Source organism: Exophiala aquamarina, assembly GCF_000709125.1.
Source record: "Exophiala aquamarina CBS 119918 chromosome Unknown aczIA-supercont1.1, whole genome shotgun sequence".
Taxonomy (NCBI): Eukaryota; Fungi; Ascomycota; class Eurotiomycetes; order Chaetothyriales; family Herpotrichiellaceae; genus Exophiala; species Exophiala aquamarina.
In genome coordinates, this window is record NW_013550587.1 from 475,833 (window position 1) to 592,337 (window position 116,505).

General features: G+C 51.0%; 40 protein-coding genes across 40 annotated transcripts; 20 read left to right on the forward strand and 20 right to left on the reverse strand.

The window, feature by feature from the left end:
* Positions 1-5,767: 5,767 nt before the first annotated feature.
* On the forward strand, positions 5,768-6,505 carry A1O9_00177 (uncharacterized protein; the record flags this gene model as incomplete). The annotated part of the gene is made up of 1 exon (XM_013409341.1): positions 5,768-6,505. One exon carries the CDS (start codon positions 5,768-5,770, stop codon positions 6,503-6,505), a length of 738 nt encoding a protein of 245 aa, XP_013264795.1.
* Positions 6,506-7,555: 1,050 nt separating this feature from the next.
* A1O9_00178 (uncharacterized protein) lies at positions 7,556-9,776 on the forward strand (the record flags this gene model as incomplete). The annotated part of the gene is made up of 2 exons (XM_013409342.1): positions 7,556-8,047; positions 8,121-9,776. 2 exons carry the CDS (start codon positions 7,556-7,558, stop codon positions 9,774-9,776), a joined length of 2,148 nt encoding a protein of 715 aa, XP_013264796.1.
* A 1,366-nt stretch (positions 9,777-11,142) lies between these two features.
* Positions 11,143-12,525, reverse strand: A1O9_00179 (actin-like protein 2; the record flags this gene model as incomplete). Its single annotated transcript, XM_013409343.1, has 4 exons — positions 11,143-12,102; positions 12,186-12,329; positions 12,396-12,442; positions 12,507-12,525. The coding sequence occupies 4 exons, from the start codon at positions 12,523-12,525 to the stop codon at positions 11,143-11,145; spliced, it is 1,170 nt and encodes a 389-aa protein (XP_013264797.1).
* Positions 12,526-13,371: 846 nt separating this feature from the next.
* Positions 13,372-14,445, reverse strand: A1O9_00180 (uncharacterized protein; the record flags this gene model as incomplete). Its single annotated transcript, XM_013409344.1, has 1 exon — positions 13,372-14,445. One exon carries the CDS (start codon positions 14,443-14,445, stop codon positions 13,372-13,374), a length of 1,074 nt encoding a protein of 357 aa, XP_013264798.1.
* A 2,491-nt stretch (positions 14,446-16,936) lies between these two features.
* Positions 16,937-18,509, reverse strand: A1O9_00181 (farnesyl-diphosphate farnesyltransferase; the record flags this gene model as incomplete). Its single annotated transcript, XM_013409345.1, has 3 exons — positions 16,937-17,086; positions 17,135-18,386; positions 18,442-18,509. The coding sequence occupies 3 exons, from the start codon at positions 18,507-18,509 to the stop codon at positions 16,937-16,939; spliced, it is 1,470 nt and encodes a 489-aa protein (XP_013264799.1).
* A 752-nt stretch (positions 18,510-19,261) lies between these two features.
* On the forward strand, positions 19,262-20,861 carry A1O9_00182 (uncharacterized protein; the record flags this gene model as incomplete). Its single annotated transcript, XM_013409346.1, has 3 exons — positions 19,262-19,712; positions 19,773-20,602; positions 20,673-20,861. 3 exons carry the CDS (start codon positions 19,262-19,264, stop codon positions 20,859-20,861), a joined length of 1,470 nt encoding a protein of 489 aa, XP_013264800.1.
* Positions 20,862-22,124: 1,263 nt separating this feature from the next.
* On the reverse strand, positions 22,125-24,284 carry A1O9_00183 (uncharacterized protein; the record flags this gene model as incomplete). The annotated part of the gene is made up of 1 exon (XM_013409347.1): positions 22,125-24,284. The coding sequence occupies one exon, from the start codon at positions 24,282-24,284 to the stop codon at positions 22,125-22,127; it is 2,160 nt and encodes a 719-aa protein (XP_013264801.1).
* Positions 24,285-24,797: 513 nt separating this feature from the next.
* On the forward strand, positions 24,798-26,804 carry A1O9_00184 (DNA polymerase kappa subunit; the record flags this gene model as incomplete). The annotated part of the gene is made up of 1 exon (XM_013409348.1): positions 24,798-26,804. The coding sequence occupies one exon, from the start codon at positions 24,798-24,800 to the stop codon at positions 26,802-26,804; it is 2,007 nt and encodes a 668-aa protein (XP_013264802.1).
* Positions 26,805-27,456: 652 nt separating this feature from the next.
* Positions 27,457-29,220, reverse strand: A1O9_00185 (uncharacterized protein; the record flags this gene model as incomplete). Its single annotated transcript, XM_013409349.1, has 1 exon — positions 27,457-29,220. One exon carries the CDS (start codon positions 29,218-29,220, stop codon positions 27,457-27,459), a length of 1,764 nt encoding a protein of 587 aa, XP_013264803.1.
* A 1,328-nt stretch (positions 29,221-30,548) lies between these two features.
* Positions 30,549-32,747, reverse strand: A1O9_00186 (uncharacterized protein; the record flags this gene model as incomplete). The annotated part of the gene is made up of 7 exons (XM_013409350.1): positions 30,549-31,079; positions 31,131-31,478; positions 31,533-31,635; positions 31,687-31,948; positions 32,002-32,074; positions 32,125-32,169; positions 32,220-32,747. 7 exons carry the CDS (start codon positions 32,745-32,747, stop codon positions 30,549-30,551), a joined length of 1,890 nt encoding a protein of 629 aa, XP_013264804.1.
* An 8,472-nt stretch (positions 32,748-41,219) lies between these two features.
* On the forward strand, positions 41,220-42,454 carry A1O9_00187 (oxidoreductase; the record flags this gene model as incomplete). Its single annotated transcript, XM_013409351.1, has 4 exons — positions 41,220-41,812; positions 41,864-41,894; positions 41,952-42,044; positions 42,152-42,454. The coding sequence occupies 4 exons, from the start codon at positions 41,220-41,222 to the stop codon at positions 42,452-42,454; spliced, it is 1,020 nt and encodes a 339-aa protein (XP_013264805.1).
* A 207-nt stretch (positions 42,455-42,661) lies between these two features.
* On the reverse strand, positions 42,662-45,358 carry A1O9_00188 (uncharacterized protein; the record flags this gene model as incomplete). Its single annotated transcript, XM_013409352.1, has 2 exons — positions 42,662-42,916; positions 42,992-45,358. 2 exons carry the CDS (start codon positions 45,356-45,358, stop codon positions 42,662-42,664), a joined length of 2,622 nt encoding a protein of 873 aa, XP_013264806.1.
* An 847-nt stretch (positions 45,359-46,205) lies between these two features.
* Positions 46,206-46,747, forward strand: A1O9_00189 (uncharacterized protein; the record flags this gene model as incomplete). The annotated part of the gene is made up of 3 exons (XM_013409353.1): positions 46,206-46,369; positions 46,423-46,523; positions 46,575-46,747. The coding sequence occupies 3 exons, from the start codon at positions 46,206-46,208 to the stop codon at positions 46,745-46,747; spliced, it is 438 nt and encodes a 145-aa protein (XP_013264807.1).
* Positions 46,748-46,829: 82 nt separating this feature from the next.
* On the reverse strand, positions 46,830-47,736 carry A1O9_00190 (uncharacterized protein; the record flags this gene model as incomplete). Its single annotated transcript, XM_013409354.1, has 3 exons — positions 46,830-47,436; positions 47,494-47,511; positions 47,564-47,736. The coding sequence occupies 3 exons, from the start codon at positions 47,734-47,736 to the stop codon at positions 46,830-46,832; spliced, it is 798 nt and encodes a 265-aa protein (XP_013264808.1).
* Positions 47,737-48,179: 443 nt separating this feature from the next.
* On the forward strand, positions 48,180-49,589 carry A1O9_00191 (phosphatidylinositol glycan, class M; the record flags this gene model as incomplete). The annotated part of the gene is made up of 1 exon (XM_013409355.1): positions 48,180-49,589. The coding sequence occupies one exon, from the start codon at positions 48,180-48,182 to the stop codon at positions 49,587-49,589; it is 1,410 nt and encodes a 469-aa protein (XP_013264809.1).
* Positions 49,590-50,053: 464 nt separating this feature from the next.
* Positions 50,054-52,024, reverse strand: A1O9_00192 (uncharacterized protein; the record flags this gene model as incomplete). Its single annotated transcript, XM_013409356.1, has 1 exon — positions 50,054-52,024. The coding sequence occupies one exon, from the start codon at positions 52,022-52,024 to the stop codon at positions 50,054-50,056; it is 1,971 nt and encodes a 656-aa protein (XP_013264810.1).
* Positions 52,025-52,789: 765 nt separating this feature from the next.
* A1O9_00193 (MFS transporter, FHS family, L-fucose permease) lies at positions 52,790-53,955 on the reverse strand (the record flags this gene model as incomplete). The annotated part of the gene is made up of 2 exons (XM_013409357.1): positions 52,790-53,640; positions 53,694-53,955. 2 exons carry the CDS (start codon positions 53,953-53,955, stop codon positions 52,790-52,792), a joined length of 1,113 nt encoding a protein of 370 aa, XP_013264811.1.
* A 1,840-nt stretch (positions 53,956-55,795) lies between these two features.
* A1O9_00194 (uncharacterized protein) lies at positions 55,796-56,933 on the reverse strand (the record flags this gene model as incomplete). The annotated part of the gene is made up of 6 exons (XM_013409358.1): positions 55,796-55,877; positions 55,929-55,975; positions 56,022-56,109; positions 56,160-56,647; positions 56,705-56,771; positions 56,827-56,933. 6 exons carry the CDS (start codon positions 56,931-56,933, stop codon positions 55,796-55,798), a joined length of 879 nt encoding a protein of 292 aa, XP_013264812.1.
* A 1,557-nt stretch (positions 56,934-58,490) lies between these two features.
* A1O9_00195 (isoleucyl-tRNA synthetase) lies at positions 58,491-61,499 on the reverse strand (the record flags this gene model as incomplete). The annotated part of the gene is made up of 1 exon (XM_013409359.1): positions 58,491-61,499. The coding sequence occupies one exon, from the start codon at positions 61,497-61,499 to the stop codon at positions 58,491-58,493; it is 3,009 nt and encodes a 1,002-aa protein (XP_013264813.1).
* Positions 61,500-62,037: 538 nt separating this feature from the next.
* A1O9_00196 (uncharacterized protein) lies at positions 62,038-62,997 on the reverse strand (the record flags this gene model as incomplete). The annotated part of the gene is made up of 1 exon (XM_013409360.1): positions 62,038-62,997. The coding sequence occupies one exon, from the start codon at positions 62,995-62,997 to the stop codon at positions 62,038-62,040; it is 960 nt and encodes a 319-aa protein (XP_013264814.1).
* Positions 62,998-63,466: 469 nt separating this feature from the next.
* Positions 63,467-63,752, forward strand: A1O9_00197 (anaphase-promoting complex subunit 11; the record flags this gene model as incomplete). Its single annotated transcript, XM_013409361.1, has 2 exons — positions 63,467-63,640; positions 63,690-63,752. Coding segments are annotated over 2 exons (237 nt in total), but the record flags the coding sequence as incomplete, so codon positions are not given.
* A 981-nt stretch (positions 63,753-64,733) lies between these two features.
* On the forward strand, positions 64,734-66,082 carry A1O9_00198 (methionyl aminopeptidase; the record flags this gene model as incomplete). The annotated part of the gene is made up of 3 exons (XM_013409362.1): positions 64,734-64,874; positions 64,945-65,337; positions 65,390-66,082. The coding sequence occupies 3 exons, from the start codon at positions 64,734-64,736 to the stop codon at positions 66,080-66,082; spliced, it is 1,227 nt and encodes a 408-aa protein (XP_013264816.1).
* A 582-nt stretch (positions 66,083-66,664) lies between these two features.
* A1O9_00199 (uncharacterized protein) lies at positions 66,665-68,410 on the reverse strand (the record flags this gene model as incomplete). The annotated part of the gene is made up of 1 exon (XM_013409363.1): positions 66,665-68,410. The coding sequence occupies one exon, from the start codon at positions 68,408-68,410 to the stop codon at positions 66,665-66,667; it is 1,746 nt and encodes a 581-aa protein (XP_013264817.1).
* A 1,241-nt stretch (positions 68,411-69,651) lies between these two features.
* On the reverse strand, positions 69,652-70,589 carry A1O9_00200 (uncharacterized protein; the record flags this gene model as incomplete). Its single annotated transcript, XM_013409364.1, has 2 exons — positions 69,652-70,210; positions 70,420-70,589. 2 exons carry the CDS (start codon positions 70,587-70,589, stop codon positions 69,652-69,654), a joined length of 729 nt encoding a protein of 242 aa, XP_013264818.1.
* A 799-nt stretch (positions 70,590-71,388) lies between these two features.
* A1O9_00201 (uncharacterized protein) lies at positions 71,389-72,754 on the reverse strand (the record flags this gene model as incomplete). Its single annotated transcript, XM_013409365.1, has 2 exons — positions 71,389-72,530; positions 72,586-72,754. The coding sequence occupies 2 exons, from the start codon at positions 72,752-72,754 to the stop codon at positions 71,389-71,391; spliced, it is 1,311 nt and encodes a 436-aa protein (XP_013264819.1).
* An 854-nt stretch (positions 72,755-73,608) lies between these two features.
* A1O9_00202 (DNA mismatch repair protein msh-2) lies at positions 73,609-76,464 on the forward strand (the record flags this gene model as incomplete). Its single annotated transcript, XM_013409366.1, has 2 exons — positions 73,609-73,632; positions 73,684-76,464. The coding sequence occupies 2 exons, from the start codon at positions 73,609-73,611 to the stop codon at positions 76,462-76,464; spliced, it is 2,805 nt and encodes a 934-aa protein (XP_013264820.1).
* Positions 76,465-77,702: 1,238 nt separating this feature from the next.
* On the forward strand, positions 77,703-79,126 carry A1O9_00203 (uncharacterized protein; the record flags this gene model as incomplete). Its single annotated transcript, XM_013409367.1, has 2 exons — positions 77,703-78,344; positions 78,401-79,126. Coding segments are annotated over 2 exons (1,368 nt in total), but the record flags the coding sequence as incomplete, so codon positions are not given.
* A 2,475-nt stretch (positions 79,127-81,601) lies between these two features.
* On the forward strand, positions 81,602-82,594 carry A1O9_00204 (uncharacterized protein; the record flags this gene model as incomplete). Its single annotated transcript, XM_013409368.1, has 2 exons — positions 81,602-81,895; positions 81,989-82,594. The coding sequence occupies 2 exons, from the start codon at positions 81,602-81,604 to the stop codon at positions 82,592-82,594; spliced, it is 900 nt and encodes a 299-aa protein (XP_013264822.1).
* A 100-nt stretch (positions 82,595-82,694) lies between these two features.
* A1O9_00205 (uncharacterized protein) lies at positions 82,695-83,687 on the reverse strand (the record flags this gene model as incomplete). The annotated part of the gene is made up of 1 exon (XM_013409369.1): positions 82,695-83,687. The coding sequence occupies one exon, from the start codon at positions 83,685-83,687 to the stop codon at positions 82,695-82,697; it is 993 nt and encodes a 330-aa protein (XP_013264823.1).
* A 547-nt stretch (positions 83,688-84,234) lies between these two features.
* On the reverse strand, positions 84,235-85,524 carry A1O9_00206 (uncharacterized protein; the record flags this gene model as incomplete). Its single annotated transcript, XM_013409370.1, has 1 exon — positions 84,235-85,524. The coding sequence occupies exon 1, from the start codon at positions 85,453-85,455 to the stop codon at positions 84,235-84,237; it is 1,221 nt and encodes a 406-aa protein (XP_013264824.1). The 5' UTR covers positions 85,456-85,524.
* Positions 85,525-86,174: 650 nt separating this feature from the next.
* A1O9_00207 (uncharacterized protein) lies at positions 86,175-87,290 on the forward strand (the record flags this gene model as incomplete). The annotated part of the gene is made up of 1 exon (XM_013409371.1): positions 86,175-87,290. One exon carries the CDS (start codon positions 86,175-86,177, stop codon positions 87,288-87,290), a length of 1,116 nt encoding a protein of 371 aa, XP_013264825.1.
* Positions 87,291-87,437: 147 nt separating this feature from the next.
* Positions 87,438-88,465, reverse strand: A1O9_00208 (uncharacterized protein; the record flags this gene model as incomplete). The annotated part of the gene is made up of 2 exons (XM_013409372.1): positions 87,438-88,272; positions 88,323-88,465. 2 exons carry the CDS (start codon positions 88,463-88,465, stop codon positions 87,438-87,440), a joined length of 978 nt encoding a protein of 325 aa, XP_013264826.1.
* A 1,690-nt stretch (positions 88,466-90,155) lies between these two features.
* On the forward strand, positions 90,156-92,189 carry A1O9_00209 (uncharacterized protein; the record flags this gene model as incomplete). The annotated part of the gene is made up of 7 exons (XM_013409373.1): positions 90,156-90,324; positions 90,357-90,620; positions 90,713-90,741; positions 90,791-90,825; positions 90,923-91,010; positions 91,063-91,604; positions 91,670-92,189. The coding sequence occupies 7 exons, from the start codon at positions 90,156-90,158 to the stop codon at positions 92,187-92,189; spliced, it is 1,647 nt and encodes a 548-aa protein (XP_013264827.1).
* Positions 92,190-95,253: 3,064 nt separating this feature from the next.
* A1O9_00210 (uncharacterized protein) lies at positions 95,254-97,256 on the forward strand (the record flags this gene model as incomplete). Its single annotated transcript, XM_013409374.1, has 3 exons — positions 95,254-95,491; positions 95,548-96,837; positions 96,916-97,256. 3 exons carry the CDS (start codon positions 95,254-95,256, stop codon positions 97,254-97,256), a joined length of 1,869 nt encoding a protein of 622 aa, XP_013264828.1.
* Positions 97,257-98,157: 901 nt separating this feature from the next.
* A1O9_00211 (uncharacterized protein) lies at positions 98,158-99,288 on the forward strand (the record flags this gene model as incomplete). The annotated part of the gene is made up of 1 exon (XM_013409375.1): positions 98,158-99,288. The coding sequence occupies one exon, from the start codon at positions 98,158-98,160 to the stop codon at positions 99,286-99,288; it is 1,131 nt and encodes a 376-aa protein (XP_013264829.1).
* A 585-nt stretch (positions 99,289-99,873) lies between these two features.
* A1O9_00212 (uncharacterized protein) lies at positions 99,874-100,821 on the reverse strand (the record flags this gene model as incomplete). Its single annotated transcript, XM_013409376.1, has 1 exon — positions 99,874-100,821. The coding sequence occupies one exon, from the start codon at positions 100,819-100,821 to the stop codon at positions 99,874-99,876; it is 948 nt and encodes a 315-aa protein (XP_013264830.1).
* Positions 100,822-102,372: 1,551 nt separating this feature from the next.
* A1O9_00213 (uncharacterized protein) lies at positions 102,373-104,421 on the forward strand (the record flags this gene model as incomplete). The annotated part of the gene is made up of 1 exon (XM_013409377.1): positions 102,373-104,421. One exon carries the CDS (start codon positions 102,373-102,375, stop codon positions 104,419-104,421), a length of 2,049 nt encoding a protein of 682 aa, XP_013264831.1.
* A 489-nt stretch (positions 104,422-104,910) lies between these two features.
* Positions 104,911-106,220, forward strand: A1O9_00214 (uncharacterized protein; the record flags this gene model as incomplete). The annotated part of the gene is made up of 3 exons (XM_013409378.1): positions 104,911-104,955; positions 105,096-105,561; positions 105,652-106,220. The coding sequence occupies 3 exons, from the start codon at positions 104,911-104,913 to the stop codon at positions 106,218-106,220; spliced, it is 1,080 nt and encodes a 359-aa protein (XP_013264832.1).
* Positions 106,221-109,577: 3,357 nt separating this feature from the next.
* A1O9_00215 (uncharacterized protein) lies at positions 109,578-110,863 on the forward strand (the record flags this gene model as incomplete). Its single annotated transcript, XM_013409379.1, has 3 exons — positions 109,578-109,661; positions 110,019-110,408; positions 110,462-110,863. The coding sequence occupies 3 exons, from the start codon at positions 109,578-109,580 to the stop codon at positions 110,861-110,863; spliced, it is 876 nt and encodes a 291-aa protein (XP_013264833.1).
* Positions 110,864-112,051: 1,188 nt separating this feature from the next.
* A1O9_00216 (urease) lies at positions 112,052-114,649 on the forward strand (the record flags this gene model as incomplete). The annotated part of the gene is made up of 3 exons (XM_013409380.1): positions 112,052-112,393; positions 112,458-114,134; positions 114,329-114,649. The coding sequence occupies 3 exons, from the start codon at positions 112,052-112,054 to the stop codon at positions 114,647-114,649; spliced, it is 2,340 nt and encodes a 779-aa protein (XP_013264834.1).
* Positions 114,650-116,505: the final 1,856 nt, after the last annotated feature.

Sequence of the window (116,505 nt, forward strand, 5' to 3'; positions counted from 1 at the left end):
AGTGCTCTGTACGTACGCAGAACACCCCTCGGCACAGAAAACACAATGCTTGGGCCCAAGCTCATGATCCGGATTGCCTTGCCTATTGCGCCGTCTTAGCTCATTGACGTGAGACACGCAGTCGTCTGGCCTCAACCACGAACAGTCAACACCCACGAGGCCTTGGGATGCTAACAAACAAACCATCATCTGCCATTTGCATGCTTGCCTCCTGTCCAAAGGCTCCGTAGGCTGACCAAACCCCCCTCTCGCTTCTCCACTCACAGACATCGGGCAAATCCTGCCAGCTTGTCTGACCCCATGTACAGGATGGAGGACGAGGAATCCATCGGAAAGCGTCTGGCAAGACGATGACCGTGAGATCCTCTCTGATAGCTCACTATCCCTGCGCACTAGAGACCGTGTCATGAACGATTGGGGACAAGCGTGATCGAGGATCGCCCTCTTCGACTTGCCTCTGTCGCGTCCAACTGTCCAAACTCTACTCCGTACTGTACATCTGGCCTTGTAACCGAGATGAAGCGCGTCCGAGGCGAGACATCGCTCAAATACCAAGAGTGAAAAAGCTTTTCTCACTACGGGCTTGCGATGTACAGTACTCCGTACAGTCGAGATTTTTAGTTTAGCTCGGGTCCTTTTTCTCGCACAAACCAAACCAAACCGCGCTCGAACCACTTCCTTGCGGAGCGAAGGGCGCTCTTCCATTCCTACAGCGCACCCCTGTCTCCTTTTCTCTCCAGACATGTCGATTGCTATTCCATATCAGGGTGAGGTTGGCATCGATCGGGACTATCACGCAAAGGGTTTGCACATTTGGTACAAACAAGGCCGGATTCCGCAGGCACCCTAGCCCTGTTTCAAGGCCCCCTCTTATCAAATGTGGCGGAGGTGTCTCATCTGCTCGCTATCTTCATGGACCTTTTGCTTTCGCTTAGGACAGGCGAGCACTTTTGCAAAGCACACCAGAAGTCAAAGGAGAAACGCGCGGCTTTCGCAAACATCTCGGCCTTGAAGGTGCTCTAGTTTCTAGGCTTCGGTGTAGAGCCTGTCTGCCTGTCTCTGTGTATCGTTTGACCATGGCGAGTACGGAGCATTCGTCGTTGGCTCAACATGGTGGACTACTGGATGAGGTGGATTCCTCATTGGTTCAGTCATTGGGTACCCAAACTTTCACGGACAGCTAGTGTTTCTCTTGTTCCTGTCTCATGCGATGAAAAGGTCCCTAGTTGCACAACTGGTCTTGAGAACTTTCCCTCTCTCTCCTTGACTGAGTCTCAAACTCTCTAGGTCGAGGAGAGAGGGGTTCGCCTTGCTATGGGGGTATCTATTCGTACCTCTTGCGAAGGGGTTTTCACGACTGTTCTGTTCTTCGTGCAAGGTACCTTCGAGATGGCCGCGAAATCTTTCTACTCAGAATTTGATGCTTGTGACAGACAGGGGGTGGCTATGAATACCCTGCATATGTCCTGGGTCTGACTTAACACCTTCCTGCAAAGCCGGCAGATCAATATCACGCACGGAACCAATGTGTCCATCAAGGATTCTTCTTGCTCCTCCCATGCTGCACTATTGCACTATTGCACTATTGCACTATCGCACTATCGCACTATCGCACGACTAGTGGTTGAATAATCAATCCACTTCCAGCGCTATCCTTGTTGGAGGTCGGCCGATGGCCAAGCATTCCAGATACGAGGCGGTTGAATCGGGAGGTCTCCAAAGTACTAGTACGACACTTCCATCCAGTGCCCTTCCATAATGATACAAAGATCCGACATGTATCGAATAGGCACGTGGACGGAATGCCCGCTTTTTCGTATAGGAATACCTTGCTTCTCCAGCCGTTGCTTCACTTTGGTTGGTCTGAGAAAGGAGATTCCTGGTGATGCAGATGTTGTGGGGGGTTTTCGAGGTGGTGAGTCTGATCAAGTGTTTCAGAATTTGTCTCCTTGGAATCCGCTGGGTCCATCTGGTCATGGGCTTTGCTTCCAAGTTGCAGTAGTGCCCAAACAGGATCTGACATGTCGAAACCGGTATCGATCGAGCGTCTGCCCCGTCCCCATCCCATCTCAACGGGCGGGGAGCTAGCCAACAACAGCTATCGTGATGCAGAGTCGTTAGGCGTTAGGCCTTCCTTCACAGCCAGCCGATGCGATGCGTTGCCCCTGTCCTTGTCGAGGTCAGCCCACGCCTACCATAAGCAGCAAGATGCAAACGGCCAATGGAAGAATCGCATCGATGGGGTCGTTTGCTACCCCTGGGACCCCATCAAGATGCCTTGGCTGGCCCCATCTGTACGAGTACAGGCTCCGCGTGGTGTTTCCACTTGGTCCTTCACTACGAGGCGCTCAAGTGCTGGCTAGGCCGCATTGCTGCATGATACTCATGTTGTCCATCTTGATCGGAGCATCGCAGCCGTCCATCCTGCGATTAATGTCTAGCAGGCCGCCGCTTTGCAAGGTAGACTAGTCCGAGAGAATCTTTCTACATACACACTAACGGGATCCTTTCCGGCAACAAGGTATGCTGATGCGGAGTCTTTTTTCCGCGGGCTTTTCAATCAAGACCGCTAGCTGGAACCGATTGTTCTCATGACTCCAAGCAACGGAGAGCTTGTATCCTCACATTGATCCACTCACACACACATGATAGCCGATGGCCGCTTGTCCTATTCCAAATAGATACTAAGGTGTAATTACACGATTTTCTTGGACCTCGATACGGTGATCGGCACATTTTGCACCACGTCCAAACGTGCTCTCTACGCTACGAGCAGGCTTCGGCTTCCTGTCGTGGGGTACTTTCGATGCGTCTATCTCCCTCGAGAAGCAGCACGATCTCTATCATAGCGCAGGCACGAAACGAAGCCCTGACCGCTAGAAAGCGCTGTCGAAATTGCGAGTATCTGCTTCCAAATTTCATAGCGTCCGCAGAGTCTATCTACTTCTTCCTGATACCCATCGTACGGGACTTTGTCGCAGCGAGCGTGTCAGAAAAGGAGACGTCACCTACTCGTTTGAGAAGCTTTGACTTTTATGCAATCCATCGAAGCCTTACATGATCATTCTAGAGATCATCAGATTGTGTTTGAGCTGAGATTGCCGAGGATGGCACTCTGAATCTCTCCGAGATACTCTCGCTACACTCAAGGTTCCAGGTGAGATTGGTAGGGGTTTTCCTTTGACTGCCGCTAGCAGATGCATCTTCCTTGCTGTCAAGAACGTGACAAATGCAACTGCTCTTGTCTCGACGATTTCTTGTTCTTTCTCGTAGCAAGCTCTGCCAATATGGTTTGAGAAATTGGACAACAGCCCGACGGAGATGACAGGCTCCATCGACTCACTATGCTCAGCGGGCGCTGGAGAGGATCCTGAAGAAAGTGCATGATAGCACTTGGCTGGACATGTTGGAGATACACTGGCGTCACATTTTTGCGACAGGTCGCACGTCGACTCCATGTGCTGTGATTCTCTTCACTGCTGGCAGCCGTCACACTGGACTAGGGTATGAAGGATTTCATTCTACACATCAACCTTGCCTGTCCGATGAAGCAAAATTGTAGTCAGGGAAGCTCATTCTTGATGGTCCAATTGCCTTGAGATTTCTATACAGGCGATCCATTCTCCTCTCTCTTTCTAATAAGGCTCTGAGGTAAGGCCAATGAGTGGCAGTCTTTTCCACTGTGAAACATACTATGATTGCCTCTGTCTCTGTCGTGAGTCACGGCGACAAAAATTCATCTTCTGGCATATTGAGAAGTAGCAGGAACAAGCCAGGACTAAACCTCTCTGTTTCTTTGTGTAGGTACCAGCATTTGATTGCAACCAGACCCGACCCGCGACAACCCTGCAGTCTTTGTTTTCTCCGGAAACGCGCAGACGCAGACGTGGTAGGTGATGTTTAAAGCAGACACCCCTTTTCCTCGCCACGCATGGTTTGAAGGGGAGTCCTACTCGATGGTCATAAGTCTTTCAAGAGTCAGGGGTGATTGGTAGATGCAGATTTCCTCAAAAGTTCTCGGTACAGACAAATCTTGCTATTTGATTTTCGTTGAATAACTTCATTCGGCCTTGCGACTTTTGAGCCTTGAGCGCCACGTTCTGTCAATCATCCTCCTCACTATTTTCCTCCTTGTGGACCTGCTGCATTCATCGACGGCGACGCAGGAACTATGCCACTGGGGTGACTCAAGAGTCATACAACCTATCATGACGATGTTTGCGCCCCTAGGAAGAAGCTACAGGCGGACGTAAGTGGTGAGTTGTCGTATATACGTGCAACAAGGAACAAAGTCTGTGACAGCTTCTGTCAAGTTCGAACACGCTTCTTCTATGGTGACGAACAGTCACATTTATCTCAAGGCTATTACTCTGGCGTTGGGGACTCTAACTTCGTCCCTGAGAACCTCCAGGTGTACTTGGAGAACAGAGACCTCACCTTGGACTGGAATTTGGGAGGCACACTCAACGCAGGGCTAAGTCTTGATCCTGATCTAGCGGGCTCCAGCAAGTGCAATAGTGAATGACTGTGCTCCTAGGCTACGGGCGGATTCGACTACTGGAGTCCACTCGTCGCTTCGTGCCAGTCTACTCCTACCATTCCTACCATTGCCAGTACTTCCTTTTGTAGTTATTGGACCTTTGTTCCCATTCTCCGAGAAGTGTGTGGAACGAGGACTTTTGGCGACGACTGTACAGGTACCACAGAGACCAAAACCAATACGAATATCTGCGGCCTTGGGAGGGGTGGCCTTGGTATCAACATAAATCTCCGTGGTTCGTTAATCCGGACAGCCTGGCTGTCAATTCGAAGACATCTTCAGTGTCCACTGTCCACTGTGAGCAATCTTGTCATCGGTCATGGTTATCGTCCATGCTTGGCTGACATATTCTTGCAGACTTCTTTTACGTTTCAGATCAACGTAGTCCTGGATGAGGATTGCTCTAAGAGTAACATGCCATGCAAAGACAATGTCTCGTATCTTGAAGTAATCGCGGCTGCGCACACTGTTCTGAGAGGCTGTGATGATCATGGAGTCATTGGTGGAACGCAGAAGATCCGAGGGGTCGGGGATTGCGGCTGCCATGTTGAATGCGCAGGCCCCCCATCAAGTGAAACGACAGGATCTGATTGAATTGGATGCAATTTTGGTTGCTATTCCATCCAGAATAGCCAAAATACTGATAGTTTCCGGGTCGTAGGAGTAAACAAGGTCAAGTGGATGCGTGGACTGCCTCGAACTCGTTGCCTCATGCGAGCTGTCTCCTTTACTGCACCACCATCTCCCTGAATATTTACCTAGACTTTCTGCGACATAGGGATGCCTAAAACCATGCTTAGAGGAGGTCATCGTTCACGAGGAAAAGAAAATCCAATGAATTTTATAAGATGCTACAGCGACGAGGCTGACCAATGCAGGGCCATATCAAGTCAACCAGGGCCGTGGTCGCCGGGATCCGATCTGCACACTGACCAAACTAGTTAACCATGCATCAGGGTCGCGTTGAGTCATAAATCGCTCGACACTTCCAACCCCGAATTGTGTGGGCGAATTCAGTCGCTTTGAAATTAAATCACTACCTTGATTTCCAGCACAGTCAACCCGCCCCAAAGCTACATTGGGCTCACGTTGTATCGCAACAACGAGTTTGTCGTCCTGCCATTCCTGAGAGCGACGCGTTCCCGCCAAATGTTAGCATCTTGATCCCATTCACTACAGCTACAAATGCGAATAGAAAAAGTGTGTACAGGAGCAAGGACACATCACATGGAGGGGCCCGCGTTCACCAGCGAGAACATCTCGGTCCCGTCGTTGGCGAAGAATAGAAACGGCCCGGCCGGTAGCCAGGCTTCGTTACCACCAACCACGATCTCGACAACAGAGGAATACCGGTATCGACTCGCAGACATCTACTCCCGGGCATCGGTATCAGACGCCTTAATCGCGCTGTTCGAGCACGACAAAGACCCGACTCTCACATGCGTGACAACAGGACTCGTGCACAAGGCCTGCGAGAAACGGATCGAGAGGAAAGTCGCGCTTGGGTCGCTGATCGTAGAAGCTGCGAATTTCGCTGCCGTCGCGTGCTGGGAACCCCCTGCCGCGACGCCCCCGATGCTCAGCGAGGGCGAACTCCTCGAGATCGAGAAAGAGCGCCCGGCTTTCGCGCAGTTCACGCGCGAGATCCAGGGCGCGAGGTCGGAGGTCCTCGGGCCCGAGCAGAAGTATTGGTGCCTGTCGCTCATGGCGCGGGACCCCGACAGGAAGGACAAAGGCGCGGTCAGGGCGGTCATCGAGCCGTTTGTGGCGAGGGCGAGGAGTGAAGGTGTTCCGCTGTGGCTCATTGCTGGCAACCTACGGGCGAGGGATGTCTATGCGTATTTTGGCTTCCGTGTCGTCAGATATCTGGAGTCGTTTCCTAAGGAGAGGACACCGGCTGTCCAAGGCGTCCCTTCTTGGGTCATGGTCTGCAATTGGCCTGCTGAGGGAGAGGGCGGAAGCTGATGTTTGGATGTCTTGTACATAACATACCCGCTTGAGGATTCGGAAAGGATATTCGGTCGTCTAAACTCGATGCATCAATCAATTGAGCCATTCCTCGCCATTGTCGGTGTGGGTACGGATGGTACTCTTCGAACGCACAAACAAGCAAACCACTGGGCAAACCAAGTAGCAAAGGCCAGGCCGGGCCCATGATCGGCCGCGATGGCCTTGTCAGAAACTAGCGGCTGTGCTAATCTTCTGACGGGTTATGAGTGTTACCAACCAGCCTCTCGGTACGCAGATCCCTCACTTCTCCGCCCTATGCTTTCGTAACCGCTGCTCGGAAAAAGATGGCGATGGGCGAGAACCACATCAAATCCATGTCAGCTCCAAGGCCCTTGGTTAGCATCGTCTCTCCAAATGCGCATTGATGCTTGGTGATATCTGTTGATGGTTTGATGTCGACCTCAAGATCAACATCTCAATTCGGCCAAGGCTTTTTCCGAATACGGAGTTGAACCTCGGCCCATGGTTCAGCTTCACTTTCGGCCACATCGACGACGTCGTTGAAGCAGAGTCGTTGATCCCCGGACATCCACGGTTCACGACCCAACTGTAAATTGCCATAAGGTATTTGCCAGACTATTCCCGATGGGATTGGACGAGCCCTCTTCAATCGCAGGCTCCAAGCCTGAAAAGCCTGTAAAGAAGCGAGCATCACAGGCCTGCCACCACTGTCGAACACGCAAAGTGAAATGCGACCTGGTCAAATCAGGCGCTCCGTGCCACAATTGCAGTATCGATGGGATTGAGTGTGTCATCACCGAGTCGCGGAGGAGCAGGAAGTATCGCCTTCAGAAACGACAACTCAATCGAACGACTTCGGTGCCGCTGCTTCCTCAGACTCAGCCAGGCCGTACCGCTCCAACTCCCCAGTCCAGTTCTCACGCCTTTTCACCACCTGCGACACTCCCTGCCGCGATCTCAGCTCCTCGCAGCCAGTCCAGCCATGGTAAGGTCCATTCGAAGTGCCCCTTCTCTCAAGGGACAAACTAGCTAACACATTCCGACATGGAAGACCACGGCTCTCCCGTCGTGCATTTAAATCTCAACAATCAATTCCAATCTCCGCCTGCTTTTACGCCAGTTCTGAATCTGGCCGGTCCACCATCAAGTCGCCGTGGTACCACGGGGACGCCGGCATCAACTCAGGGACCGTTCTCGTTCGCTCATCTTCCCCCCTACATTCGACCACCATCGCGAGAATTCAGTGCCGATGACCTTGAATTTCTACATCGACGTGGAGCATTCTCCATACCGGACGACGAGCTGCGTGATCAGCTACTCCGATCTTGCATTTTATACGTTTATCCCTATCTTCCTATCATCGACTTGCAGGACTTCCTCAGTGCTCTGGATGGCACGGGGGGCTCACCGATCAGCCTCCTCCTGTTTCAAGCCGTCATGTTCGCAGGCACAGCGTTTGTTGACCAGCAGTACCTGAACCAAGCTGGCTTCGCTGACCGTCGTACCGCCCGCGTATATTTCTATAACAAGATTAAGGTAAACGAACGACGACCTCCCTTTTCATGCCAAAAGGCTGGGCTGATAAGTAACTAACCTTTTTTTTTTCCAGCTCCTATACGACTTTGACTGGGAAGCCGACCGGCCCACTGCAATCCAAACGATCTTACTGCTCGCGTACTGGTACGTCGCAGAGAACGATCTAAAAGACCCATGGTACTGGTTGGGTGTGTGCATTTCGCTGGCCACGAGCTGCGGCTTGAATCAAAGGTCCACACTCGCGAAAAAGGATGCTAAGACGGCCAAACTTTGGAGGAGGATCTTCTGGGCATGCTATATCCGAGATCGAGTCATGGCGATTTCGATGCGGAAGCCAATGCGTCTCAAGGACGAGAGTTCCGCACTGCCGATGCTCACGGTGGAAGATTTTGACATCGAGCCAATCGAGACTTCTGTCCGAGCGGTTCGCGAATGTGCTTTTTTCACGAGTAGGTCAATAAGGGTGGCGCTCGCCGAAATGTGTGTTTCCAAAATCAAGATTTTAACCACCATCGGCCGTATCATCAGAAAGTTGTATGTGCTTCAAGGATTCTCCGGCACAACTGCGGACTCCATCATGCTGTATTCACCCAAGAAATCACATTTCGAGGCCAAGGAAGTCTTCGAGTTACAAGACGAGCTTGACCGATGGCAACGAATGCTCCCTGTAAGCTGCCAAATCAGGACGTATGATCTGGACCCAGACCCGCACGAATCATTTCTTCATCTTCATAGATCGGTCCTTAACATGATGTTTTGGATGGCCTTGGAGGCTCTCCATCGACCGACCACACTGGCCAAGGAGCCATCGACATCTCTGACCAACTTCCTCCAACAGAAATCACGGCCCCGTGTCAAAGAAGCGGCGGAGCGAATGTCGGAGATGGTCCAATCTCTGCGTGAACAGGATTTGGTCCGCTTCCTCCCGCCCATATCGGTCGCATTCATGCTACCGGCCATTGCCTCCTTTCTCGTAGAAATCAAATCGACGGGAAAGTCCTTGGGAGATCTTCCAGGTCACCAGTTCCACCAATGTGTGCGAGCACTGTTGAGCCTGCGGGACATCTGGCCCATTGCTGACTCCGCCTGCTTCTTGGTCGGGCTCATGATCACCAACAGCCAGATCGGCACGGAGAGAACACTGGGAATGCAAGCTGCACCCCTGGCGACCGCGAATGAGAGTTCGCAAAGCTCCCGAGAAAGCTCGGCTCTTGAACAGCAGCTTGCTGAGAGTGGAGAAAGCATCCCACCCTTCAGACCGCGAGTCGTGGTTGGAGAACAAGACGAAGGGAATGACGAGGAAGAAGAGAATGACATCGCCAGCCAGCCCGAAATCGCCGGCGTGGTGATGCCCGCCTCTACAGATTTGGGATACTCACCAGGCGCAATGGGCAATATCCCGGGCGAGTGGGGCGAGCAGTTCCAATTTCCATGGACGATGGCTGAATTCGGCTTCGGAAATGGGAGTTCATTCCTCGATGAGAATGACATGTATATTGACCCGACCATGGGCGACTACAGTGTCGACACCGCGTTTAACCACGGGTTGATGGATTTCAACACCGCAGGTATGTCGTCGTCGGGCGTTGATCTTGGTGTTGGCGGCGCCGAACACCACAATGATTCTTCCTCCTATCCTGATCCTGCTGCGACCGGTGCTTCTAGGAATTGGATGGCAGAGGCGTCGCAGGAGTATTCACAGCATCTTCGCTCGGGCCTTCCTACGTGAGAATCCCGTAGGAGGGTGTTCTTCCATGGCTGTTTCTTCTCTTCTGGCCGCGAGTCTCGGCTGGTGGTCGACTGTGTCAAGGCTTCTACCCCCCCCCCCCCCCCGGCATTTGTCGGAATGGGTGCATGCACGCATGGCTCTCTTGCCCTGGAAACGACGGCGCAATGGTGCATCATGGATTTTGTATCCATTCGAAGATCACCAAATCAAAGCAGACGAAGCAAGCCGTAGGTGATTCGATCTTTAAGCCCTCTTGTCAGCGAGTGGCTTAATCACGAGAATCAGCGCATTTTCTCCCAATCATCACTCGGTAGCACGGACGAATGCGTGAGAGACAGAGACACACAAAGAGATGCTTCGTCTCCATCTCAATACCTAACAGTAACCTATTCCGGCGCTGTATGTCGTCAGAAGCTGGGACCGGAATAGATTAGCAATCGACGGTAGCGTGATGCAAGACATCAGGTATGGTTGAATGCCAAATGACTTGGGTGTATGGAGATAGATCGAACAAGCTACATGTAAACATATTGCAGATCGAACAAGCTATATATATATATACATACATTAGGTAGATGTATATAACCTTGTACATAACCATCCATGCACGGATTTGTCACTTGTGCTATGCCTACTCCCGGCACCTAGACCTGTGACCGACGACTGCCCATTTACACAGTTAAGATTAACGAGTCGAGTCGCTCGAACCATGTCGGCTGAGAGGCCATGACTGGGTGGTCCTGCTGCTCGAGAAAGCACCGCGCGGGGGAGGCAGTCTGCAGTCTGCAGTCTGCAGTTGGCTTTATGAGTTGAACTACGATTACACGACCACGTACGGCCTAGGTATGCATAGTAGTAGGTATGCATGCGCCACACTATGGTCACCAGGGAGTTAGTGTAAGATAGCATTGTTTGTTCGGAGGGGATTCTGAGGTTGCTAGAAGCAAGTTTCTGGTCAAACGTGGATTAAGGGGGCTTTGTTGTAATATTGAGTTTTATAAATCTTTCATCTTCTTCGTTCGTCGTTCTTAATTCTTCTGTTGAGGGAGTCTTGATATTTTCGTCATTCGAGGTTCAATCATTCAACCACACCGCCACGCCGCCATGCCTGAGCGCCAACAGGCAGGCAGGCAGGCAGGCCGGCCGGCCCTTTATTGTCATGTCAAGCAATCCAATCACACTTCCCACGAGTGGTGCCGCTTTTTCGCTCTTCTGTACACCTGTACCATCCATTCGCACTATGCTTTTGCTCACACATTCCGCAAAAAGGGGTTGCCTTCTTGGCATCTGCTAGTGCATTTGCGCCGACCGGAGGGACAAGAACAAACTGGCTGGCTGACGCGACGCGACGCTCCCCTCTGGAATCTCACGTTCTCGGTCCTAATTTCTCCAAGGCTCTTGTGCCTTGCTCCTCCCACTCCTGCTTTGTGATCCACATATTCTCCTTGTCGGCCATGATATTGGCGAGTACGGCACCGCCAAGGAAGACCATGTGCCTCCGCCTTGGGGGGTCTTCTATCCGGACCTTGAACTTGTTGAGGCGTTCGGGGTTGCCGCCGAGTACTCGGTGAAGCCAGAGTTGCTTCAATTCCTTCTCTAGCCGTGACGGGAGACCAGGATACATGCTCGAACCGCCAGAGAGGACAATCGCCTTGTACAGCGAGGAACGTACGTCTACATCTGCAGCCTGGATTGTGTTGAACAGGAATTCTGCGATGCCTGGCTGCTCCACGTCGACAAGGTGTGGTTGGAAGAGACATTCCGGCGCTTCAAACCGTTCGCTTCCTACACGGATCACTCGACCGTCTGGAAGAGTGTAGGATTCAACCAGGACGGTGGTATCTTCAGAGAGGCGCTGGTCCAGAGCGAGGTCGTAAGAAACATAGCAGAGTTTCTCTTTGATCTGACGGACAGTCTCAAAATCTGCGGTTCGGTTGAGGGCATAGCCTCGACGGAGGAGGAGCGCGATTAAATTTCTTGTCACATCACGACCGGCAACGTCCAACCGACGGGTTAAGTGATTGAGCACGGTGGATTCGTAGACGGGGACAATGTGGGTGACCCCGTCGCCGGAGTCGACGACAACGCCAGAGGACAGACCCTGGGCGTAAAGAGCCAAGACGGCTTGAATGGCCACGTAGACACCACCAAAGTTGTAGTTCTCGAACATTACCTGGCACATCTGCTCTCGGTTCTTGAGCGGGTTCATGGGGGGCTCGGTTAGAAGAATCTTGCGGCCACTGGTATTGATCTTGAGCTTTTCATTGAAGGTGAAGTCCCATAGATGTAGCATATCGTCCCATTTCTTGACAATTCCATTCTCCATCTATTCAAGAGGGCGGAGGGGGGTATCTTGTTAGCCAAACTGGTCGAAAGTAATATGGCGACAGCAGCAGGGCTAGCACATACAGGATAGCTGATCTGAAGCATTGAACGTGCAGCGGCAGCTTCATCACCGCACATGATATCCTTGACCACGATATCTCCAGCCCGCTCTTCCGAACGTAGGATGGGTCGGCCGACTATGGAGGGGAATTGATGTTCGGGGAAGTTCTGTGGGGAAGTGAGAGTCAGTTGGATCGGTCGTCTGGGATTTCTAGGAATTGACAATAGACGTACTTGAGCGGCATAGCCGACTTTGAGGAAGCCGGTACCACCATCGAGGACTATGGGACCGGTGTCAGCATGAATGAATTTGGTGGTGTCGGTGGGCTTGGAGGCGGGACGTACCAATGGGTGGTTCGGCCATTTGGAGTGTTTAATGTGGATAGTGATAGAGACCAGGACCTCACGACATACGGAACCGAGAGTAGAAGAGGAGTGTCGTGGGTATGAAATTCACCAAGGCAGCAGAATTGCGAGGGACTGATTGCTGGTGGGAGCGCAGCAGTTGTTTGATGGACAAGGCACTACTAGTGGCTATGTATTGTCAGTCAGTCGGTGTTGCAGCATCGGCCAATGTTCGCTGCCCACCGATGCCAAGACAGCATGCCCGCCTTCGCTATATGGAATCGGCTATCTTCTAATTAAAAGGCAGGCACGGTGCTGCACTGACCCGGAATATTATTATCCCATGTTGTCTACCCAAGGCACCAAGATAGTACTCCGTACTGTACGGAGTGCCTAGTCCAAGATATGAGGCAGCAGGGGAACAGGAGGATGCAGATACCATGACTGGCATGATACCCAACATGAAATTCTTGTCACCTACTACCTAAGTAGTATCTCGCTTAGACAGATACTCGGTCATCATCATTTCTTCATTATTCATAACAAAATCATGACTTTTGCAACTCTTCGCGCCTTTGGCTTGCTTCTCTAGCTTGTCATTCATTCATGGCTGCCCATCCAACTCTTGGTCCAAGTTTAGGAAGTCATACAAGATCCAAAACATCAATGCATCTTTCATAATATATATCAGAAATACTTCACTCTATCCAGGGCTTCGCAAGGGAATCATCCCTTCATGAGAGCCTCTACCACATCACCCCCAAAATTGAGGAATGTATCTCGGGGTTTCTCCAGTTTTCGTTCTCTCGGGGCCTTGGAAACAGTCGAGGTCTTCACCCAACCAAAAAAAAATCAATGCAAAAGCTCAATAGTCAACGTAACGACCACGACTCACCGCACGTTTATTCCTGTCACCTCGATCGTCGTCATACTCAATCATCTTTCGTTCTCGGCTCGAATCTTCAATCATCTTTCGGTCATCGTACTGGCCTCTCACACTGCCACTACGATAGCTCTCGCTGCCTTGTGGTTGAGGTCCGTCATAATACCAATTGCCATCTCGTCCCTTGTAATAGCCGCCGTTTTCTTTAGCTCGGCGTCGACGCTCTCGCTCTACTCGTTTCTTGTGGTGTTCTTCGCGTGCTTGCAGCATTTCTTTGTGGTGGCTATGCTCCTCCGAGACTTCATTCCACTCGCTTACAGCGCCCTTGATGCCGAGCGCAGCAATACCGATGGCCGCAGCATCCTGCCATCGTGCCGACCGTTGCTGTTTATGGGCTTCTTCGGGTGACAGGGTGCCTTTCCTGACGTTTTCAATACGCTTGTCATGATTTTCGATGGACGAATAAATTTTGGATGCAGCATGGATGGTAGCAACACTGGCCAATGCAGCGGTGATCCACTTCTTGCGGGCAAGCTTTTTGCACTTCTTCTCTTCTTCGGTGGAAGAGTCAAGGGATGAGGAAGAGGAGGATGAGCTGCTGGAAGAGCCGCGGCGACGGCGAGATCTGCCAGAGCTCGACTTTGCTCGTATACGAGATCGTGGAGGTACGGAGCCTTCAGAATCGTAGTAGTCATCGCTCCGGCGGTCGCGAGTTGAGATTAAGGCGCCAGCTCCAGCTCCGGCGGCACCGGCTGCAATGGCTCGATTGTCCATTGAACTGGCTCTTCGATCGTGGCGGTGTGGGCGCCTATGAAGGACTTCACCTTTGTGCCTGACGACCTCAACAATTTCCTCGTCCGAGTTCACATCGCGGCGACGTCGCAGCACAAGTCCTTTTTCTTCCATTGCGCGGTGATCGTGGAGGTCGCGATCGTCTCCGGGGATCTTCCCACGCATTTTTCGATATCGGTGCTGGACAGGGTCCCAGACTTTGTCGCCATGTTTAAGAACAACGGGAACAGCGCTCAAGCCTAAACCTAGAGCCTGTTCCGCCATGTTGCCCGACTAAAGCGGTAATGGGAAGGGTTGGGTGCAGAAAGGCGGCGACGGGACAGAGATATACACTTCTCGGGCGCGGAAAAGGGATGTGACCGGTTACCAGGCGGGGTGATTATTGGTTGCTTGATAATCTCGAAAAGCAGGTCTGTGTTCGATTGGAGGAACAGATCAGCTATAACGGAATACAGAATGCAGACATGGTGTAGCGCTGCAGACAGGAAAATGTGCAACAACGATAAGTAGGTTGAGTTGGAGAGACAACAGCAGTAACAGGTAATAAGGATAAGCTGGGGTGGAGTGGGAATGGGAGAGGGAGGTTCTTCTGTTCAAGTTCAGGGCAGCAAGCTGGAGGCTGGAGGGACGAGGGCGCAACTAAAATCACCAAAGCCAGTCGTACATCCGAGGAGGCGGTAAAGCAGTGCGTGGTTCACTGCCGGCGCAGTCTCGATCTCAGAAGATGTTAGTTGACGTTTGGACTAGAGTGGATATGGGAATGGTGCGAGTTACTCGGTCGTCCGCACAGACAAGTTGATGGGAATGTGCATCGATATTCGAGAGCCAAAGTCATCGGGCGGCAGCTATGCCCAAAAAGAACGCAATTAGAATCCAGGGAAGGGTAAGGGTAGGGGTTGTATACCAGGACTCCAGGAGTGGATGGGAAGGATTGGAAAGGCAAAAGTCAAAAAAATGTGAACTCTACACAATTGGGGAGAGCAACGCGGACGAGGGTAACGAGAGGAGGAGGAGAAATAGAAGAAACACCAACACACGAACCCGGGTCATGTGGCCATTTTCTGCGACGAAGAAAAGAATAGACGTCGAAGGGACTACAAGCAGTTGAGGGCAAGGCCCAACCGGCACGGCGACTGGCGCGCTGCCGAAGGTTCCAATGCTTGATTCTCTGGATCTTGAACAAGAGCCTTCTTGTACGAGTGGAGGAGACAAAAAGGACAAGGGGGTAAGACAACGGGTGTCAAAGCACGGTGGTAAGGGAGAAGACGAACGAGAGAAACGAGGGACATACAGAGTACAACTAACAAGGCATCCTCCCCACCGGTGCCACTCCGTACGGATGTTCGGGACACACCTTCAGGCACCGGTTCTATGAGCCAAATCTGGCTATGGATAGAGGGGCACCCAGGGGCGTGCCACAGGCCACAGGCCACTCCTACCAGTACCATCCCAACCACTACGAGGTAATACTATCATGACCAGGGCGTAATTGGACTGAATGACCGTTGATTGACGTCAATGAAGCGACCAGAAACCCCAAAACACCAGGAAAGAACCAGAAAGTTACAGGCCGCGTAACTCGTCGATTGGCCTTTTCAATCTCGATCGACGGTCACAACGCGTGGCAACCACGCTGGTGGCTCAATCATTTCCACATGACGTAGCCTCCTCCCCATTATCCCTCCTTCCATCCAAGAGGTCAGTCTATCAGAATCTTCTCATTCTTGGTAATTCAATTTCTGCTGACTTGAACTCATCCTGATTGTAAAGCGGGAAACTATTTGCGAGGCATCCTGACCTCCCAGATTAACATACAGGAGACTTTCAACCCCCGGTCGGCCTCCGTGCACCTACCTAAATGTAAGTATCTAGTAGACCCCCGCCATTTGTTTCTGCAGCGTGACGAGGGCCTCTCGTCCGGCTGGACGAAAAGGACTGCCATGGCCGGATACCAAGACCTCACGTCTCACTCTCACTCTCACCGCCCGTCAGCCACCATTCCACCTACAGTACACACTACTTTCAATAGCGCATAACCCGGGAGGCTCATTGCCAGCTTACCATCGCCTTGCCACTTGAGGGCCCTGCTTGCGATGGAGTCCGGACCATTGAAGCTTGGCTGGTTGCCTGTTATGGTGACTTCGATGCCCGCACTATTCTGGGCACCACAGATAACAATTATAGAGGTATATAGACAGGTTCATACTCGTACCTAGTATGCGTGACTCGGTAAGCGATAACAAACGGAGCGCCAAAAATGGACCTAGAGAACCAATTTGGCAGTCAAGGTGGGTCTGGGAGCGCTCCCGGCAGAATCATGTCCCTGGAAAAGCCGAACGAAGCGCCAGGTCAAACACCATCGACGTGGGGACTAGGGTTACCATACACCTGGATGTGTCGGCTCAAAAGGTAACAAGACACCTCAAGAAATGATCTCGGGCCTGCCAATTGTCAATATTCAAGTCGCGGATTCCCGTCAATATCAGCACATCTTCGGCACAACAACAGTCAATGATAGAGACTGAGTTGCAATTTGACATCCGTGCTATCGGTGATGAGCTGCTTACAAAAGCTCCATTTCAAGCTCAATGTCCCATAAATAGGGAATATTTTCATCACATACTCTCCATCGTCTCGATTCTTTTCCTGGCGGGTCTGGAACACCAAATTCTTGGAGGGATTATGTACTGTATCAATTAATGTACGGTCTCATTTCGAATTCCTCATTATTCCGGCCGCTTCGTTTTCGATATGATCACAATTCCTCGTGACTGCTCAAGTTCGAGCCCAGTGGCTTGCTTCCTGCTCCCGCTGTCAGGTTGCCACCCCAGAGTTGATCCCACGTCTGCTTCACTTCGACAAATGCAAGATCGAAGCGTGCTCCCATGGCCCACGCAACAGCAACCTGTAATGTCAGCTTTGGTTCGCAACAGACGAACGACACAGTACTTACCATAGTGCCAGCAACCATCAGCAAAAATCCTAACACTACCGCCACCAAGATGTACATCTCCTTTCTCTCCGCTGCCTGTTCCTCCGCCGTCTTCTCCCTTACAACCGGTGTCGGCCGGCCTTCTGCGGCCGCGATGGCTGCAGCCTCTTCCGGCTTCTGCGTCGGGAAAATAGACTCGATGAATTGCTCCACCTTTCCACATGCAATGCTAATCTTCAAATAGTTGGGGTCTTGCGGTCGGTTCTTCTTTCGGATTGATCGGATATGCCGTGTAAATACTTCTGTAACAAGTTGAAGATTCTGCGTTGATTCAATCATAATCCCACAAGCCTGCCCTTTGGTGATTTTGACGTTTCTTTGAAACATAGCGTAATTCCGGAAACACAAATCCAGTGTGGCAATAGCCATCGTTTGCGGGATCGCACAGAAATTGAACACGCTCTGTTCACGCAGCCCGGCCAGATAGAACAAACACTCATCAGCATGGTCCAATGCATTCAAAATCATCTCGGAGTTGCAGTTCAGTGCTTGTTCCTTGTACTCCGGCTTGAAGAGGTCCTCAAAGTTGTCAACGTGTTTCGACCAGATTTCTCTTGGCCAGAATCGCCGTTGGTCATCGAAATCCTCCTTCACATCTCGAGTGATGTTCACTTTTTGTAAGAATAGTCCCATAGAACGATGTAGGTGGTTCCTTTCCAGCAGAGCTGGGTTGCCAAACTTGCTTTCCACAAACATTCGGGTCAGACCTTCTCCAACAATCCCCGCAACATACCAGCAGTAGAGATCGTAGTCCTCTACTGTGTTCACTCCCTTCTCGTTGAACTCGGCATTTAAGCAATAGTCCGCCATACCATTCCCCATCTTTTGAGTGATGTCGGTTATGATCTCCTGATATGCAGGCTTCATCTTGCTAAATTCTGCCGTGACACACCCGAAATTGACCAACAGTTCTCGATCCTTCTCTTCAGGTCGATTCCCATCGAAATGCCATCCTTCAACCTTGAGGGCTTCGTGGAACTTTCGAAGTAAGGGTTCTTTCGTCTTTGCAGGAATGGACGTATCATCTTCGATTGTATCCAAGCCACGTAGGCACAGATAGAAAACACAAACAGGGAGCAGCAATTCCGGGTGGAGTTCCTGGATGACAGCCGAGAAACTTCGACTGGTCAGGTCTAGGTACTTGAAGCATTCTTTGGTCGTCTCGGACTCTTTGGTTTCGTCGCGCTCATGCACAGCATTGTGCCAGACTTTCCTGCGACACGTGAGCACATGGGACATGCAGGACAGCACAGCTTGGCGATTCTCACCATTGGATTATGGAGCGCAGTTCCTGCACATGCACCAAATAGTACAGAATCTCTGAAGTTTTTGGCATCCTGCCCTGTCCGTATTTTATTATTAGGGGAAACGCACAGAGCCCGGGTTGGCTTTGCTTGAAACTGGAGGGCAAACGGCGACTCGAGACCAGAGAGCGATAAAAAAAATTCAAGCAGGAAAGGAGGTGGACTTTGGATTTTGGAATCTTGGAAACACCACCGGCACCGCACTCTGCTTGGTCTAGAGGATTGCTTCTAGTTGGGATGAGAACACGAAGTACGAGCCAGTTCGTGTGGAGAAACGGGAAGCCGAATGGTACGATGGAGCTGGGGAATGGATTGATCGATAGTTGACATTATGGCGGAGCATATCCCACTTTGTGGCTGAGTCACGTGAGTATCCGAACGCCGCCGCCTCTTGCACGTGAAAGGGGCCAGTGTGCCACACTTCGCAGCCTCTGTAATTCGCAATGTGGCTGAGACAGTTTTCCTAAGGCTGCGGCCTGCGCCTGCTATGACTTCACATGGTCTCTTAATACCTGTAGTCCAAGTGTCTTTGGGCCCGGGCACACGCGGCATTTTGCTCAAGTCTCCTCTACTCACCTGAAATCTTATCACTCCGCCATATCAGTCACTATTCAGCACAACATTTCGTTTGTCCTGTATCCTCTTTATATCCCTTTCTCCCTCTATTTAGCCGCTTTCCCTCACGCACCAGCCCAACCTTCTCCAACGAATCGAGAGTCTACATCCATCTCTGCTTCGAACGGAACAATCCTTGGGACCGGATACCAGCGCAGACGTAGTAGACATGGTTGTTGACAGTTCTTACTATGACGCACTGGACGTCAAGCCAGATGCGACAGAATTGGAAATCAAGAAAGCGTACCGAAAGCTCGCCATAACTACCCATCCCGATAAAAACCCGGGTGATGAAACTGCCCACGAACGTTTCCAAGCTGTTGGCGAAGCCTATCAAGTCTTATCTAATAGAGATACTCGAGCAGCCTATGACAAATATGGCAAAGAAAAGGCTATGCCGAGGGAAGGCTTCGAAGATCCCGCCGAGTTCTTCTCCATGATCTTTGGTGGGGATGCCTTCGTCGACATTATTGGTGAACTTTCTCTCCTGAAGGATCTGACACATACCATGGACATCACAATGGAACAAATGGAAGAAGAGGAACTTGCGAAATCCGCCGAAGAGAAATTGAATGTCCACGATGCCAAGGAACAAGAGGCCACCGCCGCCACTGCAGCCGGTCTCAGTGCTGGACTGAGCGAGAAGGAACAGGAAGCCAGAGCAAGCGCCACATCAACAGCAAGCACTTCTGCTCCTCCACCGCCTCCCTATGTTGCAGGCGAAGATGCTCCCGCCACGTCATCTGCTGGAGTATCTGGAACCAGCACACCGCAAAGACGATACATGGGCCAGCAAGCTATCATGGATCGGTCTGAGGAAGACGCCCGAATGGACGCTGCTGGACTGAGTCCAGAGGAAAAAGACCTACAAAAGAAGAAAAAGAAAGGCGGGCTCACAAAAGAACAACGCGAGAAGCTCGAAGCTTATGAGCGCGAACGACGAAAACAGCGCGAAGAGAGAGTGGATACTTTAGCAAAGAAACTGGTCGATCGCATAAGTGTATGGACCGAGACCGAAAAAGGTCCCGAAGTCACCAATGCATTCCAGGAAAAGACGAGACTGGAAGTGGAAAATTTGAAGATGGAATCCTTTGGTATTGAAATCCTACATGCCGTCGGTCAAACGTATCTTCAGAAAGCTACCTCCTTCCTGAAGTCCCAGAAATTCCTAGGCATCTCAGGCTTCTTCTCCCGCTTAAAGGACAAGGGCACTCTTGCTAAAGATACCTGGAACACCATATCTACTGCGATAGATGCGCAGCTCACCATGGAGGAAATGGCGAAGCTAGAAGAGAAAGGTGGTGCAGACTGGACTGACGAGAAGAAAGCCGAGTACGAGCGAAAAGTGACCGGCAAGATCCTCGCTGCAGCATGGCGTGGCTCGAGGTTCGAGATTCAGGGTATCCTGCGCGAAGTCTGCGAGAAGGTACTGAACGATAAGAACGTCAGGCTGGAGAAACGCATCGAGCGTGCACATGCTCTGGTCCTCATAGGAACGATATATCAAAAGGTAAGCCTATGAACCCTTTATAGTCCCCCATCAATGTTGCAACCTGCTGACTGAGACTCCCCCACAACAGGCTGAACGCGACCCTGATGAAGAAGGCGACTTCATGGCCTTTGAGCAATTGATGGCCGAGTCAATGAAGAAACAGGAGAAGAAGAAAGAAAAGGAGAAGGAGAAAGAACCTGAGGCTCCGCCCCATCGTCACCACTTTGGACACAAAGACAAAGAATCAGCTGAAGCATCCCGTTCGTCGGCTACATAGGAGGTCCACGGCCGCGATAGTAGACCAAAACGTCCCTCATCCTGGTGGTGTTCTTTCCCCTGCGGCGCTCATCTGACTGATGACTGAACGATTGACTCAAGCTTGTGGACGGCCGCCTGGTCAAAATGACTTCGCTTTTTCACGACCCCACCATCTTCCAGAAAAGAGCACTTCTCTTATCCATTCAGGAAGGGGAGGGGCCCTGTTCTCAAAAAGGCCGTGTTGAAGAAAGGCCAAGCACTTGGTTCGGACATCTCACGATCTGTAGGCTGAATCTCCCTTTTCACTCCATCTCGATTCCGCAACGCCCGAAACGTCCACTCTACTCCCACTGATCATATAAATCTCGGAGTTTCATAGAAGCAAGGAGTGGGCCAACAGAGCGAGAGGCAGGTATGCGTTCACGCATGCATGCATTCATGCGTCCACGAGTGTTTGTTGGTTAGAATAGCGAAAGGAAGCCACCCCTCTTACCGATTGGAAGCTGTTTGGAACCTTGGAACCCGATCGCAACCACAATTCCTTCTCGCGTTAATACCCCCAATCTCTAGTTCAGAAAGAACAAGTTCAACACAGATTCTCTTTCTATGACCCGGCGTGCTTCTTCCTTGCTTCCCTTTCTCTGTGACTTGGCTTGTGCTTCGTTCTTCTAAGCCCTGGAGGGCTGGCGCAACATGACGAAGCTCCTGATCTGACGATCAAGCGTGATCCAACCTGCTTATGTATAACTAGGCAGGCACCGCTAGATAGATACTTACAGGGTGAACAGATGACACGTGCACCCCACGATGTTCACTGATTTGATTGGAATTGGTTAAGGGTCGAGAATTATTCTTTCCATGTTCCAAGGTATTTCTGCCACTGATTCGGTTGTACGAGATACATATGTGTCTTTTCTCTTGGGGTTTTCTTTCTCCTCTGTCCCACATTCTTTGAATCTTGTCCTCTGCCGGCTCTCGCTCTCTTCTTCTTCCCTGTCCCTCCCCCAAAACAAAATAAACAAGCAATTGTCGCCAGTGCGGGTATCATTGTACAGTAGCTGAATCAGCCAGCCAGCAAAAGTGGTGATTTCCGTTCTCCAGAAAAACTCCGATGAAGTACTCCCCTGTGCTCTCTTTCTCTCCTAAGATCCGTATCAATCTCGACAAATGAAAATAATTCAAGGCATGCCTCGGATCTGTGCATGTAGTATGCGGTATAGTCGGCCAATCATTAAGTCGTCATGTCCAAATCAATCTCTAGCTCCTCCGTTACTTGGTTCCCTCAATGTTCACTATCTGGTTGTGCGACTGATTGCATCGGTATGCCCGGTTGATGGCTCAGCACCATTTCGGCATCTTTTAACAATTCCGTCATCTGTTCGAGAGCAGGAAATCCACCATCCTGACCGATCGAATTGCTAAAAGCCCAGGTTTGTACCTCGCTCACTTCATTTTTGGCAAGAGTGGGGCTCAAGAGTCCTTGCCTTGCTTGGATTTCATCATCACCGGTATGAAATCCTCGCTCATCGAGCTCCTCATCATTCAACACCCTGCCACCGAGTTTGACATCGCCGATCCCAACTCTATAGTCTAAAGCTTTGTTTCCATCCCTGATCAATTCCTCTGTACACGTCAGGCATCTTTTTATGCTCTGGCTCAATTTCTGTGAATCAATAAGAAGCTGTTGGTGCTTCGACAGGTCAAGCATCAGTCGCTTCTCGTCCCTAGCACGTTGCCGTGAACGAGCAGATTGGCTGACCAAAGACCCCGAATCATTGGATATTAGGGAGTCATCTTCATCGTCAAGCTCATCAAGCTCGCTATCTTCCTCGTTCTCGGAGGAAACTTGGTCATCGCCATCATATTCAGTAACTGTGCCCAGGCTGAAGTTTGACTGGCCAGAAACACTCCTTGCAGTGGGCACCATGGACAATCTCCCGGACCTGGACAATCGCCGAAAACGTCTCAGCTCGGCACTTTGTTTTCGGAGTTCCCGTTCCAGGGTCTTGTTAATGGCCAGTAAGGAAGAATTCGAAATCTCAAGGTCAAGAACTTTGCGCTCTCTTCGAGCATTTGCAGCATCGTCCACATGAGAATGAGATGGAGAAGTGATCAACTCAATGGGAGCATCGGGAAGATTTGTCAACAAAGCAGGCGGTTTGGAAACATCTGGCAAATCGGTGTCACTGGTGATGGAGGTAGGAACGGTGTTTGATGACGCGAGACTGAGGGACCTAGGGCTCAGCGTTTCGGGGGAAAGCATATTGCTTCCCACCATATAGGGGGAGCCTGATGGAGCCGATCGTGGCTCTAGAGGAAGAGGAAGTGGAACTCTTGAATCACCAGTCCAGTTCTCAGCCATTGCTGTCATTGAACCAGCACTGGTAGACTTTCTGTGCCCAGGTAGATTGTTGGAGTAAGTAAATCCAGCATTGTTGTTGGTGATTTTGGGGCCTTCCATGCTAGATCGTGTTTTGTGTGGGGGTGTAGGCTCCTTATTGAGTGGAACATATTTTCGCGGAGATACAGGTTGTGGTAGGAAAGGCCTTTGTGATTTGTTGGGCGAAGAAGGGGGCGTAGCTCGCCACGTTTGATTACTTGCAGTTTGTTGAAGATGTAGGGTCTGACTTGTAAGACCATCGTTCGATTGTTCTGTTGGTAAAGGGAGTTGTGGAATGCGCTTGAGAGCACTCTGCTGGGGAACATCGTTGGCTCGGAAAAATTTGGTATCCTTGTCTTCGTCTCCCTTTGGCATGATCGATGGTTGGGCGGCAGGCATAACGGGCAACGGTGGAGAACCAACAAAGAATTGACCTCGGGTGGGCGGCAGTCGAGACCCATCATCAGCGATTGGAGAATTGATTGGAGATTTCACCTCATTGGCATGAAAGAATTTAGTGGACTCCTTGGTTGCTTCAATCATGCTCTTTGCTGCGGATACTCTTCTGTGGAAAGTGACAGCTGATGGAGAAGAAGTAGCCGGGTTTGGTAGGGCTGTTGTACTCATATTGAGCCGGGGATTTATTATACCCAGCCCGGGTGATCGAACGGCGGATGGCCGTGGACCATCGTCGACTGGAGATCTCTTTGGAACGGTGGTGGTGGGCAGCCTCATAGGAGCTGGTGTAGAAGGAGACTCGGTACCAATCCTCGACTTCCTCGCGCCAGATCTAGGGGTGACATTGTGACTGAGGGGAGTAGTCTGACCCTCGGTCTTGCCAGGAGATCTGGATCTGACGAAGGGCTCTTTACGGGGGTTCAACGCAGGAGAAGATGTCGCCGAAGCCGGGCCACTGGTGGTGGTATTGGTATTGGTACTGGTGGAAGAAGAGCCAGCTAGTCTAGGGGCCACTGCCGGCCTTCCAGCGCGAAAGTTGGAAGAAAGAGCGGGGGTGAGAGGTTTTGAAGCATTGGATGTTTTGGTTTGTTTATCGGAGGGCATGGTCGGGAAGGGGGGCCGTGTCGAGCGAGGAGGAAGAGATTGTTGAGGTTGCCGCTCGCGCATAACAGCGACAGTGAGGGGATTCGGAGCGGTGTTGAAGCATGGTCAAGTCATTGGTGACAAGCGTTGGCGTCGTGAAGGCAGGTCATGGAGTCCTGGATGTTGACAGTGGTCTGCTTTGGAGATCCCTCCGGGATGGCTGCGTAGGCCCAACTGGGTTTAGTGTCGCTTGGTTTGGTTAACGAGCGCGATGATGTAGTACGGAGTCGGAGCAGGCAGAAGGGTGGCAGGTGCGCTTAATTGATTCAAGCCACACACGCGCCTTCCTTCCCCGCGTCTTAGCCACGCCTCGTCTTTTCTGGCAACCGCGTCTTGCAGCCTTACGTTAGTCCATTGCACCTGCCTGAATCCTGACACGAACCACCCCTCGACCACAAGCTGCAGATTGCAGTCTGTAAACCGCGTCCTCACACGAATCGGATACAGAATGCGGACCGCCACTTTACAACCGAAATGGTTCTAGATGATGCAGATAACCTCACCGTTGATCAAATCGATTACCTCAACGAAGATCCCGCCGCCTCTCAACACCACTCCCTCAAACATTCTCTCCTTGGCCCCTCCTTGACAAAGGCTGGCCAGGATGCTGTTGATCAGAAGAAGGTCTCAGAGATCATCTATGAAGCCTCGAAAGGTTCCAAGTTCTTCAACAATGAGGAAGTCAGAGACCAGAACTTGACTGTCAAAATTGATCGAATCTTGGAATTAAAGGCGCAGTTGGAGAAGCTTGACCTCAAATCCGAGTTACGTCGTGCCGATGATTACATTGCTTCACTCGAGCTGTCAAGAGACTTGTCGCAGTATGTGGTTCACATTGATTGTGATGCTTTCTATGCTGCCGTCGAGGAAATCGACCGACCAGAGTTAAAGACAAAGCCGATGGCTGTGGGTATCGGCGTGTTAACCACATGCAATTACGAGGCCCGCAAGTATGGTTGTCGTAGTGCTATGGCTGGCTTTGTTGCAAAGAAGTTATGTCCAGAGCTGATCTGTCTACCATTGAACTTTGACAAATATACGGCCAAAGCAAAAGAGGTCCGAGCCATCTTTGCTGAATATGATCCTCGCTTCGAGAGTTCTAGTATCGATGAGGCCTATCTGAACATAACTGAGTACTGTGAGAACCATCACCTTGATCCTGAAGCTGCCATCCAGCAACTGAGAAATGAAGTTCATGAAAAATGCAAAATTACCATTTCCGCTGGTATAGCCCCAAATGCTAAGATCGCTAAGATCTGCTCCAACAAGAACAAACCGAATGGCCAGTTCCGAGTCCCCAATGACCGCGCTGCTGTCATGGCTTTCATGTCCGGTCTATCTACTCGCAAGGTCAATGGTGTAGGCCGTGTCTTCGAGCGAGAGCTCGATGCAATTGGCGTCAAAACATGTGGAGACATTTACATTCATCGAGCCTACTTAAACCGGCTCTTTGGAGAAAAGGCCTTTCAGTTCTTGATGCAGACTTATCTTGGTTTGGGCCGTACAAGTGTTCAACCTGCAGAGGAGTATGAGCGAAAGAGTGTTGGTACTGAAAGTACATTTCGTGACATCAGCAGTAAACAGGAACTTCGAGAAAAACTTCGCCACACTGCAGAGGAGCTCGAAAAAGATATGGCTCGCGTCCAAGTCAAGGGCCGCACCCTGGTACTCAAGATCAAGCTCCATACATATGAAGTGTTCACGAGACAAGTTGCTCCTCCGAAAGCCGTCCATATGGCAAACGATCTCTACAATTATAGTCTTCCGATGCTCGTCAAGCTCGAGAAAGAAATGCCTGATTTTCGACTTCGATTGATGGGCCTTCGCTGTACTCATCTTGTGAGCACTAAGAAGGATAAACCAGATTTCTTTCGACGAAGGGTAACCAATGCCTCGTCCACTGGAAAATTCACATCAGAGGATGGAGAGTGGGAAGTTTGGCCGGACTCAGAGTTTGAAGAAGCAGCACGCCAGGAACGACAAGACGAAATGGAAGAATTGCACCGTCTAAGTCAAGAACAAGAACCGCAGGCGGAGCAGGAAGATTCTACGCCGTCTGGTGCCGACTGGCATGAACCGTTCGGCCGCTATAAGTATGGCAGTGAGCCCAACTCGCCAGCGAAACATGGTCGTCTCCCCAATGCGCAAAAGGTGACGGTAAGTGTCCAGGAAGGCCAAATATGGGACTGTCCCATCTGTCAGGTCCCTCAGCCTGCGAACGATAAGGACTTTAACGATCATATTGATTTGTGTCTATCCCGTCAAACGATAAAGGAGGCGGTTGCTCAAGCAGAAGTCGACACAACTGCTGCACCCCCCAAGCCTTCCTTGAGCAAAGCGAGTTCCGTAGAATCGGGCCGAGCGTCTCCAGAGGTTGGGTCTAGCGTTTCTGCCAAGCGGAGGAGCGAGAATGGAATCAAACGGAAGGATCCTGCACCCGGTGATGGGCAGAGGAAGCAGAAGCGACTGTTTTTTACGTGATTTGACGTTTCAAGTGGGCATTTCGGCCGCGATTGCATAGCGATGGTCGTTGGATGGTGTCCATGAAGTACCAGAGGCGCACAAGCCTAATGATCGTCATATGAGAAGCTTCCCAGTCTTGAGAATATGGAGGGTCTAATAAGATCATTGCATTTCCACAATTCCTGTAGGTGTTGCTATCTCTAGTTAGTCCAGCCAAGGCTTATCCCGGCCCTGACGGCGGGAAATAAATATATGCGATGGAAAGTTCCCATCCCGCCGCCCTTTGTTTGCAACGCCGTCAAAAATGCACGGATACGATACGTGCGTCCTGTACCCCTCAACCAGCCTGTATAGCAATGTAACAGAAATCAAAACGTCTTTGGGTCGTTCGTCTGCCGGGTGCCAAATCTCAGCTCTCACCTAAGCAGGGAGTGGCGTGCATAGGGAAGTTGACTGAGGCCGGTGGGCTCCGTCCCATGTCCTGTTCTACCCCCCTCTCTATATCTTTCTCATACAGGCGTTCCTTTTCTCGTCGCCGCCGGCCGTCCGTTCGATTTCGTGAAATCTCAAAAGAAGAAAGTAACCGACATCAAGGAACAAGTCTAAACCGCCCTGGGTACGTAGAACAGCCCAATGGTACATCAAATCAATCTAAGCCAAAAGCTGAATCTTAGCTGTCCCTGCGCCCGCGTCTGGTCCGGCCCAGCTCATCCACACTGCCATCATCGTCATCATCGTCATCATGGTCGCCACGGCGGTTCCCTCGTAGAGCAGTCCTGCTGCCACTGGGACGGTAGCCATCGTTGCTGCTGCGGTCCGGGCCCTCAAGGTCATCCTCTTCGTCATCGTCGAAGACCTTGTCCTCGTTGTCCTCGCGTTTCAGCTGGTCCTCCTTCATCTCGCGGTAGGTGGCATAGCTGAGCATGACGAAGGCGACAACGATGAGGGCGCAGCCGACCATGGCGGGTAGGCTGATGGGCTTCCCCGTGATCAGCCAGTCGGTGATGCCGACGAGGAAGATGGTCAGCAGGGCTGCGACGGAGCTGAGCACCGGGGACGTCAGCGACATCAGGACCAGAAAGGAGCCGGAGAAGACGGCGTTTGACAGCGTCGAGACCGCAAGTAGGCCAGCAGCTTTCCGTGAAGGGAGCTCGAAGACTTCCAGGCCCGTGATATGTAGGATTGGCAGCGGGATCCACAGGACGGTCAGGGTGAACAGGCCGATCATGCTGCCGAAGGTATTGGCGAAGATCATACCGCGGCCCGGCGAGCAGCCTTCAGGCGGGCAGGCGAAGCGCTTGTACAGGACCTCGTAGAAGCCGTATGCGACGGAGCCGACGCCGATTACCAGGTTGCCGATGAGTTTGGTGCCGAAACCCTTCTCAGCGCCGGGGTTGGAGGGCCCGGGCCCGGGCGTGGAGTCGTCTTTGTCACCGTACGCGACAACCAGGACGCCGATGATGGCCAGCGCGACGGAGAGGGCCTTGTCGAAGCGCAGTTTGTCGTTCAGTAGCATGATGGAGAAGACGTAGGCGAAGAAGGCGGAACAGTTGTAGATTGCGGTCAGGTCGGAAGGGGACGTCAGATTGACGGCGACGTACCACGAGCCGCCGGCCATGGTGAGGAAGGTGGTGATGAAAGCGGTGGCTTTGATCATGTAAGGCCATGGGGAGCGGGCGGTAGTGGCGGGCGAGAGGTACAGGTCTTGCGAGACGACCATCTGGGCGGTGGATCTCAGGATGTACTTGTGTCGTCGCCAGAAGGCCTCCCAGGACAGTTTACGTTTCTGGAGGCGGATGATCAGGAATTGGACGGGCCACAGGAAGACCCAGGAGCCGTGGGTCAGGTACATCATGCAGTATGCCTTGTTCCATTTCAGCTCGTGCTGGATGTAGACGGCGGTCTCGGTCTGGACGACGAAGGAGATGAGGGACAGGATGAGGAAGAAGGAGGCGTAGATGTACTTCCGGCGCACGAGATCAGGCGGTTGTGCGTAGGAGGGCGACCTCGACCGAAAGGTGCTTCTGCGTGCGGTGAAGGCTGGCCGGTTCGATCCCGAGACGCCGGGGCTTTCTGGTCTTCCTCGACTGAACGATCGTTTGTCTTCTCCTAGCAAGGGCTCGGAGGCATGGGCACCTGGTGCAGGCCGATGCATGGAAGGCCGCCCTGACCCTGACATATTATCGTCGGCTGCTTCGTCGTCTGAGAAGGGATCCTGAGCAGGTGCATCCAGGTCAAAATGTACACGGTCCTCTTGTCTCGCAGGTCGGAACTCGTCCTTGATGGTGGAAGGTAAAGAGGACAGACGTAAGGGACTGGGCGGACCCGGGTTGGGTTTGGGGTTCCGTTGAGGAGGATCGAAGGGCGAGTCGGTGGCAGAGGGAGTGAAGATCAGGTCGCCGGTTGTAGAGTCGCTGCTATGGGAATGTGTCATCCATGCGGTTTGGGGAAATTGTGGTATTAATGTGGAAAGGGAAAGGGATGATGGTTGTTGGTCAGCTGGTTTGATCACGGACGCAGTCAAGTCAGAGTCGAAGTCGCTGTCGGTCCAACTGAAAGACCCCAAGCAAACACCAAGAAGGAAGTCTCCGCGAAGGTTTCAGATAAGCAAGTAAGAAACAGGCAGCATTAGAATATACAATGGGATAGGGTGTGTACGAGTAGTGACGGGGTGTTGAGCAGGGCGTAGATATTTTAATTAGTGAACGCTCCAAGTTCGACCAGTTACGTATTCCTGCCACTGCGCAAGGGTTTTCCAGGGCTGTACGAGTAGGGGCCCGGGAGGCACCCGGAGGCGAAAGCCTACAGTAGCCACCCAGTAGCATTACCGGAGTCAGGACGGTGCCATGCCCGCTTCTCTCGCAAGGGAAACGAAAACGTGGAGAAATCAAGGGGCCACAAATACGGAGTAGCCGAGAGGGCCCCGGGGCCTCAGAAAGGGCCTCAGGGACCGTGTACAGAGTATGTCTGTATATAAGCAAGCCACTCACCAGAGCCACCCACCAAACTCTCCTCGAATCCATGACACCTTGAATATGTACTCGCAGGCATATTTTAGATCGAGGATGGCCCATCTATTCAATTCACGGCTTGTGATGCCCGCTCACACCACAACTAACCTCATGACAATGCTGGCTCTCATCTCCAGTGTACGGAGTAATCTCGTGCCAAGACATTGACATATTTCAACCCACAATCAACCAAGGGCATCCCTAGCCAGCTCTTCAACAATCTTCAGATGCAAATGAGAAGACCAGTCCTCAGATGATGATAGAGAGTTCCCAAGTGGTTAATTGATTCTTCAGCGTGGTTCCGCCCCAGGCGCCAGGTAGGAAAATCGAATATCCATCAACTAACACCACAGCACGAGGGAGATATCGTCGGCCCTTTCGGTAGCACCCCGATGTTCGAGTTACACTCAGAGTTATACACTGGCGTCGCTTGTTTTGGTCTCTTACTTCACTACTTGGAGGGCACCCTAAGCTGGAGATGCTTGCCCAAGGCCTCTTGCTTTTGCTTTGGCCTTTCTATTAAGGTCATGACCCGGGTCCCTTGACGCTGTGGTCCTGGCCTTCTGAGAGACTCGGTAAGTTCAAGAGTGAGAGGACCAAAGATTGAGCGTCTTTCATACTCCGTACACAGTGGTCTCTGGTACCCTCGAACTGGCTCTTTATGCTGACTGTATCGGCACGTCACGGAGGTCGTCCGTTGAACGCGACTGTGAACAACTTTCCAGTATTGATGTCATCAGATCCCTCGAAATCAACCATACGATGCTCTCGAATATCGTTGTTGTGAAGGGGCACTGCTCAGTCGTTGGCTCGAATTATTGCCATTCGAAGTAGGTGACTGTTGTTGTGGACTTCCCGCTGGACTCAAAGGGCTTAACGTCCGATCCAGGGGCGGCGTATACGAGTGCCATGCCGGAGTGCCTAATCGGTCTTCCCATTTAAATTCCACCTGGTCATTTTCTCCGTTCAATTTTCTCCCATCGTTCCACACTTCCACCTTGAGATCTGCCGATCCTGGAAGAATCCGAACATCCAGAAGTGTGAGTTCATATCGTTGGGAGAGATTGTACCAGTGTCCGTTTTTGACTATTCGTTTGGTCTGTGATACATCTGCTCGTACCACGCAAACTGTCTGAACTCGAGGATCGGATAATGCCGTCGGCAATTGTGTGGCAGGTAACGTTGTCATCACAAAATGTGCATGCCACGGTTGTCGTAACTGCAAAGGGTCGACTTTGGCCCTCAGCCGTTTAATGAAGCCATCTGGACGAATCGTTTCTCCCTATACCATCCATTAGCACAACAGCTGACACCAATGGAAGGACCGGCTTACCTGTCGAATCAACCATTCTATTCTATCCACTACCCACTTCTTCCCGTCTCGGGGGTCTTTGGTAGGAGTGACGCCTTCATGGATCTTAGGATCGTATCGCTGATTCACAACGATACCATAACTAACCCTTGCAAATCTGGACGTGATAGGGTTCAAAGTCTGGGACACTTGCTGAGCCTGGTCCAGGACAAGGCCATGCACCACTGCAAGCTGAGGCTCTTCGGCCGCGAGGATGGTTAGTCCTATTGCTGCTGGAAGGTTCGCGGTTGTTTGCTCATTGAATTGCCATCGAAGTCTGTCTTGGACATAGGGCGAAGACCCTAGACCTCCTGACAGAATGACATAGTCCTGATCACAATTAGTAATGGACGATTCGACTAAAAAGCTGGGGCTCATACTCACCACCTTTTCCCCAGGTCGACGAAAATGCAGATCTTTGATTTGGTCATAAACAAAAGCCACTAGCGCATCAACTTGTTCATCAAAAACGTTCTTCAGAATTTCCCTGCCCCGATGAGTCAATTCAATTCGTTCACACATCGTGATGTGAGCTTACGATGTAATTCGGATTTGAGAATTGACTACATTTGCTTGAGGAATATACTGTCCTGGAGCAAGATCAGGTACATCCAGAAGCAGGTATGGGATATTTGAGCCAGGAGCTCCGAAGTTGCATTTGAATCTCTCGAATCTGCCGATCATCATCTGTTCAGCCACCTCTGAAGGAGGTTTTGTCAATAGATGAGCGATGTTTTGCAAGTATCGCTCAAGCAATTGTTGGATGCGGATATCAATCAAAGCTGATCCTATTGGTTTCCCTAGGGAGAGTTTATCAGTATTAACGCTCGCGGAAGACCGGCGGATACTTTACCTTCGGTTCTTGACAATGGATCTAATCGAAGTGGTTGACCTTTTTCCGAAACCAGTTTGAGTATGTTGACGTCCTGGATTGGTTGGTCAGCAATGATCTAACAATGACAATCCCATGCCTCACAGTTGTACCACCTCCAGCATCACAGACCAGAATCACATCGTTTTTCTGTTGCTCATCAGTCGAAAGGCCCATGTATGGGGATCACACTGCCCTACTTCGAGATGCTGGCTTGCGACCGAAATACCGGCAGCTTCAGCCTCTGTCAGAGTGATTCTGCACGAATGGAGATTTCCATCCTTGCCAAAACCAGCGCTCTTGATCAGAGTCTCCAGGCCGTGGATGAATGCCGCATCGCGCCATGTTGTTGGTACACTGAAGATCCATTCGACCCTCATTCGGTTCCAGTTGGGAATTCGCATCCGAAAATGATGCGCCACATGCTCATGGATGAGGAAGAGAAAATCGTAGAAGAACCTCTGAGCATCAACACAACTAATGTCCGCATAGTCGTCCTTATAATCAGGATCGAGATACAACTTGAAGTGCTCGACGACGTCCAAGTTTGGATCCCGAAGATCACATCCAAATCCCCATGATCTCAGCTTGCCAGTGTGGATATCGTAGGCAACCCGAGTGGGGACTTTGTTGGCGATTTCATTGACATTTCCCGACCAGTGTTGAAACGACTTGGGATTTGTCCATGGCGCTGAGCAGTATGAAACTCCTGCAATGCTATTAGCCATGGCATCAAATGATGACCCAGTCTCGACCAACCAGTTTGTGTCATGCCAAAATCCACCCCGATCACCATATCAGGTGGTGTCCGCTCCCCGGATCCTGCTGATAATTCATTTATCATCGCCATAGCGCAACTAGATGTGTCAAGAGAGAAACAAAGTGATCCACGGCCAGAAGCTGTCGCTTTTGCAGTGTTTGGAAGCACCTGCCTTCGACCTTCAGCACAATGAGGCTGAAAGGCGAGGAACCGCTAAGATACCCAATTTCGGCCCCCCAAAACGGACAGTGTTCCGTCCCACCTCTAGGTTCTATGGATTCGGTACTCGCTGGCTCGTGCAACTCAAGAGACGAACAGAGGTCTCTATGCCGCCTGCAAAGGCTGTAGTTTGTACGGAGCAATTGGGGTAAAGCTTGAAGGCCCTGGATGGATATTCCTCGGTACTCTGTCGAGAGAGGCTGGAGCCGTCAGGAATGGTCTCTCAGGGTCGCTCTTTAGAATAGGACCGGGACTGAGCAAGTTGATCATTGGCTGCAAGAAGCTGTTTACTTGTCGACCCCGTCCTGACTCCTCACGGGGATAAGAAAAGTGCATGAGCCTTGGCCCTGGCTAGCATACCAATTCTGAGTAGGGTGCGGATATCCACCTAGGCCTGCAAATTCTTGAAATAGGAAGGTTTGCAGACCGTGCAATTGTCATTCTGGGTCGGCTTGATGCAGACATTGCAGAAATGGCGCCCAGCCAGAATCGAGAGAAATAACTCGAACTTGTGAACGGAACGGTTCGATCTCATTTGACAGAATGGGGCCCATCTACAATTGCGAAGACACCTCCAGTAGTACGCTTGTTCTTGACCCCTTGGCTTTAGGCCCCTCGTGTTGCCCCTTGTCCATGTCCGGGGGCAGCCTCGCCAATTGGATCCGCCCCACAGTAAATAAGTGGATCCTCGGTTTCCAGCCTCACCACATTTGTCTTGGTCAGCAGGTTTTCAACAGGTGTTCCTTGAGACTGGATTCAATTTAATCAATCCGCATACTTGAACCCGTTGTGAAAACGACGGGGAACTGTTCCAGATGCCTCACACAAGACGCCCACTTCTAAATGACAGTCATTCCCTCAAATGAAGGCACAGGCGTGAGTGCTTGATCAGGCTGAAAATGAATACCAAGACACTATCGCAACACGGCTTAAGCTGGCTTGCATGAGCGAATGGGACCAACGTGCTTAGTGTCTTGTCCGACATTTGGAAGCGGCTTGCTTGCACAGCCCAATACAAAGCGTTACGAACCATCACGAACACGCCCCCATCTACCTCGTAGCTCACGGTTGTTACGGAAGCATACCCATGGGGGAAGGACAAAGGACCCAGCCATGAACCCTGGGCGACCCTGGCCTTCTTTTCAGCCTCACTACCTTTTGCAACACTTTCTAGGGCACTCAGCTGCACTACACATTTTGATTGCACATTGCTTTATCATTTGAACAGCATTCTCTGAACCCAAAAGGTGGGAAGCAGGCTCTACTGGCCTCTTCTATCGACGCATCGAAGTCCTGCTTTAGAGAACCTGACATTTGTCTACAATGTGGAAACGCCAGAACGTGCGTACGAGTCTGAGTGCAGATGATCCCACAGATGGTTCTCCTGCCACAACACCGACCGCAGATGACAGCGGCACTTCGATTCCTACTATTTCCACTTCTGCGACTTTGACAGTCACTGAATCTAGCACAAAGCTCATTCCGGAACAAGCCTCGACGACCATATTAGAATCATCATCATCCTTCACAGATACTGTCACTACAGCTTGGGCGGCGACCGTTACTGTTCCTGAGTCCAGTGGTACATTAAACCCAACAGCATCAAGCGAAACTAGTTCCTCATCAGCAACTGCGGCAATACCGTCAAGCGATGCCAGCGGTTCCGGTAGCCCTGTGGCCGAGAGCAGCGGTGGCGGTTTATCAACAGGAGCAAAAGCTGGGATCGCCGTGGGCGCTGTAGCCGTTGTCGCCGCCATCGTGGCCTTCTTCGTATGGAAATTCTGTGCCGGCAAAAGGCGATCTCGAAACCGGACGGCACCGTATGGGGAGGCACGAGTTGGAACACCTGGGACCAGCGCTCCTAACTCTATCGAGAAGGGCGCTCCTCTCGTGGGAGCAATTGCTCCAGTCCACCATGATTCAGGATCTGCTGCGAGCGGATCTCAGCTGCCGCAGCAAGCCGACGATGCGACTGTTCAATCACGATTCTCGACGGTTTACGACCAAATCGAACTGCACGCCGAGAACTTCTACAAGGACGCCAGTCCGATGATCCCACCGGCGATTGAAGGCGCCCTATCTCGATACGATACACCACTCCTCGGAGCACCGCTGGCGGCACGCCTCGAGGAGTCGCCCCGTACCACGACCATTTTAAAACATGTCCTTTCCTACGAGATCAGCACCACCATCATCGATCCGACCTCTTCGAATGGCAGACGAAGCCTCCTCCCCACTCCACTTCTGGCATTATTACAAGAAGTCCAAAGTCAGCAACCCTCGCAACAGGCGGGACGAAGAGGTACGTAGCACGTCGGGCTCTACAAAGCTCCCACTCCCACTCCCACTCCCATTTCATCCCCAGTCCCAGCCTACCTTATCCTGGAGATCGACAGCGCCCCAAAACAAGCACAGTTATGATTCTTGCACTTCTGGCCCGTATTCGTCCACGCTAACCTAAGACCCCACCCCTCCTTCCCTTGCTAACAAACTCAGGCGCTCAAACATCCGCGTACGCACGCCTGAAGCAACTCGCAGCCAGCTACCGGACCACACCGCAGAGCATGCCGAGCACAACCTCCTCATCGACGCGCGAGGCCGCCTCCCATTTCACACAGGTTTTCTCACTGTGGGCAGACCCGCAGTACGACGAGGCGCGCCGCACGCAGCATCTCACCGACGTGCTCGACTCGGCCGTCAAGTTCTCCATCTGGCTGCTCAGCCAGCCTGAGACCTTCGAGCTGCGCTGGGACGGCGCTGCCGCTGCCGCTTCGAGCGACAAGGAGACCACGAGTAGCGGTGCTGGTCCACATACGCTCGTCACCATCCCTGCGCTCGTAAAGGTGTCGTCTGGCGGTGGTGCGCAGCGTTTATCGAGGAATTCGGAGAAGGTCCTGTGCAAGCTTGTCAAGAGGCCGATATAGTCACGGGCGCTTTAGGCGAGTTAGACTTCAACTTTCACCTTCAATTACGATGGAAGGGAAGTCAGGGGCCTCAGTGTGTTTCGGCGGAAGCAGTAGCATCTTTCCTCGCCCTCGTCCCTCGTTGCTTGGAAGAGCTTCTTCATCGTCCCCGGCTATGTATGTATCCGAGTCGGCTTACTTGACCCTTTATTGCTACACCCCATTGAGATGACGTGCAAACGACCGACCTCATATTTTTAGTCCAGTGGAACTTGACGACCCTCGTGTTTGAAGCAGAGAAGGCGGGCCATAGCGAAAAGCAGAGTTGGGTAAACAAATACCTACGATATAATACAGCCTGGTGCCTGGTGATATGCAACACTCTTTGAGAAATAATACAACAAGGGTAATCTGTTTCCACTCAGATTCATCCAGCTCTACATGCATCCATTAATACCCCCAAAATTACCGGGAGATGAAAAGTCCTGTATGTCGCTGTGGGTGGTTACCCTTCAAAACGACTTCAAGCCCGCCCTCTCAACCTGCCTGGTCAACCAAGAGCTACGTTTTCTAGCCATTCCTACAGCTGGGCCGGCACCCAATACAGAGTTGTTGCTTGATCCTCCTCCCCCGCCTCCCCCGCCACCACCGTCGCCCACGATCCCCACACCTACGGACAGAGTCGAGCTTGATGTAGATCGAAAGTTCATGGGATGTGGATGTTGCGGTTGCGGTTGCGGTGATGGTAGGCCTAAGGTGGAGCTTCTGGATGAGATGGTGGATTTGGTGCCTGACACGCTGCGTTCGCGGCTGAGGTCGGCTTCTGAGATCATTGTTGATGGATGACTGACTTTCGGTGGGATTGGTGGTGCCGGTGCCGGTATGGGTGCCGGGGTCGGTAGGGTATTCGCCCGCTGCTGTGGCTGTTGCTGTTGCGGTGGCGGTGGCGGTTGCCGCTGTAGTTGAGGGAAACGCACTGACTCCTGATGGGGCTGAGTCTGGGGGGATTGCACGAACTGTTGCTGCATTGAGATTGGAGCAGTCTGTGAAGGAGTCCGAGCAGGTTGGAGAAGCTGAGCTTGAGAGTAAGGATGAGGTCCGGGTTCAGACTGCGGTTGTGGTTGAAATGATATTTGTGGGTCTAAGTCTGTTGTTGGTAGGTTTCCGCCACCGCTTGATATGTTATGTTGAGGAGTCTGGAAATGAAAAGACCCTTGGTACGAAGTTGAAGCTGCTATTGGGGGAGATATCGAAGATTGCTGTATTCGCAGGTCCTGTGGCTGTAGCTGGCGAGATGGGCCCGGTATCGGTGGAAATGGCAATTTTGTAGCAGCCAATGGCATCTGCTCATGGTGGGAGAATCGCACTGGACCCTGAATCGGTGTCATGGGATAGGGTGGAATCGGAGTTCTTGCTACGCTGGTGTTTGGAACATTCGATGGGGAAGCTATTCGCTCGTCCCTTAGGTCCTTTGCCAATTTAGATGAGTATACTCCAGTTTGTAAGGAGTTGGTTTCAGGAGGGTTTGTTTGAGATCTCTGGGGCATCAATCGCTCATCCATTGATAAATTCTTCCTATGCTGGGTGGTCTCAGGGAGGCTGTAAGTGCGATTTTGCTCCTGGAGCAGTCGGGTCTTATTGACATCGTTAATCTGTTGTTGGGTTGAGTAAGCACTCTGGAGGTACTTTACAGGTGGATGACTAGTTGACGGTGGTGCAGAGGTCGTAGATGTTATTGAAAGACGCTTGGCATTTTCGTGTTCCCGCTGAAAATCTTCTCTGCTTGGTGAAACCGGTGGAGAAACAATTGTAAATGATTTAGTCGTTTGAAACTGCGGAGAGGATGTTAAAGTGGGTGTATAGGTAGTGGATTGGTTTGCATCTTGTGCCGTACTTAGAAAAGTCTTAGCAGAACTCTGGCTTGTCCCCTTTTCAGGAAGGTGCTGAGTTTTGACGGCAATAGAAGGAACATCGCGGACGGTTGCCTGCGAAGTCTGGTTGGACTGAATGGGTGTAGGTTTAGCGGGACTGTTCTGTGGCTCCTCAGGTCGTTCAGCTGAAAGCTTTGAGGGAATTGAATTTTGGGTTGGACCAGGGCTGTCCGCGAGAAAGACGTTCGCAGTTTTGCTTGCCAGTGCATAAGGTGCCTTTCGCAGCCTGTTCCGGGTACTTGAAGACTTTCCCACAAACGGGTCAGATACTCGGGAAGACTTTGAAGTCGACGGGGTAATTGCAGAGACAGAACTGTCATTTCCCGGTACCGATGAAACTAGGGATTGTGGGCGCTCTGATGTCGTAGAGGATCGGTGACTCGCGCCTTGCTTTGTTTCTGATTCTGAGTCCTGAATGGTTGAACTACGAGGAGGCGCACGGGCTGCACGGGGACTTGGAACATCTTCGAGCGTGTTCGGTATATCCGACGAGGGAGCTGGCTCCTTGGGGCGATTCGGACCTTTCGAAGTAGAAGGGATAGGCTGAGTCTGATCTGGGGATTGACTCGAAATGCCCACGGGTTCAGCAGATTGAGGAACCCCTTTATCAGTGTCCTTATTGACAGCACCATCATTTCCTTCCACTCGATGGACACCAGGTTCAAGAATGGGGGTTCTGAGATCGTTAGCATAGTCAGGTTTGACTTTTGTAACAGCGATGATCTCGCTCGGTGCTTCAAGCTCAGGCATTGGAGTGAGAGTTGGAATAAACACATATCCACGTGCCGTTGGGGGTGGGATCGGTATCGGAGGCCACCCTGGTAATTCAAAGGTATTTGCGGCGTCGTTGGTAGCTTGCTCTGACTGTGCTTCACTGGTTTTAGCTAGCTGACTGCTACTCCTATTCCTCAGTCTTGAGGTCCTTCGATGATGCAGTAACCTGATTGCGTCGAGCGGCGGTAATCCAGCGAGAAAATCTTCTGTCTGCTGCGTCATGGAAGGTTGTTCCGCATCAGCAACATCAACATTAATTGCTGGGGTTGATACCACCAGCGAAGTCTGCGACAATGATGTTACAGGAGAGTGAAGTGGTTTGCGTTTGATTGAATTGGCACGGACAGATTTGCATGACTCAATAATGCTGTCGAGAGCGTTACAGGCATTGTGAAGGCTTTCCAAATCTTTGGAGACTTCTTGATTGTCGGAGCGGAGCACCAAGAAAAGCCGAGACTGGTTAATGACGTCCTGAGGTGAGGAAGACTCGGATTTTGCAGGATCTAAATCTTGAGCAAGGATACGAGCATGGTATTCGGTTTCACTGATGGCTTTTTCCATGGACTTTTTCTTGGGTATCGAAACTTCTGCTCCAAGGCCTCGGAGCAGAAGCCTCGCCGATTGAATTTGTTCATTGGCTCGCTCGGCTGTTCTCAAGTGTAGGATCAGGCGTTCGTCGAATGCCAGGACTGTATAGCTAAAATCGAAGAGCTGTAAGACATGGAGGGAGCCCTGATCGGCCTGAGTTGAAGGCAGATCATCTTTGACTTGAGCCATTTGTGAAAACGAGAGCAAGGCTCAAGTCAAGTAGAAATCACAGCTGGCACATTCCTCATTCAATAGTCAAGGCGGTCGTTCCTCCATAACCGAGGGTCTAGTTCCTTCAAATCCTCGAAGTAGTCGACTGTCTGGCAGAGTAAGGCTGTGTGAATAGGTAAAGCTTGATTGAGTGTCAAGAAGAGGTTCAACGTTTCCCAAACCAAGTCGGAAAATTGGCCGAGTTAGAGAAGGCTCCAAGTCAGGTTGTGCATACCCGCAATGGATGACTATTCCACTCTGCCCAGCTCAAGCTAGAGAAGTGTGATGCGATCGCAACAGCGGTACCAACAGGGGAAGCCCTGGTTCCCGCTGTGGATAGAAGCCAAGCAAGGATCAAGAAGGGGCATAACGAGACTTGTCACGTTAGCACCAGACAAAGCAACGTCGTAGACTTGATATGGCCACTTGGTGTCTCCCTCGTCCTTCGGTCGACAGCAGCAGGGAGCACCAGGACATCGATGGATGGATGGCCGTGGAGGGGACGAGTCTCTAGACACGCCTCAAAGCGTCCCCTGTGTGGCAGAAATACGATGGCGTCGTACTACTGCAGCCATCGTTACCGTATGGTATTGTCACCCGGGCCTCGTGCTGGTGATTCGATCTATCTTAGACTGCTGATCTAAATATGGACCTGGGTGTTCCTCTGCAGTCTACACATTCCTGCGATGAGGCTTGATCTGGTTGACCTAATCGAAGAGAAGGACAGCGTGCCTTGTGCCTCGTGCTCGGCAGTATCAGAGACATCTTGATTCATGCCCCGTGGCTAAGTCCTGGCACTTCCAACAACACAACTTCGTCCACAAGGCTGAACCAGATGAGCCTGGGAGCCCCAGGTAAGCTCCCAGGAGCCCCTCAATTAAGCCGCTTGCTGGTTCCTCAATCTCCACCTAGCCTCTCGCTTCGGCTTCAAAGCGAGGCTAAAGCCTGAGGCTATCGACTCAGTACTCAAAAAGTGTTACATGGTTGAGTGGTGCCCCAAAGACGGGATATTGAACCTGACGAGAGGCTTGATGCCTTGCAGCCAAGTGCCGCCCTGATTGCCCTGGAACTTGAACATTGGATCCGCATGTTAGCGGTTACGAATGCAACTGGTTTGAAGATGGGTTTGCTCTTTTGACTCGGGCCTTCGCCGATACAGGAATGGAAGTCCACGAATACTCGGTATTGGGTGGTTGGTATTATTCATTGTGCTGCGTATACTACCGAGTACTTGGGATCGTCTCGTGCTCCTTCAACCGAACTTGCGGCATTCTTACTGCGATGGGTCCACAGCTTCTTCAGGGTCGAACTGGTGCATCTCTCTCGACTCGAAGCATACTCCAGATAGGCCCTTGAAGGGAATTTTCGGCGTTCATCGCAAATGAAATACTCCGTAACATGTAAGCTTTACCACCAAGCTTTGATCGATACCCTTCTCGTGGGGTATATACTTGGTATGGCGGACTTATCACCATGTGCTTCGGCGCTGCTCCGTGTGGCAGTCGCTCCTTCGTCCTCCTTCCCCGATGACGACACGGGGAAATGACCGTGGGGAAGCCGCCTCGACTGACGCTCAACATGTCAACGAGCCACACCTTGCCTCAGACAATTTTTATCATTCCATGACCCCGCGTATTCGTACAGCCGAACTTGTCTCTTCAACAGGATACATTTTGTGGTTGCTGCTGGTTTCACATGCACAATCGTCCTGGAAGACGTGTTGCATCCACGATCCTATACAGCATTCGCGCCAGTATCAGAATATTCCCCGCACCACTGCAACAGCGTACATTCTCCTCAGTCACTTATCGCAACATGCCTCTCATTCCCTCAACCACTTCTATCGGTGGTAAGCCGCGTGTGATCTTGGGTCTTATGACCTTTGGTCCACCCGGCAGCGAATCCAAAGGTGCCCGTATCACCAGTCTCGACGACTACAACAAGAACCTGGACTATTTTCAAAAGCAAGGGTATAACGAGCTGGACACTGCACGCACATACATTTCAGGCGACCAAGAAGCTTTCACACGGGAAGCAAGGTGGAAGGACCGTGGTTTTGCTCTCGCGACCAAGTGCTATCCAGTTCAACCCGGCGATCATAGTCCCGAGAAACTGCGCGCATCCCTTGAGAAAAGCCTAAAGGAGTTGGGAACAGACAGTGTGGATATCTTCTACCTGCACGCTCCCGACAGATCAGTGCCGTTTGACGTCACACTGAAGGCTGCGGACGAGTTGTTCAAGGAAGGTAAATTTTCGCAACTCGGGCTGAGCAATTATGCAGCCTGGGAGGTCGCCGAGATATGGAATATTGCAAATGAAAGGGGTTTGGTCAAGCCAACGATATACCAGGCTATGTACAACGCCATCACAAGAGAGATCGAAACAGAACTTGTTCCGGCATTGAGAAAGTACGACTGATCTCAACTCTGTTTTGCGACGCTGATCACTTTTCTTTCCAGATACAAGATGGACCTCGTCGTCTATAACCCGGTAAGCTTCATTCCACCTAGCGAAGAGATATACCGCAAAAATTGACTCTACATCCAGCTCGCCGGAGGAATGTTTAGCGGCAAGTATAAATCCAAGCAGGAAATCCCCGACACAGGCCGTTTCGCAAGCGTCAACCCAAATGTTGGCAAGGTAAGTCCCACGTACATTACCCCCAGGATTTCGAGACATGACTTACCCTATCCCCTGAACCCCTTTCGTACCAAAGGCTAATCACGTCCTCCACTTCACAATAATAGATGTACCGCGAGCGCTATTTCAAAGATGTGTACTTCTCGGCCTTACAGTTGATTGAACCAGTGGTGACCAAGCATAACCTAACACTGATCGAGACTGCTCTGCGTTGGCTGCGACACCACTCGCTGCTGAAGTCAACAGATGGGAGCAATGACGGTATTATCATCGGTGTGAGTAGTCTGAGCCAGCTGGAGACCAACCTAGAGGTCATCGAAAAGGGTCCCTTGCCCGAAGAGGTTGTTGCCGTCTTGGATGAGGCTTGGAATACCCTGTTCAAAGCCCAGGCACCGAGTTACTGGCGGTAAGCAGTTATATTGGCATATAGGTACAGTAACTCCGCAACCGTCACCGTCCAGAAGCATAAGTTACGTACAAAGATATGTTACGTACAAACCTCATACAAATTGAGTTCGACCAAAACTCACTTGATCACCCACCTAGATAGAGTATAAGCACTACTTAAATTCTCTATGCTGATGCTTTGAGCGTTTCTCTACAATTTCCTAGTAGAGTCACAATCTCCCTCTGCCTCTCGCTCCCCTCCCCCTGCGCGCACGACTTCCAAATTTGAACTTCATATCATCACTGTCGTCCTCTTCGCTGTCGCTGCCGCGGATGACGGTCACAGGGAGGGTTTTCTGCCGCTTTGGCGCAGCTGCCGTCAGAGACATCGCTGTGGCAGGGCGTTTTCCCATGGCCTTCGCCGACGGAAGACTAGGTTTGGAGGCTTGTGTCTGCGTTTGTGTCCGGGATAATGCTCTTTGCGTCTGAGAGATGCGCTGGGTAGTGTCGTCCTCTACGTCTTCATCCTCAACCTCGTCCACGTCTGGGGCGAGTTCCACCATTGCCCGCCTGTCTGCACCACGAGTGCGGCGAGGGGTGTCGATGTTAATTTCGCGGTCGAGGATCTCTGCAGCTTCGCGATGGGGACGCATTGTGGCGGGGCTCGTCGATGGCTCATCATCGGCGTCAGGGTCATCGTGGTCGTCGTCGTCGTCGTCGTCCAACATGACTCTTGCGGTGGATCTTGACTTCGCAGTACTTGCGCCACTTGCCCTCTGAGCCTGGCTTTGCATTCTATGCATCTTCGCCTCTTCCCGCCGCTTCCTCTCACGCTCAAGATCTTTCTCTTCCTGCGACTTATCCCAGTATTGCTCTCCGATCCCGTACGTTTGGCGCTTGATCTCGACGAGAGGAACGATGACTTTGGAAGCATGGCCTCTTCGCTGCGGTGCGTCACCTATACGACGAAATCCTTTGAAATTCTTGCGGCCGTTCCATCTCGGATCCCAGGACTCCCCGAGTTCCCCATTGCGCAAATGCTGCTTCTTGGTCTTGTCGCGCACGGGCAGGTCCATGGTAACAACCTCGACTAGATGTGCGGGTCCCGTGTCTTCGATATCGCCTGCGCGTCTGAGAGACTCTTCTTCTCGTCGGGCAGCTTCTTGTTCCTCCTCTCGCTGAAGACCTAGGGCTTTGCGGACATCAAGTTCTCGTTCTTTCTTCTTTTTCTTGGCGGGAACTGGTGATGGTTCTACTATTCCAACAACGGGAGACTGTCCGTTGGCTTGGGCTTCAGCTAATTTGCGCTTTTTGAAGGCAGTGGCGGCTGGGAGAAGATCATCCATCTCGTCGGCGAAAGTGTCCTCGGGTTCCTCCGCGGAAGGACGCGGTCGTTTCTTGGAAGTGCTTTGAGGTTCTTCTTTTATGATTGATAACTGATCTCGGTTCCTGATGGGACTATCACGGTCCGAAATATGTGGTTTTTCAGCCACATGGTCATCTTCTTTGTATTCAGCGATTGAATCGGGGTCAAAATCATCATCGAATTTGAATTTCTTGGTTTGGGTGAACCGAGGTCTTCGATATGGACGAGGTGCTGGCTCATCATCGACACTGACTTGCGAAATGTTTTCGGACACGGCTTGGGAAGGTACTGTCTCCGTAACAGGCTTCTCCCTCGAAGCTGAGGCGTCGGCACTTTGCGGAATACGCCCATTGGTAGCTTTTTGGGCCGGCAAGCTATTACGTTCGGCTTCAGAGTGCTCTTTATTAGTCAGAGAGCTGGCGGCGGACGGTGGCGGAGCAACTCGTCCTTCATTTGTGCTCTCGAATGGTATAATTTGTTTCAATTGGCCTGCCTCATTGGCCAAGATGGCGTCTAAGAATTCGGATTGATCGATAGCACGCTGGTCCATTTTCACGGCAACCTCATTGACTAGGTTGTTTGTCCATTCCTGAATATCATCCTTGCCAGTCCACCGCACCAAAACGACACCCGCTCCATCCTCGCGTTGAAAATGGTCGTTGTCCTTACTGCCCGAAGCAGCGCGCAAAAATTGCAGTAAATCATCTCCGGATGATTCACCGTTGATCACCTTGAACAGAATTGCTTTACCGTGGCCACTGGTGACGACAGGTAATAAATTATCGTATTGAGTTTGATCACCAAAGACGAAGGTATAACCTTCAAATACATTGGTTCGCGATGGATCTGGGCGATAGAATGCGACAGGCCTAACGGTAGGTTCTTTACCTGGAGGTGGCAGGTGATCATCGGGATTGGGCCAGGCGGTGTCAAAGTCGAGTTCTAGAGGAGACAGATTTTCTTCTTGACTCAGGTTGGTTGGAGTGGTGGCATATTCCAGGGCATCAATGTAGGATTCAGAAACGATATATCTGGCAGTGATCAAGGCCTGTAGTCCTTTGGCAGTGTTTCTTTTGTTCGCCACGACGTGGGTGGTATGTTCAGAGATGAAGTCGCTGGTGGCCTTTATACCAAATGCCTCCACCCTGGCTTGCTTCAGCTTCAGAAGACCTGACTTGACCTCTTTCTTCAGCAAGTTGAATGTCAGAACACATGGTTGCCACCTGATGATGATTTCATGAGGACATGTGCCGGGCCTGACAGAATTCTCCTCACTTTTCAACTCCTTCGCGGAGTTCTTGATGAGTACACCATTAACGGAGGTGCCAGTCTTTGAATTTTGGTCCTCGATGCGAATTTTGGTCCTTGCATGAATCTGGGCGACATCGCCACTTTTGACGGGGTCGACATGAATTATGAAGTGTTTTCTTGAGACAGTTTTATGATCAATGGCAAAACGAACGCCTTCTCTTTTGACACGACCAAAGAGATATTTCTGACCAGGCTTCAGCCACATTCGCTTTCCCTGGAGGAAGTCTCCATTGGATTCAAGAATCCACATGCTGATGACATGGCAGAGGTCGAGATCGAGGGGTGATGGAGGATGAGCAAAGAATCAGGGCATTGAGGTAACGACCTCGTACTGTGGACAAGGACTGAGAGGTGCCTGGTGCGCAGGTAAAACATGTAATGTGACGCGATGGATTGTGAATGTGAATCGCCAAATTGACGCGCTCACTGCCGCCTAGAATTAGTGAGAGTTTAGCGGCTGGATGGGCTGCAGGTGCCTACGAGTGAAACGAGTGGTGGTGGCACCAGTGGGCGCCGACAGTTGAAGGGTTGTTGTAGCTATAAAGGCCTCGGCCTCAAGGCGCATCCCGTTCACGTTGAGGTGGAGTTCCTGCGGGTTGGACTTGACTCGTGGGCAGCCCTCCAGGTAAGATAGACTGACAAGCTAAGGGGAATTTAGGCACAGTGGTGGGCCGCTTTAGGCATGCTGCGGGGTAAGTGGGATTGGATCAGCAGGGCAGACACTGGCACATCGAGAAGGGCCGGGGGTCAAACAAGGTGGGCAGCCGCTGACCAACTGCCCTGTGAGCCTGTGACCTGGCACCCCCGGCAGCGAGCAGTGGGAGTTGGCAGCGGGTAGTTCCCAGTGCGACGTCAGACACAAACACATGCACCCCATGCCACCCACTCAACCACTGCCTGGCAGTCACTAACGAGTAACTTGCAGGGCGCTGGGTGCTAACTGCCAACCAAGTTCAGCTCGGATCAGAACAAAGCACGACCCTCCATTGACCAACTACAAACCTCGTACTGTAACATATATTGCAGCTGACTTCTGGCTTTGCCTGCTTCTTCCCTCTTACGCTCCACTCGCCTCATACCAGCAAACACCAACAACTATGACCACTTCTCTTGATACCGAAAACACTCCAGACCTAAAGGTCGACGAGTCTCCCATCTCCCCACTTGAACGCCGCAATTCCCTAGAAAAGTACTTGCAACACCGCCCCGAGGCTCAAGACCTCAAGAATCGCCACATCCTCCTCGATACCAATGCTGCTCCGTAAGAGATGAGATGCCCCTATACCGAGACTCCATGACTTATCATCTATTCAGGGCCCTGCAAGCCAAACAGGTAGAGCTCGAGCGTCAGCAGCATTCCGATAGCCTGAAGAAACACCTAGAGAAGAGACCGGAACGGGAGGAACTGGTGGAACGTCAGTCACACTCCCATTCACCCATACATCTCGATTCTGACATTCATGCAGGCAACATCCTACCCAACTCTTTCGCCGCCCCAGCACTCCAGGCCAGCCAGAAGAGCCTGGACCGGCGCATGCGGGCCGATAGTCTGGAACAGAAGATCCAACGTAGACCCACAGCCGATCGACTTGTCGAGGAGGGAATCTTGGAAGAGAAGGAGGTTCCTATCGAGGACTAAGCAGGACATGGCCTTTACAGATGCTTCAGTAGCTCTTGACATAGCCCAGCATTTGACCTGACACAATCCCAGTCCGATTCAGTCATTGACCCTCCACCGGCTCACTTTCCCTAGATCCATCCGAGACTGAAGTGTCCGGTCTCCAACCCTTGGGTCTTTCTTTACCCCGAACGATCATGCTGTAAACCCCGTTTTCTACCTTTTCCGTTGATATCCTGGTTGTCTTGAGTTTTTGACTGAACTCTTTGGCCAGACCATAACTTCCAACCGGGTCAATGTTTTCTAGTTCCGTCCTCAAAAATTGCATATCGGTCAGCGTCGAAGAACTTCCTCCCTTCGTGCCGGGCAGCTTGCCATTGGTCGCCATGTAAGTAACGGCAAAACGCATGAGTTCGCCGGTCATGTCAAAGATTCCAAGGACATAGTCCTCGTAGGTCAGCATGATGCCTTCTGGTAACCTGCGTGACGCGCCTTTGTAGTCGAGAAGACGTTGTGTTTCGAGATAATGATGGAAGAGAACTGCTTCCATGAATTCTTGGATGCCGCCCGTGATGTTAGACCGATAGCGGTATCCATTGACGCCCATCAAGTCAGGAACTATGCCCTGGAAGAGGTCGTTGATCGTAGAATACATCGGAGAAGTTTGGTTGGAGATTGATGCATGTATTGGCCCTCCCAACTCACGGGCTCTGGTTGATTTGGGAAGTGAGTGGAGGGCACCAAGTGAGTGAACCATGGCTGCTTACCTCTGCAATGCGAAGATGCTGTTGTTGTCAGCACAAGCCGGTCTTTGAAGACGAGTACGAATGGACTCACATTTTCTTGCTTTGTGCCGTGATATCTCGAGATGCCTTGATTATTCTCTCCCTTCGATCATGGTGCTCATCAAGTTCTGTCCGAAAAGATTCAAAGATAGGTATAAAGGGCGAGCTCTTCTCTGAGGAAGATCCGATTTCCATGCCGCTGTGATCTCTCTTGGTACCCGGCATTTGGATCTACCTAGTGACGAGTATGGGGGTCCCTAAGTAGGTTTGCCTGGGCCTGGAATGACTTTCAGCCTCATCGGAGCCGAAGACTAGATTGTTCTCTACCCTTAAGTGGTTAGACAGAATATTAATTTAGGGCGGCGAGACAAATTTGAGCTGTCTAACCTTGTTAGTGCTTAGTGCATTCAGCCTGATGGACGATGGTCCTGACGTGCGGGCAGCCACCAACTCCAAACCTCGTTGCATTTTGCCGACATTCAACCACACGCTGGCATTGTAGAAACCCAGTTGAAGTCAGACATTGTCACAACCATTGCCGTTATCCTTGTCATTGCCGCTAGAAGTGTTCCTCTGCAAACACTACCTCCATCGCGGTCACCACATCATCAACCTCCTGCTCTCACTAGTACAGCTTGTCCTCGGAGCACCGCCATGCAGCCACCAAGATGCCATCCCTGATATCTTCTCTACTGTCCTCACCTACGGCCGTCTTTCTCTCAGCCTTCCTCCTACGTGCCATTCTCTTGGTCTATGGTATCTACCAGGACTCGGTCTCGGCTCTGAAATACACCGACATCGACTACTATGTCTTCACCGATGCAGCTCGCGCAGTCGCAAATCATTCCTCACCATATGATAGAGCCACATATAGGTACACCCCATTACTAGCGTGGATCTTATTGCCAACCACTTGGGGAGGCTTGTGGTTTCACTTCGGCAAAGCGTTATTCGCTCTTTCAGATCTGATCGCGGGCTGGCTTATTCTGACCTTGCTGGAGAAGAGGGGACTGGACAAAACGCACGCCCTGAAATATGCCAGTGTCTGGCTGCTCAACCCCATGGTCGCCAATATCAGCACTCGGGGGAGCAGCGAGGGTTTACTTTGCGTACTGGTTATGTCCCTGCTGGGTGCCTTTGAGACTCGACAAATCGCTCTCTCAGGTGCCCTCCTCGGCTTGAGTGTTCATTTCAAGATATACCCATTTATCTATGGAGTCAGTATGCTGTGGATTTTGGAAAGCGGTCCAACTTCTTCAAGTCCCTCGACATCTTTTCAGAATATTCTACGATTCCTCAACCCAAGACGCTTGTTACTTCTCACTACATCTTTGTCGACCTTCACCTCTCTTAACATTCTCATGTATAATATTTACGGACCACCCTTCTTGAAACACACGTTTCTACATCACTTTACTCGCATCGACCATCGCCATAATTTCTCTCCTTACAACGCCCTTCTATATCTCTCCTCCGCCCACTCAGCAGTCTCGCCTGCTCAACCAACATCTCTTTCCTTCGAATCCATCGCTTTCATCCCGCAACTCCTTCTTTCGACGGTTCTTATCCCTGTGGCCCTGTCAAGACGGCATCTACCAGCGACAATGCTGGCTCAAACCTTAGCATTCGTCACATTCAATAAAGTTTGTACCTCGCAGTATTTTCTGTGGTATCTGATTTTCCTCCCGCTCTACCTACCACGATCCTCCCTGACTACCTGTCCCTCTCTGGGCGGCACCGCACTCGCGCTTTGGGTTCTCGGACAAGCTGCCTGGCTCCAACAAGGATACCAACTCGAGTTTCTAGGGCGCAGTACCTTTGTACCAGGCCTTTTCTCCGCAGGCCTAGCATTCTTCGCGGTCAATTGTTGGATCCTAGGCGTCGTTGTATCCGATGTTATTTCAGGAGCGGGATCCAATTCCCTGGCCGAAACACCGGAAAAGCCACCCAAATCGGCACCATCGACATTGTCATCTCCAATTTCAACTGCTCGTCCTCGCAAGGCAAGCAACGTCGACACCAGCTCCCTTAATTCCGTGCATCTTGGGCCACGAAACCGTACTCTAAAAAGCAATTGATTGGTTTCCATCTCTCTTCCCCACAACCTAGAAACCCAATCAGGGAGCTGATGACAAGTGGACTGGAAGTTCAAGGGAGGGGAGCAGAAACCTGGACCTTGCATGGATCAATAGGGACAGATATAGAACGGATATGGAGAACACAAGAAGGTAGAAATTTTACTTTGGATCCGAGGTCAAAGTGCCCATCTCCAGCTGGCTCACCTGCGTCCTGTCATTCGTGCATATTTCTTTAAGCTCAAGTCTTCTGTGATGTGTATTTATTTACTCCAACAAGGCAGCCACTTTTCTTGTCCTCTCCCTTTCCCTTAGCCATTGACTTGCACCTCCAGCTTCACACGGTAGAATGATAGAATAGAGGACACAGGTTGCCACCCAACAGACCCACCGCACACCTTGCGCCGCCGCTCCCAAGAAGGCAAAAGAGGAAAACGAAAACAACGGACATGTCACCCCAGCTCAGCTCAGCTCCCTCTCGCCTCGGCCACGATCTTGTAGCTGCTTGTCTTGATGCTCCGGGGCTTCCACTTGGGATAGAGCGAGCTGCCACTCCCGGCGGAACCGCTACCGGAGGAACTCCCATTATTGGTGTTGCTGTTGTTGTTGGTGGTGGTGGTGCTATTGTGATTCGACATCGCCGACGACGAACCCGTAGCTCCTTGGCTGAGATCACCGCTGCCGGCCCTGGAGCCACTATGGCTCTTGTGCCAGCCCGCATACTCGATGCCATCGCCGAGTTCCTCGTAGAATAATCCCGGACGCACTTCACTCAGCCTATCGACGATCTCCTCGTTCCAGATGCCATACACCCGGCCGTTCTCCAGCTGCCAGTACGGATTCAGCAGCGTGCACGGGCTGTCGAGGTCGATAAAGCGGATCCGCACGTACTCGAGGTTCGGGAGGTACGGCAACGCCTCGACGGTCTTGAGCACGAGCCGCTCAAACGCGCGGATGAAGACCAGATTCGTGATGCCCGCCCCGTCGGCGATCACGCCGCCCAGCTCGTGCACCACCGCCTCACCCGTCTCCGGGTCGGTTTCGGTCACACGCTGCCGGCAGCAGGACTTGACCACGATTTCGAGCGCTTTCAGGCGCGGTGGGTGTTCGGCCCGGGAGGATTGGAGTTGAGACAGCGCAGAGCTCCACAGGCATTCGCAGATCTTGCCAGTGAAGGACAGAGATTCCAGGTTGGGCAGGACGCGGCCGAGGCGTTCGCAGAGATGTGGTTGGCTTGGGAAGGAGGAGGAGGAGCCGAGTGTCGTGGGGTCTTTGCTGTACATGCCGTCGAGGGAGATGTTGACGTGCCGGAAACGCATGGGCAGGTCGTATAGGATATCGTTGATGGTGGTGTCGGCTTCCGGTCGGGGCTTTGCATAGCCGCAATGCCATTCTTCGACATTGGGAAGCGCGGCCTCGATGTTCTGCCAGTGTTTGCGCTCACGCATGATGTTCCAGGCACCTCGCATGGCAAAGGTGCGGATGTTGGGGAGTGGTTCCAACGCTTGATTTGGAGGCGGGTAGAGGATCTTGGGGAAGTGTCTGATCATGTTGGATTTCTTGCAGTGGCCGCCTTCGAGGGTGAAGACACGGGCTTCAGGGAAAAAGCAGGCGATATGCGAGAAGATCTGGGACAATGTGGCGCTGTATGCTGAGAGTTTGAAGCTAAAGCCCAATAGATCGTTGGCAGGGAAGAGGCTTTCATTGGCTTGGTATGCGAGCTGGAGGTTGGCAGCTCGGTCGTTGCCCCCCGGGAGTAAGGTGTCAAGCGAGCGATTGTCGAAGGAGGCCCTATCTCCCCAGACGGGAACCCAGAACTCGATATGGCGGACGTGTTTAGTGAGATGCAGATGGTTGATGAAGTATTCCTTAGACTCATCAAGGCCCGTCCGAGTGCCTTTGATTTTGATATGGCGATAGATTCGTTCCTGGACCAATTCCCTCCAGGATGCAGATACCAGAGACAGATCGGACACAGCTTTCCTTCTTGGATGTCTCATGAGAGATGATACACTTTTGCCTCGTAACGATGTGGACCCGGCGTAGATAGAATGCATGTCTCCGAATATGTGGTCGAGGATCCTCCCCTGGACCTCGAGGGGCAAATCCTCGAGAGAATTCGAGGGTTCTGTTGGATGTGCATCTTCTGGCGCATGAGAATCATCCCACATTTGAATGTTCAATTGGTCCATCTCCTGCAAGGGTGTGCTGGTCGCCTTGATGGTCAATACCCCTACAGACTGCCCATTCGCATTGGCGCGCGGCTGATCGCTGATGTCCTGGATGGATGTGACTGAAGGTGCTCGCCGTCGAGGGGTAGATAGGGGAGGAAATCGAACATCAGATCGAGAATATTTGGACATAGAGGAAAAGTGATGTTCATAGAGATCCTGTGACTCGCTTGAGTCATTGTCTAGAACCATCTCCTGTACTCGCATCTTGACCGACGGGCACCGCAGGCCTAGGTCATGCGTTTGTATTGGACTGGAGCGACTAGGAATGACAACAAAAGGGGCTGAAAGTCAAAACGGGATCGATGTCCGCATATATAATATTCGATATTGTGTGACAGGGGAGAAGGTCCAGGTCAGGCTGCAGTTAAATGCCTCGGGCTCGGGACTGGATGTGAAAATGTGGATGTATAGACTTCGGTTCGGTCGGACAGTGAAAAACCCTCCGTCCCAGCGGGGAAATAGATCACGAGGAAGGCAGATAGATAGGGAATACAAGAGGTCCAGTGAGTGTTGCGTATTATGGTTTGAATGTTTGTTGTGTATGAGTGAGTGTTGTGTACGAGTAATCTTGAGAAGTCGAGGTCTGTTCGGAGCTGAAAGAGGCACTGCAGATCAGCGGCGGTGGCCCCGGTGGGACTCCCAGTGGTGCACGGGTGCTTGTTAGTCACGCAATCAAACCGAGGAAAAACACAGCCTCATTCCCGCCCCTTCAGCCTTGCCAAGCGAAACCGTTATTGAGGGCGCTTATGGGTAGAATAGATATCTAGGTTAGGTGCCCAAGTACGGAGTAGGTAAATGAGAGGTGATATATGCCACAAAGATGATCCACGCTGATACAGTAATCAATCAAATTCAAGCAGCGAATTACATACACAGTCATCAACAACCCTTACTTTCACCGTCACTTTCTCCCTCATCTGGCAAGTGCTAATACATCCATCCTTCCACACTTTTGGTCAGGTTAGCTGCTCATTTCAAGTTGCTCCCATCCTCGCGGATCTCGACTGGCTGAGGTTCGCTGGTGCTCTGGTTCCTCTCTAGCTCCAATTCTTTCTCCGTCGGCTGGAAAAGTCCAACCTCAGTTGCCCTATGAGTGTCCATTCTCCCTTTCTGGTAGACGTTCACATATATGGGAAAGACCATGGCGACGATAAACCCAGTCATGGGAATCAACATGGCAATGTGAGCGTTTCTAGCTGTCACCACTGCCCCTGTCATACTCGGCCAAACAGTCCCGCCGGAAATGGCTGCCACTAGCCACGAACCCCCTCGCTTGGTATGTTTGCCCAACCCACGTAGTGACATGGTGAAGATGGTCGCGAAGCAGCATGACTCGAACACGAACACCAGCATTAGGAATGCCACCGATGTGCTTCCGCGGGTCAGCGCTGCCACGAGTGCCAAAACACAGCACATGGACAAGTAGAGCGCAAGCATGTAACGAGGCTTGACGGCTGGGATCATCATCAAGAACCCAGCAATGAATCGATTCGCCGCGTAGATCCCCTGAGCTGCGGCTAGAAGGTCTGATGCAGTGGCTGCAGATCGACCAGTTTCCTTGATAAAATTGATAAAGTAGCCAGCAACCGCCACTTGAGCACCAACGTAGCAGAATTGGCACCACACGCCAAGAAACAACGTCCATTGTTTGCGAAGAGGTCCGGGATTATACTCTGCAATCGCATGCTCCTGGTGATGCATGTCGGCATCTGTGATCTCCGGGAAAGGGGCGAGGAAGAAAAGAATGATGAGCAGTCCCACAAAGCACGCAACTCCCAGATACGTCCATTGCACGTTCTTCAGCCCTTGGTCATTGTTGACTGTGCAAAAAGACATCAGCAAAAGGTCGCAATTAGAGGAGTATCACACTCACCAGTATGGGCAAAGAACACCCGACTGGCCAGAAGAGGCGCAACGAAGCTGCCCACACCCTGCACCGCCTGAGCTAAATTCAGACGAACCTCGCTGTATCGGGGCGGACCACAGATAGCCAGGAAAGGATCGGCGGCGGTCTCCAGAGTGCTCAGCCCTGCACCCACGACAAACATGCTGCCACAAAATCCACCAAAGGATTTCTTGACACCACTGGGCCAGAACAGGAGGCATCCAACAGCTAAGACAGCGAGACCAGTCATGAAAGTGACTCTGCAAAGCAGTCCACGTCAACGATGGCTTGGAAAGATTTCACCCCGTGGGAAAGAGGGAAATCTTCGATATATACTGCACCTACCGAAAGCCAAAACGTCTTAGAATCCAGCCCGAAATCGTCAACGGGCACAAGAAGTAAGCGCCAAAATACGCGGCTTGGAGACCCGATGAGCGAGAAGCTGTGATGTTTAGTGTCGTTTGGAAATGACTATTCAATACATCCAAGAGACCGTAGGCAAACCCCCATAGAAAGAAGAGGATTGTCACTAAGAAAAAGGTTGGGGTTAGCGAGAATCAAGCAGAGGATACCAACCCGTCCCTCTAACTGAGCAACTCCTCAGTGCGGTGACCAAAAGGCTCCCCATCACGTACCAAGACAATTAGGGAGGAAGGACTGCCTCAGGGTGAGATGAGCGGCATTGGTGATTTCCCCGTCGGAAACGGTAATCTTGCGCTTGTAGAAGGCCATTATATCGCGACCAGCTGAAGGACGTTCCTAGAGTCGAGTGCAGTATTGATATTTCTCAAAGAAGAAGAGGCTGGGTGAATGGATAACATGACATCCGGATGGGCCAAGGACCATTGACAATATATACCAGCTGTACCAGGGATTCCGACTGGGCTCATACACCAACCTCAATGCAACTTGCCTTGCATGAAATGTGTGCAATACACACCGAGGCTGTCAGGCCAACCCTGAATTGTGAGTGTACGGGGACCCCATGATCTGGGGTCTCGCTGACCCAAGCACTGCTCGCGGATCTCATTGATTGTGGTGAGCAGCATCAGGGATACAGAGCAGAGAGGTAATGGTGGGATGTCGGTACAGCTAGGGCCGAGATATTAAGATAGAGCCAGTGCACTTGGGACAATCATTGGACAGGAGATCATGCCTCCCTTCGGGGCTATGGGATTGCTCCGCCAAGGAATGCAACTTGTTTGGGGGGGAGTCCATGAAGTTGTCGGCATTTGGGTCTCCGAAGGAATTATCTGCTGACTTACACGTAGTCCGCTTGGCAAGGGAAGAATAGAAGAATAGTCGGGCTCGAGGCTGATTCTGAACATACAAACTGCAAATGCCAGGGAAGAAAGTGCTCTCCTCTCGGCCGGTAGTTCTTTTTTCACAAGTCTCGACTGATGAAGGTCTCTCCTCGCATGAAGAAACGAAAGTCAATGTTATGGACAACCTCCGAAAGATTGACGACGCGAACCTGAGGATCATTATGCCTTGGCATTCGGGGGTTGCTCTCCCGTATATGTAGTACAGGGGTCATCAGCTGGCGTATTGATGTACCGATCACGAGGTTGCTCACGAAATGTAGAACAAAACGGAACACATGCCCTAGTCTGTAGCGATTAGCCATTTATACGCAGATCGTAACATAGGACAGAATGCGCAGAGAAGCTCAGGAATCTCGATCGTTCTCAAAACTCATATTCCTTGTATCATGCAGTCTCATGCTTTTTCGATTCATGCAAAAGAAGGAGTGATTGTTGTACAAGTGATTCTTCGAACCTTGGTCGGGCTCGGAAATGCTGTTCCCTCTAGGGCCAGCCTCCAGAAAGGAATTCATTCGACGTTGTGTTTCATTGGTTGCCAATGAGCACCGTCACCATCTTCTCCCACCAAACCTGTCCATTTGGTCACCATAATCACAATCTCAGCCCGTCGTCCTGCAGCCTTCTGCTCCCTTTCCTCATTCTTCAACATTGTTCGACCGTATGTGTAGGTTATTTGAAATGATCCAGCACACCGTGTGGATTCGCCTGCGTGACCCGAGCTTGACCTAGTCATCATCGCCAACCTGATGGGGTCAGTCTAGTCCTTTAAGCTTCATCATCGTCACCAACTCGGAGAGCGCCTTGACTGCCAAAACCATTGGACCAGAATCCTTCAAGCGAGGGAGATCTGTAATCAATTAGTCAGGCTATTCTGATCTAGTAGGAACTCAAAACATACGTGCTCGACATGCTGTCGTGTGTGAACAAGAGCCAGAAGCCAAAGACCTGGGAAGAGTTAATAAGAGCCTTCTATTGGACCTAAATGACTTACGGGTTTCGCAAGAAGGTCAAGTACAGCATAAGCGAGGATCTCGGAATCGACTGAAATGATGTGAGCACCTTCGGAAAGAGCCCAGATACTGTTATTCGGTAAGCTTTTGTTACGCTGATTCCAGGTCAAGCTACTCACATTGGGTAGATGGTCCAGACGATGAGAGTGAATCCAGCAATGGAGCCATAGAAAGCCTTGGTCTTGCTGTCCTTGTTTGCAACGGCGGTGCGTCCAGCAGAGGCAAGCTGATAGACAATGACAATGTAGGCAATGCAAGCCCAGGCGTACCAACCCCACGTTTGGCCATCTGTCTTACCATAGGCAGCAAAGAGACCAGTGAGGATCATGATGACATCGGCAACCACCGCAACAAGGATATTGGCCCCGCTGAGGCCAGCCAAAAGAGCAAGATCGAGAAGGAGAAGCGGAGTAGTGACGGTCCAGTCAACATATCTCGCCCAGTATATTTGACGGAAATAGTCCTGGTGGGTATCTGGCACTTTCTTGTGGGTTTCGGTGACGGTGTATCTGTGGTAGTTGATTCCATCACCGGTGGCCATGGCAAAGTATGAAAGGAATGCAAAGGTGGTGATGAAAGCAGTCAAGATGTGGAAGAGACGTTTTTGCTGGAATACATCAGTCTGGGCTCCGGCAGGAAATATAGCCTAACGTTGTCAACTCACCACTGGTACACGGAATGCCATGGCATAGAAGGCCAGGGATGAAAGTCCCATTAACACAACGACAACCCTTCAGATTAGTTAGCAAGTAAGGTCTTGTGTGGAAACAAAATTGAGCATCTAACCAGAGGGTTCGATGTCCAGTGTCACCGGCATTGACGAAGATGGGACGAGTCGGGACAATGGTGGGAATTGGGGCCACCGAAGTGGTAGGAGTTGCCGACTTGATCATGTCTGGATGGACGATCATATTAACGACGTTGTATGAAGGATATTAGTGACGGAGACAAGCAACAATACGCAGTCCAAGAGAAAACAGAACAACTGTGTCTGGAGTCGTGGAGGATAGATCCAAGGAGAAAGGAAGTTGGTTGTGATTGCTTGGAGGAAGCAACAAGAGCTGATGAGGATGGAAGAAGGCAGCAGTCAAAAGGAAAATGGGAAGGAAGAGTACAAGAGGACCGTGAAACGAGGCAGGAAGTCACTCGGGTCCATGACGTCCAGGGTGGAAAGGACGAATGTCACTATTGGAGGGGGTAATTGTCATTAGTAGACAGGAGCGATGCTACTAGTTGGTTCCTTCCTGCTTGCACTTTAATGGTACTGGTTCATTACCAAAAGTCATGTGGGCACACGCGCGGTTTACTCCTCACCTCCTCATTCTTTTTTTTCTTAACCGGCCTTGTTTCTCATCAGCTGGTACCAACTGTGTAGGCAGGTTGCGGGGGAGCCATCAGGGTCCCAGGGCATAATTTGACCATGAAGGCAGGGGGAGGCACGTCGATGAGCTCAGACCGATGCAGGCATGTCTCTGCCGTCCAATGAGACCTTCACCAGCCACGATTTCTCGTCCTAGAAGGTCATAAGTGCCGGGACCTCCCGCCGCTATGACGAGATAATATGCACATGCTGCGCCCACTGAAGGGCAGTTGAATGCCCACGGGAATCCTCTCGGAGTCCTCTTTTGCTGATCCACAACACCTACAAGAGATAGACAGGTTTTCAGGGGTTTGTCTAATGTCTGCTTAGGTTAGGGCAACGACTTAAGGCCGTGGGGGAGTGCATATTGCAACATGGAAGGTTTGCTTTCCATGTCCATCGGTACCTCGTACCCTAGTTCAACGGATCCACCGAGGCTAGTAGTTGAAGCTATGCACAAAACGTCACTTCATGACGTTTGGAAATGGAAATGGCCACAACAATAACGGCCCAAAAGCTGTTCCTCTGACCGAGTTTGCAATAAAACGAAGCACATGCCTACGGGCCTAGGAGTAGTGCATAATAACCACTTATCAGCTGCTTCCAATCGACCGCATCTTCTTCCTCACGGCGCTTAGGAAATGGCTTGCAGGTGCTCTATGGTGCTAGAGTGCAGCCTCGATTGATTTTTGTAGTCATGCATGTCACGCAGCACGTTACCCCGCAAACGGTACTCGCAGTTGCTCAGCCGATCCTTCTGCAGCTAAGCTACAGTAGTCTAGTCGGAGTCGAAATACGAAGCACTGTATGCAGATCAAGCTTGACTGCGTCTGGCCTCAACCTTTGCGAACAGTAGGAAGCCCTGTGGCCACCAGACCGCATCAAGTTGTTCTGTAGACCAAGAGGACGAGGTACCTCGTACTCTACTGTAAATAAGGCCAACTCACCACATGTTGTTAGCGAATCTCCCGCCAACCTTAGATGCCGATGCCGCCGCTTTAGGAGATTCTATTCTAGATTTACCTCGTGCGGTAATCCCAAGGTTGTATATCAGAGGAGAATAGTGGTACAGACTATTCATACACCGTCTTTACTTCACAATCTCCGCCACTGTGTTGGTACATCGTTCACACAAAGGAAGCTCCGCCTTCTGTCCTGCACTCGACACCTCTTTGGGCTTCGCCGGATCCACAACGTACTTCCAACATCGCGCACACTTCTCACTATGAGGACTCTTCACCACAGCAATTCCAGACAGAGCGCCATTAGGCATCTCGAAATTCGTCTGACGCGACCATGAAGCCTCTCCTGTTTCGGCGTCTGTGGTAGCTTTGGACTCATACATCCCGTCAAATATGAATTCCACCCTTGATACCACAAAGATCTCCTTCCAAGTCTCGCTGGGTATCTGTGATAGATCGACGGTGGGGTGAAGATATATAACAACATCTGACGCGAGCGACTGCCCCATCAGTTTTTCAGAGCGCGCTTTTTCTTGTGCGGCTTTCACTCCTGTGTTGATGGCTGTTATCTGAGGTAACAATTCGCTCAGTTCTCCCCCTTGCCATTCTAAGGGAGGCTTGGCCCATATTCGTTTCAAGGGATGCTCAAGCTTCTCTTTGTAGTTTTCAGGTGTGTGTGCCCAACTTTCTTCCACGAGTAGTGGCGTAATAGGCCCCAGCATCTGTTGAAAGTGGCTCAAAACGTGATGAAGCGTGGTTTGTGCACTGCGGCGCCTTACACTCGTGGGTGAATCACAGTAAATGATGTCCTTGATCCCTTCGAAATAAAACCCAGACAGATCAGTGGCCACCCATCGATTGATAGCAGTCACTGCCTTGTGAAATTCGAAGTCGGGGTATGCTGTCTGCACTGTACTGGATACTCGATGGAGATGTACTAGAGCAATTCGATCTAGTACAGACAACTCTTCATAAGGGACGGCCATGTCCAGATCGAAGTCTTCTAGAAGTCCAAGCAGTAGTTTCATCGTCACACGGTACTTGTCAAGTGATGCGTGGATTGCCTTCACAACAATCTGGCTGATAACCACGTCTTTGCTCCAATCGCTACTTGCCACCCAGAGACGAAGAGCATCAGGGCCAAGAGAATGTACCTCTCTCTGTTTCTTGGACGTCGTTGACGAGATCACTTTAGCTTGTGATTCTAAGCCAGCAATTATCTCGTGAGGAGCGATCACATTGCCAAGCGATTTACTCATCTTCTTCCCTTGGGCATCCAACGTGAAACCATGAGTTGCGAGGGTATCAAAAGGGGCAAATGCTTGTACTCCGGGAAACATGGACTTCTGATATGCCACTTTGGTCAGTAAACTGGATTGGAACCAGCCTCGATGCTGATCTGTGCCCTCGACACAAATATCTGCCTGTGCTTTTCCTGGTGCGCTTGGGTCTAGCATCGATGTCCAACTCGTCCCGCTGTCAAACCAGACGTCCATGGTATCCGTTCCTCGAATGTAATCAGTTGGCTTCAGACCTGGAGCTATCCAGTTAGGGTCGTCTGCAGCATCGGACCACCAAGCGTCAATTCCACGATTTTCGATGGTGTGGATGATATGCTGAATGCTCTCCTGGTTGATCACTGGTAGACCCGTTGATTTGTGGTATATTGCAGGGATTGGCACCCCCCACGACCGCTGTCGTGATATGCACCATTCACTCCTATTCTCAACAAAGGTCCGAAGACGAGTCTCGCCCGTGTCCGGCACAAAGGTCACATAGTCCAATGCTTTCAGCGTATCGCTTTTGATCTTGGAGATATCAGCAAACCACTGTGCTGTCGCTCGTATCATCACTGGCTCTTTGGTTCTCCAGTCGATCGGATATTTGTGCTTGAAACTATGTTTGTGTGCAAGCAACTGGTTTGAAGCAAGCATGCTCAGGACCGACTGGTTTCCCGCCTTGAAAACATCTTTGCCGGCCAGAAGGGTGGGTTGGAGAGGAGAAGCGGTTTCGTCAAACCGACCACTGTTATCCACTGGGGCCTTCACCTTGACAATGCCAGACTTGATCAACGGTTGCAGTGCCTCGTAATCGTCCATTCCATGACCGGGAGCGCAATGAACGAGACCGGTGCCGCTTTCGGCTGAGACAAAGTCTGCATGATAGATGGGCCTATTCCTTGCATCACTCCCGAACTCAGCAAGGCCGGAGTACGTCGCATTCAGCAAGAGATCTACCGAAAATCGGTCTATCAAAACTTTGACTACTTCACCAAGGATGCCTTCCACATATGGTATTCTTGAGCTTGCTACGAGAAGATGGCCATGACTCGGTGAGTCAATCAAAGAGTAATCCAGTGTGGTATTGATTGCAATCGCTTGGTTCGCCGGGATCGTCCAGGGAGTGGTTGTCCAGATTAATAGATGGACGGGTTGATCGACATCGATACCGGGGAGCAAACCATCGACTGGGAATTTCACAAACGCAGCTGTTGATACATGTTCGTCGTAGTATTCGAGTTCCGCTTCCGCAAGAGCAGTTCCTGAAGAGGGAGACCAGTAGACGGGTTTGTGCTTTCGGTATATTAAGGCGTGATCTGCCATGGATTGAAAGACTGACAACTGCCGCATTTCAAAGTCTTTTTGCATAGTCGTCCAGTGATTACTCCAGTCGCCCATCACGGCCCATGAACGAAAACCGGCCATCTGTTTCTCGACCGCCTTGTGTGCAAATTTTCTGGCAGCTTTACGGATTTTGACGGGATCAACCCCTTGTCCACGCTCCCAACCAGAGTGCTCCAAGGCTTTAAGCTCAATGGGCAATCCATGACAGTCCCAACCTGGTACGTAATCGACGCGTCTACCTTCCGCCAACTTCGATCGACATATAATGTCCTTGACTATCTTGTTGAGTGCATGACCAACGTGAAGATCTCCATTTGCATAGGGTGGGCCATCATGTAGCACAAATGGCTTCGAGCTGGGTCGCTCCCGGCGCTGCCAGGCATACAGATCGTCTGTACATTTGGGAAGGAGTTTGGCAAGGTCCGCAGGAGGAATACGGGGCGGAAATTTCGAACGGGGGAGACGGAGAGTACTCTTCAAAAATCTAGCTGCATCTTTGGCAGCTTGTGTCATGACCTGCTTCCTCTTATACCATCCCAAGTTTTCGAGGTTTCATCAGTCGCAAAACAAATCCAATCGTAAAATCTATCCGGCGCATTGTAGTGTGAGGTTTATCAATTTACATGAGGAACGGCTACTGAGCAGAGTTGAGTAGAGCATAAAGCTCAAAGCGCACTTTATTGAAGAATGTTATGGCTGACATGTGATAACGTTCCAAGATAGTCAGGATAATGGCAAGAGTAAGTTTGTTAGCGGAACTAGCTTGAAGCCACTGATGTTCATTGGCATTAACAAAAACATGTATCAGAACAAACGTGGGCGCCCACAAGCCGTACGCCAGCGCTAAAACCGAAAATGCAGCATCGACGTTGATTTCATACACTCCTTTTTCTGCAAGATTGGAAGATGCGTGCTCCAAGTCCATGTGTAAAAACATCAACTAGAATTGCTCTTTTGAATTAGACCGCTTGACGGTGAGACTCTTGAGGCCCATTCACTGCAAAACAAGTCAGCTTTTCGCTTCTTTACAATGGCAAGGGTTTTGTTTGACTTACGTCCAGCTTCCATCGTAGATTCTACGATCGTTTTCAGACCCGAACTCAGCTTCCCTTAAGGCAGCTTCGATAATGGCTGCCGTGACACCAGTACCACAACTGGTAATGAATGGTTTCTTGGGGTCGAGATTTTTGGACTCGAAGACTTTTCTAAGTTCTTCTGCGGGGAGGAGAGCCTTTGTCTCTGGATCTAACAGCTCCTGAAATGGTACACTACTGGCGCCAGGCATATGCCCAGAGCTCAACCCGGGTCGTGGTTCAGGTTCAGCGCCTTCGAAACGACCTTTAGATCGAGCATCGAGTATCTGGATTTCTTCAGCACCTTCTTTGCCGTGATCATAGCCGATTGTCTTCATTTCTGCATATTTCACCACCATGTCGGTATTGTAGCTAGGAACTGGATACTTGGTGATGTTTGGCACTTCGGGGGGCCCTGTCTCCACTGGTAGGCCCTCCTTGACCCATATTCGAAAGTTGTTCAGTAGATGAACCTTAGGGTGGCCATAGACACGCATGGTCCAAGCAACTCGAGGAGCAGAGAAGATGCCTAATTCTTCGGTATCATATACTACCAGCTCGTCGTCTCTCTTGATTCCAAGTCGTGACATGGCGTCTGCAAATGCCTCACAAGTGGGGAGCATGTGCGGATACTCAGACTCAGAGTCTTTGATCTCATCAATGTCGAAAAATCTAGCTGAAGGTATCCGCTTTTTCATGAAGGCTTCGAGGCCAGTTCTCTTCTCAGGGTCATTGGGCATGAACCATGCTGCGCATATCGGGATAGTTTTCGGTGCGGTTGAGATGGTGCTAGGGGCATTCTTGCTGAGAGCTTGATTGAGCTCTTGAGGCGTGACGATATAGGAGGAGAATTTGCAGCGTTGCAGGAAAGATATCTTGCTGAGGGGACGAGAAAGTGTAGAACGCCATATCGGCGACGAGGCAACGATTATGGTCATCTTATCTGCTCCAGCACTTTCATGATATGGCTAGGAGTCTGTGGGAATAAAGCAGGTCGCCTGTTCAGACTCGATTGCAACTAAGCAACGACGTAGAGTATAGAGAAAGCCCGTAGACGAGAATTGCACATGCAACTGGAAGCGTGTACAAGTTTGTAATGTGGTGACTGGGTGGATTCGGAGCTTGGGAGATAGGGACTGGAAGCTTTTAGTTTTGCAGATGGAGACGAAGCTGGATCCGCATCTGCAAGACGGCAAGACTGCAACTGACATAGTGGGGGAGAGCGCCCGGAATATTATCGGTTAAATTGTTCTTCCTTATTCCGCCATTCAAGTCTGCTCGACAGCCTCAATAAATGTTAACACAGAAGCAGTCGACGCGTCAGTTGCCGTTCAGCCACAGCATCTCTGCCTTGCAGCAGTGAGTATTCATTGCTCGTTGAGCCAGCCGAACGCTTCAACCACAATCATGAAGGTCAAGATCAAGACATGGAATGCCGTGGCCACCTGGCGCTGGAATCTGCCAGAGGATGAGGTCTGTGGCATTTGCCGAGTTCAATTTGATGGAACCTGTCCCACATGCAGGTTCCCAGGTGACGAGTGTACTCTGTTGATGGGCAAGTGTGGTCACTCTTTTCACATGGTAAGGTTGTCGTGACGCGTCGGGACTGACACAGGACTGACAGTGCTAGCATTGTCTTCTCACCTGGATCAATCAAGAATCTGCAAGAGGTCTTTGTCCAATGTGCCGTCAAAGTAGCTTTCAACCCATAGCCTGTCATATTTGATGCTGACTCAAGCAGAATTCGAGTGGAAACAAGGCGAGGATCAACAGCAGCAACAACCTGCTTGAAGACCAAAGGACAAAACAGCACAATGTACCTTATCGCGTCCGAATCTACATGTCCTAGGACCAAAAGGCAGTCAAGCACCGACCGTGACCATGTGCGCACCGGCAATCAAGATTCAGTTGCTCCACAAGGTAATCCGCCTCAGCTCATCCAGTGTGGCTCCTTCGAAATCAGACCCTTTACGCCGATCAAGCTTCAGTCAAACGCTTGTGCAGTCTCCACCAGAACTAGAGCATTTGTAGAGGATCTAGGCCACCTTGGCAAACATCATCAGATTACCTATGGACATCATCGCCAAGCTCATCGAGATTATGCCTAGCCACAGGCTGGCTCACTCGGGTGGAGAAATGGAAAGAATGGTCAGGTCCAGTACGGAGTTATCTGAACTAGAATGACGCCAATGATACCCTGTTTCGTGCCAGGCTCTTTCAGTCTAGATGTATTAGAAGGCTTCCTTCTGGGCTTGGTATTGGATCTCATTCAAGAGCAATGAACTACCAAGGATTTGATAGTTCAGTGGCCAGGCTGAAGTTCAGCCTGATGAGAATATTGTTGATCGCATTAAAGCGGCATGGTACCTAGGCAGAAGACTATCCCTACGACAGCCGTCAAACAATAGCCGCTTTAGTGGACCAACGTCTCCAACGAACCCGTTCGAGGTTTCCCTCGACTTTTCTTGCCTACTTTCCTCTTCTTCAAGTTAGACTTGCGACAAGGAGAATTACCTGGCTTCTGACTTTTTAAAAGTTTGCTGTACCCCGCCACTTTCAATCTGTAACACGACGCATCTCTTCAGATCAAGAGAAGCCGAATCCAGAGGTGCATAAGTACAGACTCGAACTTTGCTGCCTCGGTCAATACAATTAGAATCTACTGGTAGCAAAGATGGACCAAGCCGCTGAACAGCCTCGAAAATGTCCTGGTCTCAAATGTGAAAACGATGCGTCAACGTTGCAATGCCCCAAATGCAAGGAAATGGGTGTGGACAATTTCTTCTGCTCACAAGAGTGCTTCAAGCGGAGCTGGGTGGGTGGATCTCCTTCAGACAACCACACCAAATGCACACACAGCTGACATGGTCTATTCTCTTCTTTAGGCAGAGCATAAAACCCTGCACAAGAGTACGAACCCTCTCCGCAATCTCTTTACTCCGAGTGTCGTTTCTAAAGTTGATCCAGAAAGCGGTCATTTCAACCCGTTTCCCACCTATCCATTTACCGGCTCTCTGAGACCAGTCTATCCTCTATCAGAGAAACGCGAAGTTCCTAAGTCGATACCTCATCCGGAATGGTCACAGGATGGCATGCCAAGATATCCATATGTCAAGAAGAATACAGTCCAAATACTTGATGCGAAGGGCATAGCGGGAATGCGTAAAGTCTGTAAGCTCTCAAGAGAAGTACTTGACGTTGCTGCGGCCGCAGTCAAGCCCGGTGTTACCACAGATTATATCGACGAAGTTGTGCATAAAGCTTGCATAGAGCGAAAGGTTGGGCTGTCGGAGAATAGATAAGAGAATTTCCCGCTGACCAATACTACAGGCATACCCTTCGCCTCTGAACTACAATCACTTCCCCAAGTCGGTCTGCACATCGGTAAACGAAGTCATCTGCCACGGAATTCCAGACCAAAGAGTACTACAAGACGGGGACATCTTGAATATTGATGTTTCACTCTACCACGAAGGCTTCCATGGTGACTTGAACGAAACGTACTATGTTGGGGATAAATCTAAAGCTGACCCGGACAATGTCCGCCTGGTTGAGACGACCCGCCAGTGTCTGGATAAAGCGATCGAGCATGTAAAGCCAGGAGTTAAGATTGGTGATTTCGGCGACATCATTGAGAAACACGCCAAGTCTCAGCAACTCAGTGTTGTGAAAACGTACTGTGGTCACGGCATCAACCAACTCTTCCACTGTGCGCCTAATGTGCCACACTATGCCAAGAATAAGGCGGTTGGCAAGTGTAAACCAGGAATGACTTTTACAATCGAGCCCATGATCTGCCTGGGTACGTACAAGGACAAAACCTGGCCGGATGACTGGACAGCGGTGACGGCGGATGGAACCCGGTCCGCACAGTTTGAGCATACACTCCTTGTCACCGAAGATGGTGTCGAGGTTCTAACCGCGAGGTTCCCAACTTCGCCAGGCGGTCCGATAGAAATACCCACCGCAGCGAATGGAGAAGCTACAAATGGGGCAGTCAAGAACGGAGAAGCGAAGTCCTAATCATGGGATAGATGAGAACATGTTATGGTTGAGTTCGGCAGGCACCAGGTATTAGTGACCAGGTTTGGTTGATACTGATCAAAGCCTCAGCCGAAATGGACGATTATACGATAACGACATTTGATTCTCCATGCAGCATTGTTACAGGTACCGAGATCCAATTATGAGACGAACACCGCGATTTTCCCAACCAAATGTCGTCCGTTTGAGTCGAGAGATCCTAAATATAACTTATGCTCACCGGCTGAGTCTTCTAGGACCATGGAACAGCCCGCTCAGAACCTACAAATACCGCAGAAGGACCCGCATGCGCCCACAATTATAACTTTTGAGTATGCGTTCTCATGGTCAGGAAGCCTCTTCTATGATAATTCGAAGCAGAACACTCTCAGGGCTGTTTTAATTAGATTATTCACAAGCATGGCGCGAGTGGTGGAATTGTGTGAATTCACTAGTTTCCTAATTTAAAAATGTCTGCTGCTACCAGAAGCGTAGCTCCCGGCGCGGCTTTCCAAGGCGTTTCCAATATTCTATAACCCCTTTCATTTTCAAGTCTCAACCCTGTTGCCCCAACCGGCAGGCTCAACGGCTAATCCTCTGCTCCTTGATAAAGACACTCGCCAGAGTTGCGCCCAGCGAGAGCACTAATGCCAGCAGGAATCCGGCAGTGGCGGCGGTGCCGTAGGACAATCTGACGATATGGCGCAGCTCGGGCGTCAGTTGTTTGAGGTAATCGAGGCTCCGGCGCACGCCCTGTTCTATTTCCGCGGCGTCGTGGCTATTGCCGAGCCTCACAGCAAGGTCGTCCCTAAGACGCTGCTGGATGGCCGTGGCGGACAGGGAGATACCGATCACGGATCCTAGGGAGCGAAACAGGTAGGAGCAGGCAGTCGCGACAGCTTGGTCCTTTGGGTTTGCGTTCGAGATGATGGCAATCAGCGCCGACGTCACGCCGATGCCGTTGCCAAAGCCGCTCAGCACAGTCCCCACCGAGATTATGTACGTGTTGTTCAGAATCACGCCACTGAAGAGCAGGATAACCGCCATCCCTACCGCAAGAAGGACGTAGGCGGATACTGTCAGCCAGTAGTAGCGACCATACCACCTGATCCACATGCCGCTGAAGAGAGAGCCGGACACCCCTGCTACAATCGCAGGGAGGAGTCGCACCGCAGCGCCTGTAGCGCCGAAGCCGTCAACAGCTTGATAGAACAGCGGCAGATAGTAAAGAATAGACAGCCAAGCGCCGAAACTGAAGGCGCAACATAAGTAGCTGGCAATCAGGGTGCGGTTGAATATGATGTGCCCCGGTGCGAACGGCTCCTTCGCAAGGTGGCGTTCAACGTGGATGAAGAGACCGAACAAGCCCACCGAGGCCATGATGGGGCCGTATGTTATAGGTCTCACCCATGAAGTGTTCGACCCACGGTCCATGCCAAAGATGAGACCAAACACAGCGGCGACAAGCACAATTGCGCCGAGGAAATCGATCCTGGCCAACTTCTTCCGCCAGTTCTGGTCCGAATGTGATGGTAGGTGAAGGGAGAACAGCACGGCAAGGAAAGCGATTATGCACAGCGGGACCTGGCCTAAGAAAGACCATCGCCAGCCTAGATAGTCTGCTACGAGGCCTCCGAAAGGTGCCCCAGAGGCGGCGCCGGCAGCATACACGATGTTGATGATCCCCTGCCACATGCCGCGGTCCTTGAGGGGGACGATATCGCTGAACAGGATCGACACGACGGTCGTCATACCACCTCCGCCCACGCCCTGAAACACCCTCGCGGCGATGAGCTGGTTGATGTCCCGCGCGAGGCCACAGAAGAGGCACCCCATCCCGAAAATTGTATACGCGGACAGTAGACACGCCTTGCGGCCCCAGATGTCCGACAATTTGCCATACAGCGGCTGGAAGGAGGTCAGCGTCAGGAAATACGCGGTCGCGACCCAGCTGGTGAGGTTCAGCGCATCGAGCTCGCTGCCGATCCGCCCGTAGCTCGACACAATGATCGTCTGGTCCGCCGCGGCCAGGAACACCCCCACCGACACCGCGGGAACGATGTACAGCATCTGCCGCGCCGCGTCCGCGTTCCCTGTGAACTGTGCCTCGCGGTGGGAGTCGATGGATGATGTCCGTGCGAGGTCTTCACCGTCTGCGTTGTTCTCAATGTCAATGTCAACCGATGACGAGCCTGTCGACGTGACATCTTCAATCACGGGGCTGAGCGCCGGCCCGGTGATTTTCACGTTCGGTCGTTCGTGTCCATTCCCGTGGCCGTGCAATAGAGGCGACCGCTCAGACGGTGACCCATCCTCGTCGCCCGTCATTGTGGTTTCTGGATTGGATTGTGTCATTGAACAGCTTCGACTAAGCCGGAGATCAACCGAAATATTGACACGACACCTCCATTGATTTCTAACTCACTCGCCCCGAACGTATGCCCGAAGTCAGAGAATAATTGGGTCGAAAGGCTGTTATATTACATTGATGCACGCAAGTACTAGCTTTCAAGACGCAGCTCGCTTACCTCGTACTCGCGGCGCAGATCTTCAGCCTTTCAAATACCTCGTACTCCACCTACGGTTTCGAGGTTTCGATCGTCGGTCTTCTCCGCCGGGGGGGACGTCGAGTTAAGGACCCAAGGTTGCGAACGGGGCTCGGTGCGTGGAACATTGTTTAGAGAATTTGGAAAGTGAATGCATTAGGTAGACTTCTCGTTTTGCAGAAAGGACTCCTCGACCATGCCAGTTGGCTTTGGGGAACCCAGCGCCATGCGTGCATCATAGTTACCACACGTCCAATACCGGTGGAACAACCAACCTCAAACGTCCTATCAATGAAATATGCTATATCATTCGCAATGTGTCGCAACACTTTTGAAATGATCCTTGGAGAAAGTTTCGTGACTGTTGCGTGGCAATTGAGTAATTATGAGTTGGGTGAGAGATGTAAGGGAAGGCAAGTTGCCAATAAAAGGGGTAAGGCTGAGGGCCCGGGGGCAAGGTTGTTGGATACAGGGATCCATTTAGATATTCCCAGCCTGACTAGTCAATTCAGGTGTATATGGACACCCTTCTCCCCCTTCACTAAAGGAAATGGGACTACCAATCCATTCGACCTGTCTGATGCCGACGCTCTTGATTGCTCTGGTTAGTTAGTTGAGGATGAGGTACAAGCAAAATTGAAGTCGTCTCAACTTGGTCGGGAAGCATGGCTCGTACAAAACGGTGATCTGCTGTACTCAATAGAAAATCATCATTGTTTTCGGTTTGATTTGCCTCTTTTATCTGCTCATTGCTGAGCACGATGAGCATTTCTTACTTATGGCACAAGACATGTCATGGTTGGAGGTCTGACCTACATGAGCAAGCTCAATGCAGCTATTTGCAGCATAACCATGATGGCACGTTTTTGTAATTGGAAGAACAACCCAACCCGGGATATATCCTCATGTCACTTCGGTCGTAGAATTGAGCGCGTCTTCACGCATCATGTGTGAGTTGAACATGAGCGCCAATCATTCCTCATATTCCTCTCTTCATGTCACCATTTCCGTCGGCCAGCCACCCTAAGCAGGAGCTTCGTAGCCTCGCCTGAACACTCTGCTGAACATATCCACACCCACTCTCTCGCCCTTGATCTCGCTCTTGGCTTCGTTCTCTGCATTTGCTGGAATATCGACTTGGGAACCATTAACTCGCCAGCCGCAAGCAGTCTGGACAAACTTGGTCAAGCTATCTCCTCGGAGATCCAGCCAGCCACTTAACACTCCCAAGTCGATCTGTCGGAAAGTCTTCCCCACCTCGCCTGCGATTCTGATTCTCACAAGATCCTCAAACCCTGCCACATCCGCATACAGATCTGCATAGAGATCATCTGATTCTAGCGTGGACCAAAAGGCGTCATATTGTGCGGATTCGAGGAGGGTATTCAGGTTCGTGAGCTTTTGTATCGATTCGGTGAGATCTGTAGTGGGTATGGAGGTATTTCCGGGGCTATAGGGAATAGTTGATGGTGGCAACAATGCCAATGCGAGTGAGAAGGATGGCGAAGGGAATACTGTCAGAGCTTTCACAAGGATGTTTGTGACGGTTTCTGGATGCAGTAATTGAGGATTGAATTGGTATCTAGCACACAGAATGTTAACTGCTGGTTTTCATCGCCAACTTTTTGAAAACAATCGTGTGTATGCTCAATTTCAGATAGAGCTAATAATTCCAATCTCCATTCTTCCCGAAGGACAAGTCAGGTAATAGGAAACGTGGTGATAAAATCTCTTCATCATGTAACAGCAAGCAGATCGCTAGCAGATCGCTGGGAAGGAGTTCGACCTTACAATTTCAGTAGTGCAAGGCACGCATATGTGTCAAAGAATTTCTCTTCGCATTGTTGGGTGACATATTCTTGGAAGATCGTTGTTGTCTCAGGGTTGTATCGATTCAGGCCATTAAGGATCTCGTCGATATGCGCCGATCGCTCTTTACACTTGTCAAAGCCTTGAGGCATGTTGTCGGATCTCTCGAGTACGAGGGTCGCCGAATGGTTGTTCAGAGGACCTAGATGTCGCAGTCTCCATCGGAAATGAATTTCGCAGCCACCCGCAGGATGTGCATCAATTTCTAAGGCGGCAGGTTGTGGCGAGTTTGCCAAGATAACCCGGCTAAAATCGACCACACCCGCTCCTAGCAAATTCTGGACCACGACCTCCGAGTAGTCGTGCCTACGGAGTGCACGGTCAAATACATACTTGGATGGGAGAGCACATCCTTGCCTGACGTTCCCTACTATGCGCGAAGCATGATGAATTTCGAGCGTGGTCTTAGTTTGTTATTGTGTGAGTTCGTGTACTTCAAGGATGTAGAGTGATCACCTTCTTAACGCCCAATGGCACCCGCGAAACACCTCGAGAGATTCAAGAGTCATATCGTTCTTCTTCCACCACAGGTAGTCTTCGCTCATCATAGTTATGGCTCCAGGTAAAGCCCCAACAACAAAGGCTGGATACAAATTGTTGATAATGATACACCTTCATACCCCACCGAAAGATATTGAGCTCCGCTCTGCATTGTCTTCCTTCTCCTAGTCTGCAGAATCTAGCAAATTGGTCTCACTGTCAAATTGTTCATCTTTTTGGTGATGAGAGGCCTCTGCCTGTTTGCAACGGAATTTTGCCCACAGAACCCAAGTCCACTTGAGCAGGGCTTGGGGATCGCGGTGTTCTTGCCTCAGGCGTCCGGGGCTGAGGAGTATGGCTCTGGGACTTCGATGGCGTGGCCGCTTGCTTCATGTTTTTTGCGGTATGGCACTACATACCCAACACTGAGCCAACCACACCAGAGTGAGCCTGTCCTGCCAGATGCTTAACATGATCAGCCAGTTCCTCAGGCTTTACAAAGACCCTCCAAACATGATCAGGCACGTTCCTGAACGCGTCGATGAATCTCTCGTTTTTGTTTTTGGTCTCCATATGAGGAATATCTGTCACCTTCCTGATATAGATAGCCTTGATCCAGTCAGGATACTTTTCATACATCTCCGCATATGCCTCGGGGTCAGACTGCGTAGAGTCGCCGATACAAATGAATTTGCGTGCTGGCAGCCATGACCGAATCTTTGAGATCCGGTCTGTCTTGTACTCTTTGACGCCTTCAGTGAAAGACTGCAAAAGCCCCCCTAGGTACATCCAAGATGCATCACGAAGGACGATCGTGCCTTCGGGGTAATGTTGAGGGATAAACTTGGAGAGGAACGGGTAAAGGTTGTAGGGTGAAGCAGACAAATAGAACCATGCTGGGGAACCGAACGATTCTTCCAAGACCTTGTAGAACTCTGGCATGCCTTCTGTAGTCTTGGGGACATCGGCAAACGTGGACTGCAGAATTCCAACAGGACTAGATGTTTGCGTGATCTTGATTGTATCGTCAACATCGGATAGAATCCCCCATCCCTCAGGCCCCGCAAAACGGGTGTTGAATTTCAAGTTCGGAAAGAGGTCACCTGCACTCGAGGACGTGATTGTTTTTCCGTCCATCTCGTTGGAGCCTCCGGTAGGTAGGATTTGACTGCTGATTCCATTTTGGTTGGACGGTCCGAGGAGTCGTTTGTGAGGAGTACTGGATGGGCTTGCACAAGGAATGGAGATTTCCACAGAGCGAGCAGGTGCAATGGCTTGTACAAAAGGTCTGAGGCGCTCTTCAATTCGCTTATTGGTTTCTGGATCTGATCCCGCCTTACCATCTAGACCGATCAGATCAGCGATTGTGCTAACAGTCTTTGTAATGTCCTTTCGGCCAGTTTGGAAGAAACCGGCAACAAATTCAGCCTCCCAGGGCTGAAGAGTCTCATTGCCCGCACGCGAGGGTCGATAAGCAGTATTGTTGAGAACCCAGACTTCATGGTCTTTAGGATTGGCTTTCTTGCCAAATGGATTATGGGATCCAAGGACGCCTGTTGAGGGCGGTGTCAGCCGAAATACTAAGTCTAAGAGACCAGAACTTCTCACTTGTGCCTTTGTCGAACAAACTCATTTCTGATTTTGTGAAACGTTTCGGTAAGAGGGCTTCAATGTCGGCAAAGCTGGCCTCTTTCCGAGACCGAGCCTCGAGAGGTGATTCATGGGCGGTTTTATCATGACGGTCAACGGCAGCTGACTTGCCTTTTGATTTAGTCATTGTTGAAGCAGTTCTCGACTTGGAAGACGGCTGAATGATGGTACGTGCAATGGAAGTCCGTGATAGAATACAGAGACAACGATAGGAGGAAACAGACAAAGTGAAAGGGCTGCTGACTTGGAAATGTGTACAGGTGACTGATGATGGAAGAAACAAGAAGGAAGAAACTGCAAACAAAGAAAGAGGAGATTTCATGGCAGCTGACGGTGGACAGCACGAGGCGAGTGTTGGGAAGCCACGAGGCTTGACAAGTCAAGACTCGAGACTCGAGACTCAAGAGAGGGAAAGAAGGAGGCTTGCTGTACTCCGTAATCCGTATGGTGCTTGGGATGGCGGTAGCGCTGTGCCAGGCTTGCTTTGGTCATAGGACGGCCGTATTTGGCCGTGGGAACGCATGACCGTTCGAGGAGGCGATCAGTGCAAGATCGACAACGGTGGCCACGACCAGAAGGGTTCCAAGCTGGAACTCCAGGGAGACAGCCCTTCAATTGCTACAGGCCTAAGGCAAGGCCTCGAATGACCGCCTGCTCTGATCTACAAAGTGCCCTGGAGGATTGACGAAAGAGTTGCGTGAATTCAGACCCTTGCACTGACTGCAGTGCAGAAGTCTAGTGCCCCATTTCGCTCTCCCAATCCCAAACCCTGCCAACCTCAGTCCCTCAGGTAGTAAGGTACCTAAGCTTGCACTCTCGCGGGGAAGCGAGCGCCTGCCAAGACCACGCGTCACGACTCCCAAGTTACAACCCACTTAACGCGGAACGCGTTCCCAGGCTCAAGGCTGGAAGGCATGAATTATTTGCAAGCAGCGTTGAGACGAACCACCCAACGGCTCCAATTACACAACAGCTTTAGATATGGCTTCGAGACCAGATCTCAAGGTAATCAGCCCTTTTCATTATTTGTCTCTCTGTACTGACCAAACTTCTCAGGTTGATGATGAGGGCGGATTCATCCGTACCTTTCGCTCGTTACCTGCCAAACCGGATGCCTCCAGCACTATTAGAGTGTTCGATCGGGGCGACTACTACTCTGCACACGATGACGACGCTGATTTCATCGCGAGGTCAGTCTACAAGACCACCGCCGTAATTAGAAATCTTGGAAGGAGCGACAACGCCTTGCCAAGTGTGACTCTGTCGACTACTGTCTTCCGCAACCTCCTTCGAGAAGTGTTGTTCAAGCTAGGGAAAAGAGTGGAAATTTGGGAGAACAGCGGGAAAGGGAGTTGGAAACTTGCTCGACAAGCGAGTCCGGGAAACCTTCAGGGGGTCGAAGAAGAACTCGGAAGCGGCCTCGACAGTCAGGGAGAAAGTGCACCCGTAATTCTGGCTGTGAAAATCAGCGCCAAAGCAGGTGAGGCCAGAAATGTAGGCGTATGTTTCGCAGACGCAAGCGTCAGGGAACTCGGCGTGAGCGAGTTTCTCGACAACGACCTATACTCAAACTTCGAAAGCCTTCTTATCCAGCTCGGTGTCAAGGAATGTGTGATTGCCACCGCTGGTCAGAAGAAAGACCCCGAGTTAGCAAAACTACGACAAATCGCTGATGCTTGCAATATTGCCGTCACCGAAAAGCCTGCAACCGACTACGCGATCAAAGATATCGAACAAGATCTTGCTCGACTGCTGAAAGGCGAGAACGCCATGGGCTTGTTGCCACAGAGCGACCTCAAGCTTGCCATGGGTAGCGCTGCAGCGCTCATCAAGTACCTCGGGGTTCTGACAGATCCTAGCAATTTTGGTCAGTACCGGCTATATCAGCATGACCTCACCCAATTCATGAAATTGGATGCAGCCGCATTAAGAGCTCTCAATCTCATGCCAGGACCCAGAGATGGATCCAAAAATATGAGTCTGTTTGGACTTTTGAACCACTGCAAGACTCCAATTGGGGGTCGTTTACTGGCACAGTGGCTCAAACAGCCATTGATGACTCTTTCCGAGATCGAAAAACGCCAGGACCTTGTGGAGGCATTCGTGACAGATACGGAACTGCGCCAAACAATGCAGGAAGAACATCTTCGCTCAATCCCAGACCTCTATCGCCTCGCAAAGAAGTTTCAACGCAAGCTTGCTAATTTAGAAGATGTCGTACGTACCTACCAAGTGGTCATTCGGCTCCCAGGCTTCATTGAGGCTTTGGAAACAGTCGTTGATGAACAATACCAAGTGCCTCTGGAGGAGTACTATACTAAGAAACTGAAAGACCTCTCCAACTTCCTAGGGAAGCTTGCAGAAATGGTAGAAACGACGGTCGATCTGGATGCTCTTGATCGGCATGAATTCATCATCAAGCCTGAATTTGATGATGGCCTCCGTGTTATCAGAGCAAAGCTTGACAAAATCAGACACGGGATGGATGCTGAACATCGCCGGGCGGGCAAAGACCTCAACCAAGACCTGGACAAGAAGCTTTTCCTTGAAAATCATCGAGTGCATGGATACTGCTTCAGACTTACCCGCAACGAGGCAAGCTGCATTCGCAACAAAAGCCAGTATCAAGAGATCTCCACACAGAAAAATGGCGTCTATTTCACGACAAAAGCTCTACAAGAGTTGCGGCGTGAGCATGATCAATTGTCTACCTCGTACAACCGCACACAAACAGGCCTAGTTGCCGAGGTTGTATCGGTCGCGGCATCGTATACTCCTGTCATTGAGCAGCTTGCCGCCATCATTGCGCATCTGGACGTTGTGGTGAGCTTGGCTCATGTTTCTGTTCATGCTCCTACAGCATATGCTCGTCCAAAGATGCATATGCGTGGAACTGGTGATACCATCCTGAGAGAAGCACGTCACCCCTGTATGGAAGCTCAAGACGACATGAATTTCATCACCAACGACGTTGAATTAAGACGCGATAATTCGAGATTCCTTATTATAACAGGTCCGAATATGGGTGGCAAATCGACTTACATCCGTACAATCGGTTGCATTGCACTCATGGCTCAAATTGGGTGTTTCGTCCCTTGCTCGGAAGCAGAACTGACTATCTTCGATTGTATTCTTGCGCGGGTGGGAGCCTCAGATTCGCAGCTGAAAGGAGTTTCAACGTTTATGGCTGAGATGCTCGAGACAGCGAACATATTGAAGAGCGCCACAAGAGACTCGTTGATCATCATCGACGAGCTCGGTCGGGGTACAAGTACGTACGATGGATTCGGACTTGCCTGGGCCATCAGTGAAGAAATCGTCGCCCAGATTGGAGCATTTGGATGCTTTGCAACTCATTTTCATGAACTTACGGCCTTGGCTGACAAGTTTCCCAAAGCCGTCAAAAATTTACACGTTGTAGCCTTCGTCGGTGATCAACAGGATGTCATCATGAGTGAGGAAGCAGAAGGGTCGGCGAAGCGGCGAGAAGTCACGTTGTTATACCGTGTCGAACCTGGCATCAGCGATCAAAGCTTTGGCATCCATGTGGCAGAATTGGTGAAGTTCCCGGAGAAGGTTGTCAACATGGCACGACGAAAAGCTGAAGAGCTTGAGGACTTCACCGGTGTGAATGGACAAAAGAAGAAAGAAGAATATTCAAAGGAAGAGGCCGAGGAGGGCAGCAGGCAGCTGAAGGAGATGCTCAAGAAGTGGAAAGAGCAAGTTGAAGGCCAAGATCTGAGCAAGGACGAGAAACTCAAGCTTATGAGATCGATGGTCAAGAGCAACGAAAAATTGATGAGCAATCGATTCTTCCAATCAGTCCAAGCACTGTGAGGCGGAGGTTCGTTTGAGTTTCATGATGTGCTTAGCGTGGCGTGCTGGTTCGACTATGTGGAAAGAATCAAACTATCTGTATACTACTGGAGCGATCAACATATGCCAGAGCACAAAAACACTGTGGGTTCGGTCCTTGGGTTCGGCTACATAAGCAATTGTGCACCCTGCGGCGTTCAGGAGATACCTAGTCTTCTGCAACCGAGGTGCTGAATATTGTCTCTCAAATTGTTACCAGTATCCTGCTCTCGAGTGCGATTAAGGGCGACATGTTATGGTCCTTCGCCATGTTCACCTCTGCTGGAGAATTGTTTATAACGGGTGACCTCATACTAGTGTGGCTGAAGAATTCAAGAGTCAGTCTTGAGAGAGCCTTGTTCGTGACCCACCCCCCTGTGCCAAGACGAGGCTGTATCTTCACCACAGCAAGGTCACAACATGGGGACTGCTTCAACTACGAGCACGCTAATCAATTTGCTGTCATGTGTCCTTCAGTCGGATCTTGCAACAGCACAGGTGGATAAGGCTACATTCAGATTTCTGAGTCTGGCAAAACTGATTACAGCTCTACTCTCAATGAGAGACTGCGCCAACACTGTTCTGTGTTTGTTGATGAACTGGCTGTCCTTCCGCATGGGCTACACATATGCAGCAGCCCAAGACCTGTTTAGCCCACCGGAGGACCGGGTGGGAGATCAGATTGCTAGAGACCACCAATGGACTAAGCCTTGCAGCGACTTGGACGACAGGCTGCAATGGAAAGCCCAAGTCATGATGAACCGTCCTCCGAGACGGATGTGGCAGGCACGTCGGAAAGTGTGCCGTTCTTGCCTCGATTCTCTTTCGAAAGGCTGCCTGAGGAGGCTGCTTTGGCCTGTGTGCTTCCTCCATCAATTCCTCCTCCGCCGCCTTCAGCATTAGCACTATCCTCATCAAGTAACAATGCTGATCAGTGTACCCATATGAAGTTGCCTTGTTCTTCCTCCACCATGGAATCTACTCCATACCAGATCAAGAGAAATCCATCGTCTGCTTCAGCCATACCACGGCCAACCTCGGGCACCTCGCGCCGTGAAACACCTTCAGGTACCCGGTTTCGGAATGCGGGTTATCTCCCGCACGTCCAAACCTACAACAAAGTCCCGCATCTGCACCGCAAATCATGGCATCAAAGCGATACTTGCCACGTCTCCTCCTTGTCCCTACCTGCAGCTGCGAACTCTAATTCAAGTCTGCCTTCATATGTTACAAAGGGCCCGGCGAACACAAGTCTGCCAAAGTCCAGGACCCTCGGTAGTCTTCTCGCCTCCTCTCGTGAACTCACTCCGAGCGGAAGGTTGATGAAACCCATCCAACCACCTCTGCCACGCAGTCAGACATTGGGAAACATTTCATGCTTGAATCACTCAGCTTTGACACCATCACCAAGAAAGCCAACGCAGGCCATTCCAGATGGTTTACGATCATACTACAACTCCCAGAACCAACTTGATGGTTCAAAGGTATTTCAAGGAAGCAGGATGGCGGAGAAAGAGATGAGATTCATGACGGAGGTCCAGAGAGAAGCTGCAGCGAACTGTACACGCATGAGAAATGCACTTGGCAAAGTTCCTGTAGCACTGAGGACGCCGATTTCTTTGAAGTCCCGAATCTCAGATGTACCTGCAAGCGATGATCGTTTTCTGCCTCCTACATCCGGCGTTGGAAGAGCTCCTGACAGCGACCTGTCAAATCTTCAACTCCCAGGGGCGACCTTCACAAACCGGTCACTGGAGTCACCCCCTTACACACAGGTGAGGGAGGCTGCTGATACATTAAACCACGTACCCAAGACTCCTTCATCGAGGGAAGAGGTTTTAAGCCCCAAGGATGTAAGTGTTGTCCGTGCTAGGGGTCCTTAGCTGATGCTCAGACTAATTGATTAATTCCAATCCAGGTATGTCAAGCCGAAACCATTCCATACTGGACAGGTCGCTTTGTGGGTGTATGTGATCGTCTTAAGATGGAAGAATTCAATACCAGAAGATCGTTTCCAGGGCCAGCAGACAACAAATCAGTCGAGGCAATCTGGGATAGTAGGGAGAAACTGATAATTGACACTGCCGTCATTGAGCTCACTCGTCACTGCAAGACCACCGAGGCCTTAAAAAGCCTTACAGACTTTGAGACCCGGTTATTGCAAGATGTTGGACGAAGTCGAAACCATACAACTGCGCAACTGATAGGGCATCGGCTACTGGCAGGACATACTGGCCTACCCAAACCTTCTGGATCATATTCCAATCCAACGAAAATTTGGATCGCACCATCATCTCCTAAAACCGCAACATCCACTACAAGTGGAGTGTCAAGCATCAATGCAGAAGCAACCCTTGCTGCAGGTCCCAAGCTGTTTTATGGTCGCGGAGGGATGGCGAAGAGTAAGACAACCGGGCATCTAGCGTCCCTTATCCCTATGATTCAAGCTCGATCAAGGTCGATAGCACCAACACCCCGCCACATCCCGCAAGCAAACACTGCGGAGTCTTCGAGCCATAGACGGAAGACCTCCTATTTTGATTGTTCCCCTGAGACACGGGCACTGGTATGGAAGGAAAGAGAAGACCGTGCTGCTCGCAGGGTGGCCGAAGTGAGAGGAAGATTGGAGGCCAGGCTGCTCTCAAATGGCGAGATAACAACCACTCAGCCACATCCACTGAGAACCATAACACCAACGCGAAATCAGGGACAGGGGAAAACTTGCTCACTTGCTACCACGGCATCTGAGATTGATACTGGGACTCGTGGTATCGGTGCTCTCCCAAGAGTGAAAGATGAGGTCACATCATCGCTCCGGTCAGACGCGGTCACATGCACCCACATCGAAGCCCACGCTCAGCCAAGCTTTCCAGCTGAAGGGCAGAAGGGCCGTCGAAAGGTCAGCGGAGAGATCGTAAAGAACTTCTTTGGGGTTGGAATGAGAGAGATGAGAAGGATGGGGAGGCGGGTTGGTGGAGGTCTAGCGTCGTCGGACAGTCACGAAGATCTGCCCTTGTCGAGCAACAAGTAATTGCCTGGTGGACGACCACGAATCGAAAGCGGTGGATGAAAATATACGTGGTAAACCACCAGGCCAATGGATATCTCAACTACCGCCCCTGGCTTATATTGCTAAGGTCTCTTGTCTCAGACCTATGACGTGTAGGGACCATCAATGCTATCCTTAAGGACTGCAAGGTAGACAGAGCTAGCAAGCATGATGTCAGACTGCTTGAGGGCATTGATTTACAAGCGATCGGGCGTCGATTTAGAGAAATGCTTGTCGCGACATCCTAATGTTCTAACGAATGCTTATGTGGTTCAGGGAGTCAGGTCTCGAAGCCGGCTCGGACCCGCGCGTGAGCGGCGTGGAGCGCCTGAAAGACTAAATTCGTGCATCATTACCCCACAAGCCCTTTCTCGGTAGGTAACACGAGGTTCTGATCTCTGGTGTCGCAAGGCTCCATAATGAATGTTACGTGGCGCGAGAGTTTGGACATGATGGGTCCACTTATTTGCGTAAAAGGTTATAACGACAGCATGGTAAATAGTTTTACCGGAGACGGGCTCAAGACATCATTGCTGCCGCTGGCGGGCCTCGGAGATCGGGATATTACCAACGACGGAGGCACGGTCTTGAGCAGAGTTCAAGATATTAACTAATTATGATAGTTAGTAGTTAGATAGGGCATTTTTGAAAGACGCGGGGCCAGGGATAATTAATTGCTGGGATATAAAATACCGCATCGGGGAAATTTGGCGAATCCGAGCCGAGATGGAGTTATGAAAAATGGAACCTCAATCAATCATTCATTCATTCATCCATCCATCCGTCCTTGACAAGAGTAAGATTTAAGATTTTATTGAACGGCTCTTTTCTTCCAGCTAGTGGGATGGGGGGGGGGCTTTCAGTCATAGAGTCTTATGCACTGCTTTCGACAGGGTCAACCACATGCGTTGCTGGCCGCCTGACCTTGGATGCTTGCAAGTTGTCGATGAGTCAGGAGACTTTCGCGAAGGCTTGAAATGGGCAAGAGGCTTTGTTGGCTGATTTCGAGGCATAGATGCGGCTGGGGTTCGTCATTGTGATTTCCATTAACTGAACTTTGGCCTTGCCCTCAGGGAGGGGCAAGGGCCACAGGAAATAGCCGCATTGTAACTGGGTAGGATCATGGCTCATGGGTATGGGTTTAGTCCTTGAGCTCAATGTGATCTACTCCCATGTCTCACATTCCTTCGTCATTACACTGAAAGATATAAATCAGAGGCCATGGAGTCATTCTGCGGTCTCAGACAAGAAGCAAGGTACTTTCAAGTCGCTGTTTATCGATGTCGTTGCCCATCTTCGCCACTGGCCTTCTTCTCAACGACAATCCCTTAGCACCTTCGAGGCGCGCTGATCGACACCATGGGCGGAGTCGTCAAAGGCGTCGCTGCTGGCATTGGGCTTGCATCGGAGAGTATCAAAGCTCGTAAAGAACGTAAGGCTGCACGCGAGGCTGGAGAAGCAGGCAGTGAAGACTTCCGCTACTCAGGCGGAGCAGAGGCTGTTGGTGAAAACGCTGTGTTCATTACAGACGTGGATGGCAGAATTTATCGGGCAGTGGAAGTTGAACAAGCAGTGGACGAAGCCTTGAGCTCACATTGTGCCGAGGGTGACATCGCAGCTCATTTATCTGAGGCAAATCTTGAGAAAGTCTGGATGTTGGACGAAGAACAGGAAAAGCTGCCCCGCTCCCGCTCGCCGTCGCCAGTGCCACAGGGCAAGACCCAGCATCCGAATAGCCTGGCAGACGATTTCTTGCTTCAGAACACAAAATCCACACAGGCGAATCCTTTGCTGTCGACGATGAATCTTGCGGCTGTGGGCTTGGAATTCGCACCCATTCCATCCATATATGGGCTGCTCGCGGCAATTGGCATACATCAGGCAACGATTGTCGCTATGGAGCTAAATTCTTGGTCCAAGTGAGTCCTCCCGTGTTGACACTATTGCATTTCTTTGTATTTATGGCCGCAGAAAGGCAGTAGTTAACGTCATGCTCAATCCAGGACAAACAGCTTCCTCGAAAAAATCAACGACTCATTCTTTCGACCTCGTGGATTGTAATGTCTGATCATGACCCATGATCCAGATAGTGCTTCCTCCATTAGCAAGGCTGTCAATGTCAACAACCATGTCGCGGGCACAATCGCCTCGTCTTTGATTGTGCCTTCAGAAGGCACACGCAAGAGACTAGCACACAATCTGCAGGCATCAAGCGGTGATTATTTTGGCGATCTGGGAGCCATGGACACTGCCCCTTTAGTATATCCGAAACTGGAGGAACTCGCCAGAGGCAAAAGAGCACGAATGAAGGCCGTTGGTTCATTTGTTAGTGATTACAAGGATCGCAGAGCGCAAGCGGAATGGGTGAGTCTTGCATGTCTCCTTTCGATCCCATTTTCAAGCCATTACGAGCAATCGCCTTGCGAGTGCAAGCAGGCTGATCGTTGTCCCTGACAGGCAAGCGAAAACTCGATGTCTATACTTGCGCAAGGTCCAAGGCCACAATTTCGATCACGGTTCTCCGACCCTAACCATCCGGCAAGTAGTGGCGACATCCTCGCACTCGTGACAGCCGGCAAGCTGAGCACCTCCAGCCTGAAAGAGAAAATGTCGTCCAATAGCAGTATTGATGTCAACCACGACAGCAACAGTCCTTCTCCTTCTATGCCGCAAAGTGGAGGGGGGCACAGAGCTCCCCGTGACAACAGACGGGTTCCGTTAGTTTGCAACCACGAGAACATCACCCCCTCTCCGTACGGAGGGTACAGCGAACCCCCAAATTTTCCTCCCCCCCGCTATACGAATCATCCAGAACAGTATGCTGGAGCTTATCAATATAATCGGAACACGCAAGCTAATCGAAATAAAGAGCCCAGGGATAGTGACGATGAGGAACAAACCTATGGGAAGAAAGAGAAACTGGGTGGCACCCGAGGAGTCCTCAGGAGCGTCCTCAAGAAAAACGTCCTTTATATGATGATTGTGAATCTGCCGAGTGAGGCGGAGATGATGCAAGCTCAGATCTCGTTGAAGGGGCAGCAGGGCAACTGGCGCATGCAATAAAATGGGCTTCATAATCTTTATTGTGTATTAGGAGATCTTGAGCTATTTGTAGCGAGACTGCGAGGTACCTAGAAATGGAAACGAGGAAATGTCCGCTCATTCAGTGTGGCCCTTTATTCCTAACAACGCTGCACGGCCACTCCATTTCTTGTGGCATGGTTTCACCACCAGCATTGAGTGCCTCCGAAAGAGCTCTGATCGCCTTTACAGCAGCATCCCCGACCCACCACGGCGGATCTTGCACCAGTGCAATCATGGCAAAGAAGTGGGCGAGAATGACCAAGGCAAGCGGGCGGCGCTCCTCAACGAACTCAACAAAGACCTTTGGAATGAGCAATGAAAATCCTTGGATTTGCCGCGCTGCATAGAAACTGGGCTTTTGTTCGATGATGGACTCGTTAATTGTTCCTAGGTAGCGCAAGGTCTTCTCGTAGACTTCCCGTGTGTCAGACGTAAGTCCTTCGACCTGGGCGAGGTGGCCATCTAGGAGACCTCGTGACTGAGGCGGAATAGGATGGCGAAAATGATGCTCGATGTTAGGATCATAAGCGGGTTTCGCGTTCATGAGTGCCTTGAATTTGCTATCAGGGTTTTGTCTCACCACAGTGGCAGCCATCGCAAAGATTTGCCCTGAACCAGGACCTGTTTTGAGCCACTCAACAACGGCTTCATAGCCACATAGAGGGTTGATCCGTTCGTGCATCATAGCGAATGAGTTTATCTGGATCAACAACGCCGTAAATGAGACAGCGTCCGCATTTAGTTCACTCAGCTCATCGATAGCCTTTCGCTGCCAGTGCAGATTTAGAGCTAGATATCTATCGCGTCGCATCTGCATATCCATATTCAAGGGCTGTGAACGTAGCACAAACGTTGCTGAGATAGCAAACATGGCGTATAAAAGGTTTTCATTCTTAAAGGCAATCCTAGGCACATCAGATAGCCACACAGCCTCGACATTTTGGTTTTGTGGGACTTTGAATGGGGTGCATATGTGACTGTGGAAAGTGTGCAAGAGCTCGAGCTGAGTCATGCGCTCTGACCGATGTTCGACGATCTCGCAAATGTCGGCTACTATGTGGCTTTCAGCCATGCTTGAATCCCCTTTGCCTGGGGTACTGCTTGTAGCCTCACCGCCAATCAAAGCTTTCTCGACCTTCTTCCATTCGGACAGCCCAGAAACAGTGACAGGGGCCGTGAAAATATTGTAAACACACGTCTCTGCATGCCGTCTACAAAAAGCACAGGCCGGTTTCGCCTCATCGCACTGTAGACTAGTCAGAATCTTGAAGGATAGGATGGATATCTTTCAAACAACGCACTTTGACCTTTCGAAGCTTACATCGCTCACAACCTGTCCTCGATTTATTGTGCCTTAACCGGGCTGGGCGGCGCTCGATTTGCGGCTCCATAAATGCTTGGAAACTACAGGGTGCTACACATCTGGGTATCCTGCTGAGTATGACAAATGGCTAAAGCAAGACGGAGATGTAGTAACTGTGTGCTCCACCGTAGTTTCTGTCGATCAGGCGTTCCATGGCCCTGGATCTGGACACGGCACTCATATTGCGGGTCATGAAGTGCCTTGTCATACAAGTGCAAGGTATTGTAATGGAGCTGGTCCGAAACATTGATAGAAGTTAGAAAGGCACCCATTGGATTTCGAGCTCAACCTGCCTACTCCCGCCATCGTCATTTGCAAAGACATCTACCTTTTCAAATCTGGCGGGCATGGCTTCAGCGAAGAACCTGCTGCTATTCCTGTAACTGAGTACTGTGCGGTCGCTATAGTCAGAGGAAAAGATTCCTTGAATAACAGATGACTTGGTACATTCAAATTTGTGAGTAGAGGGATTGACAGAACAGGGTGAAAAGGACGATGACAGGGAAAAGAGTGGGTGGTGGCCTGGGTCGATGACATCTGACTGTGCGAGATAGACCGCACAGGTACCGGATGTATACCATTGTCCACTCCTAATTAAGCAGCCTTTCCTTTCGGAGACTTCTGGGGTAGCAGAGCCTCCCACAACATGGACCTCTAGATGGCCTTTGCCGGTAAATGGAGTACTTGTAGCTGAAGGGTTCGTTGAGCTTGTAATATGACTGGGTCTCGTTGGGGGCGGTTGAGGTGACTTAGAGGAATGCTTGGGCAGATATCGTATTCCATTGGCAGGACAGTTCGACTTGGCGCCGTCAGGGTTGGTTGGAATGAAGTGTTCTCGGATTGTGCTTGCATCCAAAAACGGGGACGGGGATAATGGGATACCGCCCGAAGGAAAGGCGCTTCTGGAATTCCGTAGTGCTCCTCGTACAGAGAAATGGTACCAAATCTCGTCCAACTCTCCCGAACGACAGCGGAAAGTTACTGGAAAGCCGTGAGCAGAGCTTCCAATAGCATCTTCTAAGTCCGCAAGATCATACGTCCGTTCCGAAGACGGGAGAATATCGGCCTCTGCGAGAATGGAGAATGTATCAAGCGTCCTGAAAAGTGAAGTGGTTTGTACAAAATAATCATACAAGTCTGCATGGGGTAAACCATTATCCCCATAGCAAGTGGGTTCAATAGTCGAGATACAAGTGCCGTGCTTGTTCCACTCGTGGGCCCAAAGGTTTTCGTGATGGCCGTCGATTGCCAGCCAATATGAATCCATGAATTCCAACAATTCACAGTCTGGACCTCCGATCGAAGATAGAATTGAGCGGATTCCATCCTCTGTACGTGAGGAATCACAGAATTGCTCGAATCCTCCGGTACATAGGTCGGGCCACAACCCGTGAATAGTCCAAGATGTGTTAGAGCCAAGGGCAGGTGATGTATCCCAGAATTGTGTCTGAAGAAAATGACCCGAGGGGTGATTCATGCAGCAGGTGTCGATGGTCCTAGGGGGAGGGAAAGGGCAGGAAAGACCAGCAGGATGGGGGCAATGTTGGCCAACATGGACTGAGGGAGCTGTTTCAAGTCCTGACTGTAGAATCGAGCCCAGAAGTGGTATTTGTGTTAAAAGATGGGATAAGGAGGGCATGATTAACCAAGCCTAATACGATCACTACAGCTATACGCGGTATAGCATTAATTGGTTCAATTTGCAGATAGTTTGTCAAGTAATATCTTGAGAAATCATGGGGCAGAGTCAACAGCTTGAGGTCTGAGAAGAGGTTCAACGCGACTCCCACTGGCGCCTCGCCTTAGCGCGTTAACAATTAAAATGACGTCAGCAAGGCTGGCGTCCGCTTTTAGTCACATACCCGGCTTATCAACTGGAGGGTACGTGAAGTACTTCGGGGAGCTGAAATCTTGTTCGAGACCTTTTTGACCTGATAGTAAATTCAAGCTCGATCCTTTGGGCCCTTTACTTGTAGGGGCGAGTTTGAAGCTCTGCTCCTGCTGCCTGAGCAATATGCATGAGCACTGATAGATCCTGAAGTGGATCTGGCACGCCCTGTCACATTCTCAGCTTCTATGCGAATAAAAATATCCGAGGGTTCACAGACTCTAGACCTTCCTAGCCACAATAATCGTGGTAGTGACCAGTAGCTATCTGCTTGACCTGGGAGGGCGACGAAAATAGCATACGCAGTCATGTCGAAGATCTACATCAATCCATCCGCCAGGACCTGGTCTCATAGTTATAAGGATAGCGTCACCCAAGCACAAGAATTCCACCGCCGGCTTCCTGGGTATCAAGAGAGCCCGCTTGTACATCTACCTGATACTGCAACGGCGCTCCGGGTGAAAGCCGTCTTTGTCAAGGACGAGAGCAGTCGCTTGGGCTTACCAGCCTTCAAGATCCTCGGGGCGTCGTGGGGCACATTCAGGGCCATTGCATCACAGACTGGACTGACCCTGGATACCGACCTCGATGAGATATCAAAAGCCGCTACAAAATCCGGGATCGTTCTCTTCGCCGCTACGGAGGGGAATCATGGTCGGGCGGTTGCCCGGATGGGAAAGATTCTCAGCATTCCAGTAAAAATATTTATGTCAAAGTTTGCCGATGCGGACACGGTTGGCAAAATTGAAAGCGAAGGCGCACATGTCACTGTAATCACTGGAGACTACGATGAGGCCGTGGCTAGGGCGTCGAACGAGTCAAAGGCAACAACGAACGGGCTCTTGATCCAAGACAACGCGTTTGAGAACTATGAAGAAATCCCCGCGTGGATTGTCGAAGGATATTTGACTCTTCTTTTCGAGACTGAACATCAACTTGCTGCTCAAGGGCTAAAAGCAACAGTTCTAGTAACTCCTGTTGGAGTGGGCTCGCTTGGACATGCAGTTGTCGCATATGCCAAGTCTGATGGAAGGAATATAGCAGTCTTGACGGTCGAACCTGAGACAGCAGCATGCCTGAATGATAACCTGTGGTCGGGTAAATGGGAAACAATTGAGACCAGCGCCACCATCATGAATGGTATGAACTGCGGGACAGTATCACCGATATCGTGGCCAATATTGAGAAACGGGGTGGATGCAAGCGTCACGATTTCAGATCTGGTATGCCATGATGCCATCAACTACCTTCAATCCCGTGGGTTGAACCCTGGGCCATGTGGAGCTGCCAGCCTTTGCGCCTTGAATAAATTGGCTGCTTCGGACTCAAGCTCAAAGCTCCTTGATGCTAATACAGTCGTCGTTCTTCTGAGCACTGAAGGTGCGAGAGGGTACGAAACTCCTGCTGGGTTTCACGGAGCCTGAACATGAGTCCTCTTGAAAACGGCCTTAGACCTGCATAAGTCCAGATCGCCTCGTAATCACCTTGACTACCTAATGGAATTCATGAGCTTTCTCCATGGCCAGAAAAACAGGGCCATCCGTACTGAGCCAAATCATACGTTTCTTGAATCACCACATATAGGAATGCTCATTTAATGTTGCTTTCCGTTGATCTGAGATACCGTGGAGGAGTTCAATGGTAATAGCGATCTCTAGTCTAAAGCCGGCATTGAGAATAGAGTCAAGCTCTATTAAACACCCATGATCAGCATATAGGACGCTGTGGCTAATAGGAGAGTTGTCCCAGCCGTGTGCACTTGCTCCTGCTTCTCCTTCACTTGCTGCCCATGCTATTACTGCTCCTGCTCTTGCTGTCCTGATATCCGAGATCTCGCGGAGGAAATCAATGGCAGCAGAAGGATCTGATCCAAGACCGTCAACGATTGAGCGAAGCTCTCCTAAATATTCATCGCTGTTGTGGTCGGATAGGATCTCTCGGCATACCCATTCTACCAACTTTGACCACATCATACTACCTCGCAGCACAGAATCGTTCAAACGCTTGAATAGGGACCAAGGGAAGGGCTCTTGACACCAGCGTCCAGGTCCCACGTAGTTGACAGCGATATTGGCCAACTCCTTGAGGCAATACTTGTCAGCGAGTGTGTAGAACTCAACGAGCTCTGTGTTCGATGGGCAAGCGACACTGTCTGGCAAAGGGCTCCACAGTTTACCAGTGTACAGAAACATGAGAATTTTGCCGATCTTTTCGGTCTCTTCGTCCGGGAGACTGATCTTGTTCTTCATACCTTCCGCAAAGCGATCATCTTTGAGACAAGTCGCAAAGAAGCCATCGTAATTTGTAAGGAACGCTCTGTGGGCCATCATCGCCACCTTTTCTGGGCCGACAAGGAGTGTCACAGTTGGTGAGCTGTAGCTAATCATGGGGTTTTCGTCGGGCTTGCTGTAAAACAGATGTCAGCAAGATCTAAATGGTGGGTCAAAAGGTCTTACGGGTCACGGAAATCCCAATCGCCGAGTCTCTCTGAATGGTTTTCTGAGCGACCTTCTGAGAGCTCCTCTGAGAGGTCTTCTGGTTGGGCGAGTATGGGGAGGGGTAAGTTTGGGACTGGCAGCACCGCAACTTGGTCAGCCATTGTAGTTTCCCGGCTGCCTATTCACGGCTGGTGCTGTCGAGGTACCTATTACCTCGAGATAGGATGAGTTCGTCCTTTTTTGGAGGTCGTACCGCTCAGAGTCAATCACCTTAGCGACACCTAGATTTCGAAGGCAACAGTATCGGAGGAGAGGAGGGAGAGAAACAAGAGACCGATTCAGAAACTTTCAACGGAGAGTGAAAGGCAATCGTGATATTCAGTAAACATCGAGCGCAGCTCCACCATGGATTTTCAAATAATAGTAATCAACACGAGACTCAAACTTTTGAAAGCCATCTGACAATAGATGATGCCAGTTCGTTATATTGTTCAACATTGAGGATTTGACAAAGAACTTGTGGGTGATGTATCCGCCGTCAGTATTGTATCCAATCCACATAACATGAGGAAGGCAGCATCTTTTTGCGCATCCTTTCGTAGGAAGATTGAGGCTGGGAGAGGGGACGGAGTACAAGCGAATGTTGAAGTGAGACCGGCACATCAGTGGACTGGCCAGAACAAAGGGTCGATCCCTGGTTTGTCGCAATAGGTCGTTGCCAATTTGGCCGCTAAAGAGTGCATCTGGATCACACTGATAGTGCCCCTTTCCATTCGAGGCTTGAGCGCATGTCTGGAGTAGTCTGACCATTTCGCTTTGACTTGCAGCGGGATTTCGGCGGGATTTGCGATAGCAGCAGTGACGACCAGAGCAGCTGCAGCTATAAAAACAATGTCATCAACGTCCCGGAGAGGACTTTTTTTCCACAATAGTCCAGCAGAAATTAGGATGCAGCGATTAGATTGATGGGATCACGCCCGAAATTAATGGGCATGCCTCCTGAGCCAAACCCCGTGCAAGGCTGGCGGAGAAAGGGGAGCGAGGCATCATGCGACGGGATCCCCAACCCCACACAAGGTTAGTGTTAGCCAAATTAGGAACTGCACTGTCTGCAGTCCTGAATCAAACTATTCGGGTGTCCAGGTTGACAATCTTCCGACCAGCCGTAAATATATGCCTTATGAAAATGTGAAGGGTGTATTGGAGGATAACGATGCCATCTATGTGGACAGTAACTCTGCAAGGATTAAGCCCCATCGGCCTCCAGGTACCGGAAAGACTTAACAAGCTGGATAAGGAACGATGGAGCGTATTAGGTGAGGTTCAGATCCCGCGAGCACGCCAGTCCTGCGACTCCATGATGGCAGCTTCAAGTTCTTGGCTACTTGAAAGGGCGAATGATAATTCGTGTAAATGACGGGCTGGGGACGCCCACAGATATCAACTAGTCCATCCATGAAGCTTTTCTTTTTCTAAACGCTACAGACTGTCATTGGGGACGGCCTCTTCTTCAACAAGCTCACCTTCAGGACTCGACGTCATTATCGAAGGAAACTGGCAGGCTTTAGCGTCTGATCGGCAGCCCATGGCTCCACTAAGCCAGCCTGATGCCCCCTCGAAAACCTATGGCTGATAAGGTTATCCAATCGATCCATGCCTACGGAACTCTGGGCAATGGTGCAATACTGCCTCTAACCTCTTGTAGGCCGTGCGGATACAATTGCTCATTGCCTTTGTACAAGATCATGGCCCATATATTTGGGGCTGAATCTTGATTGTCTGAGACTACTTTCTCTCATTTTCGAGTTGTGTGTCGATCAGTGCCTCTTATACCCAGCTCGACTTCTCACCATGGCCGACGACAAAACGGTGGTAGATAGAAGTAATAATGATTTCCGCAACAGACTCGGCAGCGACGTTGCCCTGGGAGTTGATGACCCCAGTGCCATTCCCAAGGGGCAAATTGATCCTGTCTACGAAGCCAAAGCCCGCGTTCTAAACCGGGCCATTCAGAATATTGGTATGGGGTAAGCAGCTGCCATGTCTAAACAGATCTTCGTCGACATATCGACGATGGATTATTGTCCCTCGAAGTTCTGGCGACACGTAACCTGCTCGCTGACAGCTCTCCTCTCAGGCGGTATCAATGGCAACTCTTCATCGTCGTTGGATTTGGCTATGGAATGGACAACCTTTGGCCGATCTCTACATCGCTCATATTTACGGCAGTCGCAAATGAGTTCAAACCTACCCGCCCACCGCTCTTGACTCTTTCGCAGAATATCGGCTTGCTTGCGGGCGCAATATTTTGGGGATGTAAGTGATTGATTTTGTCTTCAGGCCTTTCTACCTCCTACGGCCTTCGGGTAATGGTTTTCCAAACCGTGGCTGATATCTGTAAAATTCAGTTGGCTGTGATCTATGGGGACGAAAATGGGTACGTTCTGGCTTACTGATGAGTACCATTTGATGTCTGACTAGAATAGGCATTTAATCTGACCTTGGGCATCATCTCTGTCTTGTATGTTGTTGTGGTGGTGGTGGTGGTGGTGGTGGTGGTGGTGGTGCTGATAGTCGTCTATTGGTTCAATACGGTTGGCTAACTACAGACCTCACAGCGGACTTATAGCAGCCAGCTCGCCCAATTTCGCGGCGATAGGATGCTTCGCGGCTCTATGGTCCTTCGGCGTCGGCGGAAACCTTCCTGTAAGTATGCTAATGGCTCATGATTGGAGGATGTGAGTTGATATCTTTCAAGGTTGACAGTGCCATCTTTCTTGAATTTCTTCCAGGAACTCATCAATACCTCCTGACCGTCCTCTCGGTCGACTGGGCGATCGCACAGCTTATTGCAACGCTGATTGCGTGGCCGATTCTGGGGAACTTGACCTGCCAGCAAGATGAGACGTGTACACGGTCCCGAAATATGGGCTGGAGGTACTACCTTCTCGCTGTGGGAGGAATGACATTCATCATGTTCCTCATTCGATTTGGGCTATTTACGATCTACGAATCTCCCAAATATAACATGGGAAAGGGCAACGATGAAGAAGCAGTCAGGATTGTCCATGAGGTTGCGCGCCGCAATGGGAAAACCAGCACCCTCACGATCGAGGATCTAAAAGCATGCGAGGTTCTCGGGAACGGGCAAGTGCAGCAGACAAGTACTGGGGCGGCCATTAAGCGAAAGTTGCAGTCAGTGAACTTAATGCATGTGCAGGCGTTGTTTGCGACCAAGAAGCTCGCCTTGAGCACTGGCTTGATCATGACAATATGGGCTTTTATCGGGCTTGGCTACCCGTATGATATCCATAATCCTGTGACATTCTTGATTGTGCTCGATAGCTAATACATCCTCCTCACAGGCTGTACAACGCTTACCTCCCGTATTTACAAGCGATTCGAGGTGCCGAGTTTGGAGATGGCTCAACATACATCACGTACCGAAACTCCGCCATCATCGCTGTACTGGGCATACCAGGGGCATTACTTGGCGGTGCAATGGTCGAGATCAAAAGCTTTGGCCGGAAAGGTACTCTCACCCTGTCCACAGTGCTGACGGGGGTATTCCTATACTGCTCCACAACAGCAAGGACCTCGGACGCCTTGCTGGGCTGGAACTGCGCGTATAATTTCACCAGTAACATCATGTACGCCGTGTTGTATGCTTACACGCCGGAGGTGTTTCCTACGAAGGATCGCGGGACGGGCAATGCGCTGGCGGCGACGGCAAATCGCGTATTTGGCATCATGGCGCCGATTATTGCTATATTTGCGAATCTCAAGACGGTCGCACCGGTGTATACCTCTGGTGCGCTTTTCATCGCTGCTGGAATCGCGGTGCTGGCCCTGCCTTTCGAGAGTCAGGGCAAGGCGAGCTTGTGATATTTCAAGTCTGTTTGTTTGACTAGAAGAGGCTGTACGTAATGAGACGTGTTGCACTTTATCACCTTCCGATGAGGTACAGATATCTTAGGTTATTGCGTCAGCACCTGGTGGCGGGCTCCGAGTAAAGGCTCTCCGGGTCTAGGGATGGTCTGATGGCGGCTCATTATCAAGAGAAAACGTCAAACAAAGGATGCAAATAGCTTCTAGACATGAAATTAATGTTTCTCCACAGTCGTATGTCTTAATTAGTTACCGTGGAGGCTAATAGCACATACACTTAAAGGTCTCAAGCATGAATTCTCCAGGTGTATCGTTCGTAAGTGTGTTGTGGCGACGATGGTTTTCGCACGTTGCCCCACCGTCTTCGATATCTGCCTCAGCGCCCTGTGGCCGACAATTTGAAGATGTTCAAAATTGCTGTGCAAGGTATTCGAAAGCTTACGAGTTCAAGCGAAGTTTTGAGGCATAAGTATCAGCAAGATATCTGTCAAGACCCTCGCTGTAACTTATATGTGCTGAGCTTGAAGCCCGCTCCAAGTGATGCGTTTTGTATTCGCCATTGCTTCGGTTTGCTCGCTGTTCAGCATGGTCTGCAAGGGTTTGGTGAAACGTCTGGTACTCGCTTCCTCGAGATAGAGGGTCATGATGCTGCACCTGTTGACCACCGTTATCGTTGGGGTTCACAGAGTCAACTTTCCAAGCAACCCTAGCCGTATCCATATCTTGAGATGAGAAACTCAAAGATCCGCCAATTCCATCGTCACCAGCCCTGCCGCCATGCCCAAAGATCCCTCTTTCGCCAGCAAAAGTGCAGCGATCCCAATAGGGATCGCCGTTGTCACCGATACCGCCCATGCGTATTGGCTTCACTGTCTTCGCAGCTCTTGAGCATCGCTTACAAGCTTTGTAGGCCATTCCAAAAGTTGGACGACTGGGGCCCGGCATTGGATGAAGGACCGCCACGCGACGAAAGAAACATGAGCATGTATGCCAGTTCGTCCGTTTGTAAAGCTTGGTGGTTTTCTGAGCTAAAGGGATTGTCTGAGTCTGCGAAGGATAGTCTCTCGACGTACTTGTGCGGTTATCGTATGGTCTCTTAGAGAGATAAGAGTGCAGAATTTGGGCTTCTGAAGGGCTTCTGCCACACTGCTGCCCAGGTTGTGTTGATGTGTGGACGGAATGTAGAATAAAAGGACAGAGGGGAAGTAAGAGGTTACACATAATGGCAGGAACTTGACGCTAGGAAACCGGATAAGGCCGAGCTGGCTTGAAGGTAATGAAATAATGCCGTGGCAGCATTTCCATTTGAAGAGATTAGAACTGTTGCAACCGAAGCGAGGAACAGGTATATCAAACGACGGCAGCACACGAAATCGAGACTCCTATCGGCCAGGCAGATATGATCTGGTTTCGTGGAAGCGAAGAATTGAAAGAAGCCATTGCTATTGCTGTGGTGGTTGAAAAACTGGTGACACAGGGGAGAGGAAGTCCATCGGGTCTGAGCCAGCCAAGGGAGGCAGAGCGAACAGCTGCCTAGATATCGCCTCTTGGTTTCTTGTGCGCCCAGCTCAGGAATCTGGGTCCTCAAAGGGACACAATTGGGATTGAGCAGGCTGAGACGCCTGCGCAATCCTCCAGCTAAAGGGATGGACGCTGTAGAAGCCTGAGGGTCGGCGAATTGGGATTATCGATCAAGTGTTTGTCTCTTTGTCTGCCTCGGACCACAACCACACGAAAGAGGCCTTGTCAACGACACTGGATGAAGTTATTGGCGGCAGAAAGCTAGTTCCATTGATGCAGTGTAGCCATGGTTTGCGCTGTGATCAAACACGACCTGGAGCCTTGGACATGCATTGTCTTCGACTCGTTCTTCGCGGGTTGGAAAGATTGTTCGAGAGAACAGACGATCGGGTGGCCAACGGGCGAGTTACTGTGGTAGCAGTCCTTGGACACTACCTTCTCGATGTACTCCGTACCCACATGCTTAATAGAGAGAAGGTGAGACAATAGGCAGACACAAGCCGAGGCCAACGTGTGATTTGATTCTACGTGACTACGCAGGACGGATACTGAGTGCCTACTGACAACTGTACGTAAGGAACATGGATGGTACAGGGCACCCACAGCGGACCCTGCTGGCCGCGTTTATCCGCCCCGTTCCTGAGCCAAAAGTGCACTGGTGTTTATCAATTTGGCCAGACGAGTCGTCTAATTATAAGCCATTGTGACAATGGCTTTCTGGGTCGCTCATTACTCGTATGGAGGACTCGTGAGGACCGTCTCACACCCGGTCCACCCTCGCTTCTCTTCTGCAGGAACACCAAACTGCTCATCTCAATCATGGCTCTAAGATTGCCACCATGCCCGCCAGCTAGTCCACACCATCACGAGTTCTTTTGGCAGATTTACGGAATGATAACTCCAAATCAGGCAGGTCGAGCTTTACCGTGTCGTCGATTAGAGGCAGGGTAGCATTGGATCAACATTGCTTGTCACTGAACAAGAAATGCCACCATCAACCCTGCAGAAGCTTATCTGGTGCTTCTCGGGCACTTCCACCAACCCTGTCCATCGCCCCAGCTATCTCAGTTTCTCTAACCTCAAAGGAGAAGCTCATCATAAAGCTGTCCAATGCGATCTGTCACTCCCCAGCGCGCTCTTTTTCTCGATTCTCCAGCGCTTACAGAGAGAAGAGATCGTCCCTCTGCCCGGCCCAATGCAAAGGCTAGTCACCGTTGAAGCTCGCTCGATACAACGTCAGCTGTATGTTTATCTCTCGGAGTTTTCTCCATCTGGGCAAGTCGACCTCGTTGGAATGTAGCCCTGGATCCCACATGACGTCTTCGGCCCGAAGCCACTGAAGCCCTCGTTGTGTACGGAGGACTTCTACTCGAGGCAAGAGCGCATGCTCAGTTACTGTGCGAGGTAGGCGCGATGCCCTTCTACCCGCTTCGTGTAAAGAGACAAGAAGGTCACATCGGCCCAGGTTGATCGAATTGTCTTTCTACTCACATCCTCTCCACCACTGCACTTCCTTCAGGTTGAGAGCGACCGCTTCCACATGGCTGCTGCTGCACGGATTTCCACCGCTTTGGTGGCATCACTCTCGCTGTTGTCTTGTTTCCAAACCTCCCTGGCTAATCCTATCACGCGACGAACCGCCTTTGCTGTAAAGGATTTCCATCCTACCCCACGAGCATGGACAAACTTGGGAGCAGCTCCAAGTGATCATCTGATTAGTCTCTCCATAGGTCTCTCTCAAGGTCGCTTCTCGGAGCTTGAGAGACATCTCTACGAAGGTAAGCCCCAACAACAAGAGCGACATCTTCTTTCGTCCTACTGAATCGGATCTTAGTGTCTGATCCATTCCATCCTAGATATGGACAGCACCTTTCCGCCGAGGAGGTGCATGACTTGGTAAAACCTTCCGACGAAACGTCAGATGCCGTGCACGACTGGTTGGAAGGTCACGGAGTGCGAGCCCACCATCTGAAGTACAGCCCTGCCAAAGATTGGCTCTACGTCACTCTACCATTGTCCATGATAGAGGAGATGCTTGATACCGAATATTCGGTCTATGAGCACCGCGACGGATCCACCCTTGTTCGGACAGAGGGCTACTCACTTCCCCTGTACCTCCATGAGCACATCAGCACCATTCAACCTACAAACTCATGGGCCAGGCTGGATGGTCACAAGAAGCGAAATGAAGTCAAGAGGCGTACAACCCAGGCGGCAGTGGTATCCGACGATTGGTCTCCAGCTCCGCTTGTTCCCCTCCCGGACAATACTACCGTCGCTGCCGTCTGCAACTTCACGAGTGTTACACCAGATTGCATCAGAACTCTATATGGAACTCTGGACTACACTCCCAAGTCTGCTGGCGTGAACAAAATGGGTCACACCAACTACCTCGACGAAGCAACGAATCGATCCGACATCAGCATCTTCCTCGGAAAGTATCGTCCCGAGGCGCAGGCTTACGCATATGAGTTTGAGGTGATATCCATTGATGGAGGAGTCATTGACAACGGCACCAACGTCTCCGAGGAGGGTCTGGACAGGGAGGCAAATCTCGACGCTGAATACATGATCGGAGTAGGCTATCCCACACCGCTTACGGCCTGGCACACAGGTGGACGCGATCCAAGCTTCATGCCCGACATCAACACTCCGGACAACAGTGACGAGCCTTTCCTCGTGTGGGCCAACTACGTGATAGCGCAGCAAGACATTCCTCAGGTGATCTCTACCTCGTACGGCGACGATGAGCAGACCGTCAGCCAAGCCTATGCGCAAGCAGTATGTAATCAATTCGCCCAACTGGGTGCTCGAGGCGTGTCGCTATTCTTTTCGAGCGGAGACTACGGCGTGGGAGCGGATGACACGTGCTACAGCAACGTGGACAACTCAACCTATATGTTTATGCCCAGCTTCCCTGCAGACTGTCCTTATGTAACAGCTGTAGGCGCAACCACGGGCTACCCGGAGTCTGCCGCATGGAGGAAACTCCGTTCAGGAGCATACTTTACCAGTGGCGCCGGCTTCAGCAACTATTTCCCCCAGCCAAAATACCAGGCAGACGCTGTTGATGGGTACGTCGCCGGCCTTAACGGACTATATGATGGGTTCTACAATAAAACAGGTAAGCCAACTTTCTCGGAGCCGAGACGATAGCATGTCAAACAGCGTCAAATACTAACATGACGGACCTCCTCTTTAGGCCGCGCATACCCTGATCTCTCTTGTATCGGCCAAGTCTTCCCAACCATCTGGAACGGTAGTACGCTTGGGCTGGTTGGAACCTCCGGATCGTCACCTATCTGCGCCGCAGTGTTCGCGTTGTTGAACGACGCCTTGATCACAGAGGGAAGACCTCCGATAGGATTTCTCAACCCTTGGCTCTATGCTCATGGACACAAGCTGTTCACCGATGTCACGAATGGTACTTCGGCTGGTTGCAACACTTCAGGGTTCCCCGCCACTCAGGGTTGGGATGCTGTGACTGGCTGGGGTACTCCATACTTCCCCAGCCTGCTTGAAGGGTTTGGATTGAAGAAGTAGTGAGAGACAAAGGCTTGTATATATAGTGCACGGTGACCCAAGGGCAGGGCCATGGTGTACATAGCGCTTGCCCTGACTAGGCGAACCTCGCGAAGCCTCAGGGGCATGTGGTCCCTAATGGTGTAACGCTTAATGAAAATGATGCTCTACGTTGAAAGAATACTTCCCTTTCCCTGCCCTTTACAACTAAACAACAACAAGACTTCTGGGATTTTATTTTTACTTTTGCCGCCTTCGACCTCGACTGTCAGCGGCACCCCGCCCTGATCTGCATCAGGGATCAATTGCAGCGCCCAAGGGCATGCCACTGGGGACTGTTGATAGGTGAGGGGCAGGACCAACCTCGGTCCCCTTGGGCCTGAGGTCGCCAAACCCTTCAAGCCACCATGGCACTGGCACGGTGGCACACCAATCCTTCTGTACTCGTACGAGTATGTAGGTTCCGGACCCCCGCTTAAGGGTTCATGTCCTCCAAGGTTCCCATCCTCCTATCCATCGGAGGACGCCGAAGATCTTCAAGCGCTCCCAATCCCATCGATAACCGGGCCTTGCTTGTGGGGTTATGATTTTTGATAAACACAACGTTGCATTTGGTTGTCACGCCTCCCGGGGCTTCTACAATGGCTGTCGAGGTAGTTAGAGGTCAAGGAATTCTTTCCGAGGGCAGCACTACTGAGCCACGAGTGAGATTCAACTCTGTTCTTCATTGTGGCTGTTCTGTACTTGCTTGTTGATCGCAATATATTCGCTTTTGGATTTTTCGACTCTATCGGTCGTTGCTATCGCCATTGCCAGCCGCCGTCGCAAGCGGAAGATTTGACTGGAACACTCCACTCGCAAGAACATCACATCAACTAGCAAACACCACCTATCAAGGCTAGTCGGAAGCCACCAAAAGAAAATGGCAATCAAGCACGCAACGCCTGTAACAGTCTCGCTGTCCGACCTGCAGTCGAACCAGATCCCCTTCTCGACGCTTCTCGAAGCCTTCGGACCGTCCTCCCTAGGTATCCTGGTGGTAACGGGCCTCCCCTCAGACTTCGCGTCTCTACGCACAACGGTGCTCACGAACGCATCACGGCTAGCGGCGCTGCCTCCCAGAACACTCGAGCGGCTGACCAACGCCGACGCGAAGTACCTGGTCGGCTGGTCGCACGGCAAGGAGAGCCTGCGCGAGGGAGTCGTGGACGATAAGAAAGGGAGTTATTATATTAATTGCTCGTTCTACAACAGCGACATGGCCGACGAGGAAAGAGGACAAGATGCAGGACTCGCGGCAGACAGGGAGAAATTCCCGGGCTTTGACGAGTACACGGCCGCGAGCGTGTGGCCGGACGAAGGCGAGGTGTTGGGGTTCCGGGCGAGCAGCGAGGCACTGATCCGGCTGATCATCGACACAGCGGTGCTGGTGGCGCGCGCGTGTGATCGCTACGCGGAGCAGGAGATCGACGGGTATGAGACCGGATATCTCGAGAGGGTCGTCCGGGGCAGTCGCACGAGCAAGGCCCGGCTGTTGCATTACTTTCCTAGCTCGGAGGACGGTGGTGTGCAGACGAGGAAGGACGATGAGCGGCAGAAGCAGCACCAGCAGACTGATACCGTTGACGACACCTGGTGCACAACACACCTTGACCACGGGTGCCTGACGGGGCTGACGTCCGCGATGTTCGTCGACGAGGCCTCTCCGGCACACTCGCAATTCAGCGAACTCCCCACCTCGCCGGACCCAACCTCCGGGCTGTACATACTCTCGCGGACCGGTGAGATCAACAAGGTCGCGATCCCGCGCGACAGCCTGGCCTTCCAGACCGGCGAGACGCTGCAGCTGATCACACAGGGACGGTTCAAAGCGGTGCCGCACTTCGTCAAGGGCGTGGAGCCCCGGAACGTCGCGGACGCGAACGCGAGGATCGCGAGGAATACGCTGGCCGTGTTCACGCAGCCGAATTTGGGGGAAGTCGTCGATTTGAAGACGGGGCTGACGTTTGGGGACTTTGCGAGGGGCGTCGTGAAGAAGAACACTACGACCTGAACTGTAGGCCAAGCGGGATTTGGACATGGATTTGGACATAGAAGAGGAAAGAGGACGGACGGTCTGTGAAACTTTCATGTAACGACTTTTCCCCTTCGTCTGGGTCTTCTTCTGACTCTGCCCTGACGATGTAGAATAAAAAGTAATCCCTGGGTCTAGTTCGCGGACTATTGCATTGTAGACTCCCCCTTCCATCAGCAAAACATTTCAGTCTTTGCCTGGATCAAGAACCTCTATATCCGGCCGTTGGTCATCGTGCGTCGTGTAATGAGAGCGCAGACTTCATAATTAAAAGACCATTCCTTCCCACTTCGATTCGCTGCGCACGAGAAAGTGCAAAAGTTAACTCCCGTCCCTCACATCGTCCTAGTTGTTTTAAGAGTGCATAACACGCACAATTACCCATCAAACGCCACGCTGGAAAGTGGACGATCAATTTGCCCGCCGTGGTAGCACCTGAATACCAAATATCTCCCGTCCCATGTGCTCATACTTTTTGGTTTAAAATCATTAGAATTCCACTCGTGAAATCGCTCAGGGTGTGCATGTGGTTGTGTAACCAGTCCAAGCGGACCATCATCTCCTCTATCTCGCTGCCTCCGTCTGGGTTCTCCTCAAGAATAGAGCCAGAGCGGCATTATCAGCTGCAAGCCGAGTATTGTCTGTTTGCAATTGGTCCACCATCGTGTGAAGTTCGTCATATGTTCGATGATCAGGGGGTGATAATGCAGGTGGGGAGGGTGAGAGATCTGGGGTTGGTGAGGTGTTGAGAAGTGACAAGAGAGCGTCTGGATCATCTAGCCCCTGAGCAGGCTCGGGGTCGATGCTTTGTAACGCTGTCATGACGGAATCGATGTCCATTTCATGTCGTTCTAGTGCATCCTTAAGCCATTGTTCCCAAGCCTGAGTGGTGGCTACACTGGATTCAAGGCTTGAGCGAGATTGAATTGCCGTTCGTAAGAGGTCCAAAATCTCGTTCGATGGAGCGGGAGGGCAGTCCAACCCGTCAACATCTTGTTCGGTCTTGCTCAATTCATCGGAGTCTGGGTTCGCCTCGATTTGTGCCACCGGTTGACTGTTTGTGGAGCGGCTGGTAGATGATGAAGCAGGCCAGCCTTCAATGATCATTCTGGGACCGGAGCCTCTGGGCGCGGCAACGACGTCGTGTGCTGTTGTGGTCTTGACTTCGGTCTGTGCCTCACGCTCATATCTTTCTTTGGCAGCTCTGGTCCCTTCCCACTGACACAGATTTAGGATCTCGTCGTTGGTCAAGCTTAGCTCGTCGAAGACACGGAAAAGGCGGCGGTGCCATGGATAGCGGGACATTCGACGACGGTGCGGAGGGTATGTGTAGTCAAGACCAGGATACTGAGCCTCCAGGGTGTCCAATGCTCCATAGTACATTTGGACTTCCACCCGAACCTCCCCCACTATGTGGCGTTGAATATGAGCATAGAAGGAGGCCGGCTCACCCTGCTTCGGGCGAGGAAATGTTTTGTGGTAGATCAAGTCGGGAATGCATGGTTTTCGCATCCTGAAAACGGCTGTTCTCGCAGCTCCCTTCGACGACTGCTTGTTTTCGGAACGGGCTTGTGAAGGGGTCAGGCTGCGCCAAGGTGTGGGAGGTTCGTGGATCTGGGTATACTCAACCCTTCTAGCAAATGCAAATGCAAATTCGTGGGCTGAGTGTTGAATGTTGAGTGGGCGAGAATACTGTTGTGAGTGGGATGAAAAGGTTGAGGTGAAGGGACTAGTTGTGAGTTCGAGGCACGGTTTCGAGAGTTGTGGGGATGAGTGAGGCTAGAGAAACGGAGACTTCTGGCAGGTAGGGATGAGGGCGGATGGAATGCAGGCGGCAGGGAGCAACGTTGTATCTGGAATAAACATGGGAGTCTGAAAACGAGGGTGGTGGTGGAGGATGAAGTGGTGGAGGAGTACGGAGCAAGTGAGTAGGACGTCGTGGTGGTGGTGGTGGTGGCGCCAGTGCTGCTGCTGGCGGTGGTGGTGCTTAGAATCCCAGAGGCATTCGTTGGCGGCGCAGGAATGATCGGTTTCGTTTTGAGTTCAGGTACCGCTACCGCCCATTCCCACTGGGGCCAACTTCTAAATAATAATTAGCTGAGGTAGTAACTCAAAGCGTCTAACTGACTAGTGAGACAAGGGCGGGTGTTTCGTTTGTCAGTGCCACGAGCAGATGTCAGGTATTCAGGTAGTTAGGTATGAACTAGCGATTTGGACGGACCTGAGGTACCTGAGCACGGAGTACCTACTGTAGGCAATTAATTGTTCCCAGAGGTACGGAGCAGTGGAAGAGGCAGCCAGGAACTACTAACTAGTTGATGAGACCATTACGAGAAGAGTCCAAGAAAGACCGGCAAGTCTAGGAGATAGTAGGGAGTACTCGTGAATTCCCATCACCACAGCGAGACCCTGGATATATGAACGACCTAGTCACCCCTACGAGTAGTACCAGCAACTCAAGAGTCAATGGGTTCTGGTGCTACTGACTTAGTCTGTTATAGCACTCCGTAGCAGTCCTCCAGATGATGCGTGCCACATCACTACTTGCCAGGATGGAGTACGAGTAGTGGCTGCCAACAACCCAAACATCCACCCGCTTCGCATCTCGCATTGTCAGGTGGCCTGCAAAACCTCAACCTCTATCCTCCGCCCAGCCCGCAGCCCACAGCCCGTATGTGGCCGACCAGGTCCCATTTCAGCCTGTCCAGCCCTGTCCTCTTTGGCCCAGCTAGTTAGCGACTCTGGTTCTGCAGCGACCGCCCAACAAATAAGCTCGCTTCTGTAACGCCCCAACCTGTCTCTGTCTCTGCACCCTGGGCCTAGCATCCCGGCTAGATGTGCCCGCTGCTGCTCCACCGTCGACACTTCCGGACTTCCAAACAGCCATTACAGAGGTCAGCCGAGTGGCTTGATGACTGGCTGCTCGGATACGGGGCGCGGTTAAGACAGGCTAAGTAATCCCGTAGTTTACCCGCTTCCAACTTCACGCCTGGGGTGCATATCTCAGCCTTGCACAGGAAACCCACAGAGGAGGGGCTGGAGCCTTGGGGATGCCCCTTCACCATGTCGACGTTCGATGGCATTGTTAAGGAATTCCCCACTATCAGAATCGACTATTTCAGATATCATCCAGGACAACCAAAGCCAGCAGCCCTCTTCCTGAGTCATGTTCACAGCGACCATCTGCTGGGCCTGGAGTCCGTCAAGATGCCCTTTGTCTACTGCTCGGTCACCACGAGACAACTTCTTCTCCAGATGGAAAAATATCCACACCGAATCAACTACGCTAAAGGTATCCTTGAGGCTAGGAAGCAAACTTATCGCCACCTGAAGTCGATTCTTAGACCTTTACCATTGCAAGCACCTATCGATATCGAACTCGGACCAAAGTCCCGGATGAGGGTCACTCTCTTCGACGCCAACCATTGCCCGGGTGCAGTCATGTTCTTGCTCGAAGCCGATCACAAGGCTGTCGTCTACACAGGGGACATACGTGCAGAACCTTGGTGGGTCAATTCAATAGTCCAGAACCCGGTCTTGTTGCCCTATACTTGCGGCATAAAGACATTAGACTGTCTTTATCTTGACACAACATTCGCAACTCATGACGAGCCATACAATGTATTTCCTACCAAGGCAGACGGCCTTATGGAGCTGATCCGAAAGGTCAGACAATGCCCCGCCGACACTCTCTTCTATTTCCGATCATGGACTCTTGGTTATGAGAAAGTATGGATTGCTCTTTCCGATGTTTTGAAGTCTCGTGTCCATGTTGAAGAATACCAAATCAAGTTGCTAGGCTCCGGTGAGTCTTCTGACAAGACTGGCTTCATTGAAGGCCCGGCATTGACTGGCTTTACCCTGGGCAATGCATACCATGCCGGGTGCCTAACCAAAACCAATGACAGCGCGATCAAGATTCACAGTTGTGAGCCAGGCACGCCGTGCCATTCAAAGATAAAGAATCAAGAGAACCTTGTTTGGATCAGTCCCATCATCTCCCGACTCAAAGATGGCACTGAAGTCAGAGAGCTTGGAGCTGGTGGGGGTTGGGGCGACCTTTATCAGACTTTGGGATTTACGTTTGATGATCTCGCCGCTTTGCAACAATTTGGCGCCTTTTGTCAGGGAGCATTAAAGGACAAGATCAGCACAGAAGCTATCCAGAAAATGATCGAACCATCTCGAAAAGTGCGCGGATACAACTTGACTTTCGATGGCTTCGAAGATGTTCTTGCAGCGGATGGTGAGAAGAACATCTCGCTTCAAGAATTGAAAGAAGCACTAGCCAAAGCCTCCCAATGGATGGAATCACTTTCGCAAGGCCCAGCACCAACAAATACCGAGAGACCGGGCAAAGACAACCCGACCAGGACCATTCATTTCCCTTACTCTCGACACTCATCATATGCCGAACTTCGTCATCTAGTCAGCAAGTTTCGACCTAAAGATATATGTCCCTGCACGGTGGATACTGAAGGATGGACTGAAGATATGAGTATGGAGTCTCTTTTCGGTGACTTATGCTCAGAAAAGAGGTTCTTCTACGACGGGAATGTTCGCCTCCAAGTTGAGAAGATAGCCGAACTTCAAGGGCCAGCTGGTGGCAAGAGGAAACGAAAACAGGGAGACAGTCAAGAGACCGCGTCACAAGAGAGTGACGTTGAGAGAGAGTCATACCGAAGCGCAAAGGCGAACGCGAATGACACCAAGTTCAAACACTCCGAACATCAACCAGAAAGACGACAGCCTGATGTTAATGCATATGACTCAAATACTGAATGGGAGATTACTCGGGCGTCCTCGAAGGAGATTGACCGCGTGGAAGATCTGATAGTGATCGAATCTGACTCGGAAGAAGATTCCATAGGCCAGTCGGTCTTCGACGGAATACATGGAAGTGAAGCCATGCCTGATCCAGAACAGAAAAGCCAGAAGATGGTGGAGGAGCAGCAGTCAACAGAAGAGAACGCTGGAAGGAGACGGACTCGGATCGAAGCATACATAGCAGCCAAACGCTGTCTAGATGAGAGTGACGCCACCGAATGGAATTGGTATCCGTTAAGGAGCGTTGGTCGGAAAGGCCACGACGAAGAAGAGGAAGAATTATGAGATGTATGAGATTTGGTCTATACCCATGGGTAGATGCTTACCTACGTAAGGAGGCTTGGAGCCAACTACCTTGCCCTGGGGCGTTCTGTTCAAGGGAGCCTTGCCAGGATTTTCTGGCAGCCTTATCCGGCCTTCACTGCTCCGTAGGTCAGCCCTATTCGCAGCTCGGGCACCCAGTCGGGCTGGGGACCTCGAAGCTCCGACTCCCTCACCCGCCAAGCGCCATCATCATTGAGCTCCTTCCTGCGGCTAGTGCCACTAGTGGAAGGACCAACATCACGCAGAAGCTCTTTCGTGCCAACTCGTTCCCCAATCCAGACTCCAATTGACCCCATCGCATCTGGGTTGGGTCAAATTGTGTATATATCAAATTCAGTCTCACGCGGCTCGGCTGTACAAACGCTTTGATTCCTCCACGCACTTTCATCTCTTTCAACTCTTTTTTCCTTATATCATTCTGTCCTTCCATCCCCAGCAGACAAGGCAAAGATGTTGGCCCGTTCAGTGCTGCGATGTGCAGCTCCCTTACGCCTGGTATTTCCCCCCGCTTCGAGCTTAATAATTGTTCTGCAGCTTGCATTTCAAATCGCACGCTGCAAAGCATACATCCAACATTGCCTAGCGTTTCCATTTCACATCAATTGCTTAAATTCGCTGACCATCGCCTCCTCCAGAGTGTCCGCACATATGCCACCGAAGCCCCTAAACCGTCGTCCTCCTCTTCCACACCATTCCTCGTAGGTGGTGCTGCAATCGGCGCAGGAGCCCTGGGCTATTCATTCCTTGGAAGCAGCAAGAAGGCTCCCGTTGCTACTCCTAAGCCGGCTGAAGATGCAAAAGCCGCGGCTCCTGTGGGAAAGACTTTCACCGGCGGCGATCAAGGCTTTATTGATCTGAAGCTCGCTGAGGCCGTTGACTACAACCACAACACAAAGGTCCTCAAATTTGAGTTGCCGGATCCCGAACATGTCTCTGGCTTGACTGTTGCTTGTAAGTTCCATTACACCATTGAGAGGCTCTGGTCAAGACACGACAAACGGCTGACAAGATTGAGGCGGACAGCTGCGATTATCACAAAATTCAAGGGACCCAATGATGAGAAGCCTACGATTAGGCCATACACGCCCGTCAACAGCGAAGGTATATCTCTCGCTGACACAATGCCCATTCCACGCGACTCGTTCCTCTCCAGCTGATCCCCTACTAACATTTCCTCTCCTATCTCTCTAGACGCAAAAGGCCACCTCGACCTGATCGTGAAAGTCTACCCCAACGGACCGATGTCCACACACATCCACGAACTGAAGCCCGGCGACACCCTGTCCTTCAAGGGTCCAATCCCAAAATACCCGTGGGCGGCCAACAAGCACGACCACATCACGCTGATCGCAGGCGGCACGGGCATCACGCCCATGTACCAGCTGATCCGCGCCATCTTCAGCAACCCGGAGGATAAGACGAAGGTCTCGCTCGTGTTCGGCAACATCAGCGAGAAGGACATCCTCCTGAAAGAAGAGCTCGAGAAGATTGAGAACGAGTTCCCCCAGCGCTTCCGCGCCTACTACACCCTCGATAACCCGTCCTCTGGCTGGAAACATGGCAAGGGCTTTATTACCAAGGATCTGCTCAAGACTTTGTTGCCGGACCCCAAGAGCGAGAATATCAAGGTTTTTGTCTGTGGCCCGCCGGGACTGTATAAGGCCCTCAGTGGCCCGAAGGTCAGTCCTACCGACCAGGGTGACTTGTCTGGTATCCTGAAGGAGCTCGGGTACACTAAGGACCAGGTCTATAAATTCTAAAGGGGGAAATGGGACTTTTGGAATTAGCAAGACACGTCAACAGTGTAAGATTTTTGATGTTTCGCTGGGAGACCCTGTACATTCATAAGAGATAGATCGTCTCGAAAAGAATAGAGAAGAAAAAATCAAGACAAACATGAATATTCCCTCTGCGCCCCTCTGGGGAAGGTGGAGAGCCCCCCGGGAATTCCCAAGACATATATTCGGAGATGTTTCTATCTGTACACAGACGCGGCACTGAATATACATGTCCTGGGTTACACTTTCCGAAGACCTGGCGGAAAAGAAACATGTGAAAAAGATTCTGGCCCAGTCCATAACTAAGTTACAGTTACTTTTCTTTGAAAACGACTCTCTCTCTCGTGCTATGCAAGGTCCCTAAGCATGGTTCGAAGTGCTCAGAGCGAAATGACAGACTATGTGGAATATACCTGTGTAGGACATACTCGACGTGAATAAATACTCCGTACCCAGCATGAGGGAATGGAGCGGGATGGTGAGCGGGGAGTGGCTGGGACCGCCGGCTGCGCTGGTCAGAGTAAGTGTTCAGCACCGCGTGCTGCTGTGCGAGTAAGTGCCAAGGAACGAGAGCTTTACGGGCATCCGAGATGAGGGACATGGGGGCACAATCCGTGTCCGAGACTTGGTCTGTCCGCCGTTGGGGAGCTTCAGTTGTTCAGCTATGTGCAGGGGAGCGGGTGCTGAGGAGTTTCAGGTATGGATGGCGTCAGACTTGGTCTGGATCTGGGCAGTACGGGGCACGGAGAGCCACGTACGAGGTATGGAGTACGAATGCCGACAAAGTCCTCGAGAGAGGAGTGCTGCTGGCTTGTTGGCTACTATTAGGGTAAGGCCGTTGGCGTCAACAAATTACCGCTGCGCACAATGCCCCCAATACATCAGCCTACATACCTACATCCTGCTGGTTGATTTAAAGAAAGTGGCAATTGGCTTGCGAAGACGGGGACTGTAATTCATTGACCCACGCTATGCCTTGAAGATGTGTCGCGGATTTGATGGCTGAGTCTGATGGGCCGAAATCTGTGTGTCCACCTTTGCAACGACATATTTACCGGAACCAGTGCACCACATTATGGTTGAGGGAGGTGTGCACAAGCAATTGCAATCGAGGCAATTATGGAGTGGAGCATAATGGGGAACAATGGTAGAACTCTGATGTGGTTAACTTGACTGTAGTTGGCGGCAATGATAGATATGCTTGGGGCAGCTTGCCCGTGAGATGACCTCTGGGGCTCACGGCTGAGTATCGATACCCAGGTTAAGTTGCCGCAAAGCGGTTACTAAATGATGATGGAACAAGAGGGACTTCTGGAGGCTAATGCAGGTACATCGAGAGTGAGGACAACAAATAAGTTGTGAGAGCGCGCGTGCTGAGATGATGAAGAGCATCCGTAACAGACCTTCCCTTCCAGTTGGGGAATTGGTCAACAGTTGAGTGGTAATTAGGGTAGGTGCCTGTACTGGCTCCAGAAAGACTGGAGGATTGAGCGTGGGGAGGTTCGGGCCACACCCAAGGGGCCCCTGGCCGACCATGTTCTCGTTGGGCGTGCCCGGTTTGCAACAGCAAGGTGTGATCGCCAGTTAAGCAAGAGACCCTTGAAGGCACCCGGCTCGATGGCCAAAAGTTGAGGGAGCTCGGGAGAGGCCAAAGTCACTGACCAAGCCTGCATCGGAGACTTTAGAAAGGCACCTGTTTCTCCCATGGCGGGTTCGGGGGACTGCTGGCCGTAAGCACTGAGCAGCGAAGGTAGATGTGGAACAACAACGACCGGAACCAGGGATGACTGCGAGACACCATGAAGTTGCCCAATCTACTGTAGGCGTTGGGGGCCCCGGCGTCTGGAACGGCAGTTGCGGCAAAAGATTTTCCAAACCCAGCCCTCAGTAGGCACGTCCCAAGTCGGACATGTGACGCCAGCATTGGGCTTGTCCGACAGTAATGCGGGTGTGCCTAAATTGTAAGGGCCGAGGGGCTAGTTGACAGGTCAAAAGCGCGTAATCCACCCACCTCTTGGTCATAATCAGCAGGGAAGGCTCCCCAAACTGGCCCTGATCCCATTACCTAACTGGTCGGTGACCATAACACAACGAGTCAGTCTGACACGCAAAAGTGCTAGGGGCACTGATGCCCAGGAGCGCTTATGCAACTCGGCCGTGGGGCTTCTGTTTGAGGAGTGCCTGTTTGGTGGTCTGACCTGATGCTTTTTAGCAGCAAACGTGCCCTTTATCCCCTCTGAGATTTCAACTGGATCACAGAGGCGCCCATCAGAGTTTTTGCTAAGAGGCCCTCCCTCCGCATTCGGCATCGGAGGTAGGATGGATGGTTGCTGGCTGGCACGCCCACTGTTGTACAGTGCAATTCTCCCTAAATTTGTAGTAGGTTCATTTTCCACCAGGCTTTCACCTTTAATTACCAGTCTATCACTGATAGATCTTCACCCATCGAGTTCAGTACATTAAACATGCTTCACATACATAATTGTTCAAGCCGATAGAGGCGCAACCTTTCGTTCATGTCAGAACACAGGAAGGGGGTGATATTGGTTCATGTATTATCGACTGTCATGGTGTTTCCTGTCCGGGTCATGTCGAGTCCTTTCTCCCCCCAGAAGGGGCATGAACAAGTTCATCAAGCCAGGACTGGCAGAACCAGGTCAAGAAATTGCCGTTTGTCAGTCATGAGGGTTTGGGGTTCATATTTTAGCAGGCAAAAGTGGTTGCTAGTTAGGGCGTTTTAGCCTGCAGAAAAGGCAGGGTTGCGAGGCAAACAAGCCTAAAGAAATCGGGCTTATTGGGGCATCTCTGGGTGAAGAGTCGGAAGTGTGCAGGAAGATACAGCTAAGCAGGTCCAATTAGAGGCGCCTAAGTATGGCTAGCGCGGAGGGTGCAAGTGGGGATGGGTTTTTGGGTTGCAGCTGGGTGCCCATCATGATCAGAGTCTGCAGCTGCCGCGACTTACAGCCCGAGGGGCTTGCGGGTTGATCCAGAGCACCCAATCTGCCTTCGTTCGCCCACTTATACCAGGCTCACCCCCCAATAACTGTAGCTCGCTCCCCTACTCCTTCTTTTTCTCTTACACCCGAGTGTTCCGCCATCAACCTTCCACCCACCTCCCCCAAAACACACCGTCGATCTCAATCTTTGAGCTTGTCGCTTGTGCCCTCTTCGCCTCTCTTTATCTCGCACCCAGCCGCGCCATCCTCCGCCAAACCTCACCGTCCCCCCAGGCACTCATTAGTTAAAGCTAGCCTCAGAGTTTGCAACTCTACAGGGCCCTATTATCATCAACATCGTGAACTGTCTTAGTTGATCATTTTCCCATCCCCAACCGTTGCAATGGCGAAGAAGACTGCTCAAGCAGACCCCGAGTCTGCCACCACTCAAGTCAACATTGCTGATTTCCAGCGCACGCGAGATTCGGTATGTCCCAGACCCAAGACCTCATCCAAGTCGCCACACATTTTCCCATTCTTTACCTGCTGCTGCTCCTTCCCCCTCCATTGCCACTCCCCGCCACAAGGCTCTATACGTCCTCCACCACCACAACACCATGTCACCGCCCCTCATGTCGCGTATCCAACACTCGCCCACCGAACCAAAATGCATCAACTACCTACAACATCACGCTTGCCCGTCACGCAGGCACAAAATCTCCACCACCTAAATCAGACCACGCTAGCTTTGCTCGATATACATTCATCTCGACGCTTATCAATTGCCCAAACTATTGCACACGTTCATAATGATTAGGATGCAATAGCTCACTCTCATGATCAGGTCATCGTTGCTCTTGCAACTCTTCAGTCTAGCGTCCAGGACCTCTCTCGCGCCTACATCCAACATGCAAATACTGTCCTTGCACCCGGAAAACATGGTCTCACTCCTATCGATGCCAACCTCACCAGTATTTTGACCGAGTCAGGTCTTCTAGCCGCTCCTGGTGCGGGTGGTGCAGCACCAGTCGAGGTCGAAGCCGACGGAAAGAAGAAGCGCAAGAGGACTCCACATGATCCCAATGCGCCAAAACGCGCCCTAACCCCATACTTCCTGTATATGCAGAGTGCTCGTGCAACTATTGCCAAAGAGTTGGGAGATTCTGCCAAACCAAAAGAGGTCGCAGATGAGGGTACTCGCAGATGGACTGAGATGAGTCCCGCAGAGAAGAGTGTACGTCATGGCATATGCTATACAGTGACGCAGCTACTAATGATCCTCTGTAGGTTTGGGATGACAAGTACCAGAAGAACTTGGCTGCTTATCGCGTCAAGATGGCGGCATACAAGGCTGGCCAGCCTGTTCCAGGAGATGAAGAAGCCGCCAAACTTGTCGAAGCTGGCAAGGCTCCGGACCACATTGTCGGTCTCGATGCCGAAGCTGAGACAGAAGAGGAGCCAGTGGCCGCTGAATCATCTGACGAGTCATCGCCTGAGCCAGTCAAGGAACCCAGCCCGCCCAAGTCCAAGCGCCGCAAGACCAAAGATGCTACACCTAGCAAGCCGACGCCAAAAGCCGACGCCAAGTCTCCTGAAAAGAAGACCAAGAAGGGCGGCAAGAAGGAGTCCTCACCAGCTCCAGTTTCAGCCTCCAAGACCGACAAGACTAAGAGGAAGTCGAAAAAGTGAGGATTGGCAATGATGAAATTGACGATGACCAAAGAGCTTTTGGGTTGTAAGATGGTGCTGTCTGGGTTGTTTATGGGAATAGGGACATCATGGTTGTGGGGGTTTCGGTTCGGGGTCTAACTAAACAGCTGCCTTCTGCTTCCAGAGCTCGAGTACAGGAAATGGGTTCCTGTCATGTTCATAATGAAAAGGCATCTTCATCACGAGTATTAACTCGATGGCTGGGATGGAGAGGCTTACACAAATAACAATCAATCATACACGAATTCATACATTTCTAACTCACGTCTTTGACTGGACGCATGTGAGAAGACCAAATTCCCCTCTTCCGATATACCGGAACAGGGATGTTCTCCGCTTTCAACAGTGGGAAGCTTAGGATGAAGTGGCTCGAGTTGGAGCTTGAGCTTGAGCTTGGTCTCGAGCCAGAGTCGATCATGCCAAAAAGCGCGCGGCTCAATGGCGTAGGATAAGGTCTCGACTCTCGAGCACATTAGAAGCTGAGCTGCTGGGTGGTGGGGTTGGAGGGGAGCAGGGAAGCGGCAGGCTGCAGGCTGCAGCCCCCTCGCACCGCCGCCCGCTCTATGAACTATCATTTGCTCAGGCCACTTCAAACAAATGCTCCCATGCCCCGCGTCCATGCAATCCATGGTCGCAATCTAATTCGTGCCCGGAGCATTATCTCACATCAAATGTCAGAGATAACGGCGTCAGAAGGTCAAGCATATCTAAATAGCCAGGCCCATGAACCCGTTTAGGGGCTTTCTTGCACATATCAAGCACAGAGACTTTACAGGGCGTGATACCTGAACAGCTTCGCCTACTATGTTGTTGATACCAAAAGAGGTAGGGAGGAAGTTCCCTTGAGTGGGGCGACCGGCTCCTTGCGCACGAATTTTTATGCTGATGTCCTTCTCTTGAATAGCTTGATAAGCTCGTCATCACGCAAGTGGGCACTTTGGCGCAGAGACGACTTGCCAGGGGCCTGAAACTAAATTATACGGAGGCCTGTGTACGTTCAAGATGATATACAAGGCGATTCCGCGTCAGACTGACCTGCTTATTAGGGTCTGATCTCCCACAATTTGCAAGAGGTCAGTAGAAGAAGTTTGTTTTTTGTATGAAGCAGGATTTGACAAGTCCGCGTCACAGCTCATTCGAGATGGCAACCACACCGTCGCCGATCTCATGTCAATTGGGAAGACAATGTTGGGTCGACGACATGTCCAGCCTGATGTCCTGACCACCCTTCATACAATCCAGGTGGAAGGCACATTCAAGACGGGTACTTACCTCGTCACTGTGCATGACCCCATTGCTTCGGATGACGGCGATCTCGAGAAAGCCTTGTATGGAAGCTTTCTGCCCGTTCCCTCAAAAGATGCTTTCCCACTGGCTGATGTGGGCGAGTATGAGACAAAGAATCAACCCGGTGCTGTCATCACCGCGAAGGAGGGAAGAATTGTACTCAATGAAGGTCGAAAGAGGATCAAACTCAAAGTCACCAGCAAGGGCGATAGACCAATTCAGGTGCGTCTCCGCCAGCAATTTGGATGATGTATTGCGTGGTGACTACTTACCCAGATCTAACCAGGTTGGATCACACTATCACTTCATCGAGACAAACCCTCGCCTCGAATTTGACCGAATCAAAGCATACGGCTTTCGCTTAGATATTCCAGCCGGAACCTCAATTCGATTTGAACCTGGTGATACCAAGACGGTCAGCCTCGTTGAGATAGCAGGAAACAAGACGATTCATGGTGGCAACAATCTTGCTTCGGGTGTCGTCGATATATCTCGAGCTGACGACATCTCTCGCAAGCTACAGGAAGCTGGCTTTGCTAACGTCCCTGAACCAGCTGGGGATCTGGGGCACATTGATGTCGCCTCAATGACAAGAGCAGATTATGCTACCATGTTTGGGCCTACAACTGGTGATTTGGTGAGACTGGCCAACTTGGACCTCTGGATTCAGGTCGAGAAGGATTTGACATCTTACGGCGAAGAGTGCAAGTTCGGCGGTGGTAAAACCATCCGCGAAGGCATGGGACAGGCGTCTAATCGGAAAGATGAAGACGTTCTTGATACTGTCATTACCAATGCATTGATCGTCGATTGGAGCGGTATCTACAAAGCTGACATTGGCATCAAGAATGGCTTCATCTCAGGCATAGGTAAAGCAGGCAATCCGGACACCATGAATGGCGTGACCCCAAATATGATTGTCGGCAATGGCACTGAGGTCATCGCCGGAGAAGGTTCAATAATTACAGCCGGTGGCATCGATTCGCATATTCATTTCATTTGTCCCCAGCAGGCATACGAAGCACTTTCGTCTGGTATCACTACCCATCTCGGCGGCGGTACTGGTCCCTCGGCTGGAACAAGTGCAACAACGTGCACTCCTGGAAAGTGGTATATGAAGAATATGCTTCAGGCTCTCGATCACCTTCCTATCAATTTTGGAGTCACAGGGAAGGGCAATGATAGTTCTCCTGTTGCTCTGCGTGAGTCGGCCGAAGCAGGGGCATGTGGGTTGAAGCTACACGAAGATTGGGGCACGACACCTGCGGCGATCGATTCATGTTTGTCTGTCTGCGACGAATATGATATCCAGTGTCTGATTCACACCGACACTTTGAATGAGTCCGGGTTCGTGGAACAAACTATCGCCGCGTTCAAGGGACGCGCAATCCACACATATCACACGGAGGGAGCTGGTGGCGGTCACGCACCGGACATCATCAGCGTGGTCGAGCACGATAATGTACTGCCCTCGTCCACCAACCCAACCAGACCTTTCACCCGCAATACACTTGACGAGCACCTTGACATGCTGATGGTCTGCCACCACCTGTCCAAGAACATTCCAGAGGACGTTGCGTTTGCAGAATCACGCATCCGTGCTGAAACAATCGCGGCAGAAGACGTCTTACACGATCTCGGAGCCATTTCCATGATTTCCTCCGATAGCCAGGCCATGGGCCGCTGTGGAGAGGTCGTCTTGCGGACATGGAACACGGCGAATAAAAATAAGCAGCAACGAGGCTATCTCCCTGAAGACGAGGGTACAGGCGCGGACAATTTCAGAGTCAAGCGGTACGTCAGTAAGTATACGATAAATCCGGCGATTACGCAAGGATTCTCCCACATCATCGGGAGTGTTGAGGTGGGCAAGTTGGCCGATTTGGTCATCTGGAGGCCGGCTCTGTTTGGCACGAAGCCGAGCACGATCATCAAGGGCGGAATGATCGTTAGTGCAATGATGGTAAGTAGATGGGTTTCTTTCCCCCGTCATCACCCCCTATTGAACACAGCCTCGGCATCACATAACCTATGTTTCTCACCTCACCCATACTCCTCCTACGGTCATGAGCATGCCTGGCTCCCATGCTCCCAGTCCTTGGCCCTTCACTACCAAAAAACCTGAGAACCCATATACTGATAATGCCACGCGAACAGGGCGACCCCAATGCTTCCATCCCAACAGTCGAGCCGGTGATCTCACGCACGCAATTTGCGGCATTCGTGCCCTCGACATGTGTCACATTCGTATCCCAGGCATCCATCACTTCAGGCACTGTGCCATCGTATAACCTCGCGAAACGCGTCGAAGCCGTCAAGAACACGCGCAACATCGGTAAAAAGGACATGAAGTTCAACCATGCCATGCCCAAGATGAAGGTCGATCCTGAGCGTTATATCGTCGAGGCGGATGGGGTCGAGATGAAAGCTGAGCCAGCGGAGACGGTGCCCTTGGGTCAAGGGTTCTTCCTTTATTGACATGCTCGTGAGAGAGAGAGAGAGAGAGAGAAGAACTGCGGAGCTGGCTTCTCATGGGATGTGGCGATTGACTGAATCCTGGAACGGGAAATGTTGTGACCATGTGAAGGAGAAAATGGTGCATGAGAAGTTCAAAGCAAATATATTCTCCCTGAAATGCATACATAGTCATGACATTGACTTCCTTCCTCAGTCCGGGATTTCAACTACAGTGCACACAACACAGTCCACAGTAGCCCATATAAACAAACTTGCAATGTTTCCCATATATCTATCATAGTAGCACGACCGACGTACCTCGAACCAAGGACTTTAGTCGAATCGCTCCCTCGTCCGCTGTCTTCTCCTCCATTCCTCTCGTTCGTCCTCCCCCCCCCTCTCTTCCGTTTCCTCTCCTTCTCAGGGTCCTTAGATTTTCCCCTACCCTCCCTCCGCTTATCGTGTGAATCACTCTTTCTGTCCGGTCTTCCAACTACTTAAACGCACCTTCCTGGCGTTTGGTCGTGCCTTAATCCTCCCTCCCGAGTCGTCTTCTTTTGCCTTTCCTCTCGGCGCTTCCTGTCCTACTCGCGATTTCCTAACGCTGAAGAGAAAGAAAACCGCTGCCGAAGTCTTTAATGAAGCGGAGGAGAACGGCTTGGAGCCGATTGGGAATGCCGACGTGAACAATTAGTGATCCGGTCACTAAACCTATTAAATCTAGGACTAAGTTGAACTACGATCAAATGGCTATCCTAGGACGAGTAAGTTCTTCGCCCGCCTAAGGGTCTTGCTGGGCTTTACTAACAAAGGTGAACTTTGGTAATTAGGTAGATAAGGCGAGATCCTAGTGTTTTCATCTACGATTTGGGGTCTACGAAGCATTTCATAGAGGGTATTGTAAAGGAGAGCAAGACTGGCATGAGTCTGTGCTACATAAAGGCAAGTAGACCGACTTTAGCGCCGCTTAGAAGCGATGGCTAGTAACCGAAAGACCCCCACAGGGTGTCGGAATCGGTGAACATTCTACTTCACTTCCGTCGACGAAGCTGAGAGTTTCGTATTAATTAGTACATCGAAATAGTATTAAAGAAAAGGTACAACCTCTCAACCGAACGACAGCAGCCGTATTTTGTAGCGATGCCGTATTTTATCGTTCTAATTAAACATGACTGGGCGAAAGGCTTCACTAATAAGCTGCACAAATGGTCGGTCGACCGAAGATTTCTCCTTCTCCGCTTGATACGGGTATTCTTGTAATATTAAGCTTCCACCAGGCCATAGCATAGAATGTACGAGGATATACAGCCGCTATACGCGAAAGAGTGCTGTCTTTAGTACTGGCTATCGCCCTCGCTGATAGAGCCTTCTAAGAATACCTAACCTTTGAGGAAATCGAGGCGATCCCGCCCCTAGTCGATAGGTTCTTAGTACTGAGTGTTCGATACCCAATGTTATTCGCTATTTTCGCTAATGGTTCTCGTGGATTAGTCACTATATGAGGGTTCTATGCGCGCCCCCCCAAAACACACAAACCCTGTTCCACAGATTCCGCTTTCTTAAGGGACAACCCTAAGTAGGTTTACTTAGAACTCTCCTCCACCCACTCGGTCAAGCTTGTATAGTTATATTGGATAGTATTATTCGAGCGCATTATCTGTAACCGTTAACGTTACTAAACAATCAAATATTATATACTCCTACGCTGTTGAATTGACGCGAGTGGGCTGAACTTTTTAAAATATAGAGAGAGGAAAGAGAAGCTGCTTGTAATATCTTTACTATAGAGCTAGGTCCGCCGTTTAGGAACTACTACACTGCTAGTGTACAAAGCCGCGAGTAAATAGTACTTATAAGTACTATACTAGAAAACTTAG